General features: G+C 42.2%; 2 long non-coding RNA genes across 2 annotated transcripts; one reads left to right on the top strand and one right to left on the bottom strand.

Annotated features, from left to right (window-relative positions):
* Nucleotides 1-25650: 25650 nt before the first annotated feature.
* Nucleotides 25651-93317, bottom strand: LOC118932403 (uncharacterized). Its single transcript, XR_005032763.2, has 5 exons — nt 93264-93317; nt 70725-70965; nt 69082-69173; nt 29958-30078; nt 25651-29337 (listed from the first exon to the last, which is right to left on the bottom strand). It is a non-coding gene; the product is annotated as an uncharacterized LOC118932403 (long non-coding RNA).
* On the top strand, nt 81654-108203 carry LOC118932402 (uncharacterized). The gene is made up of 4 exons (XR_005032761.2): nt 81654-81738; nt 83503-83755; nt 107246-107427; nt 108155-108203. It is a non-coding gene; the product is annotated as an uncharacterized LOC118932402 (long non-coding RNA).
* The last annotated feature ends 35976 nt before the right edge of the window (nt 108204-144179 follow it).

The following is a 144179-nucleotide window of genomic DNA, read 5'->3' on the forward strand; positions in this document are numbered from 1 at the left end:
AAGCAGACATCAAGCAGATGATCCAGAAGGGAATCACATCTTTGAAACAGGGGGTAAACAGAATTTTGTTTCTTTCCATTTTAAGAAATAAATGTGAAATAGATGGGGAGAGATGGTGACTATCATTTTTTAAAAGTTGATCTCTAGAGACAAGTCTTGGGTTAAGAATGAATGATGAGAAACACCCCATTCAAGAGAGCCACCCAGGCCTTACTGTGTAAGCCTTTCCAAATACCCACTGAAATGACCAAAGGGAACAGAGTCAGCTCAGAACTAGAGAAAAGCATTATTTGTAGGTTTAAATCTTAAAGGAAACTCTCCGAGAAACAAGGCAGTCAGTGGAGACCAGATTGCAAGAGGGGCGGCCAGCTGATGCTCAGACCCACACCCTCGCTCAGAACCTGGAAGCGCAGAGAGAGAAAGGAGGTGCCAGCCTGGAAGCCTCTTCAAGGGAGGCATCAGGCACCTGCATCCACCAAGGGCAGGTTGCAGGGCACACAGCATAGAAGGAGGGAGAATCAGAGTGGACACACATGGCAGCCCACCACTCCTGGGGTACCCGGCTGTTCAGATAAGGGGGTTCTGATGGCCGGCTGCAGTGGAAGCCACCTCCCACGGACCACCAGCCCAGCAAAGTCACACGGCAGCCTGCCTGCTTCTGCCCCTCTGCCTTCTCCTAACTGTGTGCCAGTTTCAAACAGGGGCCCTAACATTGACAAAACCATCTTCATAGCTAACAGAAAAGAACATACCCACACCCTATGCCCAACCCTCAAATCATGGGGAGAATGAGACAAAACATCAGGGCTTGGAAAGAAGTAAAAAGTTTTTACTGAGAATGTTTGATATCTTGATCTGGGTGATGGTTATATGAGTGCATACAAAAAAAAAAAGAGAAGCAAGCTGAGAAATGAGATCCTATATTCTCCTGTGAAACAGGCTGACTTCTAGAAACAAAAAAATCACCATATTTTCTATGACTCTTGGAATAGGGGATAAGGTGATGGCCACGTGGAACACACAGAGAAACCCCTGCCAGGTCAAAACCCAGAGCTGATAATTTGAGAAATATCAGGTGTCCACTTTCAGACTGTCTCACATTTCAGTTTATCCATGAAAGTTTAAGAGAGTGTACCAAGCTCCCTTGGGAAAACAGGACGCTCTGCACAAAGGGACAGCTCTAGTGTCTGGAAACAACGAGAAGGACAGGATGAAAATGTGCCTTGTGACATCAGCTTCCTTTTGTTTAAACATCACGTAACACTTTCCAAAGTATATTTTAGAAAAAGTTCATCTTCGAACGTGGAACCAAATTGTCTGTTGTTTTTGCTGTGCTTAATCACTGCTGGGCTTCCTTAGAATCTAAAGTAAAAGCTGTATGTTTTCAGATGTTTACAGTGAGTTTTTAAAAATTTGTTTGCCATTTGTCTATTATCTCACCTGTTATTAATTGGTGCTTTTTGTCTTATTCACCAAGAAAAGAGGAAATCACATTTCCCCCAAAGCTCAGAAATGTGAGAGGGAAGAATCAGGTGAGAAAAAGCTACCTTAAAATCATAACTTATTTGAAACATATTGTTGTTGTTGTGTATAAATCTTAACAGATACAGAGTAACCTGTGGGTACACAGCAAAAAGCAATATATTTCCATCCCCACATTGGGACAGTGGAAATTAGACACAAGTTAACAGATTATTAATACCAATGTTTAAAAATTGATAGAGAATCCACAAATGCCCTGGGGAATTTACTAGTGTCTAAAAGTCCTAGATTTTGTTTTGTTTAAATGAAGCCTTTCTGTTTTAAAAATGTGTACAATATTACCAGGAAGGGGAGGCAGCCCCAGACCAAAATGGTTTAATACCCTGTGTACAGGGAAAAGGCCTAAAGGAAAAGCAGATGGCAGCCCCTTTTGCAGGAGCCATATAATTTCATGGTGCATTTTCTCTTCATGGCTTCACTGAAATTCAAGCCCAGGGGCCAACTCTTTCTGGCAGTGGGGATGGACTCAGGGGGCAGGGAGGAAGCAGCAAGGATGGGGGTAGTCTTAACAAAAGGTGGGGCAGGCAAGTCTCTGCTTCTTGGGAGTGTCTGCTCTGTTTCCTCCATCACTGGCTTCTTGGGCTCCCGCCCCGCCAAGGCCCATGGTCGTCATGACAGCCCCATCTCTGCTCGTCAAAGATCCAAATTCCCTCCACGTCCTCACCCAAATTCCTGGTGGATTGCTGTAACTCACCTTTTTGAGTGAGGTCGCCCAAGGCAAAGGTCAGTGGCCAGATTACAGATGGATGCCCCTTTAGGTCAACACCTGGTCCTTTAGGACAGCAAAGACTCTGCATGCTTAGAGCCCCAGAAGAACGTGTGGGTGAGTAGCTACCCTGCAATATGTAGTAAGCAGCTCTTGGAGAATAATTGAACTGAGCCCCTGGAACAGTGGTTCTCCAAGTGGGGTCCCTGGACTGGCAGCATTAGCATTCCTTGGGAACTTGCTGAAATGCAAATTCTCAGGCTGTCAGGCTGTGCCCCAGACATACTGAATCATGCATTCTGGGGATGGGGTCCAGCAATCTGTGTTTTAACAAGCTCCCCTGGGGATTCTGATGCATGCCAACATTTGGAAACCACTGGTCTAGAATAATCCCAAGTGTCTTCAAGCTCAATGCAGCTGAGACTGAAGATGAAGGCAGACTTTATCGCCTAAAAAGACTATGGACAAGTGTCTAGGTATGGATGTGTGAATGAGCAAAATGTGATCTAGCCATAAAGTGGAATATTATTCAGCTTCCAAAAGGAAGGAGACTGTGATGTGTGTTACAACATGGATGAAACTTGAAAACATTTTGAGTGAAACAAGCCCAACACAAGAGAACAAATATTATATGATTCCACTCATATGAGGTCCCTAAAGTTGCCAGCCTCACAGAGACAGAAGGGAAGTAAGGGGTACCATTACCAGGGAAGAGGGAGATGGGGAGTTACTGTTAATTGTGTACAAAATCTCAGTTGGGGTTGATTAAAATGATCTGGGGTTGGATGGCAGAGATGGTTGCACAACAAAGTGAGCATAATGCTACTTTCAAAACTGGTTTAAGTGGTAAATTTTATGTGACATATTGTTTTTATGTGTATAGACACTGGGTCAAGAAGGACACAGAACTCTAGTCAGGATGCCCACTCCCAGTCTGCCCTTGGTGCAGGTGATGTGCAGAGACACTGGCAGAACAGACTTGTGAGACGGGTGGGCTGCCAGTCAGAGAAAGGGGCATGAAGAGTAATCCAGGGCGGCCACCCCACACCCGGAAAGGAAGCCTTTGTCACAGCAGGGCACAACTCTCTCTGAGGGCTGCGCACCTCACTCTTGCAGCCCTGGGCACTCACAAACCAGCTCCCGCACATGTGCACCACACAGCTGCAGGTGAGTGTCCCACCTGGGCCTTCAGGCAGCAGGCAACCTTGTCCTTATGAAAGACTGAGAGAGCGAATCAGTGTGGGCTCACAGCAGGCTCCCCTCTGCTGTCAGGTCGCAGCCCCCACAGGGCACAGCTGGAGCATGAGTCAAAGGAGCTGCATCTAACGGGACTGCTTATGAAGACTGTCATGCCGGCTGCAGAAGGGCTTTCTCTGGGTGGTTACACCAAACATGAATGGAATCATTTGCCACACCGCACATCTCTGGCTGTACATCTTCCTCAATTGGTAGAAACTTTCTTCTGACACCTCACCATGAGGACTAGAGACCTGATCTGCCAGTATACAGACTCTTCTTTTGCCGTGTGAACATTCAGAACATTTGAATATGTATGCCTACGCCACTCACACACCTTCCCAGGTTAAGATGAGCACGCCGAAAAATCATCTCCCGTAAGAACACATTCAATGACTCACAAGCAGGAGAGCAATCCAAGGGTTCAGTGCAATGTACTCCTTCTCTAAAACCGATTTATACCATAAAGAAGTTTTTTTTTAATTATTTTGGGATTTTCCATAAAATTTGGCATCTTTGCAATGAGAATAATCTAGTTATCCAAAAAAGGAGGACCTATGATATGACAAACAAACTTTCTTACATTTTGCAATAAATTTAAAGACCTTAAAAGAAAAAGAAAAAAAGCCCAATAAACCCACCTGTACTCACCACCCAACTTAAGCATAGAATGTCACCAAACGTCCCTGGAGGTCCCGCCCCAAACGCTTCTGTTCTCCTCTCCCCAGGTTTAAATTAACATCTGGCTACAGCCTGAAAATGTGGTCATCCAGTTTCTACACTGAGGTGACAAGAAATAGATCATATCCTCTAGGAGCTCAGGAAACGCTTGCAAAGAACATGGAGGGTGGTTTGTGGCCGTGTTTTCATGTATTGTAGAGAAGTTCAACCCATCCTCAGAAATTAAAAGATGCACCTCGACCAAGTAAAGTCTGCTTCGGGAATGCAGTGGGTCTCCTTCATCAGAGCCTCTGTGACACTGAATAAGGTTAATGGGTCTAAGGAGCCAAAATGTTCATCGTCAAAAAATATCTATAAGACACATGATCAAATTTAATATCCATTTCTTACTCAGGGGATACCCATCCTACTGACCGGTCAGAACAGCTTTTACAGCAAAAGCCCCAGGCAATGCAAAAAAGACAAAATAATAGTCACAGAATTCTAATCTCATTTGTGGATGGTAAGCACCCAGAAAGTCAAGGAGAGTACACTAAAATTCATTAAAACTGAAAATAATTCAGTAAGACGGACACCAGTAAAATCAATATATAAAATTTAATAATTTTACCACATATCAACAATGACTAATTAGAAAACGTAGTTTAATGTAGTTTAAAAATATATAAATACCTAAACATAAATTTCAGGAAATGACACAGACCTACCGAGAAATATTTTCAAAATGGGAATATAGAAAATGTCATGTACTAAAAAGTAAATTTCACTATTATTAGCAATGTCAGTTCTCACTAAGTAATAGAAAATATCAATATGGATTATTTAGAAATTTAAAAAATTATTCTAATGTATATTGGAAACACAAAACATATAAGAATAGCTGAGTTTTTTTCTTTAGAGAGTAGGGAAGAGAAGTTGCATATCACATAAAATGGGATAGTACTACTAATAAAATAGATAAACATTAATAGAACCAAACAAAAGGACCCCAAGTGAGCCCAAGTGCATATTGGCATATAAGATTCAAAATGCATCCTTGTAAATCCATAGGGAAAAGCAGGATTATTTAATAAATGCTTTTTGGAAAACTGTCTAAGCATTTAGAAATAATAAAGTTAAATTTCTACCCCATCTCCACACTTAAATTAAATCCAACTGGCTTAAATATTCAAAGGGAAAACAGAAAATAGAAATAAAAGAAGAAAACATGGGTAACTTTTTTATATACTCTTGACCTGGAGATGGCTGTTCTTGCAGTAAATGAAGGGTTGTCTTACCACATAAAATTTATAAACAAAATTTCTGCATGTTATAAATTATCATAAATAAGATTATAAGGCAAATAACATTGTTTTGGGAGAAAAGTACAATGCCCATGCCTGACAAAAGCTTGATGTTCTCAGATCTAAAAGACACCTTAAAAATAAATTTAAAAGATAAAATACCGCAGTGGAAAGACTGACAAAACATAGTAAGAAACATTTCACACACACACACACACACACACACACACACACTCTCACACTCACACACATACATACACACAGCCTATAACAAATCATAAATATCCAATCTCATTAGTAATGAAAGCTTCATATCAAAACCATAATGATATATCATTTTTAGCTTGACAAATTGGCAGGCAGCAATTAAAAAGAAAAAGAATGCTCACTATTGACAAGAGTATAACTGGTAATTCATATTCACTTCTCAGCAAGTTAAGTATCAATTGTTTCACTTTCTTAAATGTGAAACAAAAACCTTTAAAAATTTTTCAAGTCTTACAACAAACAAGTCTACTTGTAGAATTTAATCCTAAGAAATAATCAAAAGATGTACCTATGCCCTCATGCTAGTTAGAAAACTGTTGGGGATGTGGTAGTCAATAAACACTTCTTTTAAATAAAACAACAGTGGGCAAGTTATGAATATTCAAGAATGTGCAGAGCTGCATTGTTAAAAACACTAGAACTGACTAAGAAAATGGGGCAAGGACAGTATAATCATATAATTTTAGGTAATGTAGCCATTTTAAATGCTATTTTAGAATAATATTTAATGACTTAATGATATGGAAGAAGGTTTAAAGAATACTCCTTAGTGTATTATAAAACAGCGTATCTAGTAGCATCTAAATAGAGGATAGATACATGACAGATGTAAAGAGAGTTAGAGATAGATAAATAACAGGTTGAAGGTAGATATATACAAAAAGAAGAATATATAAGGAAGAGTTACATGGTTATCTCAGTGGTTATCTCTGGTGATATGATTCAACTGTGAAGTTATACAACTATTAATATGTGAGCATTTTGTAGCCTCTTTTCTGTCCTGCCACTGAAGAGGACTCTAGCCCTGAAGCTCAGTTTCTTTCGAACACCATGCTCAGAGGAAGGTTTCTCCACTGCATCAGGAGCTCCTTGGGCCACTGGGGAGGGAGGAGGGAAGGACCACAGGCTAAGACTAATTAAGATTTGTTGAGACTCAGAATAGTTTTGAGGAAAGAAAGAAACTGCCACAGTGCTTGAAGCAGACATTTGGGAACAACTGGGATTTCAAGAATTGGGGTGGCTTATTTGACTCCTTGTGAAATAAATAAGGAGTTTATATTTGAACATGTACAAGTATAGCCCTTTGTACTTATAAGTACAAGTATAACATGTACAACGTTATAATTTTATTGTCATTTGGCTTTTTTTTAAAAGTGAAATTCCAACATGAAATGTGTGTTTACCTATGGCAGAGAGTGCTGCTGATCAGCCAAGCCCATGCCCTCTTCTCCATGGGCAGGCAGCTAGACCACATTTCCCAGCCTCCCCTCCTCCCCCGCAGTTAGATATGGCCACATGGCTGAATTCCAGCAAGTGTCAAATGGGAAGAAATGATGTGTGCCACTTCCAGGCCTCAACCATAAAAGTCTCCCCACGTATTCAAGGAGAGGGGATTCACTCTCCCTTCATCTTTTTGTTTTCTTTGGGATCACCACACTGATGGGGGCAGATCTTCTTTACTCAAATTCTAATCTCCTCCAGAAACACCCTTATAGACACGCCCAGAAATAATGTTTTACCAGCTAAGCATCCTTTCGCCTCGCCAAGTTGGCACATAAAATTAACCATTCACAGTAACCATTACATAATCTCCTGTGGTAAACCCTAGAATGTATGCATTTGATTCTCAGACCAGCTTTTGAACACATTTTGAATGCAATATTCAGATAGTTTTGTTGTTCAAAGACACTATTTTCTATAAACTTTTTTGGAAAATCATGCTTAGGACACCTCATATAATCAACTCTCCTGGGCATCCTCAATTTCTAAGGTTCCCACAGACCTAATTTGGATCAATTAACCACCGTTATTGCCTTCATTGTGATCTCTCAAATGTCGTAACTTAGACAGAGGTTGGTTGTAAAGGGAGGTTGTAATGGAATCAATTACTTTCCAGGGATCCCTGGCTGCCTCATGCAGAGTATTGGCATCAAAGCCCAACACTGGGTTCTGTGTGCCTGTGATTATTCCACATGAGGACTGGGGAAAGACACCCCTTCTTGATCTCCTTTAATTGGCAGAGAAAGATGATTCTCTTCTAAAAGGTCATGAATTCGTGCTAACATTCCATTATAACTGATTTTACTAAGTTTGAATTTAATCTTTCTCTCCTACAAAATTTCTTACTTTTCCCCATTTTTAGCAAACAATTTCTCTACAACCATTTTACATCAAATTTAATGTGCCATATATTTAAGTTATAACAGCACTTGTATTTTAGAAACCTTAATTTTCTAAAATATACTTGGAGATGCTCAAATTTATATCCCCTCACCTAGGCTCAAATGGTACCCCTACTTTTGATAATCCTTTTATGTCTTGTTCATCATCATTCTGCAGTTTACATTGTTGATAGAAAAAGAGAAACAAAAATACCCCAAAGAAAGAGGAGGGACAGAATTAATAAAGATAAAAGCAGAAATTAATAAAATAGAAAACAAAGGCAGAACAGCTGTTCAATAAAACTAAAGTCTGGTTCTTTGAAAAGAGCAACAGAATAGATAAACCTTCAGGAAGTCTGACCAAGGATAAAGGAAGAAAGACAATAGCATCTGTAATGAAGAAGGAGATATAGCTGCAAAGAGATGAGATTTGGAAAAATTTTTAGTGATAGCTCTGGTTAATGGTGAAGGGCAGTCTGGATCCCAAATGCTTGAGTTCACATCCTGGCTCTATTTCTGGCTGTGTGTCCTTAATAAGTTACTTAGCCTCTCTTTGCCCATTTATTTTTATGAGAGAAGGGCAGGTATTTATAATACCTACTTCACAGAACTGCAGCAAGGAGTGAATGTATATTCAGTAAAGCTCTCAAAGCAGTGTCTAAAATAAAGCAAGCACTCAAATTATTTCTCTCACAATCATCCTCTTCTTAGTAGTTAGCACCTCCCTTTTTCTAATTTCCAGGTGACTCTAAAATTCTGGAGGCATCTGTCCCCTCTTCTTCTCTCATAACTCACATCCAATCCAGAAGTGAATCTTGTCTTCTCTTCCTTCAAAATGTGTCCAAAATACTTCTCACCCTTCCCCTATTGCTATTTCTGTTCTTCAAGCCACCTCTCAGCTAGATCACTGATTGCAATGATCAATAATCAATGCCTTCCTATCTGCTCATCCTTTACTCTCCTCTAGTCTATTTTTCCATATAGCAGTCAAGGTGAACCTTTTGGAAACTAAGTCGACTAATGTCAATACTTATTTCAAGTGGTTTCCTACTTCCAAAAGTTTCCAGCCAAAGTTTTTACAATGCATGCAGAGCCTTGTTCGATCTCTCTCTGGGCTATCCTCTGAGCTCATCTCTTACTACTCTGCCTTCTTCATTCACCCCACTCCACACCTTCTTTTATCCTAGCCATCCCTGAAATGACAGCCTGCTCTCTCTCCTGAGGGCCTTTGCGCGTGGCCTTCCGTCTTCCTGGAATGCTGCTCTCCCACACAAATGTATGGCTGCCTCTATCATTTCCTTTGGATTTCTTCTTCAATGTCACTTGCCCAACAATCCAAAGTAAATGTCCATTCATGATAGAGACTCTTGGCAAACCAGAAATAGAAGGAAAGTTCCTCAACCTGATAAAGGTCATTTATAACTTCCCCATAAAACTGCAAACAAGATAAACACTTTTATCACTCACAGTTCAATGCCCTCACCGGTAACATAAAAAAAGAAAAAGAAACAAAAGGCATACATATTGGAAACGAAGAAGTATATTTCATTTATTCTCAGACACAATTGTCCACATAGGAAATCCAAGGAATCATTGAAATCACCCTACCAGATACTTGAGCTTGCTGTAACTTAAGCCATTTGGTATCAGTGCGGGACTAGACAAATAGGTCAGTGGAACAAACTGAAGTCAAACCATGCCAATCGATAAATTTAATTTATGATTGATTTGGCTAAAAATCCATGGGTAATAGGCTTCCTGATAAATGTGTCAGGATAAATGCATCCTTATTAAGAGAAAAATAAATACAGAACCCCAAGCCATGGCATACATTTTTTTAAGTATAAAAGAGTATGTTCATAATCTTGAAATAGAGAAAAACCTCTTCTAAAAATATGAAATGTAGGAAAAAAATGTTTAAGTTTATTCCCATTAAAATTTAAAACATCTATCACAAGACACAAAAGTTACGAGGAGTCTTTCATGCCCATGCTCAGCATGAGACAACCAGGAATCCCTGGAAGGTAATTGATTCCATTACAACCTCCCTTTACAACCAACCCCTATCCAAGTTATGACATTTGAGAGATCACAATGAAAGTAATTAATTGCAGTTAATTGAAACAAAGTAGGTGTCTTTTGTGCTTTGTAGATGTCTTAAATTTTAATTTAAAATATATGAAAAAGACGTAGAATACATGAGGAAAATTATTTGCAACATTTAAACATATAAAGGATTAATATCTTACCTATATGAAGAATCACAGATGGAGAGAATGAAAAAAAAATATTGCATGATGAGAAAAATAGGCAAGAATAAGAATAAAAAATTGGCCAAGGGGAAAAAAGGCCAATAAACATGTAATCATTAAATGGAAATGGAAACACCAAAATATCATAATTTTTATATATCAACTTGAGGAAACTTAAGTAAATTAACAAAATCTTGATTTGATGCTATGTTTGAGTGATTTTTTTTTTTTTTGCACAGTTGGTGGGAGCTAAAATAATACAGGCCTTTTGATGGTCAGGATGTTAGGTAGAAAGATAGTCATGAGCAGCCAGGGAAGTGCAAGGGAAAAACCACCCAGTTAGGGGGTCCCACTCGAAGACAGCAAAGACCTTGTGGGGAGATAACTTCCCTGCCTGTGGGGACCAAGGCAAACTGGTCCGAAACTGATCCCAGAGCAGGCACAATGGGGTGAAACTGAAAACTGCCCAAACCACACCTCATTATCATCTCATTAAAATAACATTGCAGTTTTCCATCCTCCCACCCCATGGGCTTTTATATATGCATTTTGGGAAAAGACGTGCACCAAGAGGAGTGGGTGTATAATTAGAACTGTCAATCAAATGACCTCATCCTATCAATCAAAGAGGCACCTCCCAGCTAGGACATGCTAAATAGACCCTCCCCTAAAATTCAGTGACTTTGTCTACCCTGACTCTCCTCTCCCACTTGGAGTGTATTTATAAAAAATTCTGCTTCACTGTTGTGTCTGTGTCTTTCAGTTCTTTGTTGTGGCGGGGATAAGGACAGAGGAGAACAAACTCAACCTGAGATAAGAAGATACAACTAAAATTCAGTAAGTATGAATCTAAGTAAACATCAGGTACACAGAAAGTCAAATATGTGGATTTTACTTCAGAATTGTTCTTTATGGGAAAAAAATGTAAATATCAGAAGGTAAATATTTCATTCACTATTAAATACTTTGCTGCCTTTACAAATAAAGTAGGTCCACATGTGTACTGAAGAATCTCCAAGAAATAGCATGTAGCAGAATAATTTATGAAGAATCATCTTAATTATATAAAAATAAGCATGAAGCAAAGCCATCTGTTTCTACCTATACTTTTGTGAATGTGAAAGGACAGAAAAGGTAATTCATGTCTCTCACCAAACTGGTAATAGTGAGAGGAAAAGGGAGTGGATGGGTCACAAGGAAGTTTTGAAAAAATCGCTTTATTCAAAACTTCCTTATAACAAGAAAATATTCATGAAGTATTCATACAGTAAACAGACAACTAAATAAGAGGGAAAACTGAATAATGAAAAAGGAGCAAGACAATCGTATAATATGAACATTTCATGAAGTTCCCAACTCCCTTCATGCAAGAATAGAGATGAAAAGCTGAACTCCACCTTCTACTGTTTATAGAAAGAGGAACTCTGGGGTCTGCACCTGGGTTAGGACACTGGGAAGAGCAGCTGACCTGGTGATGGAGAGCCAGCTGCGTCGCCCATGGGTGCTCAATGTCCTCAGCGTGTCAGTAAATCAATGGGATTGTCCCTGCAGTTTATGTTTCCACCACATGCATCTTTTCTGGGGGGCACCTCAGACCCCACTAGCTGAGCATCTGGTCAAGCTGGCTATCGCCTTTTTTTCTCCCTAGAGGTGCCTTCAAATTATCTCCACCATTTGCAAGAGTCCTAGTCTGGGCTGGGCATAGAGGAGGCCACACCACACCCTGCAGGAGTTGGAGACAGCCACCAAGATCACTCCCGGGAGTGTTTATTGAACCTTTCCTGGCTGCATTGCTAAGGCTGCCAGCAGGAGAAAACTGATCTGCTAAGAATACCTAACTTGCCGGAGTCCACAGGAAACTTACATCTACAACAAAACTGAAAACTGAAATCAGAAGCTGCCGTGAACTGCTATATGTTCCTCACCCAAGTGGCCTGGCAGTTTCACTTCTGGAAGTCTCCCTTGTAGCCATTTATTCATCCCATTCTCTTTGTCTCTTTTCAAAATATTTCATCAGAGGTTCCCTCAGGGTAATTTAAGTAACTTTTATCAGAACATCATTGTAAACAAAATAACAGAGAACACCCTGAATAACATTCTAGGTTAACAAAAGATCCCTTTACTAATAGCTTTCCTTACTACCTATTCCAAAAGTACAAAATCCTTTCGCTTGCCTTTAAAAGCCTTCCTCTAGCCCAGTCTACTTTTCAAGATTATTTTCAAGCAAATAGCCTTGAACCAAAGACTTTTACCTTAAAACGTAATTTACCACTTCTGCAAAATCATGCCGTATTTATTTAAATTCCTTAACTCTGTTATTTAATTTCTTCTGGTATGCGTTTGGACTTAACTTCCTCATTTTCCTGAGCTATTATGGCCTAGCAGGAATGTATGTTTTAAAGTGGGATGGGAGGCACATGGTGGTGACTCTATAGCATTTTGATGTAGTTCCACACAAGCAATCTGGTGGAAAAACAGTTTCCTTTTTTTAAATTTTAAATTATTGCCCTTTGAGGGACCAAAGAGGATCCTCTTTGAGGTTCTTAGGAGTGATGGGGGGAGAGGCGGAGTAGTAATCTCTTCAAGAATTAAGCAAAGGAAAGAGGACAAAGAGGAGGAAAAGGGGGTGGTGCAATTCCCACTCTCCAACACCAAAAGCAATGGTGTGTTTTTTCCCCTACATATGTGTATCTTTAACAGTAACAATATTATACACAGCAGTAAGAGTATAATTTCATTTGGGTGCCAGGACCCAATTCCAGTGTGTATAAATATGTGAGAAGGGGTCTTCCCATGCATACTTACACCAAGCAATTCTTGAACACCAGCAGGTGTCTGAGAACTCAACTCAATTCTGATGCTATCTGCCTGGAGACAGCACCAGATTACCAGGTTGAGGGCTCAGTTCAAAATACTGCCCTGCAGCCCCCCACTGCAGACGCCAGTCACAAGCCCCAGGCAGTTACCTATGCTTCTGACCTACAGGTTATAGTTTGGAGGTTCCCACAACCTCCCTCTCAGGCTCGATTAATTTGCTAGATTGGTTCACAGAACTCAAGAAAACACTTACTGTTTACCAGTTTAATAAAGGATGCTGTGAAGGACACAAGTTAACAGCCAGATGAAGAGAAACGTAGGGCGAGGAGGTCCCCCCACCAAAAAACCTTCTATCCTCCTGGAGCTCGGGGCCTGGCTCGGTGGCACATGGAGGCATTCTGTGCCCCAGACATAGAAGCTCTCTCTGACCAACAAGCAGGATCCAACCAAGAAGAGCAGGCAGGGTGAGCAAAAAGAGAGAGAGAGAGAGACAGCGAGCAAGCTCGTCTCAGGGGTTTTGTGAGGGCTTCATTGCATAGTCATGATTGACTAAATCATTGGCCATTGGCTGATTCAACCTCCAGCCCCTGCCATTGGGTGGGGTCCAAAAGTCTCTCATTAACATGACAAGACACCCATTTCACTTTTAAGGGCCTGCAGTGTTTTCAGGAACTGTGGATGAAGACCAAACATATCTGAGAAATGTGTATTTGGTCCTGTGAATGAGCAAATATGTATTTCTTATAACTACTTACATCACAGATGGAAAAAAGGAAAGGAGGGGGCAGAGAGGAGAAAGGGTATTAGAAAAGAAAGCATAGCTGAAATTATTCTAGCTTGTCTTTCATTCTGGTTCATGTTTAGCCAAGAATCAAACAAAAGGTGGTGTCTCCTAATCAATTAAATGTCAGGGTGGATACTCCCTATTGCACCTCTGAGTCTGTGGTTCAGGGTGCCAATAAGTTACTCAATCACCCTTGGTTTTCCTCTCTCCCTCCTTCCACCCTGTCCTTTAACTGAATGACTGTAAACAGTATGGCCAATGCTGTGCTCAGTTCCCCAAAGGCTCTCCACTCTGCCTCCATTTTGTAACATCCATAGTGACTTAGGACAGAACTCCAGCTCCAGTATTGATTAATCAAAGCCAAATCATCCCATCAGACTTTTTGAGGAACCTAGATTGATGCCAACCAGGGCATGGCGTTCTCCCAGCAATCCATTGGTCCGGGGTGCACACATAATAATCAGACCAAAGGGAAGAAATATATTTTGTGACGGGGGGAGAGGCTCTTTGGTTTTTTTCCTACCATTGGATCCTACAGTGGTGAGAGGAGCCAGCCCTAGGCAGAAACCAGCTTTAAGGAAAAGGGCCAGAAGAGCCTGTGTCCTTCATGACAGCGTGGAACTGCTGCTCGGGCCAACCAGAAATCCCATGCCCTCTGCAGGTAAAATTGTAATATTTCCAGAATATCTCGCCTGGCTTTAGTACATCTGCATTATCAATAGGTGTTCAGAGGTGGAAAGAAGTATGGCTTTAGTGCATTTGCATCATTCCTCAGGGGTGGAGAGAAGTTCATCTCCATATCAGTGGGTAATTATCTGGGCAAAGGAGGGCTTATCTGTACTTGAGAGGCGAGGGGAGGGCTGGTTTGCTTCTGCTGGAGCAGGAGAGACAGCCCAGAACTGCAATTTGTGAGCAATAAAAGAATTTTGAATTTTATTTCTCCCTTTGACTGATTTTGGTTTTTACAGGTTTTTTGCCCCGGGATTTCCTTTCCCCGGACTTCCACCCCATTATTAGGTTCAGTCATGTACACCAGAATTTCTTCTGATTCAGGCCAGTTTGAGTGGTTGCAACCCTGGGGTGGGGGTGGGGGGCGGAATATTTTCCCTGCCTGGGGCAAAATACCTTTGAACCAAAATCAGTCGAAGGGTCAAATAAAGTGGGAGAAAACCATTTATTGCCTACAAACAGTCGTCCACTTCTGCTCGCCTCGTGTCTCTCATGACCCAGCTGCAGAGAAAGGGACCCCATCCAAACTCTCAGGTCCAGATATGCTCTCACTCCCCCATGTAATTACTATTTGGTATGGAGATGGACTACTTCTTTCCACCCCTTGGCAACACCTATTGATATGGAGATGTACTAAGGTCAGGCAAGAGATTCTAGAAATATTGCAATTTTACCCACAATGGTACTTTCTGTTATCACTAAAAGTGAAGGCATGTAGATGGACACTTTTGATTATGCCATGAGAAAAATAAGTTCATTGAGCCAAAAGAGTCCAGTGTCAGTTGCTTAGTTTGGCAACATGCAGACAGAAATTTGGGAATGTATTTTGCATATATTTAGATTTGCATTACCAAATCTTGTACACATATTGAATCAGTAGGTCTGTTTCTCTGGCCACTGACTGGCTCTAAGTTCTAGGATCTGCATGGAGCACTAGACGGAGGTCCAGACACTGAACTGTAGGCTCGAGTCCATCTCTAACTGAGCATAGTGTTTTGTTTGTATATTTGTGATTTCTCTACTTTTCCCAACAGTTAAAAAAAGAGAGTGAGGCTAAACATAGTGCAAGCTTGAGTGAAATAAGAAGGATCCCTTTATGTGCAGGGAGACTGCACATTTTCAGTGTCAATTCCACCACGACCACCACCTTCCAAGGTCTGAGTGTCTCCCTTGTTGGTGTTTCTGTGTGAAAGACCCATGCCCCCCGTTAGTGCTAAGTCAGCAGTGATTTAGAGTTTAAGTGCATTTTATTACAAGAGATTTACAGTTAAACAGCTAAGTCACAGGGCTTAATCTACCCCTTCCTCTGGCTTTTCACTCCTGCTCTGCATAACTCTAGCTAGACCACCTGAATCCCTGTCCTTCAGCTAAACTGGGAGCACAAGCCCCTCCCAGCCCCACTCGGATGCGCCTTCTTTTCCGGCCTTTTTTGGTTTATGGCTCAGCTCATGGATTGCATTCTGTTAAACCGGGGGAGTCGGTATTAGCATTAGGAGGAAGGGGTAGTGAGCAGAGAATCTTTGATGCAAACAGGCAGAGACCATGTCATAAAAAGCCTTGTGCATTACTCTAAACAATTTTGAAGTCATTTTTAGAGAAATTTTATGATTTAATCAAAATATTATTTAAGGTGACACTAATCAAAATATTAGTTAAGATAACCAACTCATAAACCAAATAATCCCTGATATTTCCATGGATTAACAAAACAAAGCTTTATTTTTTCTTCATGGTACATGCCAATGAGGGTGTTTCTGGTTGGGTGGTTTTCCTCCCAGAAAGGATTCAGGGACCAAGGCTCCTAAAACTTGCAGATCCCGGGGCTCACACATAGCTCCTAGGGTTGCAATAGATGGCGAGAGTCCATCTGAGAATTTTACCAGTATTTAACTACTTCAGCCCAGAGAACACCCACACCCACATCATTTCTGCTCATTCTCCCCTGGCAAGAGCTAATCGTTTGGCTCAACATAAAGACAAGGGGTACTGGTATATGTAGCTCCTGGCTTTTCAGGCAGCCACTCCCCTGCAACAATGCAGCACAATGAAAGGGAAACACCAGGCTCTGGAGGTCAGTTATGTGTCTCTGACAGGAGCAAGGAGAAGTCCTGAGTAGGTTAACGCTTTGGAATGGCCTTTCCTGGTTGCAGAGTGGAGGATGGATCGAAGGAAAGGAAGAGTAGACAGAGGGAGCAGTGCAGAGGCTGGGCTCCCATCCAGGGGACAAATGCCAGGAGTCACCTGCTCCTTACTACAGCTTGGATGGAAAAGGGAAAGGTAGTCAAGAAACACTGAGGAGATGGCACCCCAGATCTTGCGCCCAAATTCAGAGTGGTATTCAGAACGGGGAGCCAAGAGCAGCATGACTCACCCTTCTGACCTGAGATACCACCCGCAGGTTGGCAGAGGCACTGAGTTGGGAGTCCAGGAGGAAGAGGGGTTTTGTTGGTAGTGGGGAGTGGGGAGACCATCCAGGTGTGGAATTAGAGGTGTGGAGTTCTATTATATAAAATCACTTGTGGTTGAACTTGGGTGGAGCTGGCTTTCTGCTGCCCCGGGTGCCTTCATTTTTTCTCTGGCCCCTACTATTTTCTTTCTGATCAGTCACCTCTGACTCGTTATTATTAATCTATCTTCCCCCAAAATCACTTTTGTTTTCCTAACTGCATGATTGGACTTTACGTATTTTTTCTTTAATTATAAAAATACCATATGCTAATTGTAGAAAATTTTGAACTTTTAGTCAAGATGCAAGACATTGCAAGCTCAGCATTTTCCTCTTTCAGCCCGATCACTCAATCCACATGCATTTGCTTTAACAATGTGTCAATTAAAGAAAACATATTGACATGAAACTGAGAAAAGTTTCAGCATCTAGAATCAGAGAGACTATACTCCACTCTTCAGCCCCCAGAGAGTCTATGCCTTAGGGGACAGAGATTTCATTCCCTGTGGAGCAAAGACTAGAACCTCCTTAATCCCAGAAGGAGACCTATAAATCTCTACTACTAGCCCAGGGTCTGGACCTAGAAATGAGGCACACCCAGCACCATGGGTGGAAACAGAGTCACCTGTGAGAAGCTGGAACCCTGAGCTGTGCCGCATGTACGGTGAGATATGAACTCTCATTGCACACTGTGAAGCAGAGCCCCGTGTGCATAAACAGCTTATGTCCAGGTGCAGACATAGTGACCTTCTCAAGGCTGAGGCAGAGAAAACATTGCAACGTCTCTTTACCCATCAATCCAGAATGTCTTCATAATCTAGTTCCCAGGCTAGATTTTGGCTGAACATGAACTCATGGTCAAGAATTACAAAACGCACAAGGAAACACTCAGTCCTAATGGAGATTCAGCAGATGAGAAGCCAAATAATATACCCAAGATACTGGAGGCCAAACAATATTAAATCAACATGGTAAAATTGTCTAAAAAAATAAAGAAGTGAATCTTCTATGCAATAATAAGAAATGACCATTTGCAAAATAGTTTTAAGAGAACCAAGGAGAAATCCTGCATGGAAAAAAGATAACCAATATAATTTAAAACTCAGAATTTTATCAAGTAAAACAAAACTTACTTAAAGGCAGTTTCTTTTGTCTGCTTTGTTTAGTGTTTAAGCCTTAGCACTTAGAACAGTACCTGATATATGTACAAATGCTTTTGAATGAATGTGTGAATAAATAGGTGGGCTAAATAGAATTGGCAGAGGAAAAGAACTGAATTGAAAGCTAGAACTAAAACACCACACAGAGAAAATACAAAGAGGCACAACATTTTAAGAAAGAAAAGAAGGAAGGAAGGAAAGATGGGAGGGAGGGAAGGAGGGAGGGAGGGAAGGAGGGAAGGAGGGAGGGGAGGGAAGGAAGATATTTAAGACCTAGACAAGAGAAAGTAGTTTTCCAACATGCTTTTAAAAGGGATTCCAGAAAAACACAATAGAACAAATGAGGCAGTGGCAATATTCAAAGAGATGCTCTTCAGTAAGTTTCCAGTATTTAAAATGTATAAAGAATTCCTAAAAAATTAATGGAAGGGTAAACATTCAAAGAGAAAAATGGCAAAGCTATTCAGAGGAAATTCAATGAAAAAGACCCAAAAGGTTAATTAACATGTGGAAAAATGCTCAGGCCCATTAGTGATCTTGAAAACAGCAATTAAATATCATATCCATCCCATCAGATTGGAAATATATAACCTGATAACATCAAGCATGGGAAAACAGCAACTTTTGTACTTTGCAGGAAGGAGTATAATTTGGAACAATTAATTTTGACATTAACTAGTATAACTAAAGATGTTCAATCTACATGGCAAAATTTGTTTCTGGTTTCTTCCTCCCCAAAATTCTCACATACAAGGTAACATTTACAGCTAAATTGACCGTCACATTATTTGTAATAGTGAAATGTACAAACAGGCCAACTGCTGGTCAGTGAGGGAATCTACAATGAAATGGCAGTTTATTTATACCATTGTATTGTTATAACAGCAAGCAAAATGTACTAGACTTGCACATGTGTTGACAGGAATAATTTCAAAGACACATGATGAATGAAAAAAAATGCAGCCAGGAAAGTTATATTATGATACAAAACAATACTATACATAGTTTAAGGAGACATGGATTTGTAGTAAATATATAAAAACATGCATGAGAATCATACACATAAGCTTGAAGATAGTGGGTGTCCCTAGGGACGTAGAGGGGGTGAGAGTGGGACGGAATGGGCAGAGGAAGAAAGTGGGGAGTGAGATTTTAACTCCAGTTACAAAGATTTCATAAATATACAAATGGAAAAATGTACACTCTAAAACTCAGTTTTACTATTGGTTATGTCTTCTTGTGTCTTTTACATGTTTAAAAATTCAAACTAACTTACTAAAGACTGAAAGCAAAATAAAAACATTTTCAGATCAGTAAATATTAAGAGAATTTACAACTGAGGAACCATTGCTGGCATAAGTGGATTTATAAACTTTAGTAAAAAAAAATTGAAAATGATGTATAAGAAGCAATGTTGGACAAAAAACATTACAAATCATGTTGGAAATTTTCAATAACCATGGACAGTAAAAAATATATTGATTATTACCATGAATTATTTTTTTGTTGCAAACCAAAACATAAGTAAAGTACTAGATAAAAACTATCTGAAAGATGGGAGAATGGAAGCGGGTAAAGAATGAAGCACCCTTATTAATTTGCTCAGGGAAAGGATCGAGATATTAAGTTTAGACTTTGTTAGCAAAGCATGAAGGTCACTACAGACATCAGAAACTTCAGGGTGACAGCTAAAAGCATACAGATACAATGTAGGATTTCCAAATCAGTAGAAAGAAAGAAAGAGGGAACTATAAAAAGCTTTTATTACATCAGTTGAAGGCAAAGAGTATAAAAAAACACACCAAGAAAAAGCACGTTCATAGAAAATGTAAACTAAAAATTGTGAAGTCATCAAAGTAAATGAGAGATTTAATTCGCACATCAGTGTGACTCTCAGTTTTCATTAAGAAAAAAAGAGTATTATGCTACTTATGAGAGGCATCTCACCCCTGTTTGAAAACTCTACCTGAAGTTCTAATATAAAAGAACAGAAGAACATGCCACACAAAGACAAATTAAGAAAGCAAACAAAAACAACAAAATTCCACCATTATAGGCAGCAACGATAAAACAGAAAGAAGCAAAAGAAGAGGAAATTGGTATAGCGATAACAGTAGCATCAAATAATATTGAAGGCAAACTAAAAACACTAAGGAGTAGAGAAGGGAAAACATCCCGCCAACTGATGGTAATAATCACTAATATTATCTGTATATATTCCTCCAAAATTAGAATTGTATTAAATATGTTTTAAATATTTGTCTCAGTCATTTGCTGATATTCAGCATGTTATCATTTCTGGAGATACTTCAGTACTACAATGTCCCCTCTTCCCCATCACATGGATGGTCTACAATTTATGTATTAGCTTTTGTTGTTGGATGGTAAGACCCTTTGTAATTTTTTGCTGATATAAGTAACAATGTAATTAATGAACACTGTCTTGCATAAATCTGCATGTAGTTTTCTGCATGGTTTTACATTTGTCTTTAGCTGAGTATAAGGAGCTGAATGTATGTGGGTGGAAAATTATTTATTCTTCAGTGTCTTTAGTCGACCCCTGTGATGAACGGCACAGCAGGGTTTGGTTTGTTTAGATATGGACACAAACTTGATTTAATAAGTGGTAGTGCTCAGCAAGAGCCAGCAGAACCATCTGGGTCCTTGCTGCTAAGAGCTGGCTGGGTGCTTGGTCAGCTATCAGGTCAAGGTCTCCGTGGATACAGAGATGGAGGCACAGAATCCCTGTCCTCTTGAAGCCCGTTCACATCACAGTGGACAACATGCAAGCAGACATCAAGAGCTATGTGACAACTGCTATAAGGAGCACTTGAGTGTAGCTTTTCAGACTTTGATTTATTTTAAATCAGGAGCAGAAGTTGCAAAAAAATAATAATAATTGAATTATTGATAGTACTGATCAATAAATAAGGATCACTGAATATCAGATGTACTCCTATATATTTGTATTCTTCAGAAACATTCTTTCAATTTAATGCTTCAAGATTACTACAGCTTCTCAAAGAGCAGTCTGTGCCTAATCCCTGACCTCCTCATCGAATCCATCCGCACAGTGCATAAGGGGTTGAGGGCAGCAGGGCCCTGAAGGCCCTGAGCCCTGCACAGTTCACCGGACCTTGCAGGAACCAGCCCTGTGGAACGGGTGCCCCAGGGACCTCGCTCTGCAACCCATTTTATGAAGGTTTAGTCTGCCTCCTGCCCTTACCCTTCTGAGAATAGTCACGGCTCACCAATGACATGTGGGGACACCCATGACACATTTGATATTTTGCTGATGATCTAGTCCCAGGAAGTGTTGAGACCAAACCAGGCCATCAAGAAAAGACACAGACAGTTATTACCACAGTGAATTTTTACAGCAACCACATTGACTGAAAACCAGGCACACGATGGAAAAAGCAAGTGGTGCCAGCCATGGCTTCACCGCAAAACATGCCCTGAAATGTGGTCCGCACACTTAGACCTGCCTGCCAGAAACATGGGCAGCTCCTGCCAATTGTTGGAGGAGACATTTACACACAATGAAGAGAACTGAATTAACTGTAACCTAATACCATCAGTCCCAGTGTTTTTGATGCATTGAGCAGTGATGGAAATTGGCTAGTAGATGTTGGGGATCTCAAGGAAATAGTAATATCCCAGTAATGTTTGATAAACTAAAAGCAAGTATTTGTGCGTGTTGGCTGTCACTGGCCTGAAAGAGAAAGTACATGTTGGACAATACTGAGATGTCAGGTTAGGGGGTACGGCTAGAGGCTAGGGAATTTTGAAAACCAGTGCAGCTGAAGAAGTGATGCCACAACAGAGTCTATATTGAGCCTGAACTAATTAGCTTGCCAGGCAAGGAGAGCTGAATTACTCTGGAGCAGGTTCAGCAGATCTCCTTGTATTTGTGTGTGGGCATGAATAGGCAAAGGAGGATCCCAAAACAGTGTTCGTTAGTGGCAAAGGGAATTGAAAAGTCTTCCTCGGGACTGACCATTCTTACAGGGTGAGGTGCCTGGGGCATCCATTCCACAAGGCTGGTTCCCACAAGGTCCAGCTGAGCTGTGCAAGACTCAGACAGGCTTAGGGTAATGCTACACTCAATCCCTTATGCACTGTGCAGGGACCAAGCAAAGTTTCCTTTTAGCATCCATGGGTAATAGGGAGCTACTGAAGATTCTTGAGAAGGGAAACAAATGATCAACATAGTATTTTAACAATATGACCAACCTGATAACCCAAATATGTACCTTTCATCCATCAGAAAGATATGACTAGTATGATTCTAATGTCAATTTCAGGAATGACTTTGGCTTGCTTTACCCAATTTCCATCCCCTGGTCATGTTTTTGAGCAATAATTATTTCAGGATCTGCGACTGCATTTGAAAATGGATCCTCTTCACTGTAGACAGTATTCTAGAATCCCAGTTTAGAAACTAGAGGCATCGGGTCCACTCCTAAGCATCTATCAGTTCCTCTTTTCTGCAGAGGAAAAGGGGAAGCTAGCAGGCTGCTCCTCTTCTAAGGACCCTGTGGGCTGGAACAACTGCAGGAATGGTGAGAGAAGTGGTGGGGGCCCGGGCATCTGCATCCCGGAGGGCTGGGTCCCAGGTCACGAAGCTGAAGGGAGACGACGGAGGGCAAAGACAGGGATTGCAGAGACACTGGCCAACCTGGCAAGTCCTAGGGCATTGCAGGCGGGTGTGGGGCAGGGGCAGGGTGTCTGCGGCTAACACCTGGGTTTTAAGAAGCTCCAGAGGGTTCCAGCTTCACTCCAAGGCCTGGGGCAGGGCTGAATCATGACTTGGGTGCATACTTTTATTTAGACTGGAATGAACACCTCTTCAAAGAAGCCCTGCATTCCTCTGGCGTGCCCAAGATCTGGCAACGTTGACTGACAAGCTGGGATCCTCAGGGCATATCAGTCACATTTTATTTTTTAAAAACTCTTCCACAGTCCAAAACCGAAGGAGATTCAAGGTCAAGGCGGTATCTACCGCGTCAAAACGTACAGGTCCCGCTTCCCCCTCTCTTTGCCCCTCCCCCTCGCCTCAGCTCGGGCCTCCTGGAACTTCAAGGGCTGCGGGTCCTTCCTTCGCGCTGCTGCGGCTCACGCCGCATCGCGTGCTCGGGCGTCCCCCCTCCTCTGGGGACCGCTGCGCTGAGAAGCCTGCTTCCTTTCAGGGGAGCCGCATCCCCTCGATAGTTGCAAATCTAAACCATACCACGACACGGGTTTATAAACACATCGAAGCCAGGCGAACAAGGGTTTCCCACCAAAGATAAAAGTAGCAGAGAGGTTTTTCCACATCTGCCCTGGCGGGGCGCCGGCTCTGCTCGGATGGGCGTGCCGGAGGCCTGGCTGGAGCGGGTCTGCAGGGATGCGCCTGCCTGCCGGAGCCCCCAGAGGAGCTAGGCCTGTCGCCCAGCCCCTGCCCTGTGGCAGCACCCCTGGAGATGAGTTCTGAATGGAGAGTTCGAAGTCTTGTGATTGCACGCCATCCACAACAATTTGGGAGCAAATTACTATTTATTTTATTTTACCACCTTTACTGATGGTACAATTTACATACCATAAAATATGCCCCTTTTCAGTATGCAGTGGGGTGAGTCTTGACAAAAGTGTGTCTCTGTTACTGCTACCATAATGAAGATGGAGAACACTTCCATGTCCCCCGTCCCTGTGCAGGGTGCCCCTGCCCTGCCTCCAGCCCCTGTTGATCACTGTCTGCCTTTTCTAGAACTTCATGCAAATGGCATCCTACAGGGGCCAGGTGTCCAGCTTCCTCAGCTCCTCCTTATTCATGTATGTTCTTGCGCATAACAGTAAGGGGTTCCTTTTTTCAATTCTAAGTAGTTTTTCACGGTGAAGATATACCGAAATTTTTACCTGTTGATGGTCAGTTGAGTTGTTTCCAGTCGAGAACTATTACTGAATAAAGCTGCTATGAATATTCATGTGCAGGCTTTCATGTCCTTTGGGTAAATGCCTAAGCTGGAATTGCTGGGTCATATGCTAAGTGTATCTTTAACTTTCTAAGAACTGCTAAATGTTCTCCAAAGTGATTGTACCCATCAGCAATGTGTGAATGTATGAATGTTCCCGTTGTTCCTGTGCTCACAACACTTGGTATTATCAGCTCTGCTTTCCTGTTAGCTACCAGCATTGTGAGTTTAAGTTGTATTTTCCTGATGCCTAATCATGTTGAGCATCATTTTATGTTCTTCTTGACCATTCATATCACTTGTTTTCTGAAGTGTCTCTTTAAATCTTTGAGATAAGTCACTTATATGAAACCTTGGATATAATGGGAAAACTCTAGATAGAGGGCCAGAGGACTAGGGTTTGAATCTTAGCCTGTAAGTAGCTGTGACTTCAGTAAGTGATTCCCAAACTGTAGGCATCAGTTTCTGACCTTTATGATGAAGAAAAGTGACTAGATATCTTTTTCCGCTCCAGATTCTGCGACTACATTCTCCCTTTCTTCATTATAAGATAGGCCTGTCTCTGGTGGGGCTCAAAGAAACAGTCGCAGAATGTGAAAATGGAAAGGGACATGGGAGATCTCATCCTGCTCCTGCTCTATTCAGATGTCAAAAGAGTTTAATGTGGCCAACATTATACAAGTATGTAATGCTCCAGATGCAACTGTCCCAGTTCCTCTGGCTCTAGGAACTTTACATAAGGGTTTGAGAAATAGACATGTATGCTGCCACCGATTTCAGAGAAAATCCCCTGGGAGTAAAAACTGTGCAACATGATTTTGTTTTGTTTTGTTTTGTTCACCCAAATGAGGAGATACTCATTTGCACCCCTGGCATTCATGTGAGCAATACAGGGCAGTTAATATGAGCGACCTGGAGGGTCCTGAGCCCAGGGTCTGCTGGGGGAAGATGCTGCACCCTGGTTTTGCAGGTGCATTCACATTAAGACACAAACCCGGCATCCTCAGCCCAGGCAGCTTGTTTATAGAGCTGTGATGGCTATAAACATTGCCACGCAAATTGCATTTACACTCTGGTCTATAGAATGAATTCTGTAAACTGACAAGTACTTAGGGGCCAGAGTCTATTCCTCTGTAATTAAGGCACACCATTCCCATGGGTGTTAATGTTTATAGAAGACTAGTTAACCTTGCACAGGATCTGGGATCATGGGGCCGTGCGTGCCATTCAGCTGCAGAGCTCAAGAATGTATTTGCATGCTGGCAAGGTATACTGTCGCAGAGAGGACAATCTCACCTTGTTCTCAGGGCCAGGGCAAGCCCCTCGACCTGGTTTGCATGGCCTCAAGTCCCTTGATTGCTCGACCAAGGCCTGGAACTTCACTTTCCCTGAACAACCCCAATTTAATGGACTGTGATGATTGGTCTTACACTGTAACTCTGTTCTGTTACTTGAGCAAACCATGTAGTTACACATTCGTTTGTAACTTTCCAAGACCCCCTATGAAAGAAGGAGCCATTGTAAACCTTTGAAACAGAACCCAGACATGCTGAGAGCCTCGGAGATTGTTTCCAGTAACACGAAACTGCTTTTCATTATGCACTCAACGGGCTACAAAGAGGGGCAAGACATGGTGCTTTTGTTCCAAAAGTTTACAATCTATAGTTGTTGGTAGACAAGGCAGGCATACATGAAAAATTCAATAAAATCCAAGAGGGTATGGGCTAAATCTCTGCTGGAGTGTGTAGAAGTTAGTCCATGAGAGATTCAGAAATGGGCAAGATTGCTGTGACCTGACTAAATGCAAGAAAACTTCAGGAAGGAGAAAGGGTTGGAAATGGCCCCTGATGGACACTGGGGCTTGGGAAGAGAGTGGATCAAAGCAAGGAAGTGTGTGGAGTGCTCAGTTTAGAGAGAAGAGAGGCCCGACTGAAGCAGAGCAGAGCTGTGAAGCCGGGAATGGAAAGCATGGGTCCTGTCCAGTTCTTGAAAGCCAGCAGATGCAGGGCACAGAAGAGAGACATAAAGGTAACTGTATGTTGTTTGTTCAGTACCCTCCGATGTCTTCTTAACGCACTCACAGTAGAAACTAAAGTCTTAAAAATAGCCCTACACTGTGTGCCCCCCATATCCCATTGCCTCCCTGATCTCTCTCTGTTGCTCACCCCACTCCAGCTATACCACCTTTCCTGTTCCTGTAACACTGGAGGCAACTTTCCACCATGGCACTTTTGCACTTTCTGTTCCCTCTACCAGCAATGCTTTTCCCACTGTTTCTATATGGTTCTCTAACCCACCACCCTTCTTTTACTTAAGTGTCCTTTGCTAATAACTCTGTTTAAAATGGTAACCTCACCTTTGGCTCTTTCTATCCTCTCTGTTGGGGTATTTTTCCAGAGGCATTTCATCTTCTAATGTCTTAGGTATATTTTTATTTTGTTTATTATGTCTCTTCCTCCACTAGAATGTAAATTCATGAGGACACAGGAGTTTGTCTGTGTTGTTCCTTGATGCATCCCCTGTGCCTAAAGTGATACCCAGAGACTCAATATATAATTTCCCAGTGAACAAGTGAGTAAGTGATTTTTAAGAGCTCTGACAGGATACAGGACCTGTCATAAGCACACCAGGACACACATGTGCAGCACTCACAGTACCAGCACGAAACTAGAGGAAGATATGTCCTTTCAGTGGCTGTCCTTATCAGCAGGTCAGGGCCAGTATTAGTTAGTGCACCTTTTTTGCGAGCAACAGAAGTTAAATTTGGCTAAGGGTAATTTACGGAAAGGAACAAGAGCTCTCAGGATTGACAGCAGCCAGAAGACCAGGCTAGGAAGCGGAGAAGGGTGCAGGCAGCCCTGGAAAGCACGTCATGTAACGCGGGGACTGCGTGGCCAGGAGGCTGTCATTGAGTGGAAGGAATGTTCCACTCAGAATTTAATTCCTCTCCTCAAGAATTAAATTCAATGAGGGAGATTCTAGTTGACCTGGCTTGGGTCACATGCCTGCCCCCATCCCTCTTCATAAAGATTTACTGTATTTTGGTGGCTCAGCCTCCATTGTCTTTTCCTAATATCCTTCACCAGTCTCTTTCTGAGTGATTTTTTTCCCCTACAAGATAGAGTTTGGTGAGATCTAATCAAGAATCTTTCTCTCCTCTGCCAAGGATATGAACTTGCTTTCTTTTCTATGATTTCACTCAGGAGATATAACCTGGGGAAATTGAAAAGGGGTTTCATTATAGGCATCTTCAAGAGTTTAACATAATGAAAATAACTTTGAAGTACATCAGACATTGCTTTTTACAAAACACTTCTACATATATTGTCTCATTTGAATCATAACATTTCTGTAAGGTAGTTGTTACTATCTTCATTTTATAGATGTGCAAACTGAAGCTTGGAGAGAATAAACTGAAGCAATTTAATTCAAATTCATCATGCCAGGACCATTTCAATATTAAATTCTATTACAATGGCAGCCCACATTTATGAGCACTTGCTCTGTATTAAGCACCATTATGCACATTACATGTATTAACAGAATTAAGTCTCACAACAGCGCAATGAAGTGCGTACTAATATTCTAGTTAGTAGATAAGCAGGCTGGGGTTGGTCTATGTACCCTGCCCAAGGTGACAAATTTAATTAGTGCTGGAACCAGGCTCCTAGCCCTGAGTCTGTGCCCTGAATACTAAGCCATACTGCCTCTAAAGTTTATTAAATAAATGTCAGTGGATGTACATGACATCAGCAATGAACAATTACTTTCAGCCCAATTTCTAGAAAACACTTGCTCCTGTGACTCAAATTCAAGGATTCCAAAGATGCACAGTGACAAATCCATAGTGGTCAGTTAATAAATATAAGGTGAATGAATGAATGAATGAATGAATTCACTCACAGACTTTTGGCAGCAAGAGGCTTTGTCTCTCAAGCAAGTCAGATTCTAGGACTGGAGAAGGAAGTTTCATTATGATTGTGTTGGTATATTTGATTTTCTACCCATTTGCTGAGTACAAAAGAAGAGACAAGTCCCTTTCATTTTTTCCTTCTGTTATGCTGGGTCCTGAGGCACAACATGCTTCAGAAAGGCATAGAGTACTTTCATTCTCAGGTATCTTGCATGATGTGATCTTGCTGAGTTAATTTTTGTCAAGTAGGGAAAAGCCTTCTGATTTGGAAAAAACCTAGCAGGATATCCTGCACCATAGGGTAGACCAATGGCCACCTTCAGAAGCTCATGCTAATGAGTTTTCCCATCTGTGGGCATCCTTTGCTTATGAATCCCAATGCAAGGAAGAGACATTTATTTTTATTTTTTTAAGCAGTTAGATTTTTGTTCTTTTGAACATCACATTAAATTGGCCATGAGACCCAGGATGGTACAATTGAGTGATAAAAGGTCTGAAGTATTAAGTGAAAATCTAGGAGATAGTCATGAGAAACAAATTCATTGGCATGGAGTGCTCACCAGCTGTGTATGTCAGGCTCTGTACTGGACTCCAAGGAGGCAGACACGATCCTTACCTCTTGAGCTTGCTGCTAGCTTGTTGCTTGTGTTTCAAAGAGGTCTGTGTATAAAGTGTACATTTGGGGGAATATCTTTTGGGGAAAGTGCCAACAGAGTGAACTTACTCCAGAACTACCCGATAAGGAAATCAGAAAACCAATCAATAGGCTGCAGTGAGTATGTGTCCGTGAGAAGCTGAGGGTCTGCAGAGTGGTACTCATGGGAAGGAGAAACGAGGACAAAGTGAAAGATGCTAAGCAAAGACAGTGGCTCTCCACCACCCAAATCCTTTAGTGGATATTTGATATCAGGTAGGCCTGCAAGAAGGCTGCACAAAGAACCGGACATGTATGGCCACACACCTGACTGGTGCACAGTAGGTAATCAAACAAACATTTGGATCATTACATTTTGAGGGCTATAAATGTACTAAAGCACTCATGAATGCACTATATAATCAGTCATAGCTTTCAAAAGTTCCATCTCAAAGAGTAATCAGATTTCAAGCAGATAAAATTGCTGATAACTGGATAGATTGCAGAGGAAAGCTGAAATGTTCAAGGTTCCCAGCTCTATCCTGTCCTAATCATTCTCAAAAGACTCAAAGAAGGAGTATTTCAGCAGCTACTTGAAAGACAGGATCAAGTCATTTAGCTCCATTCAGATTAAGTACCAAACATCACTTTAAAAACAGCAAATCCATAGCTTCAGTGCGGTTTACAGCTTGACCATGCTCCTTTACTTGTCCTGGAATATAAACCAGCTTCAGCAGGTATTTCTTTGTGCTGAAGGACTGGGATGAAGATCTGAGGGAAATAAAGGAAACGATTTTGGTAAGATGGGTGCTGCCATCAGAGAGGTCAGAGAGTACTAATTCTGACTCAAGATTTCCAAGAATTTTAAATGTTTATATGCCATGAGTAAGATCATTGATTGTAAATCCCAGTCATTAAGCTTTTCATATGCAAATGTACAGTTTGAGTCTGAGAGTTACTCTGTATCACCAGGTTCATACACTGATTACAAATAATCATCAGTAAGAACACAGGATTTGGGTCATAATGTTCAAGGACAGTTTTACTCCAAATATGGCACTGGGTTTATTCTTGGAAAAACACATGAATTTAACTTGGTGAAAGAAGCCCAATGAGAGTCCCAGATTTTATGAGTAAACCATTCCATTTCCCAGCCCAGCAGTTTCACACCTCCGCGAGCCCTCTAAACATCAACAAAAACTCTGAGGAGTTGATGGAAAAATGGTGTTAAGTCTCATGTTGTTTCAGGAATTTCCCAATATGCACTAAATTAACTTTGGGGCCATATGAGGCTGAGTGGTAGGAAATCGCTCCATTGGACACAGATGGCAGGCCTAATGTTCCCAACAGCTGTTGCACACACATGAAATCAGATTGGGATTAACACTTACCTTCAGAGTGGTCACACCCGGATGGGATGGCTTCTCTGTAATATACACCAAACTCAGCTTATGCCTCTGAAACCACATGACCTCCCAGGCCTTGGGAACATTTGATCCAGGAAATCTGAACCTAGGCAGAATCATAAAGCATCAGGTACACGTTAAGCAGGAATTTATCTGCTTTTTGTCTGAAGTGGCCTCACATTGATCCAGCTTTTGTCTGACTTGAAGTGAAATATTTATAGGCAAGCTGCTTTCTAAGACAGCGTTACAGACCCATTCAGGTTTGGTGTGAAATGTCTCTGCCCATTGACCACCTGCTGAAACCCAAACTCCAAGCACAACCAGACCCAAGCTTATTTGTGTCCCCGCAAGTTTCAGCCCTGATACCAGGTGGTAGCCAAAGTAGAATTTACAGTGAAATCTAGTTGACATGCCAGTGTAACTGGTCATTGGCAAACATATTAGATTTATCGAGTTAGTTTGTGATCAGTTCAGATCCTCAAAATATTCTCTTTGGAAGAGTACAATTCCTATAGCGAGGTGCAATTTTACAAATTCTGAAATTCTCTTTGATAGTATTTTCAGAACTGAGGCTCATTCATTCAAAGGGACTTCCAAATGCATCCTTGGAGGGTAGATTTCATTTTTAGAAATAATGAAAGGGTCATTCAGAGCTAAACCTGATGATGTAGGAAGGAGATCGAGTTGGGTGATATCCATTTATGCCAAAAAGAGGTGTGACTTAATTAATAAGGAAGATTTTTATTGTATGGCTTAGACATATGGTCTTAACGAAGTTCCAAAATCTTTTTTTTTTTTTTAGTAATGCCTATATTGTAGCAATTTGAATGCTTAAACTCTGGAATATTTGCTTAACAATATTTTGCTACCTACCATTAATGAGGGCAAACATACAGAAAGATGTCAGAAACCCTTCCTCTGTGGCTAATCTCAGGACTAAACGATTCCAAATTCCAAGGGCCTAATGCTGAGCTCTTCACTTTTTAGTATTATTTAGTCAAGTTTCTACATTTTCCTTACTTTCCTGTCTTTTTAAAGAGCTACTAACCAGCTTCAAATGTCCTTCTTTTATTCCCTTTCATTATCCCAATGCTTATGGTTCATCGTTTGTAACAAAGCCAGAAAGACCAGCAGCTAAAATCCGACTGAAGCTTGTTTCCCTCTCATTCCAGGCAAGTACACTCAGTCCAGGGCTGATCTGGTGCCTCCAAAGTTTGGAGTCCTGGGACTCTTGGTCTTTCCTTCACCCACAGCTTTGTCTTGGCATCCAAGACGGCTGCTCCAGCCCCTGCGCACACCCCCATGCCAGCCAATGGATAAAGAAGGGAGAGAAATCACTTTTCTCTCAAGAATACAGCCTGGAGGTTATATTCACCACTTAATCACTTCTGTTTAAATTCTTCTGGCCAGAATTAAGCTGAAAGTAAGGCTGGGAAACATAGTTTAACTCCTAACCACTTATCCAGAGAAAACATGTGATTTTGTTATTAAAGTGAAACAGAAAGAATCATATTGGAGAAAATAAGCAGCATCTAATGCACAGTCTCACACAAAAAGGCATAATTCCTATGTCTTGAGGAATGAGAGGAAGGGAGATGTCCACACTGAAGATAAGAAATGCAGCCAAAAGACAGTCACAAGATGACGGGGGCAAAGTGTGTGGGGCATCTGGCTGAGGCAGGAAAGAGATGGTCAGGATGGGTTTGTGAAAGGGAATTTTCCTCAGGAAATCCCAAAACTAATTAGACTGACTGGATGGGCACAGTCTGTTGGCATTCAGATGAGAAAGGAGAAACAATCCCAGAAAACTAGCGAACACAGGGATTTCTAGGCTCGAGCTATCCCCCATTACAAGAGAAGATTCCCAGTTTTGAAATACCAAACTTCCACTCCTCAGAGCAGAAGCCCATCCAACATGTTTTTCAATAAATAGTAACAGATAGTTACTATTTGAACAAATAGTTAAAAATTGTTACTATGTTAGCAAATAGTAACACATAGTAACAGACCAGAAAGAGATGGTGGTTAAGGCAGAGAATAATTCAAGAGCACATGGGGTTGCTAGGAAACAAGTTGGAGGGAATCGTTAAAGTCCCTGTAGCACTTATTTGGCAAATGCTTTATAGCCAGCACTCTAATTATGCTGCTAAGTGAAAAGAGCATTTAATAGACTCAAGATCAAGACATTCCACAGCATCAGGCCCCATCACCACATTATGCCACTTGATGTCTCAATACAGGGAATATCACTTGGCTGCAAGGCAAGGTTTCTCCCCTCCGGTATCAGGACCTTAATGCATATGAGAACATCCCTTCCATTGCTAAGATTCTCCAAGTGAAATTGTACCCATAAGCCCAGAACATTAGCCTGGCAGTTGTCCTCAGCATATATGTATTGATAATCAATTTTGCATGTGTTTTAGAGAACACTTGGAAATTAAAATCATGAGAGTTAGTCCTTGATGATACTCCTCAGCAAACCTCAGTAGAAGTGTAGAGAATAGTAAGTCAAAGTTGGTAAAGAGATACATAAAATCTATCTTCTCTCATATACTACTGAAAAGTCAATTGACATGAAGATTTTCTAGAGAGCTGCAATTCAAAATCAATTTTTCAGAAGGCTGACCAATAATCAAGTGGTGGCAGAGCATCATCCTATCCAGGATACCCCAAATTCTGTCAACGGAGAAACTTCCAAGGAGGAGGAGGATGAATAGGAGAAGGAGGCGGCGACAAGGAAGACAATTTTAACAGAGTTAGGAAAGATGGGGTGGCAGCAGTGAGTTAGCAAACCAGAAATGTTTAGGAATTCTTAAATGATACAAAGCAGATAGAATTATATCTAGTTTATATAAACAATAACTGAATGAAGAAACCGCAGCTCAGGACACATGCAAAAGGAGCTTTCTTTCGGGGAAGAAGCAGTGCTGAAAGATGGTGAAGCCAGGGGATGGTCACAGAAGCAGAAGAACCTGAGCTGTTCAACAGCTCCAACCGGAAAAGTTTCTCTTTCCTCTTTTCTCCTCTGTGCTAATCCTTGGAGGTAAAGGTGTCAGGGACAGAAAATCCACAAAAAGCCCCAGAATACAGTAGACCCAGGAGACATAGGGAATCCCTAGACACCTAAAGGCAAGCCAGAAATCCCCCGCCACCCGTGTTAGGGTTAATGGCTAAAGGATAACAGTATTCTCTTCAGAGATTTCTTTTCTGATTGACAGTGACATTCTTGTACAACTCTGCAAATATACTAAACACCACTGAATAGATCTCTTCAAGTAGGTGCATTGTATGGTACGTGAATCAGATCCCAATAAAACTGTGAAGGAAGGAGGGAAGGAGAGAAGGAAGGATGGAAGGAAGGAAGGAAGGAAGGAAGGAAGGAAGGAAGGAAGGAAGGAAGGAAGGAAGGAAGGAAGGAAGGAAGGAAGGAAGGAAGGAAGGAAGGAAGGGAGGGAGGGAGGGAGGGAGGGAGGGAGGGAGGGAGGGAGGGAGGGAGGGAGGAGGGAGGGAGGGAGGGAGGGAGGGAGGGAAGGAGGGAGAGAGAGAGAAAGAAGAAAAAAAATCCTGAGTGAACTAGTAATAGAAGAAAACTTCCAAATCACATACAGAGTAACCATCAGAAAACCACAACGAATAACAAATTCAGTTCCCATTAAGATATGATTAAAAGTAGGATGTCAGCTCCCATATGAGATACTTACCGCACAGTCACATCAATGCATTAAGAGAAAGAAAAGTAGAAATCTAAATACTAGGAGAGAGAGGAAGAAACACTGTCAATATTTGCAGAGGATAATATTATCTATTTAACGAATTTAGGAGAATCTGCCATAAACCAATAGGCCAACAGAAGGGGTCAGCAGAGCAGACGGGTATGACATCAACACGAATTTCCCATACACCAGCATCAACTGGCTAGGAAACATTTCAGGAAAAAGCATGTCATTAGCCATACCTACAGGAAACATAAAACACCTAAAAGTAGTAAGTAAGACCCATATGCACAAAGCTATCAAATACACCATGGAACATACCAGAAGAATTAAATAAATGAAGAGATACATCATTCACTGGACAAGAGGACTTTAGATTGTTAAAATTGAAATTCTGCTCAAATCAATATACATATTCAAATAATCTAAATCACTGTGGAGTTTTATGGAAGGCAACAAGCTAAATCTAACATTCATAAGGAAGAGAGGATGTGCAAGAAAATTGTTGAGGAAAGAGGGAGACATGTTCTGTGCCATATGAGCTTTAGAGAACTTGCTGATTCTGAAGAGCTGCTTCGCTTGAATGCTCAGATCTTACTTGGATCTTTTAGAAAGAGAATTTATTCATGTATTACTTGTAATACATACTGCCACTTATCTTCCTTCTCAAAATACTTGTCTGGAATTTTTTCATATCAAAATTGTGACACGTTAACTTCTGAGATAATGCATTACTAATGATTTGAGCTGGGGAAAAAAAGAAAAGAGCATCTTTATGAACAAGAGACATGAAAAGCAGTCAAAATGAACTAAAGAAACTCTTCAAAAAAGCAGTGTGTGACTTTCTACATTCATTCCTTCCTCTGAAATCCAAGGAAGTCACCTGGAGCTGTTTGGAATGGCCTGTCGTATCAGCACCACACATGATGGTCAATGTCATTTAGTTCAGGGCTGTAAAAGGGTTGAAATAATACTTTTACAAAACTGGATACTTCTGGTCAAAAATCTTACAACATTACCCTGCCTCATTAGCCCAGTTGCCAGCAGGTGCTGGACATTTAAGTAACTCACCAAGCACGCTAAGCCCTTCTTTTTTATTTGAAACAGATGCACAGCAAGACCTTAGGAGGAAAATAGATTTCTTGGTTTATGGTATTACCTCTTGTATACACATTCACAAGAAATGAAGTATAAATAAGTGATAAATGTAAGTGGTACGTATTTCCCAAACCATTCTGTTTGGACTTCTGTTATCACACTTGTCTGCAATGATTTTAATTATTTGTTTACATGGACTGGCTTAGGGCCAGCCAAATCATAGACACTTCATAAATATTTGTTGAAGAGATGAAAAAAAACTGGGGGGGGAAATTCCCCCTGTCATGAGACACCCCGTCCATAAGACAACAGAAACATTATCTAATCAGTATATTTGCACTTATTTTCAATCTGCTACTTGAAGATGGGTTTCTGTTTAAAATCATGTGTGGTCAGTCAGGATCCCTCAAGCACTGACACTTGGGTGCCCTGCCCAGGTCACCGTTCTGAGATTTGACAACATCCAGAGGGCCTGTTATCTCCGAACCTCTCTGTTCCCTTCAACTGTCTACACAAGGGACGTCTGGACTCAGAGCACCAGCATCCTCCACTGAGGGACAAAATGCAAGACTGTCCACACACTGGCCTCATGGGGAGGTCATTGTCCCCACCGCCTTCTCTCAGGGCCCTCCATGAAAATGTGCATGGTACCTTCTGATTTCTCATTCACCTACTTCCAGTTTCATTTCTGTTCCTAGTAAAATTACCCTGTGGTCCTTAGAGGTCCTGCTCTGAGCCTGTGTTCCTTTCCTCCCAGGCTCATTTACACTGATTTTCCTGCTCAGCCGCTTCGTTCCTGAACTCATTAACCCCCGCTGCAGTTCCGGGTACGAACAGGGCTTCTTCAGTTAACATTCCACAAACAAATTTCTTTAGAAGTGAACTCCTGCCTTCCAGTTGAAAATTGTTTCCAGTTTCCCATTAAAATACCTTTTAAAGCAGGAAGGGGAGGCAGGGAAACTCACAGTTCTATAAACCAAAATTGACGAGCAGCAGAATGTAAGGCTCCTGGAGGAATCTCTCCCAACCAGGCAAATGGAGCAGCATCTGGAGAATTCCATTCACATGACACTCTTTCAGTAGCATCTCTCCTCTCCAGCTTCCTATCATCTCACCAGAAAGCAGTGCCTTCTAAGCCACCACATACCTTAAAAGAACTCATTACTGGTTCTTCACTTAACAAACACACATCACCAGATAAATGTTTATTTGCTTAGCCAAGGGTTCACAAATAATAATAATAGCCATTATTGTTATTGTTATTATTATTTGGCAAACTTATTTTCAGCTACTACATTCAGATGGATGGACATCTGAACTATCATTTTCAAATATAAAAGTACTTCCAGCCGTCAGCAACCTCTTAGGCCTTAAGAGCCCTCAGTGAGGCAGATAATTCCCGGCAGGCCTAAGGCACAGACAGGGAAAGAGGAAAAGAGGAAGGAGCAGAGCTTAAGGAATAGAAAACAGGACATCATTTTCTTACTTGAAGCTGACCACTGGACCCTAGCACATTTTGCAGAAATTCTCAAGCCTTTGGCTTGGTGTAAGGAGTCTGCTTGGGATCAGACTCTGCTTCCCCTCGGCCTCTCCTCTGCCTCCCTCTGCTCTGGGACCTCTTTGTCCCCTGCTCCCGCTATTGCCCCCCACCCCAGCCACACTGCCCTCCTGCCTTACTGTTCCACCAACATGCCGCCTACCTCAGGGCCTGTGCACTTGCCCCTGCCTCTGCCAAGAACACTTTCCTTCCCAGATATCCACGTGACTTGCTTCATTCACATCAGTTATCAGCCCCAGCCTCCCTACTCTCTCGCACTGCGTCACCCTCCCCTCCTTCCCCTCCTTACTTCTCTTCACAGCAGTCTCTCGCTGCAGGCCTTCGCGTATGTGAGGAAGCATGTATGCATGTTCGCGTGTACGTATTTTGTCTGTTTTCCCTAGACTGTAGTTCTAAGCAAGCAAGGACACTGGATTATTCTCTGCTGATCCCTTGCCTGAGACCATGCCTGCCATTTAACAAATACTTATTAAATTAATGAATACATCGGTAATGGGAGGAAAAGGATTTCATGGCTGCTTTAAGAAATCTATCCAAATCACAGTCCCATGAAATTGACAGTTTGACAGCCCCTTGCCAATCTAACTTTTACTCCAGTCCTATGTGTACTAGAGAATAATGTATTTTACAAATATCAAGTCGACATACGCAGAAAATCAGCAGGTATAAAGAGGCATATATGGTTCCTGTATTATTCCTAACACACCCATTTCCCTTCCATCACAAAACCACAGGTATGAAAAACAGCTGAACTCATGACATTGGAACACATGGGAAGAGAAAATACCACAATATAAATCAAGAATTTGGTTTATAAAGACAGAGCATAAAAAGAGATTCAGAAAACAGTGCAGGAAGCTCCAAATCAGTGGTGGCAAGCCTATAGGGGTCAGGAAGGGAACCTAAACAAGTGAAGCAGCGTGAGATGAAACAGTAGGGAATGGTGGGGTCTGTGGGAAACTGGAGAGCACATGGAAGGAAGCAAGTGACTACTACTCAGCTCCAGGCCTTTGCTGATATGTTGGAAATGTCTGGCATCACCAAATAGTCCAATATTGCAAGAGGAAATGGAATCCAATTTTTATGTGAAATCACACGGGAATTAATTTTTTAAAAATCAAGCACTGAGCCTGGGCAACTCTTCTAGAGGATCAGGTCCATGGGCCACCAGTTTACAATTTCTGCTCTGTTCTAATAAATGAAATACAACCAGGCCTAGAGATGGGGAGATGGGACATTTGGGTTTAAGTGATACTTGGGTTTAGGAGAGCTCAGGAGTTCATTGAATTCAGTGTGGCCCACTATTAAAGAGGAATAACACCTACCTCAGACACTTTGTCTTCCATCAAGAGAAATTCCATGAATTTCCTTTTTATTATTTGGCACATTTACTCAACAATTTTAACTTCCCACAGAAATACTGTAAGCATACAATCCCTGTGCATATCATAAATTTGCAGCTCAATTTATTTTCACAACTGAGCACACCCATGTAATAAGCACCAGATCAAGAAGCAGAAATCCCTTGAATCCCAGCATCCTCCTTCAAGACCCTTCCCAACCTACCGATTCCAAAAGATAACCTGTATCGTGACTTCTGTGTAGACTGGTTTTGCCTGTGTCATACTTCATATTGATGGAACCACATGGCATGTGTGCTGTGGTCTGGCTTATTTCACTCAGATTATGTTTGTGAGATTTGGCCACACTTGTGGTTGTACGTGGCCTAATCTTACTTCTCTACGGTATCCTGTTGTATGACTATTGTACAATTTCTGTGTCCATTCCACTTAGGTAGATACTGCAGTTTTCACATTTTGACATTGCAAATAATGCTGCTAGGAATATTCTGGTATATGATTTTTTGTGAATCCTTGTGAGCATTCATGTTGGCTGTATTTCTATGAATCAAACTGTTAAATCATAGAGTATGAACATAATTAGCCTTAGTTGATACTATGAAACATTTTGCACAGAAATTGTATCATGAGAAGTTGTATCAAGTTACCTTCCAACTAGCAGTGTTGCTCTACATTCTTGCAAACTCTTGGTGTTGTCCTCGTAATTTTAACAACACTGGGAAGTGTGCTGTAGTGGTAACAGATAATGATTTTAATTTGCATTTTCTTTTTGGCTAATGAAGTATAGCATTTTTTCTATAACTAGTGGCCATTTGGACACCCCCTTTCATGAACTGTCTAGTCAAGTCTTTTGTGTATTTTTCTATTGGGTTTTCTGGCCTTTTTTCAATGATTCACAGAACTTATTTTTATTTTTCTAGCTAAAAGTCTTTTGTTGAAGGGACACAAAGTGAGGGGGGTAGAAAAAGAGAGAAAGAATTTCTTTTCATTTTATTGGCTGCCATTTCATCATTTTTATGGTCTTTTTAAAAAAGTACTTAATTTTTAAAATAGTTCCATCTATGTTTTTTCTCCTTTAAGGCTAGCACATTTTGTATTCTGGTAGAAAAGCAAAAAAAAAAAGACCTTTTCCTACACCAAGATCACAAAGGTGTTCTCCTGAGTTGCTTTTTCCTAAAAGCTTTATTGTTTTACCTTTCACATTTAAACCCATAATCCATCTGGAACAGATTTTTGTGTATGGTATGAGTTAGGGGCCATGATAGTTTTCTTTTTCCATATGGCTACCCAAGTGACCCAGCACCATATTTTGAAAGACCACCTTTTCCTCACCATTATTTTTAAATTTTCATACTGCTGACTCATGTTGAACTGTGGTCATCCAAACAGTACAGCTGCTTTTCATAAGGCCTGCATTAAAGCAGGACTCCCTCTTCCTTGCACAAGTGTTTAATATCTGTGTTTGTTTGTTTTACATACACAGGGAATTTGATGCTTATTCCCAACAAATCTTCTCTTATTTTTTCAAACTATTATTTTCCACTGATCATGAAATTTACAAATTGCGTGTCACCATTCGATTTGCTTGCTGTGTACAACAGGCTTAATTAAGGCTTAACTTCTCTTTCCACCCAATGTTGAAGAAGACCAGGCCTTACATTGGTCTGAGTTTCAGGCCACTGAGAAATGTCCATTAGGTAAACAATGATTAATTTAACAATAGTTTGGCAATACAGACGATCAGCTAATTACCTGCATATCACCCAGCTGTGTTTACTTCTTAACCTGTCTTCCATACCACCTCGAAGATCATCTACTTTAAGACCTACTTTAGTTACCGATATACTTCCCCAAAATCACTGCTGAAAATCTAAAACCACATCCAATTAGCCATCTGGCAGCACAATTTTATCTTTCTCACAATCCAAAAAGCAAATCTTCCCAATGAGCTTAAACTGTGCCAGCTCCCCAGAAATAAGAAGCTCCATCAAACTCCTAGACAATGACAACATACAGGATCCCTACCCCTAAGCCACCACCATGAATCTAAGCCACAGTCACACTTGTCAAACAAGTATCCAGAATCTTCATCCCCTTCCTGTGGTAAGTCAGTGTTGTTTGGAGGACCCTTCTGGGAAACACTGACCACTCTCAGCCCAGTGCTCTCTGCCTGAAGTGACTCCAACTCTATTCTCTGAAGGTAGAATACATGACTTAGACCAAAGCCAGCTGGCAAACTTTTTTCTATAAAGGGCCAGACAGTAAATATTTTAGGTTTTAGAGGCGATAAAGTCTGATGCAACTACTTAAATCTGCCATTGTAGCACAAAACAGCCATAGACTATACATAAACAAATGAGCACAGCTGTGTTCCAAGAACTTTATTTGCAAAAATGGCATAGTTTGCCAACTCCAGATCTAGACTAAGCTAATCAGTCTTACCATTTCATACCATGTGCCCACAGTGATTGGTTCAAGTCAGGCCAATTAAGGCCAGTGAGCCTCCATTTGGGGACTCTCAGACATAAGGGAAGCAGGCTCTTTCCCCCCTAGATTAGATGTCATGGAAATAGAAAGCTGAAGCTGCTGGGGACACAAGGCACCTCAGAATGGAGCCTTCACAGAGAAAGTAGAAGGGAAGGATAGCTCTGATTACATATTTTATATGGGATCTAGAAACACAAAAGCTATTATGTAACACACACACACACACACACACATGCACACGCACACACACAATCCTCCCTTTTTTCCCTCAATCTGGTGGTTTATTTTGTGTTTTCTAGTCCATGCAACTAAAAAAGGACTTATCACATACCCACCTTAACTCCCAACCCAGATCTTCCCCATCTTGCTTGCCAATCAGGACTCTGCCTTCAGTGGGGTTCCTACATCCGTCCTCATTAATTCCCACTAACTTGCTCTAACTTTGCTTAGCCAGGTTAAGTCCTACTTGTTCTGTAAGGGCCAGGTGGACACACTGAGATGAAAGGAATCTCTTTCATCACCTATGTTTTATAAAGGTATTATGGCAAATGTGTTCAGAAGGCAGGAGATTTTAATGAAAATTATCAGAATGGTGATTTCTTTGGGGGTGCTAGTCAAAAGTTTTATAAGAAATGGATTTTAGTGATAGAACCTCAGTAAAGGTAAGGGAGACATTTAAAGAAAAGATCTCTCCCCATAACAAATGTGGGTCACATTGTTCACAGTCTACCAAACTACCATCTCTAGCCTCCTTTCTAAAGTCACACACCTGGTTTTGTTCAGGTTGTGGGGAAAGCACTTTGGCCTCAAGGAAGGTGCCTCTTCTGCCAGGTCTGGGGACAAGACAATAATGGTAACCCCTCTCCTTTCCCAGCTTCCCCTACAGTGGGGGAAAGGGGAGGTCATGAAACATATTTCTGAACAATGGGACCTGGGAAGTCTGGAATGTGTGCTCCTTTCCATCAGGGTTTCTTCCTACTTGGGATGAATGACTAGTGCTGCTGCAGCCATACTGTAACCATGAGGAAGAGATTGTGAGTATCACAGAGAGACTAACTCAGCATGCTGTCATTATTTCTGTGCTAAATCAACCTTGTTTTGTTAGTTATTTCATGAGGTGATTAAACATCTCCACTAATTAAGCCACTGCACTTGTTTTTGTCACCCACTGCAGTTCTGTTGCAGCTGAAGGTACTCCTGACATGTCAGAAATGCAGAAGTATGCTTAACCATCACTGAATAATAGTAATGATAGTCAAATCTTGGGTACCTCTCACAATCTTCCCATGTTTCTGTTTTCCCAGCCCTACCAACAAATATGCCTGTTAGACAAGGTCAAGAAAGGAGTGACACAGCTTATCCCTGTAGGCCAAGGGTTGCACATTTAAAAGATAGCAAAGACCATCATGCAATGTACATGGAATAGGAATAAGACATTAGGGAATGTGAAAACTGTGGGAAAAGACGGGGCGACTCACATTCACATTTGTTTATAACACTAAACTGACGAAGGAAATGCACGCAGGACAGATTTGGCCTATAGGCCCCTGTTCTAGGTCATCACTAACTAAGGTGTTCATGTAATTCATTGTCCAAAACCAGCACACTTTGGAGAGTGAAAAGAGGTGCTAATAATAGTTCCTCCATGACAATTGAGGTAAACTGGGAATGCCTGAGGCTCAACAAGATAGATAGCAATAACAATGTTCCCCATGAGGAGGGTGAGGTTAGATTTACTTCTACTGGAATGGCTGTTGGTGGGCAGGATGAAGCATTTGACCAGCTTTGGCCCCTCTTCACATCCAAGTTGAAGAGGCCCCATGAAGCCCAGTCTGACAACCACTTAATAAGAGAGTAAAGCTTTAATACAGAAAGGTCATTTAGCTGGCCTTGGCTAAGAGGCACACCTCAGGATCGCCAACTCAACGGTCTTCTTACTCCACCACGCGGTCTCTCTGAGGTCTTTTAAGAGGCATTTTGGCTGCTTTTCCCAAGCTCTGGTTGCTTTGAGGTCCTTAAGTGAACATGGCAGCGACATGCTGTGCAAACAGGCAGACTGCAGTCTTGGAAGGTTTTCAAAGCCAGCCATGTGCACAGCAGCCCTCAGTCCCAATCAGGAGGGCTCCCTTTCCAGCACTAGGGCTGAGTTCCGCAGCAGATGTCAGAAGGAGCCCTCATGGTCAGAGCGGTGCAAGCCCACACATGGTGAGCCCCAGGGGAGCGCAGGGCACACCAACATGAGATGAGGAGCACATTGCACCTGGAGCCACCACCTCTTGCACACACATGGGGTCCTCTGACACTTTTGGAGCTGGAAAGACCCATCTTTTGGGGCTACACTCTGGTTCTTTCCATTTCCAGGCCTCTTCCCCAGAACTGTTGCAGCTGCTGCAATTCTTACACATGGACACCGAAAGTAGAGAACCAAGACACTGAAGCTCTTTACTATCAGAAAGAAAACTGAAATCACTTTTACAACAACTTTTGAGTTGTCAGGCTTACAAATGATTACATCTTTTTGGAATAAGGAAGAATTAAACTCCTTGAGAGCAGAAACTGAATCTTACTGATACATCATGAAACACCCATCATCTGTTGCAGCAGCAGGTACACAGTAGATGCTCCATAAATTCTTCTTGGATAACCAAAAGAAAATATGAGAAGTAAAAACTTCAAAAAGTGAAGCAACATACATTCCAATCTTTCCCTCCCTTCCACCTTTACATAAAGGAAACAAGTTTTACACTCATTGACAGCCTCTTTAACTGTGAGTTCTTTAAAATGACTCAGCAGAACTACCTTCAACCCAAGGCCAGCGGTCAGCCAGGGAAGGTAGCAGGCAGGTGGAGGGGTACAGGGCTTCCCAGAACACATCATTCAAGTTTATACAAAGGGGTCAGGGGTGGGGGCAGGAGCAGGGGCTTGTCCATTTGCATTTCAATAGAGCAGAAACACCATTTCTGTGTTTTCCCAGACTCTCAGGTGCATTCTTTCCTGTAGCTTGGTTAATCATTTCAAACTGAATGTCTTTTAAGATGCTACCTCTTCCCAGGGGTGCAGGAGGCAAAAGGCTTTGGGGCCTGGGGATGGAAGGAGGAACACACAAAGGAAGGACTCGGCAGCACTTCAGGAGAAGGTGCAGCGCAGAGGGCTGGAGTCGGGGGGCCTCATTCTTACCACTTCCAGGAGGTGCCTGAATGGGGTCCCTGGGCAGCTGGCAGGAAACCAAGCCCATAAGTAGCAGAGAACAAACTCACACTTTACCTGTTCTTCTTCCCTGAGGAGAACAGTGACTGGGAGACTGTTTTTCACAATTTAATAGCACAGATGAATTTTGAAATAAAGAACAAATTCTATGGGGGTGAGCCATGCTGATGCAGGTACTGCCAACGTTTGACAAACGCACCCCAAACGTACCAAGAAATTGTACCCCGTAGCCCCTACCCAGCACTTCACTTTCCCATGAGACCTGGAGAAGAAACCAGAGGACACTGAGACCAGAGCAGGTCCCAAGGCCCCCAGTGCTAGGCAGCTGTCACCTGTCCCTCTGTGTTCATGGGATGATGGCAGGGTTCTTACCCTACTTTTCATGTTTATTGAGGTGGAATTCACACAGTCTAAAACTAACCATTTTAAAGTAAACAGTTCAGTTGCATTTAGGGCATTCACAATGCTGTGCAAATGTCACCTCTATCTAGTTCCAAAATACTTCTGTCACTCCAAAAGGAACCCACACACCCACTGGCATCACTCCCCAGAGCCCCCTTCCCCCTCCCGCAGCCCACCCCCAGCGACCACGTGTGCCCTCTGCATCTATGGAGATGCCTATTCCGGATGTTTCTTATAAATGGGAACATACAACACGTGACCTTTTGATTTAGCTTCTTTCCTTCAGCCCAGTGTTTTAGAGATTTATCCCCATTATAGCCAGGATCCATACTTCACTCCTCTTAAATACAAACAATAATATCCCACTGTGTGGACAGACCAGTCTGTTGATCTATTCTGTCAATGGACACTTGGTTTGTTCCTGCCTTTTGGCTATCAGGAGTAGTGCTGCTATAAACATTTTTGTGTAGGTATTTGTTTGAACCTCTATTTTCAAATCTTTTGGATATACACATCTAAGTAGAATTGGTGGGTCATGTGTTAATTCTATGGTGAATTTTTTGAGAAACCAGCAGACAAGTTGTTCACACATTAGGGGAATTGCCACGAACTCTCTATGGAATACTTACTGGCTAAGGGAAGTGCTGATTCAAAGAAATAGGGGCTGCTTCCTTGTCCTCTGAATCCCTCTGTGTCACCAGAGAAGGAAGACAAGAAAACAGAATGGGGAATAATGATGAATAATGATATAAGGCTGTATACTGTGTGTGCTTATAAAGGAAATAATTTCTCTAAAGATTCTCAGAAAGAGAAAAGCCTTAGGACCGGACGAGCACTAATGTGTCTCATCTCTTCTAAAGCTCAGGAAACTATAGGGGAAGCAGCCTTGGGAAAACTGGTCTTAGCAATCCAGGTTCCATCAGGCAAAATGGCCTGAACAGAGCCATGGAGGCAGGTGGGTACATGGACCTCAAACGGTCCCATTTTGCTGGGGGGGTGGTTCATGGGAGGCCTCCGAGGAGTGAGGCTGGAGAGGTAGCTTAGAGCCTGATGGTGGGGACCCTGGGGGCTGATCAATAGTGTCTTTGAAATGAGAAGCCGCTGGAGGTGCCACCAGAAACAAGGAGCTGAGGAGGAGAAGCTTGTACTAGGTAGTATTTTAGATGAGACTGAAACAAAAGAGGTAAATGAAAGAATTATTACAACCACCCAGGTATGATGTGACACAGACCTCTAGGAGAGTACACTATGGCAATAGGAAGGAGGCAAGAGTCATAACAAAACAGAGCAAGGGTTCTCATAAAGCTTCCACAAAACTTGGTGATGGGTCAGAGGTCAGGACCAGAAAGGGGACAAGTCCAGGGTCACAAGTCTCAAACACTGAGGCAAGACTGAGAGAAGGTTTAAAATCCCAAGATAATTTTTCCATGGTAAAGGTAACAATTTTCAATCACCAAAGTGGCTTTACCCTTCCATCAAATTATTAAATTATTTATTATTTTAAAATATTTAGTAATTGTTATATTATTAAATTAAATCATTAAATATTAACTAAATTACTGATTCTTTAAAATTATAAACCATTAATTAAATTATGTTAATTATATTATGCATTTAGTAAATTATTGGCTATTAGATTATTGATTTATTAAATTATTAGATGTTGATTATTCTCCCAATGCCACAAAGATTTGAGCTGCATTTCAAAAAGCAAACAATACCAAACTGGAACTTCTGAATGAAGAAAGAGCTTTCTTTTATTGAGTCCTGTGATTCCACTGGCATTAAAGTCCATTAAAGACACTAAAGAATCCCATCTCTTCTGAAGCTAAGAAGACTCCAGGAAAACAACTTTGGGAACTTTGACCTTAGAAATACCTGAAACCAGCAATTCTCACTAAAAAGAAACAAAAATGCCTACAAAAGGATCAAGGGCAATTCCTAGAACATGTGTTGCTTCCATTCAGAGCAAAACAGATGCAGTTAAGATCTTGCTCTAAATTCTGACTTTCAACAATGCCAGTGGAGGCCATGAAAAGGAGAGCCTGTCCCAGCATCTGGGCCTAAAATACCTCAGAGGCAAACCTACAGAAGTCGGAGGCCTTATAGAAAAATGATGATGAGACTGCATGAAATTTTAAAGTATCTCCACATTTCAAAACACAGTGAATCATAGAAACTGAGCACTCAACTAGGAAGAATATTTCCACACATAATGGGCAACAAAAATTAATAACATCTTCAAAGAGCAATAAGAAAAAGGAAGGTACCAGACTTGAAAGAGAAATGAGTGAAAGACACGAACAGGCAATCCACAGAAGGAAAAATACAAATGGCCAGTGAGCACTGAAAAGTGCTCCACCTATTTGTGACCAAAGAAGTTCAGATAATATATACCACTTTTGTCTGTTAAACTGAAAAGATTTTTAAAAATTTAAAAGAAATGGTAAGGGACCACAGTTGGCAAGCATACAGATAAATAGGCGTGTTTATAGACTGCCAATGGAAGTATAAATTGTTAGCACTTTTCTGAGTTCACTTTGATAAGATGTTCTAAGCCCCTTGAATAATCTACCTACACTTTATCTTAATCCTGTACTGAGAAATTTATGCCAAGGAAAATATCATGGATGTCTGTCAAACACAGTTGACATCAGTAAAAAATTGCAAACAACGTAAATGTTAAAAAGAAAAAAGACTGATTCCAAAAACTGTAGTCTATCTATATGACAGAATACTATGCAACCATTAAAAATTGTGCTGTTGAAGCTTATATATTGACATGCTAAGATGCATATAATATAAAATAATTTTGTAATGGAAATTAAAGTAAGTGCATTATGATTCTGTTCATACTGAAAGTATAAATATTTAAGGATATACAGTTGACCCTTAAACAACACAGATCTGAACTGTGCAAGTTCACTTATAAAGAGATTTTTTCTCATAAACAAATTGGAAAATTTTTTGGAGATTTGACCAGTTTGAAAAAACATTTTCTTTTCTCTAGTTTACTTAAATATAAGACTACAGTATATAATGCATATATTTACAAAATGCATGTTAGTCAACTATTTATGTTACTGGTAAGGCTTCCAGTCAACAATAGGCTATTAGTAGTTAAGTTTGGGGGGAGTCAAAAGTTATACATGGACTTTTGACTGTGTGGACGGTCAGCACCTCTAACATCCACGTTTTTCAAGGGTCAATTGTATATACATCCTTGCCTGGTTTATGAAAAGAAAAAATGTCTGGAAAGCTATATGCTAAAATCTTAATAGTAGTTACCTATGTCTGGAGAGGTAATGATTACTTTCTTCTAACCTTCCTTCAAGAAATATAGATTCATGTAACAAAAATAATAATGAAAGTAAACCAAAGAGGTTAAACTGAACCTTAATTGTGGCTCTGCAGTCATCTCCGACCATGGCTTTGGACCCAGCTGGGCCCGTGTCGTCTCAGACCACAAGTGAACGATGCGCCGTGCGAGCAGCACTCAGGCTGGAACGCGTCCATTAGCATGCCTTTTTCAGACAGAATTTCTCTAGCCCACCATTTGCCTCTCCCTCTCAGTCTTCTCCTCTAAACAAATATTGACACTAAGGGAGTGCAAGCCCTCCTCACGTTCAGCACTAGTGAGCTGTGTTCTTGTGAGGACGGTGAGGGTCAGACTGCAGCCTCCAACATCTGTGTGGCTGGGAAACTGCTTCCCCAGGAAGTGGGAAAGACCTCACAGTAGCCAGCGCTCTTCAGGAAAGAGGAATGAAAACAGAAGATGCAGAGTTTAGCTTTGTGGGTTGGGAAGGTTTATAACAGCCCAACCAGTGTGCACACCTGGGAATCGGATGTGTTACCACAGGAGTTTGAAAAGCCCTGGAAGTAAAGTCAACCTGTGCCGTGGGGAGTGAAAAACCCCAAAGCTGCTATAGGCTAGGAGCTGTGCATGGCTTATAACACAGGAAAAGGGCATACAAAGTGTCTGTAGAGGGATGGGAAAAGGTGCCTTCAACTTCAATGTGGACCATTTCCATAGTCAGGGTCAGATTCTCCACCCGAAGCATCTCCCCACAAGCTGGGGAGCCCCCAGGAGGCATCAGTCCGTCATGGAAGAACTCATGGTCTCAAGGTGCAAAAGGGCATGCCGACAAAGCATTGGCCATGATCCAGACCCAAGGACAGCAACATTGGAGGAGGTAGATGCCGTGATGGGGGTCCCCCAGTCCCTCCCACCCCAGCCCACAGCCATCCCCTTTGGGGGACATGCTCCTACTAGTATGAGACCAGCCTAGGGAGCTGCTTCTTTTGGATGCAGCTCCTTCGTTTTAGCTATATTACACCATTATTCTGATACACTGTTCTGTATCCCAAGAATCTCTGAGAATCCAGGTATCACATGTCCTGAGAATAACTCATAAAATTAGAACTTTACAATGTCAGCTGGGAGGAATCTGAGGGAAGGTCTGATCACCATTTATAGACCTGGAAGTGGGCAGGGAAGGGAGCTGCCTGTGAGTCACCCCCAGTTAGAAGTGCAGAGCCTCCGTCGCCGAGTCCCCGGCAGCATCCTCCTGCTGAGCTTGCTGCTCACTGCATGGTTTGTGGCCCGGATGTGTCAGCATCACCCAGGACCTGGGAAGAGAACCAGAATCTTCTCTAAGCCTCACCACAGACTCGCTGAATCAGAATTAGAACCGTCATACAATTCTGTCATACAATATGACAATTCTGAGTCATACTCAAGTTTGACAAGTGCTTCCCTGAGGCAGGGGCTCTTAAGCTCTAGTGAGCATCAGAACCCCAGGGAACACCACACCTGTGAGAACACAGATGGCTGGGCGCCTCCTCAGAGTTTCTGATTCAGAAAGAGGGATGGGGCCTGAGAGGCCATGTTTTCAACAAGTGCCCAGCTGATGTGGATGCTGCTGATCTGAGGACCACACCTGAGAAGCCCTAGGTTCTCCACTATGTGCTATTGGCAGTCACCTCCACCAGGGAAAGATAACAGCCTGTCAGCCAGGTAGCATGTGGTCTCACTGATGTTGGCCAAGGAACGGCCTGCAGCTGCAGGACCCATCTCCCTAAGAGGCCGGGAGCAGTTAGTGTAACAACAAAACCCAGGAGCACCCTCTAATCATCCTGCACTTTATACTGAGCCTGCTTTCACAGCCTACTTCTGCTGTCCTAACCCAGGCGGTGAGGGGCGCACTTTCTTGCAGAATGTCCATGTGCATGATGTGGTTATTGCCAGAAAAATGTCTCTAGTTTGAGTCAACCTTTAGAATTTTCACTTATTACTTCCTTTGATCCTCTCTGTGAGTGGGGGAAGTAAGCCCCTTTGCATACAAGAAGAGCCACTGGGAAAATGAAAAGGGTTTTGCTGACAAAACTAGAAGGAAAAACCATTCCTCAACTCTTACTTCATTAACTCTTGCCTGCAGCAATTCATTTCCCTTGGGTTCTACTGGAGTGAGTATAACTAAGGTGTCTGATCATATTCTAGGTGGAACCAGGACATTACTATTCCAGATGAGCAGGGACCATTCCACTCATTTTACACATAAAAAAAGACACACACACACACACACACATACATGTGTACAAGGCAATTAAATGACTTTCCCAAAGCCATAGTGTTAAATACATGTTGAACTCAGCATCAATGCTGGAAGGATCAAAGACTTTCAAGGGAAAGACATCCCAACAAAAGAAAATCTGGTACTAATTTAATTCCACATTTTGCCATTTATAAAATTATAGGCAGTGCCAAAACTTTAAAAAGTGCTGTGCTCCAACAGTGCAGTTTAAGTCAATTTCTTAGAGTGCAAAATGCCTACAAAGCATTCACTGTGCCATGGGCATTTGAAAATTAATGCATTTCCTTGAAAATTATAATGATGTACATGTTGGAGATATTTCCCAGGCCAGTCCATAAAATCTGATGTCACCCACCACATACCTGAAATACCATTTACCTCTCTGACAGTGTATTTTGAGGGAGATCACATTCAAACTTCTAATTCAAAGCATGTGACATGGGGCTTCCTAAGAATTGTCTCATACTGTGCTTTAACTGGTTGATTACTTGTCTGTCTGCCCCTCACAAAGGCAAGAAAGTAGCAACTATGTCTGTCTTATTTGTCATTGTACGTCTAGTGCAAGGCCTGATACAGAAAGATACTCAGTGAATGAACACATAAAAGACTGGAATGCTCTTTGACTGGCTAAGTCTACTCCCAGTCATAACGGTCAGTCTCTCTGCCTCTCCATCAAAATCAGATACCCATTCATGTTGTGTTCTGCTCACAACACCCTCTACTGTGCCAGTCATGGCAATGACCACTCTGTATTTTAAATGCTTCCTCATTTCCCTTGAGTATGTTTTATCAGAAAAACTTCAAATTAGTCCCTCACTGAAAAAAATTCAAGACAAACATTTAAATCCAAGACCAGAATAAACAAAACAACATGCAGGATCTCTGACCACAGTGTCATGAATCTAGAAATCAATTACAAGAAGAAAACTTGAAAAAACAAACGTGTGGCGACTGAATGACATGCTACTTCATTTGAATGAAGATTTCAAAGAGGAAATTCACAAGTACCTGGAGACAAGTGAAAATGAAAATATGATGCTCCAAAATCTACGGGATGCAGCAAAAGCAGTTCTGAGGGGGAAGTTCATAGTGATACAGGCTACCTCAAGAAATAAAAAAAAAATCAAATAAATAGTCTAACCTTACACCTAAAGGAACTAGAAAAAGAAGGACAAAGCCATTCAAGAGGAAAGGAAATAATGAAGATCAGAGTGGAAACAAAGACCAAAAAAAGGACAAAGCAATAGAGAAGATTAATGAAACTAAGAGACAGTTCTCTGAAAAGGTAAATAAAATTGATAAACCTTTAGCCAGACTCACCCAGAAAACAAGCGAGGGCCCAAGTAAATAAAATCAGAAACGAAAGAGGAAATGTTGCAACCAATAACCACATAAATGCCAAACATTATAAAAGCCTGTTATGAACGATTGCTCAACAAAAGTTTCTCAAACTATTCTAAAAAGTTGAAGAGGAGGGAACTCTTCCAAATTCATTCTACGAGGCCAGCATTACCCTGATATCGAAACCAGACAAAGACATGACAAAAAAAGAAAATTACAGGCCAATGTTCCTAATAAACATAGAGGCAAAAATCCTCAAAAAAATATTAGCAGACCAAATTCAACAATACATTAAAAGGATCACAACCAAGTGGGATTATTCCAGGGATGCAAGGATGGCTCAACATCTACAAATCAATCTATGTGATTCACCACATTAACAAAAGGAAGGATAAAAACCATATGATCATCTCAATAGATGCATAAAAAACATTTGACAAAATTCAACATCCATTTAGACTAAAAAAACCCTCAACAAAGTGGATATAGAGGGAAGTTACCTCAGCCTAATAAAAGGCATATTTGACAAACCCAAGGCTAAGATCATACTTGATGAAAATTAAGAGAATAAATCAACATCCTCAAAATTCTGAAGGGAGATTGTTCTGACTTAGAATTCCAGCAAACTAATAATCAAGAACAGGGATAATATAGAAACAGACTTGAAGTACTCTAAAAAACTAGACTTCCCATGAAATTCCTTCTTTAAAGGACTTTCTCCACCACAACAAGGATCTATACGGAAGATCTAGGATTCAGAAAGTGGGAAATATACCACTTTGGTGTGAAAGGAGATTCCAGTCTAATAACTGTACTACATCTAAATGATAACTGGCTTAAAGTGGGGCAGGCTTAAGAGATAGGTACATTGAAGCTGTAATTACCATGCACTCTGGTATTATCATCTTAACTGGAACAATTACTGGATGATATACTCCAAGAACTAAAGGAACTAGAACATGAGATCCAAGGAACAGGGAACTCATTTCAGAGAAAGACAAATGGAATTCCAATAATTACAGCAAAGAAAAGTCCAAAGAGGATGGCTGTGTAATTCATATAGAAAAGGAATTGAGAAATTTTTCTAAGAAAAAAATTTGAAACAGATAAATTCCTGATGTAATTAATCTTATGAAAAATTTCTTTGGGAAACTTCAGGAAGGTGCGTGTGTTGGGGGCTGGAGGGGCAGATAAGCAATATATAAAAAGGAAACCAAGCTATTTAAAATACATATTAATGTGAGTGATCAGGGGTACACTAGCAACTTGGAATTTAGAGACTGCCTGTAGGATTGCTTGGCTCTTGAGCACATAACTTGACAGGTATTCCAATGCCTCAAGGCCCCAGGTGCAGAAATTTCTAGAGTGCAAAAAGCTAAATTCAAAAAAATAAACATCAAAGGTGCTAAGGCAAGAAAATTCATTAGTTGAAGCTATTTAACATACTAGGACAAGTCTACAATTCCTTATGTTTTTTAGAGTTTGTTCCCTAAAAAACCTCATACAATGGTAAAGTCACACCTGGTTTTGGACAGATGACTCATTGCAGAAGACAGACAGGAGCAATAATCAAGAAGAGACAAGGAATAAAGACCAAGGTCATCTCAAGGTCATAACTCCAAGTACCACTTGTCTTGCACAAGGTGCCAGCACTAAGTACATCAGAAAAGAGGATATAATTCGAGAATAAGGAAGTGTGTGGCATGGAAGTCCTCCATATGGAACTCTGCCACTGCATGCCCTTTTCCCACTGTGGGGAGAGCTGCCTTGAGTAGCCACTATGACCAGAGGCCTTGGGATCAACACTAGCAAAATAAACTTTAACTCTGTAGTTCTTGGTTCAGGGGACCACATGGGACAATGAGGTGTTTCTTAATTAACAGTCCTATGCATACCACAGACAAAATTTTGTGATACTTGGGGACCACATGTGTTAGAATTTACTTAGTCTTTTTCTTTAAATCAGACTAGCTCTTTATTACTTAAATATATTTATTTAAAAGGTAGGCTTATGGCATGGACACAACATTCTGTGGTAGCCAGCCTCCAAAACAGCTCCCAGGGATTCTTGTCTCCTGGTATTCATGTCCCTCTGTAGCCCCCCGCCCCATTCCTGAAGACAACTGACTTATGTAACCAATAGGATACTGAGGAAAAGAGGGGGTGTGATTTCTAAGGTTATGTCATAAAAAAACATTACAACTCTGCCTTGGTGTCTCTTGGATCACCCATTCTGTGAGAACCCAGCTGATGTGTTGAAAGGCCACTCAAGCAGCCCTGCAGAGAGGTCCATGTAGCAAGGAACTGAGGCTGCCTGCCAACAGCAGTGTGGCTGAGCCACTGTGGAGCAGATCCCCCAGCCCCAGTCAAACCTTCAGATGAGTGCAGCCCTGGCTGACATTGGGACTAAAACATCATGAGAGACTCCAGGCCAGAAATACCCAGCTCATATTCTCCTGAATTCCTGACCCATAGAAAGTGGGCAAGATAGTGTTTATTGTTTAGGCCACTAAGTTTTGGTGTATTTTATTGCATAGTTGTAAATAAACAATGCACTCTTTATAAATAGAGAATGAAAACAAGCCTTTGCTATTAAATTCTGCTTGTACATTGTTCCTTGATGAAGGCTCTGAGCCCTAAGATTTGTTGTCCATTAGTTACAAGAGGACTTTAGCAAATATTCAGGTCAAAGAGTAGGCCAAATGCATACTTTTTTTCCTTAAAATCTCCTTTGCCAAGATAATAGATCTTAAAAGTTCTCATCACAAGAAAAAAAATATGATGGATGTTAACTAGACTTATTGTGGTGAGCATTTCTTTATATATATATATATATATATATATGTATATATATATCATATTTTTTAAAAAGACTGCTTCCTATGGCAACTAAGAAGTAGATACTGGGGGTTTTAGCATCTTAGAAAAATTTTCCCCCTAGGATATATTTGCACTGAAAAAAATGCCACAGGAATATTCATAATTAAAAACAGACAAAAAGCCATGGAGTTAGCATGCATACAGAGGTGCACGCACCCACATGCACACACACATATGCACACACAGTTTCATCTGTAAGAATAGGTTCTTTAGCTGAGAGTTGCTTGAGAAGCGGAACTATAGCTGATTCAGCCATGTGTTCTCAGAGTTGGAGACAGTGTTCGGGATAAAGTTGGTGCCATCAGGAAGTGAGAAAGAGAACTGGAGATGCTCATCTCCCTACATGGTTCATAGAGAATGTTGTTTAAGCCAGTATCTTGCACCATCTAAAATGGTTCAGAACCAGCAAAAGTACATATTAAAGGATGGGGAGAGGCAGATGGTGGAAAGCTCAGGGGTTGGTGTCAAACATGCTATACGTACATATATAGAGTTTCTGGGCCCAGTTTTGACAATCTCTAGTGAACAGCCTGCCATGTGACTTCAGCCGATGGATCTCAATCTCCATCTCTGTCAAAGGAACATGGACCCAGATGATGCCCAAGGTCCCTTCTTGCTCTTATAATCTTAATTCCAGGTCAGATCCAGGACATAGCTAACAGAACTCTCCACCAGAACAGCAGAGGACAGATATGGCAACCCGCAGAAAACAGTCTGCAAACTGCTTTATATGCTTAGCTCAAAACATTTTTAAGTGTGTTTTCCTAAGTGTCAGATTTGTTCATTCAAGATTTGAAAAATAAATTTAGTCACATGCTCCAATTTAAAAAAATAAACTGCATTCCTGATTTATTCATCAAGAGCAGCTCTGATCATTGCTAAAAATAAAGCCTTTAGCCTGAGTCACTTCCCAGTCATAATAATTAAATACCAAAGAGCAGAAGCTTGAAAAGGGTGAGGTCTGATTTCATTCCAGATGTGCATTTTTCACTGAGTATCAAAGTCACCAAGTTTCTGCGTGAAAGCCAACAAGGCCCTGATGCCAAACTGAGCATTTCTGTGACCTACAGAAAGCTAACCTGCTGGACCTGAAATTCTGAGAGAGCTGAGCTCATTTTCCAGAGCAGCCTCATGTTTTAATGACCCTAAATCGACTCTAAACTACCTACAAACATATGTGCGATCACAGTGACATTTCAGCCCAGTGTTGTTTTCATAATCTGTCCATCTTACTGCATCTCACACCCAAGATGAAGGCAATGAGCTCTTTCCCACAGAGTAGCCTTGTCCTCCATCAGTCAAACATCTCCTGCCCAGCATCCATTTCAGAGGTTAACAAGGCCACCAGGTCAGTTCCTCTGCTGGCTGGTTTTAGTGCAATGGGGAGGTGACTCTCAAGAGGGCCTCTGAGAAACCCATAGGGCAGGACTCTGCACCATTTTCAAAACGATTTCAAATGTTGGCTTGATGGCTTTCTGTGTTTAGGTGGATATGTAAACCACTCAACTTGGCTAAACTTAAGGCCAGAGTTTATAAAAGTTAATTCAGTAAATACAGATGCTAATAAACAGTAAAGGAATGCAAAAGAGAGAGAAAAGAGGGTGGTAAGTCAACAAAGACAATGGAAGAAGGAGAGGGAGAACAGGAGAGTAAAAGAGAGAAACAGATAATGGAATGAAGTGACAGAGGAATTAAGAGAAACACAGGAGAAGGGAAAGCAAATATATGATTATCTTGCTCTTTAGCCTCTCCCAAACTTCTCTTCAACACACGATGACTTTCATATGGCAGCATTATTACAGAGAGCAATGGTGAGATGCACCTAGGAAATCCCCCTATGTTAATTAACCCAACCTGCCCTTCACGGAGGACTCTGCCCAAGGCCACACACAGCCAATTGCAGAGCCATGTCTATGTGCCTCTGCTTGCCCATGTGGCCCTTGTTAAAGTTTTGCAGGAGCCCGAGTGGTTCTTCAGACCCTCACACCATTGTCCTGACCCATCTTGAGAAATTAAAAAACAAGATTAGAAGGTCTGTTGAAAACAGATAACACTTCACCAAGGACTTGTGCTTTCCCACACTGCTAGAGTAGCTGTGAATCACTTAGAAATGTTCTTCAAAGCCTGTGCAAGGCTTCTGGCCCCATAAGACTACCCTCTACTCACTTGTCTCAAGAGAGCACCTGGCAACCCTCTGTCACTCCTTCAGGAAGTGCAGTGCTTGGGGCAAATGGAGCAGGACAATGTATTGAAGTACTAATTTGTTTGGTGTCTGTCTTTGTCTCTTCCTTTCCATTTCTAATTGGTAGCCAGAACTGTATTTTGTCTTGGACATTTTTAGAAAGTGGAAAACATAGAGCTGCTGTTCTTCCTGTCTTTTATAAAGCCTAGACTTGTGGACTTTCAATTAAGGAAAGAGTTTGAAAAGAGGGAAGGAGAAAGGGAATGTCTTTGAGGCCAGATGGCCAAGAGGCGAGAAAGATGTTTGGATTGTGCCCTAGAGAGGGTGAGGGGTCTGGCTGCTCCGTGCTGGACCTGAGTCTAGATGGCCGTCCCCAGAGGCTGGAACTCGGAGTGGACACCGTGTGATGCAGAAGGACTCTGGGCAGAGGGCCCGGAGGAAATGTGGGACAGGGCCCATGCACTTAGGACTGATGGTCCCTAAGTCTAGGGACCTCCCTGTACTTCGGTGCACCTCAGACCAGGTAGCCAGGACTGTCATGCCCAGTGTTAGATAGGTGCCCTGCACAGGGGTAAATGTAGCTGAGGTCCAAGCTGTACACAACAGGGCAGGTGTACCTCCCCAGCTTTTTAAAAAATGCATGAAGGTGCCACATGGCCTGGCAGATGCCATCCTGAGAGAAAGAGCATCTGTAATGACCATGAATGAATTTTCCATCACTAGACTATGAGGGGTGCTTGTGGTTAGATGTACAAACAAAGAACAAGGAGGAGGAATATCTGTTGCAGATAGAAATTCATACTCTCTACATGTAAAGCAATGGTCAGACTTGCTCACTTGCGAAACTCCCCCATGGCAGCCTTTCTGCATCTCAGAGGCACGTCATGCAGAGGCTGAACCCTGATGGACACACAACAGAAGGGCACAGAGATGCCTCGTTAGTTCCCACTCCTGGAGAAGGAGTCCAGTGGAGACTTATTAGATACAACTCCATTGTGTAAACTGGAGGCCATCAGACCCCCCACTGCATGCCAGCAGCTGGGATAAGGGTGGCAGGGAATCTCCCATGAAACTGTTCTTTGTCAGGGAGGAGCCCCCTTTCCACTGTCCTGAGGCACACATGGGCCGCTGTTCATCCAGGGATCCAGAACGGATATCATCCTGCCTTAACGGCAGCAAGACCTCTGGTCTTTGACCCATGCAAATCTCAATTAGCCAAAACAATTCAACTGTGTCCAGTCTCTGCCTTCCTTCAAAACACCTAATTGTGTGAAAGCCACATTCCTTTGAGCCATGGCCCCCATCTGCATGATCTGACCATCCCATCCCCCAGTCTCTCCCAAGGGTCTCTCCCATTTTGTTTCTTCTCTTAATGAACTGTGCCAGTCATTAAGGAAATTCCGCTGCAGCATTATTATTCTCGGTGATCTCTCACTCATTAGCCAGTGAGCCAAGCAAATGTCCCCATTTATAGCTGCTTTCAGCTCCCAAGTCCAACCAGGCACTTCAAGACCCCATCAGCCTTCCATCCACCCTACTGAGAAAACACAGTTGGGCAAATGCTCAAGAAACATAAAGGGATGTTAATATTGCACCAAACAACAGAGAGCAAGCCTGCAAGCCAATGATTACACATCCGTTTCCTCACTCTGGGTCTCTTTCCCTAACCTCTGTGGGATAAGTAATTAGAGGTAGAGTCACGTAACCCAGAAACGTTAGAGATTCATTTGAATTCCCCACTGGTGAGCTCTTCATGTACACACGCTGTTTTTGTTGATGCAATTGAGTACCCCTTTTGGGATATCTGTTTGAGTTTTGGCAGGCGGTCAGGCATGATATGCAACCAAACCAAGATCTCATTACTACAATTCATTTGTACTAATAGGACATCATCCTTGAAGTTGCACACGGTAACCCCACTGATGATAGCAAGGCAAAGATCCAGGAAATCAGAGGCCACCCCCGCAGGAAGCAGAAGCTAGATTCACCCTGACTGACTACAACGACCAGAAAGAATCCACTTTTTGTGGACTGGTCCAGCCTAGATAACATCCAGGTTCTCAAATTCATTTCAGGCTTTTGAGAAAAAAAAAATGCATTAAAAAACCCTAATTACACTCATTATAAACAAATCAAAACAAGCCAGTTCTTCCTTTTGCTCCTTAAACCACTTCTGCATCTTGTAAAATCACATGAGACTATTGAAATCCCCATTGAAGGAGAGGTGAAATTACATTAGACAAATGAAAACAGCAAATGCTAGTTCTGAAAATACACATTTGGTCACTTTGGTAGTTCTCCATCTCTTGACATAAAGTAAGCAAACTCCTTCTTTTGCTTTCTGTATTCTGTGATTAAAGACTGCTGTTTACTATGTCAGAAGAAACCTGCTGATATTCCAGCTAAGTTTTGGGTGTTGGAATTTAACCTACATTGCCATAGTGAGTCAACCGTTGCCTCCCATCCATTTGCCCACTTGCGTCCCTGCTGGCTATGGGGCTGGAGCGGGACCAGGGAGAACATAGGAAAGCACTGTGGCAAGCGGCAGGGGTGCTGAAGGAGCGGCAGACCCCTCTCCAAGCTGTGCACAGTCCTGGGGTGCCCAGAGTGTGGGGAGCAGGGAATGGCCAGGGCAACACATCATTGCGGCAGGCCTGCTGTAGACCAGGCCTTACAGATGATCCCCAGAAATGATGCACTGCAGGAACGCCAGGGCTAGTCAGCCCACCAAACCCTGCTGAAGGGCAGAGGAGTGACCACCGAGCAGGGAGAGGAGTTGGGGTCGGAGCATGCCTCTGTGTGGATGACCCTTCATGCTCTGGCTTTCCCAAGTCTTCAAACTTCCTTCTTGAACCATGTAGAACAATCAGCATCACCTGGGAGTTTGCTGGAAATGCAGAATCTCAGGCTCCATCTCGGATCTATAACACAGAATCTGTATTGTGAAAATAAGATTCTTATGCACAATAAAGCTTAAGAAACACTTCTGTAGAACACAGCTAAATGAACAAACTAAAAGCACCAGCCCTGGGCCTCCAGGGAAATAAAAGGTATGGAAAAGGGAGAAATGATGGGTAAAATATGCCAAAATACTGTGCATTAAAGAATATGAAGGGTGAAGAGAGAGATCCAAACACAGAATTCATCTACCTGCTGGGACATCGGCTGCCTTTTCAAATCTTCTGCTTAATATTTTTCCAACTTGCAGATACAACACCCATCTGCCGACATCTTCCACCTTTCACCTACCATCTCTCCTCAAGACCTTAAGGAAACCACCAGACTGGCCTCCCTGGGCACTTCGTACCACTGTCTCCACCAGCCACCTGCACATGGGGCTTCCTTACGTACATCTGGCTCTCATTCCTCCGGTTCTCTTCATAGGCCTGGGTGGCGGCCTGTGACGTGGCAGAGTGAGTTTGTGTGTTCATCTCTCTCTGTGGAAACCTCATTTCATGGAACAAAAAGATTTTTTTAAAAAAAGATACAAACCTGCAAGGATGAAATAGGCAGGAGAGGATGCTTCTGCATGAAAAAAATACATTTTTGGAAGACAGAAAGCTGAGAGAGGTCACTGACCCCCACAATCTGTGGAAACTTCATTCTGCTGGCTTTGGAGGTATACCATCCCAGTAACAGCTGATACGCCCCGAGGAGCCACAGAAGGCCTGAGGAGGTACCAGTGCTGTGGAAAGGCAGGGCGCGGGGTGGAATGCAAATGTGGAATGACCAGACCACACATCCTGGCCCCCATTCCATGCAGTCCAGCAAAAACGCTCACCCACCCAGCCCTATACAACACAGTGGCCTCAGAAAAACTGAGCCACAAACATTTCTGGAACAAGGATTCCAGGCTTAGTACAAGGTAAGGATGATATGCAGCGTGTAAAACACGGGGTTAACTTAAATGTACATACTGACCAGTGGGACGTTCAACTTCTTGTTTCCAGATAGCAGAGAGCCAAACCTTTACGATCAGAAAGAGAAGAGAGGATTCTTTGGAGAAGCTGAACAGCCTGAGAGACAAGTCTACAGCAAGCAGGTCGCCAGCCCCGTCATCCCTGGTGTAGCCACCAGCAAAAAGCATGGAGTCCCCAGTTAATTTTTAGGGCCTTATTCTTTTGTTAATATGAACAGACCAGGATCACTCAGATTCCAAGAGGGCCACAGATATTAAAGCTAAAGGCCAAAACAAGAAATAATTTTAAAAAAGCAAAACATGTAGAAGAAACAGAAACAACACAGGAGGCAAAAGAAAACTTATGAAAAAAAAGCTATTATACCTTTGCAAAAATAGGATCGCCTCTACGAAACAAGAACATGAAGGAAATAGGAGAAATGGCTAGAGGGTAAGTAAATATGAACATTTAAAATCTAAGAGTCAAATTAGTTTTAATTCAGAGAAGGCTTAGAAAGCCAAATTAAGTCAGCTTCTCACAAAGTAGAACAACAAACATAAGGAGCTGGAAGATAGGATAAAAAAATTAAATACCAAAAACCTGCGGGTTTAATTCAGGAAGCTGATATCTTATGATAAGGAGCTCAATTTAAAAAAGTGAACATAAAAGCTGTCAGGTTAAAATTATAAAATAATAATAATAGCAATGCAGAAAATTTTCCAGAACTGCAGGACACAAGACTTTAAATCAAAAAGATCCATCAAACACCCAACACAAGAAAGACACAAACCAAGAGACACACACACAAAAAGACTATTTTAAAAGCATACTAAGGGTAGGGGGGTGGGTGTTGTGGATAAAAACAGAACAATGCCTTCAAAATTCTATGGGAAAGTTATTTCCAATCTAAGATTCTACACTCAGCCAAACAATTAATCAAGTATGAAAGAGGAATAAAGGTGTTTTCTGACGCTCACAGAATCCAAAAATAGACCTCCCACATGTCATTGTTTCAGGAAGCTACTGGAGGATGGCCTCCATTACAATGAGAACATAAATCCCGAGAGGGGGTGATCTTGGGTCCAGTGGAAGGAAACCCCGGGTTGGTCACGAAGGAAAATATTAAGGGAAATCCGGGCACCAATGGCACAGAACACACAGCACCGATCAGAACAGGCAGTGGACTCCAAGAAAACACACACAGAAAGGAGCTACTGGATTATCTGATGCATTTAAAATAAGTTTTTAAAAGGCTTATTGACTCCAAGGAAAGCAAAAAGTTGGAAAAGGAGAAAATACCTACTGCAGCAGTATATATTTTAAAATATAAAAGATATAGTACAGTAGCAAAAGCAATATTTATGTGGTCACAGAATTATAAAAATGAATAATGATTTCACTAAAAAGTATTAAAAATATTAGGGAGAAGGTGGGGGTATGTAGGTTTGGGCCGTGGTGGAGGCGAGAGTGTCTAAAAACTAAATTATCCTCTACTGCAATATAATATCAGTAAATAACCTCTAAATTACTAAATCAAAAATGGTCACCTACACACATATTTAGAGATACAGAGGAAAGAACAGTTGAAATTATGGAAAGATTTTGTTTCTGGAGAGTTAAGGTAGAAAAAGGTGATTAAAGGGATTGCTATTTTTCTTCACAAGTCTTCTAGTATTTGTCTGACTTTTAAATATATGCAGATCCTTTTGACAAAAGGAAGGTTCACTCAGAGAGGAGGGAGGAAGAGCTGAAGAGGAATCTGTAGAAATATCCCTGTACTAAAGAATGAAGACTGGTCTTCTGGGCTAGATGACAAAACAATTGTGAACTTCCATCTCCACCCTTGAGACACCCACAAAAATGCCCCATGAAACACACAAATGCAGCAAGTGTACTGTGGCTTCCCAGGGCCAGCCACATGTGGAACTGTGTGGTACCGCGAGGCTTTCTGCTGAACGAGGTACAAGCTGAACAGCATGAAAGGAGTGCCACCTTCCAGACCTAGCTTCTGGGTCCCTGTCATCTGGAAGAGCAATGCTTAAGAAGAAAGAGAAGGGCAGCAAGAGAGTCTCACCCCCATCCCGTGCACGCTCCTGCCTTGATGGCTTCCTGTTGGCGTGTTGGCCCACCCCACAGGTGGCTGCATCCTCTGGGGGTAACATGGCCTTGTGGTCCTTCTTTCCTCCCGTTCTCGTGAAATCCTCTGTTGGAGAAGTTCCTCAGTGTTTTCAGAACATGGGTGACCATATTCCCTAATTTTCAGCACAGATATGGACTCCCCTCTGTTTGCAATATTCCTTTGGTCAGTTCTCTTACAATTTAGAAGGTGCGAGAGAGGTCAGAGAAGTGTGCTAGCATTGCTATTTAAAGCTGGGAGCCTCACAGGTCAGTCCCCCTTCTCTCTGGTTACCATGTGAGCTGTAGAGCTGGACAAAACTGTGCTGGAATCCCAGTATTACCACTTGGTCACCTTAGAAAGTGGTGTCATCTCTCTGCCCCTCTGTAAAATGGGAGATGTGATGATACCAATCTCACAGGGCCCCAGGACGAAGAGAGCCAATACGCTAATATGCATAAAACACAGAAGATGTAAAAAAAGAAAAATGTTATGACAAAAACAACATGGCGTTTCTTAATAAAGAACAAAGAAGCATTTATCAATAATTCACACTGCTGGGTTCAGGAACAGTACACATAATCTTCTCTCACATGGTTATCCCCTCTCCGCTCAAGTATATGTCCCTCCCAGCCTTCATTCTAAAGTCTCCTGAAAGCGCCCTGAGGAAGGAGCCCCAGCCCGGCCTCACCTGCAGGTTGCACCTTCACAGCGTCCATTTAACCTTCGCTGGTCAGAAAGTTGTCTCAGATAGGGTTAGGAAATGCCCCCCTCTGGCTTGAACTGTCAGCTTTGGAAGACCACCTCTGCCCAACTTCAAGAGAAAAAGAGTTTGCTGAGGGTTGGGAGGCCAAGTGGGAGGCCAGTGAGGGGCCAGAAGGGAGAAGCAAGAGAGGCCACGTGCCCGAAACCCAGTGTGGCAATGGGTAGGCAAACAAGATGCCCCAACCTTTCCACACCTCAGGCTCCTACAGGAAGACAGTCCAACAGCCGCCTTGGCCAAGGATGATGGCAACGATACTAAGGGTGCTCTTGTGCAGCACCTTGCAGTTTGCAGAGCCCTCTCTCATCTCTCATGCACCTCACAGATGCCCTGAGAAGTCATTTGGGCAGGTGTCATGCCCATTTTACAGATGAAAAACAGAGGCTGAAGAAGATCAGATGACTTGTCTAAGTTCCTATGGCCAGGAAAGAGCAGAGCACAGACTGAAAAGCAGGAGGCCTTGAGGCAAACCGTGTGTTTCCACGCTGCTGCTCACAAGGGCAGAGCAGACGTGAGGAAGGCTCAGCCCCTTAGCATCAGCTTCCCAGTCCATTGAGAAAGGAATGTCCTTCCTACTGGCTGCTGAACCTCCCCTCATGACAAGAACACAGTACAGAGGCTGGGCAATTGTCCCTGGCGGGTGCCTGGGGGCTGAAAGACACCTGCCTGACTGGAGTAGCTTGAGTTGGAACTCCTCTAAAACTAGGAGGGTGGACTCAGTTACCCCGTGCCATCTGGAGCTCATTATCCTAGGAGCCCGTATGAGTGGAGTATTAAGAGGTTAAAGAAGGCTCTGAATGATAATATGGTCATTTGATCCAAATTGGATTATTACGAAGGGAGCAGGACTATTAGGGGTTTTCCCCGTGTGTTTGGGGATGATGCTAAGAGAAGGAATTTCAAACCCTGATCCTCAGACGCCTGGTATGGGCTGGTCCTGAGCAGAGAGCTCTGTGCAGGCCATTTTTGTGGTTTTGATAAACAGTCCCCTAGAGAACTATGGAAAGCTCTTTGGCATTGTGACAAGGCTAATGTCAACAAGAGAATCCAAATCATATGACTTCTTTCCTCCCATTGCTAATTTTCAGCCTGATAGCCTCTGGAATTGATTCATTGCTGACTAACCAAAAAGAAAAGAAAAAGTATTGGTTCAGCTATTCCCATCTCCAGTGAGCTGCGCTAACCCCTCTAGCATTATGGAGCGGATCCTATTAAAGGTCTTTACCTCCGATGAGGACAGTTTCGTTTTTTGGGAGATCATTTAGTATAAATTCCTTGCACTAGGGAGATCCTTCTATATTGATTTTTTTTTTCTTCTCAAAGAACAGTTGGATAGAAAAGGCAAAGAGAAACTGTAACAAAGGTTCCAGGAACACAGCAAATGGAGCAGGAAAGAAATATGAGAAGCAACACCAGGTACACAAAAATAGCGGAGGGCCCGAGAAAAAAGCCTCACCCCTTAGGTGCTTCTGCAAATGAAAGTGAATGGAAGACGTAAATTGATTAACAAGAAAAATTATAAGTGAATGGAAAGGAGGAAGCCGAACAGATATCTAGGAGAACAGGAAAAAGGGGAGATTAATAAACACTGGAAAAGAAAAGGACCAGAACTTGAAGTTTCAGATGAATTATCTGAGTGGGCAGCGCTGAGGCCCATCTGAATGCAATCAAGGAAGAGCTGGGAGAGGATTAAGGGAAAGGGAGCCCCAGAAACTGAGGCGTGTCGGAGAAGTCTCCAGGCGCCCCCATCCAGATCGCCAGACGTGGGAATTAGTCCAGGCCCCCTCCCCGCCCAACGCACAGTCTCCCCACCACAATCTTGTATATTCTTATTCCCAAATTATCTTTCTATTAAGTATGTCTGACACACACCAAGCGAGCTCCCTGGATGGCCACAATCTAACATAAACAGTGGTGAGGAAGGCACCCGAGATAGTGCTCGGCTCTAATCACCGAGGGCTTTCATGGTCCTTGTTACTTGCTATCAGCAGCCGCTGAGCCGAGTCATGCCTGACCCAGTTAATCCCTGCCTTGACGGGAGGTAGTTTTCCCAAGCAGAAGCTGTAAATCTTGGCCGTTCCTCCTACAGACTTCCAGCTCATTAGAGCAATTAGAGATGCATGGAGCATATAATAACAGGTCATCAGCCACACAGCCGATGGCAGGACCCAGCTGCTATCTAACCACACCATTGGGGTGGGGGTGGGGGGGTGTTGCCCAGGAATTCCAAGACCCGGAGACGGTCCACGAGATGCTCAGGGTCACGGAGCTCAGGCAAGATGAAGGAGGGATGGAACTCTGCACAAGGCAGAGACATTCTTAACAGTTCAACTGTACACCCTCTTCCCCCTGGAGAGGATCCAAGACACAGGACATCTTTCCCGGGTGAGGAGGCAGGAGAGGCCCTGGAAGCTGATTCGGAATCCCCAAGGCCCTTGTAATCCGCTGATAGAAGGCCAGCTCCCTACTTCACTGCTCTGTCTCCCAGTCACCCAGACAGAGAGCTTGGAGTCCTGTGTTAATTTCTCCTGTGGCTCTTCTCCCTTGCCAGTGCCTGTAAACTCTCATCTGGAAACATTTACACTCTCTGTCCCCAGTGTCCCAGACTCTGTTTAACGTCCTCACCTCTGACTGGAACTACTGCCCTCACTTTCCATCTGCCATTCCACTACCTACTCATCCTTCATGCTGTGGTCTTCCTAAGGCAGGTCTTTCTCCCCTTCTCCCATGAGAGTTGAGAGTTAGTTGCATGGAGCTGTCATGCACCTGAAATGTGGCTAGTCTGAATTGAGTTGGGTCATAAGGGAAAATACACACCAGGTCCCAAAGACTTATTAGGAAAGAAATAAAGCAAAATATCTCTTTTTAAATAATATTTTACATTGTTATTACCTGTTGAATTGAGATGTGCCATAACATTTCAAAGACCTCATACAAAAAAATGTGAAAGCACCTAACTAATAATTTGTATGTGGGTTACATGTTAGAATAATAATATTTTGGATACACTGGGCCAGCACATTACTACATTTAATTTTGTCAATTTCCTTTTACTTTTCAGTTCAGCTGCTAGAGACATTTAAATTCTTAATGCAGCTCTCTCGTGTGACTTGGGTTCACTTCTGCTTGGCAGTGCTGATCCAGAATGATCATCCTCCCTCGCCACATGTGTTCACATCCTACCCATTCCTCAAAACCCAGGATGAACCTATTATCCATTAATCCTTGCAGGACCCACAGATGCCAGAACTGATCTTTCTCTCCTCCAAAATTCCATAAGACTTATCTGTTATCTTATCAATCTCTAGCTTGTAAATTATAATTATTTCTGTCTTCACCTTCCTGTAAAACACCACAAACCCTTGGAAGACAAGAGCCATTCCTGACTCGTGTCCCAGTTTCAGTGTTACATGGTGATTAAGAGCATATGTTTCTGCATCAGACAGACTCAGGTTTGATTCTGACTCCCTGCTTTGACAGCTGTGTGATGTTGGCTAAGTTGCTTAACCTCTCTGGACCTTATTTCCACATTATAAACTGAGAACAATAATAATGCTTGTTTTTTAGGGCTGTAGTAAGAATTAAATGAAATGATATGGTTGGGGCATTTAGCACGGTGGCTGGCACAAAATAACTTTAAAGGAAATAGCAGTAGTTATTATTATGACTTACCCCTTTTACTAGATAGGGTTCTCCAGGGAAATAGAATCAGAATCAAGAGGATACATATATATATTGTGTGTGTGTATACACTCATGTTAATTTATATTTATATTTTATAGTAATAATTCATATTAATTTTATATTAAATTTTGTATTTATAAATATATATTTATATACAATTATACATTTTATTTTCTCTATCGATATAAGAGAGATTTATGTTAAGGAGTCAGCTCATACAGTTGTGAGGGGACTGGCAAATCTGAAGTCTGCAGGGCAGGCTAGCTAGCTAGAAATTCAGGTAAGGACTGATGTTGCAGTCTTGAGGAGGATTCATTCTTCAGGAAACCTCAGTCTTTGCTTTTAAGGCCTTCAACTGATTAGATGAGGCTCACCCACATTATAGATGGTCTTTTACGGTTCCCTGGACCCAGATAGGGTGCAGGGTTGCTCCACACACACCGCCAAGCAATTTTCAGACACAGACACCCTGCTGCTGTCTGAGAATTCAACTCAATTCTGACACTATCCGCCTAGAGATAGTGTTAGATTCCACAGGTTGCGTACTCTGTCCTATAAGACCACCACCATCCCCACCCCCATTCCAGATACCAGTCACAAGCTCTAGGCTGTTCCCTGTGCTTCTGACCTACAGGCTACAGATTGGAGGTTCCAGTAACCTCCTCCTTAGGTTCAATTAATTTGCTAGAGCTGCTCACAGAACTCAGGAAAATGCTTACATTTACCAGTTCATTAGAGGGCATGATAAAGGATATGAATCAACGCAGATGATGAGATATATAGGGTGAGAGCTGCACAAAGGAGCTTCTGTCCTCGTGGAGCTTGGGCCTGGCCCAGTGGCACGTGGAGGCATCCTGGTTCCCCAAGCGTGGAAGCTCTCCAAGGACCAATGAGCTGTCCTCTCTGGTTTCTATGGAGACTTCATAATACGGTCGATAGGAAATTCCGTAAGACTTACCTGTCATAAGGTTTTATGGATGTTTCACGACTGACATTTGCCATTGGCTGCTTCAACCTCCAGTCCTTCTGTCCGCCTCCCCCTCCAGGGATTGGGGGTTGGGGCCAAAAGTTCCCACCATCTGATCACATGGTTTGCCCTCCAACAACCAGCCCCTGCCCCTGAGCAGAGTCCAAGTCACCCTCGTTAATAACAAGAACACCCATTTCACTCTTAAGGCTCTGAAGCATTTTCAGAGACTTGGATAAAATCCAAATATATCTAAGAAATACATTTTGGCCATCTGAATGATCAAATTTATATTTCTTACAAATCATTGCATTGGAGGGCAATCTGTTTTACTCAAAGTCTATTGCTTTAAATTTTAACTGTATCTTTTAAAAAATACCTTCACAGTATAAGCTCTACTGGTGTTTAGCTAATCAACTAGGCACCATAGCTTTGCCAAGCTGACATGTAAAATCAACCATTATACCCATAATAGAATGCACTTTATTTCTTAAAGAGGCTAATGAGGATTTATTATTTTTATACCTCACGTCCTTAGATCAGAAAATTAAGTTCATTAGTTTGCTTCTTCTCCGTCCCTAGACAATCTAAGAAGGTCAGTTGGTCAACAGATTCTGCACTTAATGAGTGCCTTCAGTGTACCAGCAACTGTGCAGACTGACGGGGACACAGGGAAGAAGGCAGTCCTCGACGTCAAGGAGCATACATTCTAGTGGATGGGAGCAGACAGAGAACACATAAACCAGCAAACAGATACTTTCCAGTACTGAAAAGTGCCATGAGAGATGCACAGCAGGTAATGTGCCAGAGTCGGGGGACAATTCAAGAGGATCGACCAAGTGACCGGTCACTAGATGACCAAGGTATATTGCTCCGAGGAGGTCATTTGAGGTGAGGCCCGAGCGATCAGGGAGGCAATGCAACTTTTGAACCCAGAGCTCCACAAAGCACAGGGTGAACTGGAGCCCCTTCCCCATAGAGCAGGTGTGTCATGACATCCAAGAGACCCAGGAGCACACACTCCTGCCTGTCCACGATGCCGTCCCAGTGCCAACCACTGGTGCTGCAGGCACTTGAACCTCACTCCCATTCCACCCACATACTCTCCTACCCTGGGCTTCTCCTTCCATGTTTCCTTTCAGGAGAAAAGATTCCTTTGCAGGCAACAGAATAAAAAGAAGAGCAGACTGCACCTCAGGGAGGGACACGCTATCCTCCTAACACACAACCAAATCTCCCAGTTTGCTTTTCTTAGTTACAAGCCCATCCTTCTCACAAAATGAGAGAAACTCAGAAAAGACCTTGGTAAACCACCAGCCAGCTCACTTCCCCACCCAGACCCCCTTCCAGGGGAGTAGGAATTGCAGGCTGCGTCACTGACTGTCTGCAGACATGCCTCCAGTCTGGAACGCAGAGACCACAGCCAAGCATGTGCATCGGCGCGCACGTGTGTGCGCCAGCTGTGTAAGTGTGCACTGTGTTGGGCTGGAGAAATAGTAGGGCAAGGACACTCAGCTGCTCTGAAAGGTAAGCTAGGCTGCTTTGTCTACAACCTGATCCATTTCCCCCCTGATCTTCAATCCTCGGCAATCAGTACAATGGGATGGTTCTCACTGACACAGAGCAGAACTGTTACTCAAGACAGAGAAATGCCTGTGTCTATAGCAGGATATTTGTTAAAGCAGCCCCTGCCAACACCCATGGAGGTCCTTTGGCTTCCTTAATATGCTAAAAAGAGCCAGGGAGCTTCTGCTTAAAACCCTAGCATTGGCCCATGGGGAAGAAAGAAAGATATTATTGTTAGGAGACAGACAAGCACAGGTGGGTGGTCAGAGAACACCAGCAAATACGGCGTACCTTTCTCTGCTAGAGAGTTTCTGCTGCTTTCTCTTCCTGGCAGCATCTCAGAGAACTGGCCACAGTCCATTTGTGCATGGTCCCCTGTTTCTCTGAAACAGAGTGCAGAACAGACATTGTTTGGAGCTACGATCCCACAACACCCTGACACTTAGCTACTTTTCATCTTAGCATCAAATTTTCATGCATTGGCTAAGGTCGGGTGTCCTGGATATGGTTTAGCTGGATTTCTTTCTCCTAAGTTGGTCTCAGTAGACTTTCATGTTCTAGAACACTCTTCTGGGGAAAAAATAGTGTGGAAATGGAAACTAACAATTGATTAGTTCTAATAATACCATCGGCACTTCTATTTACATGCCCAATTAATCCCAACACCCTATGAAGCTAAGGAGGCAAAGTAATTCTATTATTCTGGATTCTCTTCTTTGGAAATGATAGAAACCCAATTTTAACTAGCTGAAACCTAAAAATGATGCAATGTCTCAAGAACTGAAAAGTCCAAAGATGAAGCTGCTAGATCAGGCAAGGAGGATCTGGGGTGGCAAAGGGGAACTTGGTGAATTCATGGACTTCTATTCCCTTCTATTCCTTGATTCTGCTTTCCTCTGTGTTGGCTATAATTGTAGACAGTGCCTCCAAAAACACGGTGGCGGAAAAGGCCTCCACAGCCCTAAGTTTGCATTGTCCAACTAGCTGGCGATCAAAGCAAAAAACTAATGTCTCTTTTCCCAAAAGTTCCAGCAAAATTCCCATAGCTTATGTATATTAGCTAGTACTGGGTCACAAGACCATCCTCAAGAGAGAATAGGGTCAGTTCCCCCAGGACCACACGGCCTGGGAATGGGGATAAGTGCTTCCCCCAAAGGACTTTTGATGGATTTATATTTAAATTTGTCTATCATCCCCCTCAAGACAAAGAGGCAGATTGACTGGGGAATTACTCGCCTGCCGGCACCTGCAGAAAGGACTACAGCTCTTATTTTAAGATAGTTCGCTATGATTACTTTTTAAAAATCTTAAATTCTTCCCTCTGGTCCCTTTATTGGGTACGTAGTTTTATCTCGCTGTTCCCCTCCTACCTACACACATCTCCATTCTGAAAATCACCACCAGCAGTAAACTGGGGATTTTAAAGGCAGGCTTGTGGGGAGGAGTCACAAGGGTGGGGGGTCAGTGGGGTGAGAAGAATGAGTTTCTTTGTAGGTCCTAAATGAGGGCACCCAAGCTTCAAATCCTTTTATACCGTTTCCAAATGTTTGGGCTGCAAAACACTACTTTCTTATGATGCAACAACCAAGTAAAACGTCCGTGATCAAAAAAAGTTGGAAAAACAAAGCTCATACATCTTCCTCCTGAACACTCACAACATGTGTTTGTCCATTAAAAATTCTAGGAAGCTCTTCAGACAGACACCAGATTAACTCTTTTGATGCAAAGCTTATCCAACTGCCCTGTCCTCAAAATAAGTTTTGTAGAAGACAAATATTAACATCTTCAGAACAAAATGTTACATGTTGGGAAATACTGGTCTGCAGAAGTTGTACAAAGGCCACAGGCTTCTCTTTCCAAACTATCAATCAAGTTAGGCTAGAATAAAGCCCTCTCATAGACTCACTGTATCAAAAATCACATCTCCCAGGTACCTTCCTCAGGAAGCTGCTGGAGGAGAGGCAGTCCCTGAGAAGCAGGCAGCCGCGGATGCGGAAAGCAGGGGATTAAACTCATAAAAGAGACGGAGATCCCAGGGTGACAGCTCTGTCTCTGTACATCAGAGGGAAAGGCAACCAGTCCAGACGGGCAGATCCGATGCTTCCTGGACGGATTCGTTCCGGAAGATGAACTTGCTAGATTCTTTGATGCCGTATCCAACATCTTGGAATAAAGCTAGAATATTAGAAAAGTTGGAAACTGAAATAAGTAAAAACAAAAAAGTTGTAAGAAACATTATTTCTTAAACTCCAGAGAATTCAAAATATTTTAGAGAGAAAGAGTATATTGATCCCACCAAAACTGAGCCGTAGGTTTTATATGCATATGTACAAAGAGGGAGGGTTATAGTGATGGCTCCAGTTCTGCCTCCCTTCCTGTACCCCTGTACCCATGCCCTTTGCCCTGTAACTTTGCCAAAACCCCACTATGGCCGAAACAACGCAACCAGCTTCCTGATCCTGGGACCAGCCGTGTGGCTTGCTTTGTCTAATGGGATGTTAGGTGAGGCTTCAAGGGGGTTCTCTCTCCTGTGCTTCTACCACCCACGAGAACATGCCCAGGGCAGCCTGCTAGGGTAGGGGAACCATGTGAAGGACAGTCTAATTGTCTCATTTGCCCAAGTCATCCCAGTGGAATGCAGCCTAAATTAGCCAACGCCAGTCAGCATCCAGGCACGAGGGAGCTTCCTCTAGGTCAGGGGAGCTGCGCAGCCTAGATCATCGAAACCTTGCAATGGAGAGAGAAAGGAATGATTTTCTCTTTATGCCATGAGGTGGGCTTGTTTTTGTGCAGCATCTTGTGGCCATAGATAATGGGAAAATGGGGCTGGAAAGGGATGCCTGATGATGGAGGTAGAGGAAAGAAAGAGAGCTAAGACCGTACCTCCCATAGTAAATAAAAAGTCAATAGTAACGCCTAAACCTTTAAAGATGATAAAGAAAGAAGAGGAGGAGGAGAAAAAAGGAGGAAAAATGTGGAGAAAGAAGAAAAGAAAGAACCCACGCATATCATGTTAAACATGGAAAAGAAGGTAGCAGCCCTGGGGAAGGAGAAACAGGGAAAGGAGGGGTGAGACAGCTACTTTTCTGACTTAACTCTTCAGTCTATAGGGAAATACATAATGCGAACAAAAACTGATGTAAAAATACTGATAAAAATTAAAACTCCTAAAGAAAATGTGAGCTTAAAGCCAATTTTTTTTTTCAAAAAACCAGGAAATTGAAAAACTAAGAGATAAATATATCAGAGAATAGATTAGACCTGGTGGAGCCATCCATGACGCCCGACATCTGGTTAATGAGATTCTGAAAAAGAGAGCAGAGAGACAGAGATTATCAAAGAAATAATGTGAGCATGTTTTCCAGAGCTGAATGGCATAGTAATCAAGATTGAAAGGAGTCCTAAATTTTTATTAAAGTCACACCTTGCACTTCATTATTTTAGAAGACAAAGGATGGAAAGAATATGCAAAACCTGGAAAGAAAGAATAAAACACTCTCCCCACCAAGAATGAGAGTCAAACCAATATCCAAATGCTCATCAACACCAGCAGAGGCTAGAAATGAGATATCTTCACATTTCTGAGCAAATGCGATTTTCAACTAAGTCAAATCAGTGATCACATGTAAAGAGCAAATAAAGTCATGTTCCAAAATAAAAGGTCACAGGGTATTTACATCTCTAAACCCTGTCTTTAAGAATTTCACTTGAGGTTATGATACAAGAAACAGAGAGAAATGCAATAAAGGTAAGACATGGGAAACAAACTGGTGGACCCAATCCAAGAAAGCAGTGACCGGCAATCCCAGGCCTAGGGAACAAGCAGCTTAGATGGTGAATAAGAACCTAGGCTCATGGGAGAGAAACCTGAGGGGCAAATAAAATCAGTATGTGTGATTGGGTGCAGAAGGCGGAAAGAAATTAAAGGCACAAGAAAGACAAGTGGTACAAGAAAAAGCGAGAGGCAATTTGAAATCCAGGGAACACAAAAGGCAGTATAAAAAGATGGTATTACTGGAGTATCTGATTCCAGGATGAATAATGTTTTCATAGTTATAATAATGTAAACACTGTTTTTCAACCTCCCTCTTTGAGAAGCCACCTGTAGATAAAGCACAAACAACTCAGCTACATTTCTGGAATAGAATATCCAGAATATCCTCAATTTTGTAAAAACTTAAAATACAAATAGCAGAAAGTGGGAGGTAGAAAGGGGAAGGAGAGCTGGGGTAAAGAAGAGCAGCACAAATATCTTCATTTTACTTAGGGAAGAGTTGAGAGATTTTCTATGATGAATGGAACAAAAAATAAATATATAAATATGGTGTAACTGGAGAACTGGGGGTGAGGAGATGATATTAAAATTGGGGAAATGAAGAAGAAAAGATAAAGGTGGATGAATGAACCAAATTCCCACCTTCATAGTCAAAATATAATGTCAAAAATTGAAAATTGTGCATATTGCAGTACAAGTATATTATTACAGCTACCAGTAGAAATAACCAGTAGAAATAGCTTACAGAGTTCAACGTTATTGTCTCTGAGAAAAAATTACTTAGGAGCAGAAAAGATGGAACACAGTATACCAAAAACCCCTCAGACACTTTAATTTTCAACCATATTACTCCAATAAATAAATTAATCTTAAAGAAATTCAATTCAATTCAAAAAATCTTAGCTACCCTCCTCTCTCTTCTCCTCTTTACTTATGTCTAATCCCAGCTCAGCTCAGAGTTCAGGAATTGGGGGAGGAGGGTGTCCTTAACCCAAGCCTTTGACAACCTCCCACCTCCAGCCCCAGCTAAGGTCTGGCTAGCCAGGGCTGCAGTTCCAGAGGGACCAGGAGGGAACTGCAGGTAAGGTACTCATCCTGAGTGTGAGGTAAGCCAGCAAGCCTAAATGAGCCTAAATGAGAAAGTGGGTGACCGGATCTTCTGGCAAACGCAGTCATACAAAACATCCTCATACCTGCCATCCAAATAAAATTTAAAAAGTAATAAGAGACTCTGAGCATCTTTAAGACCTCCTTGTGACACCCCCTGAATGCATACTATACCTTTATTTTTAAAAATTCACCATAAAGTCTGTACTTACCTAAAAAGATGTTCACATATGTTTTAACTTTTTATTTGTAAAATTCCTTCATCATTTACAAATGTTTCATATGAGCTGAAAATGAATATGCAATCAACAGGTGTTAGATGAAATTTTCTGTAAATGTCAAAGAGGTTTCATTTTATTAATCCTGTTTTTCAAATGTTTTATGTAATGGGTGAGCCACAGAGATGGAGGCCTGGCTTACCGCTGGTTCATGCCAGCTCCTGGAGTGCAGCCACACGGGATTCCCGCTGCACTCCAGGTGAGGCAGCAGTGCTGAGAGCCAGTCGCCTGGGTGCAGCTGATGGGCCCCTGCACAGTCTCATAGGCCTGGCCTTGGGCCTGGAGCATCTCCTTACAGGGAGATCAGGAGCTCTCATGTCTCGGCTGGGCACAGCGCCTGGCTTGGGAATATCTTCCTGTGCTCCAGGTTTGAAGTGCACTTCTCTGTTCTGATGACGTGTGGATGTCCTACAGCTCTGGGCTATTCCCACTACTCTACCCCTTCCTATAGAGGGCACAGGCCCATACTTGTGGACTGTCATCCTGCACCAGCTGCAGAACAGGACCCACTCACTGGCCCAGGGGCCCCATGCTTACTCCCTAAACTGATCTTGCTCTGTCTCTTCTCTATGTGAAGAAAGCATTCTTTTATCCTGTGCCTGTGAGAATGTGTCTCTTGGTGACCCTGATATCTGCCAAACACAACGTGCGCTGACATTCTGGGGCTGCTGCTCCCAGTGTGGGCAACAGGTAACACTTGCTGGATAATTTAGCACATCCTGGACTCCAGTTTTGTTCCTGGATCCCAGCAAAGCTGCCAAGGCTTCTCCTTACTCCCCACCTACCATTCCTGGAACCATCAGTGCCTCCAAGAGGCAATAGCCCATTGAGCAATCTCACCACTGATTTCTGTCTTTCCCATGGAACTTGGCCTGGTAATTCTGCACTCTTGTTAATTCTCTGATGGCTTCAGGAGGACGTCTTTTCCGTATTTGTCTGGCTTTTGTAGATGCCCACACATAGAGAATTAATCCGAATGACCTCATTCACCATTACTGGAAGTAGAAGTCCTTGATTAAAGATGATGGTTAATTTCTTTTTTACTGTGTTTCATATTGTCTGAAACTTTTACGATGAGAATCTATGGCTTTTTTTAGTCCTTCATAATCAGAAAAAAATAGTAATTTTAAAAAGATACTTTCATAAAAGTGAATCCACAGAAACCCCAGAAGTCTAGGGCTCTGTTCTGCACCAACTGTACTATACTCTTAGTCTCAAAACATCCAGTCAGCTCCCAATGGGACATGTGTGACGGAAGAACACTTGCTGTAAAAATACGGCCTTCACATCTTTTTTTTAATAAAAACATTTTTAATTGGGCGAGGAAGAAAAAAAGTAGTGCCTTGATTTTACTTCTAATAATTTCCCACCAGTAGCCTTATAACACCCACTTGCTCTTGACAACTCAGTCTATCTTCTGCTAAGAAAAGAGGTTCATAATTAACAAGACTAAGTGGTGAGTGAGTCTCCTGCTCGTCTCTGTCACCTGCACACACAGCAAATTCCAGCCCAAATCTCATCCATAAAACCTTTCCCATGCAGTGGGAAAAAACACTTCTCTCTTTTCTCTTAAGTAAGACTCACATGATGGTCCCTGCCTACTGACTTAGCTGCCTAAGACGTCAAATGACAGCGTCTGGGAAAGCAGTGCATAGTGGTAAGCATCACACGAGCAGAAACGGCCACGTCTAATCGTTAAGGAGCTGCCTGCCCATCAACTGTTTCCCTAACTCTTTGATTTTTGCTTCTTTTGCATTTCTATCAAAGGAAAAAAAAATTGCTGATCACATAGTAAGAACCCAACATAGTTGGTTGAATGGCTTAGAGGAAAAGCAAAACATCAGTATTTATAGTAAAACTTGGTTACTTCATAGTCCACCAAGTGCATATTGAAAGTGAATTGGTAGATATCAGCCTGGATCAGTGTCTTTTAGATTATTACAGTAAAAATATAGCTAGGCCACTATTTCAAGATGGCAAATTAAGTCTTTGCTTCTCCTCCTTCCTGAAGCCTAAGAGTAATGAGTTATTTTTTTAATCACAAGCACAACACGGAGAAGAACAGAAGACATCAGTAAGTGAAAGATTTGAACTAATACCTAAACAATGGAAATTAGATGGAATCTGAAGTACATCTGGTAAAATGTTAACATGTGTGAAATCTGGGTGGTAGGTACTGGGGTGTCCTAATATTTTTCATAAATTTAAAACATTTCATAATCACAGAAAATTAAAATTAAATTAAAAGCAGATGGAGGTGTATTGATGGATGAAACAGCAGACAAGCCCACTGCCGCAATGCAAATACAGGGGCTGCAGCTGAGCAGTAGTAATATGCGTGGGGAGGCCAGCAGGCTCAGGAAGGTGGCAGAGGGAAGAAGCGAGGGGTGGGGCTGGCGCAGGCTCCTAATGCAGGGTCTGTGACCACCTTCCCCACTTCCCTGGAGGAGAGCATCTGCTCAGTCATTTACTCCCAGGTTAGGAATTGCAAGATCTTTCTCTAAAAGTCACACTAGCCCCTGAGAAGGAGGGTAGTTAAAGTGAGTGCCAGCCCTCCATAGCATTTCTGTTCCTGGTTATCTGCAGAATCCAGATCCCTGCTCACTTCTACTGAATTGAAGCCTAACCATCAACAAATGGGCCCACCAGACTCACAAAACTCTGTCAGTCTTCCTACACCCTGATTCTTACATATGAACAGACAGAACGCTCTACCAGGCAGTTAGAGCACATGTACTGTAAGAACAGAGAATGACAGATACGCAAGCAGAAAACCGACTCTGAAAGAAATAAAGATAATTTTCAAAAATAGAACTTGAAAAAATACCTCTTAGGGATATGCTTAGAGAAAGTGAGACTGCAGTGCCTTCTTGCCGCAAGAGTAGGAATGAAGGCAGAGGTAAGACAGAGCTCCTGCAGAGCGCAGATACCCAAGCAGAAATTCACGGTGCCCCAGGGCGCATTCGCACGTGGGTGAGGAAGCCTCCCGACGTGCAGGAAAAGGGACAGAGGCAAAAGGGACACAGAAAATTGATGCAGGAGGCCCCGCATCCAGAAAAAAGAGGATGGAAAGCCGAAATGAGGAAATTCCCCAACAGATATTAGAAGAAAACCCCTCAGGGGCTGACAAGAGACGAGAGCCTGGACAGAAGGGGCGCTCACGCGGACGCCGCGTGCGCTCCCGGGAGCTCCCCTCCCTCCCTTCCTGGCGCACGGGGTTCCCAACTGCCCTGAGAGGGTTTCCTTTCGCAAAACACTCTACAGCCCCCCGTTGTCGGCCTCACACTGGGGGGCAAAGAGAGACAACAGGCATGCTTATTTTCTTCCACGAGCAAAGCCACAGACCTTGGACAAACTCTAAGGATAAGAAACATTTTGTCCCTGACGGTGAGTCTGTGGAGGTGTGAGCCGTGTTGGGGGAGGGCAGGTGTTCTCCTGTCTGATCAGTTCTAGTGAGACAGACAAGCGGGGCCCGGCAGGAGGAAGTGGGGGTCCCCTTGCTTGTCCTCCCTGGAGAGAGAGAAAACAACCAACATCAGGTCAGCCTGATTCCCCTCAGGAACTGCTTCGCCTGAATCTAGACTTTATCCCCAACACTGGCAAGGTTTTATGTTTTTACTCTTGAAGTGTCGCTCTCATCTCCATATGCATGAGGCCCCATAATTAAAACCAGACCTCAAACTGTGTTTAAGCTATGATGAAAATATTTCCCACTATTCCAGGATTCTTGGAACCAAGAATATTTTGGAAAACCAACGATGTGTGTGAAGATGAATGTACAAGGCTAGGCATTGCCTCATTACTTAAAACAAAGAAAAAATGGAGGTGGCCTGAATGTTCAGTGATATGGAAATGGTTTAAATAAACTGATGTATATCTACATGATGTATTACAGTCACTTAAAATTATTGATCTTGAGGGATGTTTGATGGCATGGGAAAATGTTCAGAGAATAATATTAAATGGGAAGAACAGTATTCAAAAATATACACAATTCCAATTTGGCAAAAAAAGGAATAAATAAGATATATATATATATAATATATACATATGCATTTTCTGCACATCACACACACGGGCTCTTACTATGTCTATTAGGAAATACTCCTAAAATGTAAACTGCATTTCTATCTCTGTAGTGGGATTGTGGGTACATTCTATTTATTTACTTAGGCGTTTCCCAATCTTTTAAATTTTCTGCCAAGAGTATGTATCATGTTTATGATTGGAGAAAAAAAATCATGATAAAAGATATGAAAACCCTGTTCTGCCAGGGATCTGATTCTCATCTCTTCACAGGCCGGGCTGGAAATAACAGGTCTCACCCTCACTCTGCCTCCCGCTCCGCATTCAGCAGAAAACCTTAAAGAAAACCAGAGAACTAAATCGGGCCGATTACCAGGTGCCAATTACCATCCAAACGGCGCCATGGCCAGTTATGGGGCTAAGCTGCAGGCTCATCTTGACGGCACAGAGGGAGAACATGCAGCCATGTACCAATTTCACTGGCATTTTAACTTTCACACACTGGGCACCTTTCCACTCACTTACCTAGATGGCCAAGATGCTACATTCATGTTCTTCTCCCATGGAATCCACCTGGCGTGAACCATCTGGCTAACTTAACCTGTATGTAACAAGTGATCCTGGGAGAGAATTACAGTGTGGAAGCCATTTGGCAGCGCTACAAGTTTCACTAATATCCTTGGGAAGAAAGGACCTTGTTTTAATTCGCTGAGGTCTGTGGTCTTTCAGGAGAGCTGGCTTGGATTCTGCTCACTTGAAAAGCTTTTTGCACTCTCCATTTCCACCCCAAATCACATGCCAGCCTCTGGCAAACACCTGTGCCTCAAGGAACGGTCTAGTAGTGGCCACCCACATGGACGTGGATAGTCACTTTGACTAGTCCCAGCTGGATACTTGGGGGGAGGAACAGTGAGGGAATGCTGTTCCAGAACTGAGCTTTGTCCATTACCCATGATCCATTTCAATTGTCGTGAGGAAGGATTGGATACTGTAGAGTGAAAGCTGCATTTGTGTTAAGGGAGAATCCAGCTCCAAACACCGTTGGAGCTGATGCATTATCTGAGATGGACAAGGAGAGATTGGCTTATTCTCTGGAATAAAGACTCAAAGCATTTTCTGGGACATGAAAAATCTCTTTTATTTCTCTGCTGATGTGCTTGTGTAACCTAGTTGTGAGAATTTGCTGGCTACTTCCACATAGGACCAGTATGCCAAAACCTTTCCGTGCCTTTCCATCTACCATTTCATTCATTCATTCACTTATACATCCAGCATTCAAAGGAGGCAAATCAAATTTGTGTCGAAGACATTCCAGTTACCCACAGACTAACTTTTTAATTGCTCAAACAAGAGGTTACTCTCTTTGTTTGTGCGATGACCTGACCTCTGGAGTTCTGACATTTGTTAATCTAAATCCTACTCATCCTCAAGTTTGCTTCCCCCACTGCTCCAGACTTCAGCAAGACCTCCCTCCTCTGCCTACCATTCAAAGGCAGCAATATAGGGTCTACCTCATGAGATCCAGAATCAGAGAGACCTGAGTTTAAGTCCCTGTTATACACTGAGCAAGTTACTCAACTTCTTTAAGCCTGAGTTTTCTTATCTCTCAAATAAGGATTATGAGAGTCCTTCCTCATAGGGGTAATGTGGAGATCAAGCAAATAACTCATGCAGAGAACCCAGCACGATTCCTGGCACTTAATCAAGAGTCAATAAGTGCTAGTAAGAATAATAATAGCAACAGCAATAATTATACCTTAAACTGGAGAGACTATAGAAATCAGTGCACAGCCCATCCTTTAACAGATGAGGTCAAGGTCATTGAGCTATTTTAAAGCCAGAGCTGAATCTCAAGCCTCTGAACACCCAGTTCAAGGTTCTTGGCTTGTGTATAACACTCATCTGCTACTTAGCATGTGTGGCGTAATTCATGTTTTTATGTGTTTCCTGAAGCACAGTGTCTTCCAAATACATGGCCTCAGTAAATGTATACTGACAGCAATAACCCTATAAGATATGAGCCTCTTCTCTGACCCACAATTCAACAGCCAAGTCCCATAAATCTGTTGAGGAAACAACTCTTGCCTTATCATAGGGGGAGGAAGGCTCTTTTCCATACATTTTGTGTAATATGCTGTAAAATTACTAAGGGGTGTATTTGCTGGAGTTTTCCTTATACCTCCTTGCTTTCTTCCTTGTGGATATTCACTGAGGCCTCCCTACACCAAGACCAGTATTGCCAGCTTGACAGTCTCCACCCTACATAGTGAACATCCCTGGAGAAAGAAAGGAAGAGATTTGTCCAAAGCCGCACAACCTCACCTTGCATGTGACACTGAGTGTCTTGCCAGAGACAGCCTTACGGTTCTAACCGCAGCCACCAAAGACTAAGACATAGGAAGATCATCTCAAGTAGCTTTAAAAGTATAAACTAGATGGTTCCAGTGCATTTATACTTACAGTTTTCTTTCTTGAATTATTTACATTTCTATTTTCTGTAACATCACACATGAGGAGGAAAATCCCACAGTTAAAAAAAAACTGGAATATATATATATATATATATATATATATATATATGGCATATCTTAGACATAATACAGCATCTGCAGATGTACTATATCTTAGAGGTTCTAGGGAATGTGAAAGGATAAAGGCCAGGGAATTAAACAATAATGAGATTTTCTTGACATTCAAGAAGGAGATGTTAAGATAACATTAAGAGAAAAAGGATACGACATTGTAAAAACAGCACCAATATTAAACACATCCAGGTAGATAAGGACTAGAAGGGGAAAAAGTATTCATCTGCTATCTCCAGTGATGAGATGAGGATGATTTTTATTTTCTGCAACTAAAAAAATCCTTATTAAATATACGTGGAGCCTCAGCACCTTAAAAGAAAGTGTAGAGGCTTCTATATGGGTGCCCATAATGGCAAGTCGAAGGTGAGAAGGCTGGAGACCGAGGCAGAAGAGAAAACAGCAAAGACAATAGTGTGAACACCAGATGACCTCCACCCAAGGGGAAAAGGAACTGTGCTTCCTCAAGATCCAAATTAAGAACCCTGGGGGCAGAGAGGGCAAGCTGCTAGGAGGGGAGAAGACAGGAGACTGGCAGGTGTCAGGATAGGGTGCGGGAGTGGGTCAGGGCTTGGATGGAATGGCCTGTTGGGAAGGCAGGGGCAAGTCCTGTGATTCTCGGGGAGGAGATGGCAGCCTAGGGAATGGGGTTTGCCAGCACAGAATGGCACAAGGGAAGGATGCAGGGCTGGGAGTGTGAAGCAAACCAGGAAGACTCTACGGCTTTGAAAACCCCAGAAGGATCCGAGGCAAATGGAGTTGACTGAGGTGAGGGAGAAGCAGGGTGGCTTTCATGGTGGCCAGAACCCAGCCGTGAAGCGGGTGTAATGTCATTTCTCGGGCCCATCTAGCCGAAGCCAGAGGAGGCATGTCCAGCCTGTGGTGGGTCCAGGCAGCAGCATGCCCTGTCCTTCCTGGGCTCAGTCTCTGTCCACAAGCGCTGGTTTCTAAGCAGACTTTGAAGTCTTCTCTCAGGAATTATGTTTTCTCTGAAATTCCTCATTCTGGCTTGTTCTTCATCCCTTTAATTTTAGGAACTTTACCGTCTTCTCTGGAATAACATATGTATGCATGGCCGGCGCGAGGGGAACCTGTCTGCCTCTCCCCATCTTCCTCCTTGGAGCCTCTGGGGACAACGTTTGCAGAATAACAATAGATCTCAGCTGTGCTGTGAGACGGGGTCAGTATTAGCAAGACCACTTTGTGGGACTCGTGGGCACTCCAGAGGGTGGCACAGGAGATTCGGATGACAAGGGCCAGCTTGGTGAAGAGAGGGAAGGGTGGGCGACGGAACAAGGAAGGAAGATGGAGCAAAGGGCCCACTGGCCCCACAGGCCAGCCTCGCCGTGGACCAAAGGGACCTGGGAGGGCTCGGCAAATGTCCACCTTCTGGACTGTGAGCACACTTGCAGAATCAGGCACTGAAAACTGTTAAGTGTTCTGTTTACTTATATCATTTTATAGGCCTTGCTTTTAAATTTTAACAATATTCAATTAACTGTGCAAATGAGGGCATATCTGCCAGCTCTTCTCTGGAGGAGAGCACGAGGGGCTGTGTCCTTTGCTGTCACTTGTGGGGGGTAGCACGGCACTGGCACGGGGCGGTGCTGTCTGGAGGCAGCTAGCTGTTGAGCCTCAGTTCCTGCTGAGCATTGGTCCAGGGAATATTCAAGCAGGTGCTTCTCCCCAGGTCAGCCCCAGGCAGAAGCGCCCCCCAGGCCAGTACCCTGCCCCTGGGAAGGCAGAGCAGACTTGAACACACAGGAAACACCCAAGAACGAACACAGGAAGCCAAGCTTGGGACAAACGTGACACAGGAAGGTGTGGGTGAGCCTGCTGCATTCAGAGGCACAAAACCTAACCTCAGTGTCACTTAGCAATAGAAGGCATAACGCTCGGGACACGCGTGGAGGCCTCTGTGCACGGTCCACTTTCAAAGAGAAGTTTGAGCCAAAGTAAGCGAGTCTCATTGCATTCAGCTAAGATGTGTCATGCTGTGATACGCCAGCAATTCTCTCTGCAGAGAGCCAGACATTGAGGTTGGCTAGGCCACCCACTCATGTGCCAGGAGTCTGCTAAGGAGAGGTGCCCAGAGAACTCCTGCTCCAGAGAGACCCAGTTCAAACAAAACCCCTTGCTTAAACACAGCCGGGGAAGCCAACCATAGCTCAGATGAGCTCACATTCTGACTCCCTGTGAAGGTCAAATCATATCCATTGGCAGGAAGGATATTTCACAAACAAGAGGCCCCTGCGAGCAGAACCAGGCCTGGCTGTAGAAGATGGGAGAGGTTTTAAGAGGAACCCAGTTCAATGATTAGAACTAGCCCCACATTGAGCCACTTGAAGAGGGATAAGCTTTCTGCCCCAGGAATGACCAAAGCAGAGACTAGAGGCTGTAGATGAAATTCCTGAGCAAGGTGGGGAGGAAAGCCAGGGCTAGGAATAACTGTGTGGTCCCTTGGTTACAGTGTCCACCCCCCAGCCTTATCTTTCCTCATCATCCCTTTGGGGCATAGGGCACAGTGGGGGGAACTTCAGGATCAGGCAAATCTGAACTTGAATCCCAATTCTGTCCCTAACTCACTGTGTGAACATGAGTAAGTTACTTTATCTCTTTGCCTCTAATCTCCTTATCTGTAAGGCCCATAGTGCTCCCTGCTCTGCTGGAGCTGAGATGAACAGATGTAGCAAATGTACAGTAGATGCCCCACAAATACAATGGGAATGATCGCACTGGGCAAAGGATGAGTAGATATGAGGAATCAGACTGAAGGTGATCCTGGGGACCATTTGGTCAGTCTCCCTCACCTTATACTGAAGGAAAACAAACTGGAGAAAGTATAAACATTGTCCCTAAATCTGACAAGTTAGTGGTTGAGCAAATACTGACAGCCAGTTCCTTTTTCTACCACCTGACATGATGCTTCCTTTCTACCACTCAGCTTACTTGCAAGACACACCTTCCAACCAAGACCTGCCCCCGAGCTCTGGAGGTGACATTTATCAAGCACCACTCTGCACAAACCAAAGTGCAGAAGCAAGGGAGGCCATGAAGAGAAGGTAAGATTCTTACCTTTGCGGAGCACACGGCCCATTTATGCAGGAACTAGCGATGGTTGCTGCAGTCCCTGGAGATGAAGTGACCCATGGGAAAGGCAGCCTGAGCCCCACATTCTGCAAACACCAGTGCTGAAGGTGAAACAGAGTACCTGGCTCTCTTAGATGTGTCATAGTGATCAGGGGCCCTAGGGCCTGTTGTGTTTGGAAATGCTTTGGTAATCAATCTGATTGGGTATGTCCCCTGTGTATTTACCAAATAATTGTATTTCATCTCTGATTCATCTCTGGCATTGCTCATTTGATGCCTGAGCATCATTGATGGAAAGGTTGTCCTTTGTTTCTATTTACTCATCTGGCTGAGACAGTGTCAGCGATCGAGAGCAGAGGTTGTAGTGCTAATGTTGGCTGGTGGTTAGTACTGGCAGCTGTGAGCCCCTTTAAAAGCTCTCCCCCTTCCTCTTTTCAAGAGAGCCAGCCTGAGGATTCTTTCCTCTGTGCTGTATCTCCTTTCTGCTTGAGTCTGTTTCAATAAAGCCTTATCCAAGTCAAACTTTGAGCCTGATGCTTCCAGCATGTGGAACTCAAGGACCCTCGGTCAGTGACAGAGGGGTCAGGTGTCTGGGACTGATTTGAAGTCTGGGCATTGCTCTTGCTTCTAGCCCAGGACATGGAAAGTGTTTATGATGTTGGCTACAGTCCTGGGACATCCCAATGAGCAGAGACTCTGGCATCCTAGGAGGTGTCTGTAAGGACAGAATTTGTTATAAAAAATTCTCACACTCATTATTTTGACACTCATCTTTTTTTAAAAAACCAACATCCTTCCTCCTTCTCTCTGGAGTCCTACCTTGGGTATCAAAGCTACATGCTATCATGTCAGCCACTTGAATTATATTTAAGACCCTCCCTTCACCCTTAATAATCCCCTCCTGTCCCCCCCAAAGGAGCTTTCTCAGCTAATCTAATAGAGGTGGACATCACAAAGCTTTAGGAGGGTGTACTTAACCATATCAGCCATATCAAGGGGTTGTCCTAAGCCTCAGCTCTCTCCATCCAGGTAATGGTACTTGGACTGGTTAATTTAACTCTCTGGTCTCAATTTTCTCATTTTATAAGCAGACAAAGACTGAGTGAAGGGTGGGTGAACCGAGTAAAGGTGGTCAAAAGGCCCAAAGTTCCAGTTCCAAAATAAATAACTCCTGGGGATATAATGTACAGCATGGTAATTATAGTTAACAATACTGTATTGTATATTTGAAATTTGCTGATAGAGTAGATTTTAGGTCTTATGCAAGAAAAAGAGTTGTAACTATGTAGGATGACAGATGTTAACTAGACTTATTGTGGTGAATCACTTTGTATATACAAATATCAAATCTTTATGTTGCGCCCCCCAAACTAATACTAAATTATCAATTTTAAAACTAATACTAAAATATCAATTTTTAAAAAGCAAGAATTAGCTTGATAGCTAGAAAGTCAACAGAGGAATTAAAATATTAAAAAAAAGATTTGATTAACACAAAAAAGCTAGAGGAGGAGGAATAGCTGAGATGAGATGAAGGAAATCTAGAGCAAGGCAGCAAAACTGAAGTTAACTATTTCAGTAACCACACCAAACGTAAATTGATTAAAAATTTGAATCAAAAAGCATGACTGTCACATTTACTAAAAAAGCAAGAACCAATCACGCTGGTTATAAGATACTCTTTAAATACATAGGAATAAATAGATCAACAATAAATAAATTGAAAAAGACATATCATGCTAAAAGTAACCACAAGCAAATGGGAGCAACTATATTAATAGCAGACAAAATAGACTCCAAGATAAGGTATGTTACTAGAGTTAAAGAGGGAGACTTCATAAATGCAAAACATCAAGGAAATAGGAAAATCATAAATATTTAAGTATCTGATCACTTATCATCATATTGAGTTTCAATATAATCAAGTAAAAATTGACAGAGAAATAGAAGGGGAAAAAAAGGACTGAGTAGTTGGGAAATTTTGTGCAAAAAGCTCTAGCGTCTCTACATGTGTGCTTCAGACACCAGCCCAGGGCTCAAAGGCACAGAAAGATGGGGCTCCGAGTCCCCTTTCCCGGCCTCCACCATCAGTCTCACATCTGCTCTCATCCTCTAAGTACTGGTTTTCCATAGAGGATTCTAACTGAAGAGAAGGTTCCAGTGCTTTAAAAAGACCTAGTGCTCCTTAGGGACTCTTGCAACCTGAAAACTCTCTGGCTTTCTGATATACTTCACAAAGGACAGGACTACACACTGATCTCCACTCCGATCCATGTCCAGCATAAGAAGCCTTTTTCTTTGTGAAGTCAAATTTTAAAGTTTGATGTTTTTGTAATAGGAGCCAAAGCATACAAATGCTAGCATTCTTGTTTTAAGACTGTAATGGTTGCTTCCCTTTATAAAGACAGTGGAGAGTGTCCTTCAAATCAAAAGCTCTTACTTACCAAACAGTAACAATGCTGTCTTTTATAGACTTTCTGCAGAACGCCTCAGAGGAAATCCTTTTATCTGACTGTACCACCTGATAGTTTCTTCTTTGATCTTTCCATGTTCTTGTTCTGCTTTCTCCATTTTTGATGCTTCACGTTCTTCAAGAGTATAAACTTGCAACGCTGCATTGTTTCCATTCAGAGAGACAGATTTCAAATGGAAACTGATGCTTCTGATTTAAGGCAGTGCACTTTTTCTCTATAAAAGGTGCTTAAAGTTCCTGGTGACTCTTGTGAGTCATTTGTCCTTGATTTGAATGTGATTTGAACAAATTCTTGTTGAATTTTTTTTACTTCCCCTTAACTTAGGGCAACTGACTACATAGCCAGGTGCAAAAATGTCAGTTGTGTAAGTGGAGGTGAGGGAGTGGCCTGGAGCAGAACAAGTTTGGGGGGAGATGAGCAAATGATGACACAGGGAGACTCGAGGAGATCCTGGAGCAGTGGGGCAATGTCGTATTCATCTTCCTGCTTGTGTGCCCCAAGATACCTGGTCAGGGTCACAGTGCTACTGGAGATCATAACTGTGTAGCAAAGGTACGTTCAACTTTCCTTTCCAGAGACCTCCACTTACCCACTTTGTCCCAACAACTAATGGAGGTGTAGACATCTCCTGACGATGGAAATTCAGCACAAAGTTCAGCTGCATAAATGTAAAGGAAGCTCTTGGTTTCTTTTGTGGTGCAAAGATTTGCTTTTAAACCTAGGATTCCCTCCCTTTTCTCTCCTGAAAATACAAAATTCCCTCTCATTTTGAGTTGATACTTATTCAAGTACTCAAAATTGCCTCTTCATAGTTAGATAGACTTGAGTTTCACCCCCACCTCTCACATTTCTTAGCTATCCAAATATGAGTACATTCCAGTGTTATATCTATCTAAGAGGCATAAATTGGTTATTTAGGTTACAAATCAGGAGCAATGGGAGTGTTGTAAGATCTTTACTTCAAAAATCACACAAGAACTACAGTGTGGACAACAGGTTGAAGGGAAAGGAATACAGAATGAAATTAGGAATTTATTGTAGTCTAGGTAAGAAATCATGAGAGATTAGATTAAGGAGGTAACAGCAAAGAATAAGAACAATGGATGGAATTAGATATATATTTAGGAAGTAATAATACTAAAATTTCACGATGAATGGGATGTGAAAAATGAAGCAGAGGGAAGTGTCCAGATTAATTCTTAGATTTCAGGCTTGTGCAAGTCTATGCATAATAGTACCATTCTCAAAGACCTTCAGGGGGGACTGAGTGTGGAGGGAGAGGAAGAGATCAGAAGCTTTCGTCAAGGCTGGGAAGCACTCCTGGCATCTCATGGGTAGAGGCCAGAGATGCTGCTCAGTGTTTGTGATGTGCAGGACAGACCCCACAGCAGTTACTTGGTTCCAAATGTCCATAGTGTCAAGGTTCAGAAACCATTCTAAAAAGAATCAGAAATGATAACTATGTGATAAGTATGTAAGACTTCTTGGTTATTATTTAGATATCCTTAAAGATAATTAAGAAACAATATGTAATGCACTGTGAGGTTTACAACCTGAGAGGTTAAGCAGAATGGGTATAAAAAATTGTCCAGGGATCTAATCTCATCGAAGTTACAAGTGGTCTTGTATTAAGAGTTGTCACATGGAGGGATGGGAACAGAAGCCAGGTTACAGGGAGTTCAGATGTGAATGGGAGGTAAGAAAATCAAGACAGTAAGTTCAGAAAACTAATAGAGTCTGGGGTAAGATAATTTTGTTGATAGAATGGAATTTTTTTAATGTTTGTAAGTTAAGGTAATTGATGAGATTGAGAAGAAGCAATTGGATAAATAAAGGGAGGAATAAAAGACTATAGTATAAATTTCCAGAGAAGGAGGAAGGGGATAGGGTCTAAATCACACTTCCAAACTGGCTTCCAGCAGGAAGAGAAACAGCTCCTCCATGTAACAGGCAAGAAGGGAGACCAGACAGGTACAGACACAGTCACACTGGTGAGTTTGGTAGCAGGATTTTCGAGGGATTCTGATCTAGTAGCCTCCATTCTCCATGAAATATGAAACATGGGCATGTGTTGAGAGGTGGTGGGGTGGCAGGAAAGTTGGGCATTTGAGGAGGCTGGAGAAACTTTGGAGTAGCCACAGTGGAGAGTCAGGTTACAAATTGACCGGGTACCTGAAGGATCACCTGGCACCATTGTGCCCATTCAAGACTGATGGCCATAAATTCATGATGGTACAATCTGCCCTGTGGTGTGTTTCTCCAGGTGCTCAAATACAGAAAGAGAGAAAGCATATAGTGAGTTGCCCTGGGGTTGGATTTCAGCCAGATGGGGTATGCAAAAGCCCAACGGGACAGGGGAGTTAGGGTATTGGCAGCAGTATTGCTGAAACTATGGAATCTAAGCAGGAGAGGTAGCAAAGTGAAGGAAGGAGAGTGAAGGCTGGGGAAAATAGAAGATCAGGGGGCCTGGAGGTCACAATGGGATCAAAAATTATTTTAATTGTTTTAATGAAAAAGCCAAACTGGAAAGAGAGGAAGTTGTGGTCAGACATAGGACACTTGCATTAATGATACTGGAGGTGGTGCTAAGATCTAGGGGTGATTACCAGTGACCGAAGTCCCCTGATACCAGGGGATTAAAGACCCAAACATCATTGTGTTAGATGAGCATGTTTGATATGTGGATATGTTTGCCCTTCCTTTCAGTGATCCGGAAAGTATGCATCCTGTTTTTATCTCAACTAGTTCTTCTTTTGAGGTTTAAAAACTACATCCCAAAACATATATTTCTCCATTTATCTTATTAAGAATGAAATAATATCCTTCTTGGGAAAGATGAGGAAGTTGTATTTTTTCCTACTATTCTGTCTCTTCACTTTTTGCTTTTGTATGACAACATATTAGACCTAAAGTATTATAATTAGATCATCACCCCCTTTCCAGAGTGGCTTTTTACACTTCCATTCTGTTATAGAGCCACATATGATGCAATCATCTAGACTGAATTTTCTTTGTATTTCTTTCAGTGTCATGACTTCCACATTTAGAGCCCTGCATTTCGATTCATTCCACCATCAATTAAACAGTCTTTGTTTAGGTTATAATGGTGGGTTGCACATCTAACAGTTCATTTTCCTCTATCCTTTCACATGAACAACAATTCTTCCTGACTATAGATTACTTAGAATGTAGTCTTTTTTTTCCTGCAGGCTCTGCTTGATGTCATTTTATATCTTTTGCCATTAGGTATTACAGAGGACAATTTTGAAGGCAGTTTAATTTTTGTTCCTATGTGGTCCAATCTGCCCTGCCACACCCTGAAAGCAGAGCATGAGACATGGACTTGAGTTTAGTTATTTGGAATACAATCCCAGGAAGCAGAGGGAAAAGGGCAGAGAAAGAGACAGAAAATACAGTGTGTGATATTGAGCTGGTTGCCCCTGTAAGCAACTCATATCGATCGTGCTTGAGAACATCTGACAAACCGTCTAAAATGCACCTCCAACTGAAAGTCAAGAGACTGGGCTGGTTACTTACAACTCCGGTTCTCCCTCCATTTCCTAGCTGCTCCCAGGTGCAAGGGGAGCAAATTCTTGCTGCTTTGGAGAAAGGCTATGGCAGGCTGTTAACTGGGAGGGAGGACCGTCCACCAAAGACCTGCCGCTAGAGTCAGAGAAGGCGCCATAGTACCTGTTACCACTGCCAACCCGTCCTCCTATGTGCTCAGCAGTAGTCAAAGCTCTGTGCTTGAATTAACTCATCTACACCTTAAAATAAACCTCTGAGGCAGGTAGAGAACAACTGTTATTTAAGTTGCCTTTATACAAAATCTTCCAAATTATTATCTTTTTTCTGAAAAAGCCCTAGGATCCTGTAAGTCCCCCAGGATTGTTTCTTTGCTTCCCAACCCTGCCTAGATGATTCTCTTGTTTTTTCACCTCACCTGTACCTCCTTGCACCCCTGTTCTTCCCCTAAACCCACACCGCAAGTTTGCAACCCCACAATCAACTTCACTGGCTCTGTTATTGGCACCATTGAGCCTTGTGAAATCAACCAACCATTCTCATTCTGGACTCCAAGTTCAACACAACAGCCTTGTGACCCAATATACCCTTTCCTTGTTCTTGGGCAGCTTTGTATTCTATTTTATTAGCAAGCTGAAAGTTTTCATACTTGTTTCAGGCCCTCTACTAACTGGCCTCTTACTTCATCAAGAAAACTGAGGCCATCAACCTCAACCATCTGTCCCCATCTATAATACAAGTCCTACCTCCAAATTCAGAGAATGACATGTCCCTTCTCAGCAAAGCAACACCCCTCCTCATACTCTTGACTGTGTCTCCTCTTCTATCCTGTGATCTCCTTCGTTAATTGTCCCCTTCTACCTGTGTCTTCAACCTCCCACTATTCCCTCTCTTTCCTCTACTGCTATAAATACTCTCATTTTTCCCATGCTGATAAAAAACTTTTCTTGAAACCAAGTCTGCCCTGAGATACCATCCTCTCTCCTTCTGTCATCCAGTTTCCAGAACAATAAATTATGCTTAAACATGTTTCCAAGCTGGCCACAGGTCTCTCTGCATTCCACTGAAACTGCTCTTCATAAATACGTCTACAATGCCAGATCTTGAAACACTCTTTTCTCTTGGCTTCAATGACATAAAACTCCACATCATTGATGAATCGTTCTCCTCAGGATCTCCTGCTGGTTCTTTCCTGGTTCAACTTCTAAATGGTAAAGGGCCCTAGAATTGGACTCTCAGTCCTTTTCTCCTCTTTGTAGACATCATTAATTTTTCTACCTAGAAAATCCATACTCCAAGAAGCTCGATGAGCCCCAAGCACAAGAAAAAAGAAGAAAAACTCCATCAAGGCACCTAATAACCAGTTTCCTCAATGCCAGTGACAGATAGAAAATCTTAAAGTATTTTTTCAAAAAATAACTATATACAGAGGAACAAAGACAAGGACAGTAGAGAAACCCATTCCTATGCAGCATCGAAAAACAATCTTTTTAAACATAAATCAAAGCTGCAGTCATGTCCGCTTATATTTAGAACAATATCTAAGTATTTAACACTCCACAGAGCCCTAGGCATCCCATCCTGACCCCGACTTCTCCTGTACTTCATCTCATATTTTTCTGCTGCTTTTTCTGTTCTAGCCACCTGGCTTTCCTCATCCTTCATCCACACCAAGCTCGCCCCAGCCTTTGCACTTGCTGTTTCCTCTGCTAACAGGCAAAGCTGGGTCTCAGGTCAACCATCACCTCTTCAAAAAGACCTTCAGGGATTTTGTCCAGTCTTCTCCACATGCCAGTTGCTCACTATGACGTCTGCTTTCTAAGCACTTTTCAACACCTTCAATTGTCCTGTTCAGTTATTGGTCTCCTTTTGGTTTTTTTATCTCCCCTCCCACCTCAAGGTAGAAGTTCCAGTGGTGCAGAAACTTTGCCTATCTTAAGGTATTGCAAGTTCCTCAATCTCCTCACTAAGCAGTGGTCCTTTCAATTATAAGAATGAGCAGACATCCTAACGGGACAATTAATTCAGGATTTCTGAGTGAGAAAGGAATACCTGAGCTTGCAAAGGACAACAAACGAGAGAAATGCCAAGTAGATCCTGTCATGACAGGCCAAGAAGTTCTTCAGATACTCTGTCTGTTGGATCATTGTTTGATGTGCCTGTGTTCACTCTAAGAAGCAAAGGATACATGGACACATGCCCTATAAATGTCAAATAAAATATAAACGTCACTATCAAAAGGCTAATTCCCCCAGAGACTCTCATTGGATAGGTCATGATTTCTCTCTTTTTCTGTTTCCCAAATAAAAGATAAACTTCCTGAGCCCTCTCTTCTCTTAAGGGTAAATGCTTCCTGGTTAGGTTAACAAGGCTGCTAGTCATCACTCACTCCACTAGCATTTCCTGTCCCCCACCCCACCACCCCCTCCTTAAACTGGAAGAATCTTTGGCCTACAATGAAAAGTTTTTAAGCTGGTTTTGTAATTTCATGAATTATTTTTAACCCTTAGTTTAAAGGGATTTAAATGGTTTTTCCCTTTTCCAAATACTTTCAAGCATGTTTTGAACAGAATGGACTCCCTGACACCTTGTCAGACCTGGATTGCTTAGTAGGACCATCTAGTTGACTCGCCACGTACATGACTCTCAGGAGGCACTCACAAAATTTTCAGTGATGATCTGAGAATTATGAGAAATTTGGGTTGTCTGCTGACATGAAGGAAACTGAAAATCGAAAACACTTGCTATCTTATATAATGAATATGCACTGTAATCTAGCTGAGAAGTAGCTTCTACATTCAAAGGTGTAACTGTAACACTTATTATTATACTGATTTTTTACAACAAACTAGAACAGAATTTATTTTTCAAAATGACTGTTTTCATGTTTTCATACTACTTGCTAGCCTTCCTCCATCAGTAAAGTGTTAAGACTCAGCTTCAGAAATATCCACAAAAAGGACAAGAAAACCATTCTCTTCTCTAATGTCTATTTTTTAAAATGAAAATTATATTATCCACACTTTTACCAGACTTAGCTCTAAATGATTTTTCCAGCTTCCAAAAAGTCAAATCCATTCTCAGAAGATTAAAATCTGCTGTTAATGAGATTATTTTGAAGAATGGACCACAGACTCTGAAGTTCACAAAGAAGAGTTTTGGTAATTTTGGGGGCAGGAAAAAAAAATTTTTATTTTAAATGTGAACAATTATTGAAAAACATTTCTATCTGATGTTTTTATATATAGGCCTTAAAAGTCTTATCTTAAAACTATGTCACACTTTGTGTCATCAAATCCTACAACCTAGTGCCAGGGCCTGGAAAGTGATCAACACATGTGCATTAAACAGAGTCATTGTATTAATTGTGGGAAAAGAAAAGAGAAATATTTCCTCCTAGTGCTCCTAGGGAGTTCTGCATTTTTAGGAGGCATCTATGTAATGTGTGGGAGACACTGGGTTAGAGGAACAAATTTTTTAAAAGGCAAAACATCTAGGTTTATTTAGAGAAAAAATATTCATTCCTCTATTTCTCATTTAGAAGATTACCCCCCTATTAAATTCTGAAGCTGAAGGTCAGTAGAACAGCTCGGTAGGCAAGCCTTACTTACTGTACCTACTGTCCATGCAGTTCTGAGCAAGTTAACAGCTCCAGGTCTCAGGTTCTTCTACAAGTAAGGAGTAGTAATGCCCAGATTGTAAGATTGTTGGAATTTCAAATGAGCTCGTGGATAAGCACAGGAAGTGGTGAACCTTTCTGGGCCTTCACAGCCCTGGCCTACAGCTGCATGGACACCAGCCTGCTGCGGTCGTTGTCTCCGTCCGCATCCCGACTGCCCCCAGGGCGCAGCGCTCCGACCATCGTCTCCTGGTCTCAGCAGTCTCCCTCCTCTCACACAGACAAGGCCCCCTTCCTGGGAGACACTGCTCCCCAACCACACACACTCCCTGCTGGGAAGTCCTGGCAGCCTCAGCCCCTGCTGACCTAGCGGTGCTATTGTGCAACTTCCCTCTGCTTATGACGCAGTGTCACTGGAGGAGTGACCCCAAACTCAGAACATAGCGGCCCCCACTGACTCCTCACACCCCAATCTGCAAAAGATGCCAAAATTCCCATTCTCCAACAAGCCCTCGCTGAGCAAAGGGTCCGGCAAGATGGCAACGTCCTCTTTTTGTGGGCAGAATGAGTTTTCAGGCATAGGCAGGACAAACCTAGGAGATGTAGGGGTTATCAGACCCAATTAATGTCATACGAAGGCCAACCTCAACCCCTGTGGCTCAGCGGAACTGCTTGATTCTCGGCGGCTATTGAAATGGAATGAATTCATTGACTCCGCTGCAGTGGCCCTTTAAGAGACATTTCCAAAAAGAACAGAAGCAAGCAAGGCATCTTGGGCTCTTTGCCCTCTGGCTGCCCCAGGAGGCTTCCCCAAATGCCTCTACTGCTGCCCTTTGCCCCCTGCGGGTAGCACTATTTATTATGCCCCACACATGAACAGAGATTCAATTAAACATCAGGATTTGGCAGCAACAAAGTGTTTTCTTGTCAGACATGTTGTAAATTGTATGAAAACTGTTCTGGTGCACTTCACAGCTTTGGAAATAAAAACACACTCATACAGCAATTTGTTGGCTGTAGCTTTAGGAAGTCTGGGTGCCTGGGCTTCTGGTCAGAGCTGGAAAGTGGCCAATAAAAGGCATGTGTTCAAGGGTGGGATGCACACAGTACTGACCACCACCAGCTAGATGTGGGCACAGAGAAACTTCCCATCCCCTCTGGGTGCTGTGTGAAGATGGAATGGATAATAATATACTTGAGAGGTTTAGCACAGTGCCTGGCACATTGTGTTTTAATAGGAGCAGTGGGGGTTGGGGGATGATGACTTCATTAGTAATAATGCAAGTTGTCATCATAACAGTAATAATAGCAGTAAGTCCTGAACTGGAGTCAGGAAAACCTAGGTTCCCATCATAGATCTACCACAATAATCTGTCCAATCCCTCTTCCCAGAGTCCAGGAAGGAGTAATAAAAACACTGGGAAAGCAGATCAAAACCAGAGAAGAGTGCTCATCACTAGCTAGTCAGTAATTCCTTGAAGCTGCCAGAGACAAGCAGAACCAAAGGGAAAAGTTAAGTCTCAGGACCAGAGAAAAGGGCAAAAGATCATCAAACTATCCAGTTATTGTCCCCTCCAAAGGCTCCCTCAGAGCAAGACAGGAAGGTTCTGAAAGAGAAGATGTTGGTTTTCCAGACATTAAATACATATGTGCTACAGAAATTGAAATTGAAATTATGTGGTACTAGGACAGGAATAGACACAGAAGTGAAATCAAATGCAAAGTCTAGAAATAAATCCAAATACATTGGGGATTTAGTATACGGTATAGATCAGTGGGGGGTAAAAAAAGGTAATTATAAAATAAGTCCTGCTGGAAAAAAGGATAGCCATGTGGAAAAAGGGTGGCAAAGGGTCAGTTTGTGTTTATACAGAGGATCAAAGCCTAATTTGGCTACCCCGAAAATCAACTAAGATACGATATGAAAAAGAACTCCCAACATCAGCACTCTCTGGAAGACTCATGCCAGAAGATGATCATCAAAAAACCCCAACAAAGATCCACGCACTGGTACAGCTGTAGATGCACTCATCCCGCCAGTTCCTGGACTTGCCATGGGAATGAAGAAAGAGATATCTAAGCTGGCCTGTGCATACAGTAAAACAACAAATTTGACTGGATCTATACTGTTGGAACTCAAACAAGAATTAGGAGAAGTGCAAATTGTAGCCCTCCAAAATCTTACAACTACAGACTATCTACTGTTAAAAGAACATATGGCATGTGAACAGCCCCCAGGAATGGGTTGTTTTAATTTGTCTGATTTCTCTCAGACTGTTCAAGTTCAGTTGGACAATATCCACCATATCACAGATAAGTTTTCACAAATGCCTAAGGTGCCTAACTGGCTTTCTTGGTTTCACTGGAGATGGCTGGTAATTACAGGTATGCTTTGGTTATGTAACTATACTCCTATTATGTTAATGTGTGTGCGCAATTTAAGTAGTAGCTTAAAACCTATACATGCTGAAGTTACTCTACAAGAAGATATGTCAAAGAAATAATCAATCTTCCCATGTTTTCTTCCGCCTGCTACTTCTATACCTTTTCTTCTTCCTTCCTAATTACAACCCTTAAATAGAATTCGTGCCTCATATCAAATTTACCGAGTATCATAATTCTTCCAAGTGGTAAAGATACCTCAAGACAAATGCTGGGCATAGAAGCCACAGGGCATAAATCTGCAAAGAAGTAAAAAGCTAACCTTTTCAAACAATAAGGCTTCTCTCTCACTTACCAACTTTACATTTCCCTGTATGGCCCCGGAAGATGACTGGTTAGCCAGAGACGGGTAAGATTCCTCAAGGGAGGAACAACCTAAGACAGGCACAGTCGCAGGGGGGCCATCATGTGAGAAATTGGGGATCAACAGAGGTGAGGCTTAGAACCTCACCCCCCCGCTCTGAGAGAAATCTTCTGCATACGTGGATGTTTTATTGTCCTTGTCTAGCTTGGATTAACACATAGTCTACAGGCACACACCTGATCATCTACATTTGCTCTCTTACAACACTAAACTATGTTTTCTACCTTTATCTTGTATCTACCTACCACTTCAGCATTTTATTAAAAAAATAATAATAAAGAGAGAAATGTGGTATCCACATATAAATCAAGTATAAAAATCAAATGAGTATTCATATTTGAACTGACTGTTTATAGTTCATAATGCAGGAGCAAAACCGAAAGTTTCTGTGATGACTGCCCTTGTACTGTTCATTATGTAACTTATTCACTATGTAAGAATTTGTTCTCCATGTAAGAACTTGTTCGTTATGCTTCAGAAGATTGGAGACTGACGAAAATTAGGCTTGGGGTGGATTAATGATTGTGCATTGAGCATTGACTCCCCCATACAGAATTTTATTGTTATTAACAACCATTTGATCAATAAATATAAGAGATGCCCTCACAAAAAAAAAAAAAAACGTACACACTTCCAATTGTAAAATAAATAAGTAACCGGGATGTAATGTATAGCATAAGGAATATAGTCAAAATATTGTAACAACTTGGTATGGTGATAGCTGGTACCTAGAATGATCATGTATATAAATGTTGAATCACTGTGTTGTACACATGAAACTAATGTAATACTGTGTGTCAACTTCCCTTCAATAAAAAATAATTATCTACAAAAAAAAAAAAATTGAACAATAAAAAACTGTAAAAGGAAAGTATGTGTGAAAAACTGTCAAAACGAACCAAAGCAAAAACATAGAAAGTCAAAAGAAAAAATGTCAGACCAAGAAAAACCTACTGCTCATATCATAAAGAACTAATTTCCCAAGTATATAAGAAGTTCTGGCAGATCAATAAAAAGAAAGTCAAATATAAAAATGTCTGCTCACAGAATTCAAAATAGAGATGCTCTGAAACCACCAAAAGAAGCTTAATCTTACTTATAATGAGAGAGAACTTAAAATTATGAGATAACGTAATTCAACACAGCACCTGGCACATTGCATTTCACCTCAGATTGGCCATTGAAAAGAATGGAAAGACTTTGAAAAAATGTGGTAATAGTAAAAACACATTTTTAAATAAATAATAATAATAATTTTAAAAAATTTTATAATAAAAAATACAAAAATAATAAAAACATGATTAAGTAATAAAATCAAAGGTGTATAGTTAAGTAATAAACTAATAATGATTACCAAGAAGAAAACTGGCTAACCCCAGTCTGAGAGCTTACATTTGGCATGTTTTTTCTCCTTCTAGAATAGTCAGTTCTTGAAGTAGGAAGGTGCTCTGAGAGTGGGCATGGGAATAAAATGTACACTTTTCATGAAAGTAGTTTCAAATTTAAAAAACTGCAGAATAATTTTTTTTCCTTTCCTTCTCAACATCACTTTCTGGGCTCATAGCAACAATTGAAAGCTTCTTAATGTAGTTGAGTTAGAAAACATAACAGGGTCACTGAGTTAGGAGACTGTTGGCTTAATTATCTTCAGAGCTGCCCCACAAGAATGCGAACTTGAGATTGCATTCATTTAAGTGATATTTGGAGAAAGAATGAAGATTTAGTAAACCGAAAACCAAACCAAAACAAAAAAAGGTGGGTTTATGATATTATAGGCACCAGTAGGACTGGCTTTTCTATTTCCATCTCCACTACTAACTAGCTATGTGATCATGGGTAAGTCACTCACCCTCTTTGAATCTCAGGATTCTAACTATGAAGGTATAAAGATGTAAAAGTTTTGACAGCTAGCTGCTTATGAGTAGAAACTACTGTCCTCTGAACTGTCATGTCCCAAACTGGCTTTCTGCAGAACTCTGCTAATAGGAGGGCTGTGAAGAAGGGTCTGTGCTCATATGAATTGAGGAAATTGGAATTTAAGAAAAGTCGTATCACTGAAGATCTTCCCAGAGTCTATAATAGGCTAATATGCATTGTAAGTCTCCAAAACCAAAATGAGGGGTAGATGTTGCAGTATTTCCCAGTATGTTCCAAAGAGGGTCACTTTTGGAAACACTGCTCTTAACCAAATTCCATTTGGAAGGCCCTCTTCTCTTTCCATTCCCTGGTACGGAAGCTCTGCAGAGTCAAAGTCCTGGTATGTTTGTTGGGCCTTGTGCTGGTTATTCCCAGTGTGCCACCACCACACTGCACCTCACCCTCCCTCCCTCCCCACCCCTCCTCCCACCCCCACCATCCATTCCCCACTATCCCTGCTCCTTCAGTGCCCCAGGGTCTGACTCCTGTGGGCTGCACCATGCAGGCCCTCCTGCCCTCTGCTTCCAGTTGGGTCCCGTCAATGGAAAATAGTGCAGGATGCTGGAAGGTAAAAGCGGAGAAAGTTTGGAGCCTTTCTTCCCCAGATCCTTCCCTGAAATGCTGTCATGGTTGTGGGCAAGGCTGTAAGCTTCTATGATGGTTTCTTAAAGTAAGATTCATGGACCCCCACTAAAGGTGACAAACAGAATTCCAGAGGACTATGATCTTGGAAGGGAAAAAAAATTACACCATTTTTTTCATTAACTTCTAACTGAAGTTTAGCATTTTCTTCAGTTATGAGTGTTAGCAGCAAACCTCGGTAATATTTGTGAGTAACGTTACTTAGTAATATCAGTACTGTGATTGTACCACTGTTGAGATCAAATATATTTTTGTAGCTTATTAGAGTTGTTGTGGATATCTACAAGTATTATCAATACTCATCACTGCCTTCAGATTATGGCATTATTAAATCTACCTCCTAATTTTATTTAACATGTTAGTAAGGAGATTTAAAATGACTATATAACAAATTTGGTTTTTAAAATATTTTTAATAACTTTATTTCATTATAACTGGTTTTCTTTGTAATTCTATTAGCCTTATTCCAAGGACCTATAAGTTTCACCAGGCTGCCTAAGGAATATTTGGTACAAAAAAGGTTTGGGATTCCTGCCTAAAGAATTTGAATAGACATTTCTCCAGAGATAGACAAATAGCCAATAAGCACCCCCACACAGAACACTTGACACCAACAGTCATTCAGGAAATGCAAAGTAAAGCCAGATGAGGTACCACTTCACACTCAGTGAGTGGCTGTAGTCAACAAGCCAGATAATATCAAGTGTTGGCAAGGATGTCAGGAAATTGGAAGCTTCTTCCTCTACCATGGGAATGCAAAATGGTGCAGCTGCTTTGAAAAACAGTCTAGTCATTCCTCAAAGACTAAACATAATGTCGCCATATGATGCAGATATTCTGTTCCTACTTATAAATCCAAGAGAAATGAAAACATATGTTCACACAGACTCTTGGACATAAATGTGCATAACAACATTATTAATAATAGCCAATGGAATATTATTTGGCAATAAAAAGGAAGTTCTGACACATGTGACCACATGAATGAAACTTGAAAACATTATGCTCAGTGAAAGAAGCCAGGCACAAAAGACCACACTCTGTATGATATCATTCAAAGTCCAGCCTCTTTATTCGGGGATTCCATATTTGCAAATTCACCTACTTGTAACCCCCAAATCAATATTCATGATGCTCTTGTAGGCATTCACAGACATGAACTGACTAGTAAAAATCTGAGCTGTCTGATGTGCACTTCCCAACTGACAGAGAACAGGTGACACTCTGCCTTCATGTCTCAGCTCTCATACTGCTCTCATACAAGTGTCCTTTTTGCTACTGATGTAATGCAACATTTTCATGTTTTTGTGCTTTTTGGTGATTTTACTGCTTAAATGACCCTCAAGCATAGTGCTGAACTGCCATCTAGTTTTCCTGAGGGCAGGAAAGCTATGATGTACCTTCTACAAAAAAAACATGTGTTCGGTCACCTCTGAATTGTAGTGCTTTTGACCTTGAGTTAAATGTTAATGAATCAACAATCGATATTTTTGAAGGTGTGTTTAAAAAGAAATGCAACATAACACAAGGTTAGGTATTTGATCTGTTGATGAAACTACTGTGACCACAGAAATGGCTCACAGAAACCTAACCTTGTATTGCCCCAGGAGAACAATGGTTCTGCCATATTCACTAAGAAGAGCTTTATAGAATATATTTGCCATGAATAAAAAGAATCAACAGTATGTATATTAAATGTCCAGAATAGGCAAATTGATAGAGACGGGAAGTAGATTAGCAGTTGACAGGGGCTCAGGGTGGGTGGAGTTAGGGGGAAATGGGGAGTGACAATGAATGGGTATATGGGATGTGGGGTGGTGGGAATGTTTCAACAATGATGTCTGTGTAGCTCTGTGCATATATTAGGAGCCATTGAACTGTACGCTTTAAATTGGTAATTTGTATAATATCTGAATTATATCTCAATAAAGCTATAAAGAAAGAACAGGGAGAGAGAAAAAAAGAAAAGGAAAGGACACGAGCCTTGGAGGGAGCCTCCCTGCCTCCAGTGAAACCAAGTCCCCTTGTCCACCTTGGAGCAGCAATAGGCAATGGCTTCCTGCCTTTGTTAGTTCCTGTGCGGTCAACAGTCTTTTCATGTTTTTTTTCCTCTGTCTACACCCATGAAAATGGTCTCTGTGCTTAAATGCTCTTCAGTTAAACTCTTCTGAGTAGAGTCTGCCCCTGCCGGGCCCTGTGCGCTCTGTCCCCAGCTGCCTCTTGTGCCATCGTCTGCTCTACCGCTTGTGCTTTGGTGTGAACATCTGCAAAGCAACCCCACAGCCTGAACTGCCACGCTCAGGATGTGAGGACCCTTGGGTTGTAAGCAACAGACTCTGATTCTCATTATCTTAAGCAACAGGGTAATTGGAGAAATACAGGGGAGTTCAGAGGCTGGAATGGAAGGCATGGCCTGAGCTAATCGGGCAGCCCCCACAAAGGATCAGAGACACCCCCTACTCAGAGCCCACAGGGAAGAGACGAAGTGCCAACGAGGGCTTCCCATCCCTGGGGCATGGCACTCACCTTCAGCATCGCAGGACACAAGTCTGAATGGCTGGACTCAAGTTCCAGACCCGCCCCTGTTCTGAGCAGGTGCAGAGAGGGAAGATGCTCGCAGGAGTTTCCACGGGCCCTGTGGCTTCCACGGAAGGAAGGTGAGTGTTGCTCACCACCTCTCCTAACAAGAGAGTGCTCAGAGGTGGAGAAGCGATGCCCCAGAAGGAATCCCGGGTGCTTTTAGGAAAGAGAACGGACATCAGTGTCCAGTCACAAATGTCAAAAGCTCCTGAGAGCCCGGGCAGGAGAAAGGGCCAGCCGGGAAGGCCAGGCTCCGGGGCCAAGGGCCTTGCCCCGTCACTAGTGGTAGCAACAGCAGAGAGAGAGTAGGAGACAAATGGACATTTCTTTCCTTTTTTTCCCCTCAAATTGACCACATACAGTGCTTTCCATCACAACAACAAAAACGTTTTTGCTAGAAAAAGAGTCACCACCCCAAGCTGGATGTTGAGCATTTCCATGTGCTTCCTCACAGTCTGGCTTCTTTTTTTCCTTCTGAATATTTCTTCACAATTATAAACACATCTATTTCCATTCAACATCCAGGTTCAAGAGCTGGGGACTCTCAGGACCTGCCAGACAGGTTGTCAGAGGGGACAGGACTGCACGGCTGGGACCCCTGGGAGCCTTCTCCCAGCTCCAGAAGTCGACCAGCAGCACGTCTACCTGACTCACTCTGCAGGGCGCAGGGTCACCAACAGCCGGAGCCCTGTGTGCCCAGTAGGGCAGCAGCAAAGCCCCAGCACCAAGTACATGCTTCTCTTTCCTTTAGCCAGCTTCGCTCTGCTTTCTCTCTCTCTGAAGTTAAATCAGAATCCCATAGCTCTATGATGCCCTGGGTGTATTATGTTCCCTATCCCGAATCTAACCTTTTCCCTGTTTTCACTGGACAATATGTTGTTGCAGAATACTTTATACATTGCAATTGGATAATTGCATTATCTGACAGTAAGTTCATTAAAAAAATTTCTAAATAACCATTGAATTTTTAAGTCAGACCTTTTACCCCAGTGAGGACATTTGCTTTTATAATAGCTCTACCTTAAATCTAAAGCTTAATCCATTATTTCCATTTGGTTGGTTTCTCCACAGTTGTGTTGGGTAACTCTCCTGTTTGTTTTCTGATAAAATCTAAACACCTTGCAAGATACTATGAGGGTAGGAGGGATTATCTCTGCCTACATGCTCCCCACAAAAACAAGCAGCAGAGAGAGAGAGCGAGAGAGAGAGAGAGAGAAAAGACAACATTTGTCCAATATAAAGACCTGGGCAGCTACTGAAGGTCACTGCCTTAAGCCACTGGTACTCTGGTTCTCAGATTAAAATGTCAGGACTCATTTAAAAAATAACCACAATCAGGCTTCAAAGAGATCTTGGCAAACCCATGCTCATAATAGCCTTTTTCAGAATAGCCAAAAGGTAAAAGCAACTCCATGTTCACCTGCAAATCAGTGGATAAATAAAATGCTATCTACACATACAATGGAGTATTACTCAGCTTTAAAAGGGAAGGAAATTCTGATACCTGCTACAGCCTGGTTGCACCTTAAGGATGCTATGCTAATTAAATAAATCAGTCACAAAAAGACAAATACTGTATGACGCCACTTGTATGAGGCTTCTAGAGTGGTTAGACTCATGGGGACAGAAAGCAGAAAGGTGGCTGCCTGGGGCAGGAGTGAGTGTTTAATGAAGACAGTTTCTATATGGAAAGATGAAAGGGGTTCTGTGGATGGATGGTGATAGGGGCTGCGCAGCAATGTGAATGTGCTTAATGCCACTAAACTGTGCTTAAAAAGTGGTTAAGATGATAAACTGTTGTGTTGTGTCCATTTTACCACAATTAAAATTAATTTTTGAAAAATAAGCAAAATCAAAATCAGCTTTCCCAAAGTAGCCTGATTCCCTAACCTAAGCTAGTTTAGCCCAATATGTTGTGCCAATCTTCATTTTCCCCTGGGGAAAGGAGAGGAAATAAAAATAAATTAAAAAATATGCCTGCTTCCCCTCCTGCCCTTCTTTATTAAATATAATGTTCCTGGAATTCTCAGTTTTGGAGGTCTTTAAAATTTATCTCCCATGGGTTCCAAAGGCTAAGACTTTCAAATATCACAGCTAAATAATACTTGGCATCCCAGAGAAAGGTTCAAAGTTTTAGTTCTAGGACCCAAAGCAAAACTTGTAAAACAGACTTCCAGTTCTGTTCACAATGTAATAAGAGTATAACTGTGATGCATGAAAGATGAGTTGCTTGGAGCTCAGTTTTCACCTGGTCTTTTAAACAAAAGGACAAAAAAAGCTAGAGATAATCTTGGCAAAGCTGTGTTGACCCAGGCTGAGAGAGTGACAAATATGTAGCAGAACCTCTGTAAAGTCACTTTCTTGGCTTTATATCTTAGAGCATGCTGATTTGTAGAGCTTAAATCATCCAGCATGAACCATTTTGCATTTCTGGTGATGTTAGTAGTCATTCACTTATGCTTTCAGCAAGTATTTATTTACCTAACAAGTACAGTCTTCCTGGAACCACAACTCTGGCACATGGACTCAACTGAACAAATGCACTGGAACACGCAATAACCATTCTCCTTCTTTCCCTAACCCTAGTCACTTCTTAATTGGATCCTCCTTACTTTTTTTCAGAGATTGTGGCAATTTGGAGAGTCAGCAAATAAAACTCTCGAGATCAAATCTTTATCAGTTACAAAGCTCAGCCTCAGCCCAGCTTCTGCTTTCTGTAATCAGCCCAAGAATTCTGCAGCCAACTCAGTTCAAAGGAGACAGGCACCTCCAAATGCCCCTGCAGGACCATGCTGGGTGCTTCATTCACAAAATTACTTTGTTCTTATTGCTGTAACTATTGTTATTATTGGAAACCTACACAGTGCTTCATACGTGATTATAGTAGGTATTAATATGACATATGTAACAGAAGTAGGTACTAATAGTATTCTGAATTAATAGGTGAGAAACTGAGTCACAAAGAAGCTAGGTAACCCCTTCACCAAATCACCCAGCTAAGAAAGGGCAGAAGTAGTGTTTGAACCCAGGCAGTTTGGGTCCAGAACTTGTGCTCTAAACCATAGCTATGCAAAGTAGCTAGACTTCAAACTTTTCTAAACTGGACTGGAAGAAGACAAAGAGTTTACGCCAGATTATAAATCTATGCTGTGCTTCCTTCAAGAAAGTCTCGCTATGAAAACACATTATCTGAGTTAAACAGTGTGCTTAGTTTCCAAGCTGATTTACGTCCTGGATCTTCTGGGTAACCAGAAGCAAACAGTTCTAGACCAAAAACTGGCAGACCATTCTTCGAGTAGGTGATCTGCTCAACCACTGTGCCATGCTGCCTTTCATCTACCTCTTAGGGAAGACACTCTGCTTCTCATATAAGGCCCTAGCATCCACATTTCTTCCGAAAGACTAGCACTGCTAACTAGAAGTGTTAGGAGAAGTCAGTACAGGTCAAACTATCAAAAGGTACAACAATTACAAAGAAAACTTGAGAGGGATAAAAGAATTTCCAAGTCCCAGCCCACCTAAGGTGAGCAGCATTTGATATCTGTAAGGTAGAGAAGCCTCCGTGGGAACAAATCCTTCCCAGAGGGATGCACAAAAACACATCTTCCAGAGTGACAGCTGGAGCCCTTTGTAATTTAGTGTAGCTTTGAACCCACTATAGTAAGATGCAAAATAGCCAAATTATGGTTACTCTCTCAGAAAGAGATAAGACTTCAAGATTTGTCCTTTCTTTTATATGGATGACCTGAAGCTATAGCCAGAGAAGAGTGCTCAATTACAAAGCACACTTGAAATAGAATCCTGTTTCAATCAGTCAGTTAGCAGGGAGTTTGGAACGGGTAAGTACAATTTCATGTGCCAAATGGGGAAAAGTGAAGAACTCCGAACACATGCAAGAACCCTTTGATGCAACTAAGAATTGGGAACTGGAGTTCCCAGGGGCTTATAAAGTCAGAAACGACAACAGTTTTCCTAGGGACACACCAGAAAAAAATCTGGTAAATCATCATGAAATCTTGCAAAAAACCAGGCATATTCTGAAGATTCAATATCCCACTGAACATATGCTGAGAGACAGTACAATGTAGTGCTCAAATGTAGGCTCTGGTCAATTACTGGCTCTGCTGTTTATACTTCTGTGAGTAATACAGTATTTACATCTTGTGCTTCTGATTTTTAAATCTTTATTAGCAATGATATCTAATAAAGATCTGATGAGGATTAACTAAAATGCTAAGCAGAGTACCTGGCATAAAGTAAGGAGTCTTCTAGGGTTGACCTGTATTATCAGTGCATAGATCATCCCCATTTTGGCTTTTGCACTTTGAATTTGGGTAAGTGTGCACCTTTCATAAACCTCTGTTTCTTCATCTATAAAGTGATGGTAAATGGCACCATCCATCCCCCGCCTCACACTGGGTTGTTGTAAGGATTAAATGAGACAACACACACAGAGTTCATTACAATGCAATACCTGGTATTAATGAGAGCTTGGCATGTGATAGCTGCTCTGACTATTACAGCCACCACCACCTCATCCACAACCATGTCCACCAGACCACCACACCACCTCCACCATGACTACCACAACTATCACCACCTCCACAACCACATCCTACCCTACCATCATCACCACCACCTCCACAACCCCATCCACCACTACCATCATCACCACCACCTCCACCATGACTACCACCGCAACCACCTCCTCCACAGCCACATCCACCATGACCACTAACACCACCTCCACCATGACTATCCACCGCCACTTCCACCACTACCCCCACCATGACCATCACTACCATCACCACCACCTCCTCCTCAACCACCACCTCTACCACCTTCTCAAACACCTTCACTATCACTTCCACCACCACCTCCTCTCCCACCTCCACCTCTGTCACCACCATGACTATCACCACAACTACCTCCATCAGCACCACCTCTTCCACCACCTCCACTACCTGCACCACCTCCACCATCACTAACACATGATTATACAATCACTATTTAGTCATTACTGCAAAGCCAAATATCTGCCCTTTGGACAGCCCTTATTCTCACAATAGCAGAAACTAGTTTGCTTCCCCCTATTCTCTACAGGATCAACTTTCTCCAGATATTTGAGATTCTTGTCTCACACCCATTGTGATGTTGATCCACACTGTCCCTGCTCCTCAGCTAGTAATTGTTGCCCTTTAGACACGCACACGTGGGGGTCACAGCCAGAGCCCCAGGCAAGGCTGCATCCTCCCCAAGGCTATGCTCCAGGTCTATGCTTGTCTCTACTTTTCACTGTGAACACCTCTCTGGCATCTCATTTCCTAATGCAGCACAATGCATTAGAAAAGGCATGGTCTTTAAAGTCAGGCCTGCATTCAAATCCTGACCTCCACTCTAGCTGTATGGCCTTCCTGGCTTTTAGCTCTTCATTACTGAAAATGTGGCTTATAATATTTACTTGAAAGGAGGTAGGAGCTGTGAGTAATAAATGACATCATGAATACAAAGAACCAGGGCTCTATTTAGCATAAAGTAGGCGCCAAATAAATGTGAGTCACCCTCTTTCCTATCTTTGTAGCACTTGTCCAGTCAGTAAAGCCATAAACTCTCAAACTTAAAAAAAACATCAGAAACAATGGGAAATCTTGTTAGAAATATGGATTTCTGAGTCTCACGCCCAGAGTTTCTGGGTGCAAAGGTCTGGGGGGAAACCTGAGAATCTGCATTTCCAACAAGTGCCCCCATGATACTGGCTGTACTGGTTCCAGAACCACACTGACGAGCACTGCTGTGAAGGAACAGCAAAAAGAAAAACCTAATTGAAACTTAAAGACAAAACACTTGCACACATCTGTAAATTTTATTTTAAAAAAAAATACATGAAACATTCAAGCCCCCAACCTGTTTTTCAAGAAGAAAAGGTCATAAAGTGTCTCAGGAAATGACATGAATGCCAGGTGAGTGTGCCACGTCATGTTCATGCTGCAGTTGATGTGGCCATTGCTCCACCGAGGCCCTTCTCCATTTCCAGGCACACCGGTTGCATATGCTCTTCCTCTCCGACTGACCAGCACCTGGATCTCTTTGCCCACTGAAGAGCTGGCAGTGCCTGGGAACTTCTGCATTCCTGGGGCAAGCCCTTGAGCCATCACTCAGGGATGCAGCTAAACAATTACTCCAGCTCCTTGCCCCAGCTAGGACTGCCTCCCAGGGGTGAGCTGCCCTGTCCCTGCAGAGACTGGGCCAACAAGGCCCTCCGCTGGGACTTTGCTTGGTGTCACTCTATTGCTTTGGCCTCCTTCCCTCCCAGGTCCCATCTCCTTGGTTTCCTATAAGTTTTCCTTGAGAGCTCTGTCAAATAATTCAAGTTCACACCAATATTCACCCTCATCTCTGCTTTTGGGGAGGCCAACCTGAGCTATAGACCATGATTAAATAAGAATAATACATGAATCAGAAGCCCCATAGTGAAGTAAGGGAATGAGAGCAGAATATGAGGCATCCCTACATATAGGTACTGAGAGCAGGAAGCAGAAGTACACACAGAGGGGAAGAAAGGCCCGCAGAGGAAAGGCAGATGCCCGCTGTGGCTGAGGATAGCCAAGCCTCCGCACCCCAGTCAGACCTTCCAACCCACCTGGACTATGGACCTGACAGCTCATTATTAAGTCCTGTGATATACTGATGACCACTTCTTACAGTTCTTCAAATAATTCTGATTTCTAAGCATCTAGAGACTCTTATTTTAGCAGCCTGCCAGGGAAGTTATTTTCTGCACAATAATTTCCCTGAGCAGGACAACTTTGTTCATTTGCCCTGATGCTGTACCATGGGGACTATGTCTGGCCCATTCTGGGAGGTCCAGGTGGTTGTCTTCAAGATAGCCAGTCTTCAAGATTGTCTTCAAGATGCATTGAGATGAATGTTGTTTTTCATTCAGACCCAGGCAAGCCACAGTGGACGTGACAATCCCTGTCTTGCCATGTGTCCCGACCCGCAGGACAGTCAACGGGGGTCGACGACCTGGAGGAGAGAATGAAGGGGCAAGGGACACAAAGAACGGACAGCAAGACAGGATATCTGATCAAGCTGACACAGTTTATTGTTTGCAGGCTCAATTTATACAGGTAGCGAGGAAGGGGTGGGTCAGAAGGTGATTGGGCCTTAGGTGGCGCGGGCGGGAGCAGAGGACCCTGAAGAGAAGCGGGGAGTTCGCCATCTTGTGGGTGGGGGCCCTTGGGAGGGAGGTTTTAAGGGGCAGAGGGTGTTCTTGATTAACAAGATGTTGGCAATATTAATGGGCTAGTGGAAAGAACAGAAAAGCACATGTTGCTAGGTAACTTAACCACTAGTTCCGGCTTAGGAGTTTGCTAAATGCGTTTCTTGATAATAGGGGAAAACTTGTTTCTAACACGTGGATGGATTTATTGTTTCTGACTTTACAGGAGAGACTTTACTTAAAGGTTGCTGTTGTCTTAAGGCTTTCATAACCGAGCCTGCCTAAAGGCCCACACGTTTGCTCCCAACAGCCATGGACACGAATATCCCAAAAGAGACCCAGAGGACTCTTCTCAACTGCCTCCAATACTCGAATCAACTCGAGGGTAACCCTGCTTACCCCTAAGGATACTCATGTACCTCAGTCCAGGGGCTTGTAGATTGTGGATTCCCAAGGCTGAGTGACACTTGAGGAGTAGCCCCAGAAACAGCAAGCACAGAGTCTGTGTGTTTGCTCTGAGCCCTCCTGGTAAGAACTGTGAGTCAAGGGCATCTGGAGGCTCAGTGCCTAAGTGATCCATGAACTCTTCCATCCGCTCTGGTAGATCATTAAGAGGAAAGAGAATGGAATTTGAGATTGGTCACCCCTGCATTTTAGGTCCACCCCAGCCAGACTGCCCATCCAATGTGCGGTGTCCATCCCTGTGTGCACTCACAACGCTCTCATTTTCTATCCATAATTGCTTCTGTTTTTCTTCCCCACTAGATGATAAATATCTGTCTTGTTCACTACTATTTAACCTCAGAGCTTAGCACCCTGCCTAGTACAAACTGGTATCACCGGATGGTGCATTGAGTAGATGTACAGTTCCGCTGCTGACAAGCTATGTGATGTCAGGCAAGTTTTCTTGTCCATCATATAGAATAAAAGTACCTACCTTGAAGGTCTTCAGTGAGAGTCAAAATTTAATAAGACATATAAAAGTGTCTGGTATAAAAGATATATACAAGGTCCCTGGGGCACTTGGTAGGCATTCCTTAAGTTTGGGTCTCTCATTCTGCCAACTTTTCCACTGTCATGTTTAAGTAGAATGCTGCCCTCATATACCTGGGAAACACCATCTGACAGCCCTGGAATCCCACTCAAATAAAGTAGAATGGAAGAAACTGAGCACTTCACTGTAGTCTTGCAATAACAACCAACCGACTGATGGGTGTGGGAAGCCCACCCACACACCTGCTCCCAGAGGGGCCATTTTATCATGCTCCCAGCAGTGCAAACACCCCCTCTTGCTTTTCCCAGACAGCATGCACTGCTTTCAAGGACTGCAAAATCAAAGGCAAGGTGAAAACTACTGTCATTAAATAGCAGGAGAACAACTATTTGGACTGAGATTCGTACAGGGGAAAACAATATTAGAATATTCCCTGAGATATTTCCATGCCATTAATAAAAGAAAGGAACTCCATCACCGTATGTATTGCCAAAGCAAACTGCCTTTTAATGTGTTGTTTTGTTCATCTCTGATTTTCAGTGATTCCCATCTTCTCAATGAAATCCAACTGCCATAAATTACAGGATTCTTAGAGGACAGATCTCTGAATCTTCCTAATATTATTAATAAATGCTAAGAGGGCATAACATAAAATTAATAGGGAAATTTAACAATTCTTTTATTGGAATTTCCTTTCTATTTAGTTTCCCTGGAGGGGAGAATGTTAGCATGTGCTTTCTGTAGACAGTATTGCTTTATAGGAAACTTTGCAAAAATTAGAATTAGGCCTTTGGTGAACAGGGATCTTTAATTTAATTTGTTTTTACTGCCAGAACACAGGGAGTTACTCACAGCATATTGCACCAGCAGGCAGCCTGGCAGAATTCCGTTTTGCTGTGATCACAAGGGTAATGACTTCTCCAAGGCCTGGTGTGGGGAGAACAGCACGGTTTAGTTATTATAGGAACCATAAATGTCATTAATAAAGTCCTGGAGGAGCAATCACATTGCAGAGCAGCCTTATAAACATGGGAGGCCAGTCGCTCTTCACATACTTGAGAGGGGAGGGGGTGCTGTAATGTACTGGGCAGGGGGGTCAAGAAGTGAGAGGGAGAAATGAGAGCCCTTGCTCTTATTTGGATTTTTTTCCTTAAAGTCCTTCTCCAGTTTAAAACACAAAATAAAAACCCTTTGTGAGTAACTCTCGGTTTGCTTTGCTGACATGACACTGATCCTGCTGTCCCAGCCTCTGCAGTCAAAGCCAGTCTGTATAGAGATAGCCCAACAGGGTAAGGTCTCAAGGGGAAGCTGCTTCTCCCAGGTATGCACCCAGAGGCACTGCAAGCAGGGCCTCAAATGGGTGTATGTGTATGCCAAGTTCATAGCAGCATTTACAACAGAAAAAAGTAGGGGCAACTCAAGTAGCTGCCGAAGGATGACCAGGTGAACAAAATATGTGCTATCCATACGATGGAATATTATTCAGCCATAAAAAGGAAAGACGCCTTGACACACACTTCAGCGTGGATAAACCTGAAGATATTCCACTGAGTGAAATAACCAGTCACAGAGGACTTCTATAAGGCACCTAGCATAGGCCAATTCATGGAAACAGAAAGCAGAATGGAGGCTTCCAGGCACAGAGGGTGGGGCGGGCAGTTATTCCTTAATAGTTACAGAGATTCCATGTATGGTGATGAAAAGGTTTTAGAAATAGATAGTGGTGATGGTTGCACAACATTGTGGATATAATTAATACCACTGAATTACACTCTTGAAATGGTTAAAAGATCAAATTTTATGTATGTGTTATGCTATGTGTTACATATTGTGTCACAGTGAAAAAACTTCCAAAAAATTAAGGAGCACTGGACTTTCAGGATCCCTCTTCCCTTTTCCCCCCTCCCTTCTCTCCCTAACTTGTCTCACCCACCCCTTGAATGTACCTCTGCAGTTCCCAGACCGTCACTAAATAAGGCGAGGTGCCCCATTACTGCCCCTCGGGGACTTTGTGTGCGAACAAGACAGTGGTGGCACAGATTGATCATCACTCTTATTTTATCTTGTTGGTTTTACTTTATTTTCAACGTGTCTGAAACTATTTTTGCTGAAAGAGAACCTGGGTCCTTCATGAGTTGGCCCACTCTGAGCTGTATCAACTACATGTGGTGTTAGGAGCAGACTTTTTAAATAGTCACTTGTTAAGAGAATGATTTTATTTAGAAATCAACTCATCAGAAAGGGCAGCAGAAGGCCAAAAGACAGTCCATTCATTTTGCCCCAACCCCAAAGGCAGGTCAGCTTCTGAAGGCCAGTCATCGCCACAAAGGCCCTGTGGGTGGCACTGGGCCACACCTGTCACTTACAGACAAGTTTCTATATCTCTTAAACCTGAGAAGTTTGTGTAAAATATTTGCAAGCAAAATGAGGGTTTTCCCTTATGCTGGTAAAAGGTAGCATCAGATAAAACTCCCCTGAGAGAGAGAGAGAATAAAGACCCAGATACCTGAAGGATTTTGATTTGAAGATTTAGAGCTGTGGAAAAGCTTCTTGCAATGAAGATTATAATAAAATTTTTCAATTGCACTAAATTGTGTATACCTAGATGCTTTCTGGATAGTTTACTGCCAATTTTCTAATCTTACAAGGAAATAATCTTGAAATACAGGTTTAATTTGATGATTTTTACCCACCTCTTGCACCAAAAATTCAAAGTGGAGAAATTTGGAATGGAAAACATTCACTTAGATATTTTGGCTGGATTAGATTTTGGCTGGATGGAAAGGCCCTGGAGATTTTTTTCTTTAGTCTCCAAATTCAGTGTGGGCCTCCTCTTCCACTATAGAAAAGCACCACTGTGATGTACAATATGTAATTGGACAGTGCTAAGCTTAGCTGTTTTTATAAAAGGCTCTATTTCCAAGTGTAGACTCCCAGTGTAAAAGCACGATGCTTATTATTTAACCACTGACAAATGGCATGGCTCTATCTTATGCCAGGTGATAGTTTGTGCCTAAATTTTAAGGAAATTAACCAAGAGTTTCTTAGGCAATGAGCTTATGAGAATGTACCTATAAAATAACAACAAACATATATATCACATTTATACAGGACTGACTTAAGCCCTTTAGAAAGCCTAACCTCTTAAAAAGATTATGCTACCCCTATCCCTTTGTGATTCAAAATACAATAAAAACAACAGTAAACTGCACTTACTGCTATTATTATTGGGGCAGACTGTTTGCATTGCCTGGGCTTTCCCAGGATTAAATGGCACCCTTTGGCAGCCCAAGTCCACACTTGGGCCACCCAGATGCTAAAACACAGGGCAGGATCTGAAGACTGTGTGGTAGTTCCTACCGCTAAGCCTGCACTGAATGAAAACACTAAAGCAGAAGCAATTGATCCTATATTTTCAATCATCTTCCATGCCTAATTGGATTGACCATTTTAATGGAACTGTCTCATCAATTCAAGCAGCCAGTCGGTTAAATCTAACTGACCCACCACCCACCCCCGACCCCCACTGAACAGACCAAATATCTGAACGCATGGAATTCACAGGTTGTTTTCACATCATGTACACATGGCCTTAATGATGAAATTGGACCCATGCCACTGCTGAGCTCATCAGTTGTAAAGGGATCACTCCCTGATATGTGGTCTCCCCGACCTTCCTTCAAAAAAAAAATTAAAAACTTAGCTAGAACCAACTGCTCCAGTGGCCAACTAGTGCCTTGGCCTGAGGCTCTGAGGACAATAGATCCAGCTTCTAAAATGTTAGTATAAATTCTGCCAAGATGTTCTTTAGATGCTATACACCTACCTCCTTAGTAAATTACAGCTCCTTACATGTACTTCCATGCATGTCTGAGCTTGGCAGTGTGGCCGTACATTCCAGAGAACTCGCAACACTCTCAAGCAGAAACACTCTGTCCTGTTTTCCCCATAAGCAGACTTGTCTGGGTCCTGGTTTTTTATTCTAAAACTATGGTCATCTCCATGCAGAATGGATCCAAGTCTTCAGGACCTTTAATGGTCTCCTCCTGGCCACATACAGGGTCCCAAGGGCCCCTTAAGTGTGGTTATGGGGCTCTCTTGTAAACTGCTGGAGTGTGTAAATTGATGCATCTGCTACAATAGACAATTTGGCAAAATCTTTCAAAATCACATATTCACCCTTTGTCCAGAAAGCCACTTCTCGTAATTTGTCCCACAGATACACATAAGCTCAGATTTAGGGAATAACTTAAATTCATGATTAGTCATTGCACTTCTGGCTCTAATAGCAGAAGATGGGAAACTACCTAAATGTCCATTAATAGGAGAATGCTAAAATATGATAATTATACAATGGAATAATATGCAGCCATAACAAATAAGGGAACTTTGGATATATTGATATGGAATAATCTCCTAACATAATATGGATTTTTAAAAAATCAAGGTGAAAACAATATATATAGCATGCTTCCATACATGTATTTTTAAAGGAAACATTTATCTATGCATTTTCTTTTTTATGTTTTCTTATACAGGTAGCTCATTTTATCAGAAAAAAATAATTTTCTTACTAAAAATATATTTTGTTTTGGTATAACTATTGTTGAATGATAACCCTATCTCAATCCATTAAAATATTTATTCATTCATTTATTTATTTAGGTGAAACATCATGCAACAGCAGGTTATCTGGTAAGAAAAAAATGTCCTCCATTCTGGAACATATATAGATAATCTTAAGAATAATAAGTACCAGGGGTAACTTTGGGAATATGTCTCTGGAATTTAACAAAATTCCCTGTACTTCACCTTCTTCTATTCCAAATGTCTGTGATAAAGCCTCCTACACTTAGTGGAGGCTTCCTTTAAGAACACACATATTTGCCTTACCACAAATACGTAATATCTGAAAGTATTTCATTCATTCATTCAATAAATATTTATTGAGATCACAGCTGCCAGATGCTGCGGAAAGAAAAGCAAACAAACAAGGTCCCTGCTGCCATGGGGGAGGAGCCAAGGAACATATACACATGAGTGACAGTCACATGGTGGTAAGTCTGGGGGAAAAGTAAAATAGAGGCTCTGAATAACGGGCACTCAACATTTTCTGCTCTGTACCACAGAGGTTTGAAGAGAGACAAAGCAACAAAGCCACTGGCCATGCAAGGGCACTAAAACCACACTGAGCATTTATCATGACTGATACATTCCCAGGGGGAAGAGTGTGTTCTCAACAGGACAGGCTATTCCGGTGAAATAATGGAATAATTCTGCTTATGATCTAGTTGGAAATGGACAGTGGCTATCAGTGGTCCAGGACAGACATTTAGAGATTAACAAAATAAACAAAATGTCCTTATCAACCTGAATATAAATACTCTTTGAAATTTGAAAACATACTGAGCCAGACAGTCAGGATCATTAGAAGAAGGACAACAGGCATGAACAGAGGCCCTCTGCCCAGAACCTGCCTCTGAAGTCAGAAAGGAATAGTGTGTTAAAGTGTAAAGTGAGTTCCCCAGTGTGGCTTCTGGCTATTTTTTTTTTAATCCTAGAAGGAGAGATATATGAAAGAAAGGTTGATGTTGTATCTGGGTAATCTATCCTGATAGTAGGTAAAAGGACAAGAATATGAAAAGGCCGTTATTTATCCCATATTACACACATCAACAGTCTCACAAGAGCAGTACCATTCTCTACCACCAAATTTACTTTCAGAAAGTAGTTTAAATTAGTTTCAGATATGCTTTCCCCACTCACTGTCAGATCGTATGGCATCCCATGCACTGTCCTGTCTCCTTGCTAGCCCTCATTCAGTTCTACAGTAATCCTATGCTGCAATCTCAACACCAGCCCTATGGGCACTGTCTAACCATCTCAGCTGCTAGTAGCTCATGCTCTAGAACATTCCTCAGGAAGGGGCAGTCTTAGAGATGTCACTCCATTTTCTTCTAGCTTAAAGCAGTGTTGTCAAAGATCTAATGATAATTGAATTCCCCTTCTGAGTCACTGGTTGGCTTTGCCTCTTGCCCAAAGGATCTCTTTCCATCTCCTCCTCACTCCCCTTTCCTCTTTACTTCATGTACATTCGCCTCCTCTTCCTAAAAAGACCATAAACTGCTGAAGAACTAGAACACTGTCTTAATCTTTGTTGTATGCCCCAGACTGTCCTCAGCTACTACTGCTCTGAGCTCCTTGTAGGTAGTCATCAAATATTCTTGTAGCTGAATCACATCACCTCTTTGCCCTGAGGTTCCTCTGATGGGCCCCTCGGGAATTGTAATAACCTGCCTCTTGCAGTAAAGTAGAGGTTGTGATAGGGATCTGAAAGCAGGAAACTTCTTTAAATTTTCAGTCGGTGGTTGGGAGTCTTGACACCAGCTGCCCCCTTCCTGTGGGCCTGGCCTAATCCACTGTCATATTCCTGGATGAAAAGCATAGCTTCTTCTGCTACTTTAGTGCATAGCTTCATAGATTACTATTAACAAGGAAGAAAGGCCATTGACATTTTATGTTTCTGGGCTTGTGGTCATTTGGGGATAATCCACTTTGCCTGCTGTTCACATTTGCTTTGCTTAATAACATTTTTCTGGGATTGAAGAATATTCCTGATTCCTTTTCTCATAAAAGGAAGTACTTTTCATGTAGTATATTGAAAACACTTTCTTATTTAATCTCTAATATTGCATTGATGTATTCCAGGTAACTAAAGAGATATTCAAACTACTATTTTCCACTTATTAGATTTAAGTGATTTTTTTTTATCATTTTCATTTCTGGCCAAATTAGATTATCATCATTCTATTGCAAAACCATTTGTAAACGAAGTTTTCCAATGTTTCTGCCTACAAAGTCTCCAAAATATTTTCAAAAACCACTTATTAAAAAACTTTTCATCATATGCTTACATAATCACAAAGAATATCGTTCTAGTACTTCATATTTTATAAACATTTGTAGATAAAACTGTTCCATCACTTTTTTAAAAGGTTTTTTCTTCATGAGCTCAGTCCACTAAATACTCAGCACTCTGTTGAGAGATCAGGAAACTTAGCATAGGTTTACTAAGCCCCTAGACTCTAGAACAGGACTGTGTGAATTCGAACCCTGCCCCACTATGTACTACAATTTTAAGAAGTGGTTTATCCCCTCTCTCCTCTGTTTCTTCATTTGCAAAAATAGAATTCATAATGAGCACCTCATAGCAACTTTACAAAATGAAATCATGTGCCTGGCACAAAGCAAGCCCTCAGGAGACCCCCTTCAAAATAGACAGTCTCAGCTTCCACACAGCATCCTCTGCAATCCTGTGAGTGTTTGCATTCTTTAGAGTTTGCCAATAGCTTAAATTAATTGTGATAAAGACTGAGAATGCCAGACACAGCTTTGCAGTGTGCATGCTTGTGAGACTCTGAGTTTCCATGAAGACAAGCAAATTCTGCAATGTTCTGTGAAAGCAACAAGAGTGGGTCCAAACCAGCATGCAGAATGAGTCCTTCCATTTCAGAAGAGTGAAGACCATGAAGGCCCAGGGATTCTGAAATCCTCCTGGCCCAGGGTGGTGTGCTCCTTATCACAGAAATGGCAAGAAAATACACGCCTGAAATTCTGGTTTTGTTATTTGAATCCATAGACATTCATTGGAAGACTAATCATCATTAACAGTGATACTGAGCCATTTCTTCTGAAAATGCATTGAGACAAAGCATCTCTCCCAAGAGCAGGAGCTTTATGTATACACCCCATTAAAGAACTCCTAAGATTATCCATTTGTGAATGTACCCAAAGTAAACCATGCCGCCAGTGAGGGACTCCTGAAAGCAGGCTGTCAAAATTGGTGGTGGTTCAGGCCAAATGAAATAAGTCAGTCATAGAAGGACAGACACTGTATGATTCCACTTATCCATATCTAGAATACGGATCTCCCAAATGCATAGAGACAAAAGGTAAGTGGTGGTTGCCATGGGGTAGGGGAGGGTAGTGGGAAATTAGTGTTTAACAGGGACAGAGTTTCAGTTTGAGAAGATGGAAAATTCTGGAAATGGATGGTGGTGATGGTTGCTCAACAGTGTAGATTTATTTAATGCCACTGACCTGTATACTTAAACATGGTTAAGACAGTAATGTTTTTAAATGGTAACAGTAATGTTATATGTATTTTACCACAATTTATAATAATTTTTTTAAAAATCAGTGGCCCAAAAGAACCAATAACCTGATTTAAAAATTGGAAGAGAATCTGAACAGACACTTCTCTAAAGAAGAAATTAGTATAGCCAGTAAGCACATGAAAAGATGCCCCACACTGCTAATCATCAGGGAAATGCAAATTAAAACCACAATGAGATATCACCTCACACCATTTAGGATGGCCAACATCCAAAAGACAAGCAACAACAAATGCTGGGGAGAATGCAGAGAAAGGGAAACCCTCCTACATTGCTGGTGGGAATATAAATTAGTTCAACCATTGTGGAAAGCACTACGGAGTCTCCTCAAAAAAATTAAAAATAGAAATACCATTTGACCCAGGAATTTCACTCTTAGGAATTTACCTAAAGAAAACAAGATACCTGATTCCAAAAGACAGATGCACCCCTATGTTTATCGCAGCACTATTTACAATAGCCAAGATATGGAAGCAGCCTGTGTCTACAGTAGATGAATGGATAAAGATGTGGTACATATACACAGCGGAATATTATTCAACCATAAGCATAGAATAAATCCTACCATTTGCAACAACATGGATGGAGTTAGAGGGGTATCGTGTTCAGTGAAATAAGCCAGGCACAGAAAGACAAGTACCAAATGATTTCAGGCATTTGTGGAGTATAAAAACAAAGCAAAACTGAAGGAACAAAACAGCAGCAGACTCAGAGACTCCAAGGAGGGAAGGGGTTACAGAGAAAGGGATTAAGGAGCACTATAATTAGTAATAGGAATACAGGCAGGTCATGGGGAAGGCACTACAGCTTGGAGAAGACAAGTAATGACTCTACAGCATCTTACTACACTGATGGACAGTGACTGCAATGGGGCGTGGGGGGACTTGATAATATGGGTGAGTATTGAAACCACAATGTTGTTCATGTGAAACCTTCATAAGTTTTTATATCAATGATATTTTAATTTAAAAAAACAGTGGCTATAATGAACTCCATTCTCTCTCTGAAAACTTGGAATACAGTCAAATGCGCAAGCCTGAAAATGGTAGAGGCGGTCAGTATGGGAATGACTTTGGTCAAGTAGGATGAGCGCAGTTCTGGGCACCAGGTTATTAACTCAGCCAGACCCACCACCTTACAGTGAGCTGGCCCATGGGGTGTGTTCATGCAGCAGAGGGAGGAAGAGCGTCTGATGCCAGGCCTGCAGGAAATGTTGGTCTTCTGGGTCTTTCATCAGATTGGAGTATTAGAAACCCAGACTTCAGAAGTAGATGACATTTCAGAAACACAGAGTGAGTAACTGAGCTCTGAGGGAAGCTGGTCTGGATGGCGTGCATGTCCACTTTGTCCTCCATCTCCAGATCCAAGGGCTGTATGAGTGTGTGTGTGTGTTGAGGGTGGTAGTTGAGGGGAGGGTGTGCATTAAACAACTGGACAGAGAATGGGCGCAGGGCGAACACAGTCTGAACAGATGCTCCCTCCTCAGAGGACAGACGGAGATCAACACCCAGCATGAGACAAGGAGAAGGCACTGCAGCTCGGAGCTCGAAGACCAGCATCAGGGACTGGGCATGCTCCTGCAGTCCATGAAACAGTAGGTTGATGGAAACAACTCTTTGAAGGACAGTTAGACAAAATCCATTTTTATTTTAAAACATGCGGATTCCAAGGTCTACTGACTCCACTTCCACAAATTTATAATAAGAAAGAAAATGTAAATATATACCTAAGACTTCAGGTATATGAAGGTGGGGTGGAGGATTTTTCTGATAGCAAAACAATAGGAAACAAGCTACATTTACAACTGGATTTGGTTAAAATAAACTTTGATGTAGCCAAGGCTGTGATACCAACCACTTGTTTTATATGTGTTTTGTATTTGCAGTTTGTATTTGTTTAAGAATTCTAATAGCATGGAAAAATACTTACCCCATGTTGTCACACAAACAAAGCAGGCTGTGTGATAGTTTGTTTAATAAGATTCTGTTTTTAAAAGGTTTATGTGTCGATAAATGTAAATGTAAAAGTAGATCTGAAAGCACAGATAGCAAATTATTAATAATAGTTGTTTTCTGGATGATGAGGTTATTGGTGAATTTTATTGTCATGTATTTGCTTCAGTTCATTTTCTATGGTAGATCTGTGATATCTTTGAAGAGCAAAATAATATTTTAAGCAAATGAAGAAGATACATACTATACATGCGTGTTTAGTACGTATTTGAACTTCCAGCCAAGCAGTACCATACTCAGCATCATGGTCCTCATGCAGCCCCCACACCTGGGCCTCTTGGAGACAACTTCCATAAAGGCTGAGAAATCCAAACTATTCTAAAAAATTCTAGACTGTTATTTGCTTTTTATCACTGTGGTGCTTTTGCACTGATAGAGCAAAAGCAATAGGGGTACAGGGGGTAGCGGTGAGCCTGGGGAGCCTCATCCTCATACAAACAGTGGCCAAGCTTGACTGGTGGGCATTCTATTCTCCAGTCCAACTCTCAGGCAGTGAAACAATGCAGTGCCTTTAACAACTGATGGCAAAGTAACAGTGATTGGTTTTATTAAATCCTGACTGATCCTTGAATGCTTGTGTATTTAATATTTGGTGTAACAAAATGGAAAGTACACATAAAACACTTCTGCTGTGTACTGACGGGTGACAGTGGTCTCAGAAAAAAGTGCTCCAGCAGTTGCTTGAACTGCACACAGAATTAGAGCTTTTTGTCCCCACTCCCTGTGGAATATCCTTATTACTGGAAAAAATGACAAGCTATAGTGATTCAGACTTAGTATTTGGCAGATTTGTTCTTGAAAATGAATAAAGTGAATCTGTCACTTCAAGGAAAACAATTGACAGTGCTGGCTGCCATGATAAGACACACAGCTTTCAAGTGAAAATTAGAATTTTAGAAATCTTGTGTCCGTCACCATGAACTTGACAGCTCTGAAGTACTTTAAGGACTTCTCTGATGATATCAGCAGTGATATTAATGAATGTGAGTGTTTTATATTGTATTAAAAATGAATCGCTTTTTGGAAGGCCTGCAAAACTCACTGAACCAATATTTTCCAGATGTCCCACGCATACTATTTTAAGAATCATGAATGGGTTAAAGGTCCATTCAAAGTGCAAGACAGACTAATACATTTTAATGTTATAGGCTACAGAAAGTTCATTGATACGGTTTCAGATTTCACATTGTAACTAAATTTTAAGAAACTACTGAACAGTAGTTAAAACCTCACAAATATAATTACCATAAATGCAACATTTCTGCTTCTGGGTATAAACCCACCAGGATCGAAAGCAGAGACTCAAACAAGTTTTTGGGTGCCCTTGGTCATAACAGAATTATTCTCAATGGCCAATAGGTGGAAGCCATCCAAATGTCCATAGATGAATCAATGGATAATAAACATTGGAATATTATTCAGCCTTAAACACCAAGTGAATTCTGGCATATGCTACCACATGGATGAAACTTGACGTTATGCTATGTGCCCTAAACCAGTTACAAAAAGAGAATTGCTACATGATTCCACTTACACGAGGGACCGTGAGGAGTCAAATTCAGCCCAAGGATGGGGGACTGACTATCTCTTGGGGACAGAGCTTCAGTTTTGCAAGATGTAAACAGTTCTGTGGAAAGATGGTGGCGACGGTTACCCAACAATGTGAATGTGCTTAATGCCACTGAGCTGGACACTTAAAATGGCTAAAATGGTATAAAAGAAAGAAGGAAAGAGAAGAACAAAAGAAACCACTACTTGTCAAGTTTGGGTATTGCATCAAAGAAAAATATCCACAATTATCCGAAACACTATTAAAAAACTCCTCCCTTTCCCAACCATATATCTGTGTGAGGCCAGATTGTCTTCATATACTTCAACCAAAACAACATCTTACAACAAATTGAATGCAGAAGCTGCTAGGAAAACCCAGCTGTCTTCCATCAAGCCAGACATAAAAAGATTTGCAAAAATGTAAAGTAATGCCACTCTGCCTGCTATATATTGTTTTGTTTTGGAAACACATCTTCCATAAAAAATGTTATTTATGTGAACATGTAATGGTTTTATTATGGTTATTTTTGGAATGAGTGAATACATTTTTAACGTTTTAATTCTTAATAGGATAACTCGTCATAGATATAACCCATGTCAATAAAAGCACTTTGTGGTCTTCAGTAATTTTCAAGCATGGAAAGAGTTCTGAGACCAAAGGAATCACTGGTCTAGCACACAGTAAATGCTCAATAAACATCTGTTGGCTCTCGCGCCCCCCGCCACTCCTTATCAGGGGTGTTATGCCCCCTGAGTCAGGACTTGCAGGTCTTCGTGCTAATCAGTACGTTACATTAACTCTGAGGTGGCTTCCCTGGCACCCTGGGTCCCCACCGGGTTACCCTCCCAAGACACCTGTCGAGAAGCCTGCTGTCTGTCAAACACGCAGATCCTTCCCTCCTAATAACCATTTGCCAAGAGTGTTGTCAAACAACTAACTGCATATAATTGAGCTTCTGAAAGAACATGCCCTGGAGGGGGGGGAGGCGTTTCCAAGAAATGTTACAAATTAAGATAATAGATGATCATGTGGAACATAAATCAAAGTTGTCAGAAGGCTGCTATCTCACAAATCACAGACTTGGCAGAGAGATGTATGTGGTTCCACGGCTGACCACTGAGTTCTCTCCCTGGATGGCTTTATCCAGATTTGTGCTGTCTTAGTTGTAATTCATATTGCATTGCGTTATAATCCCGGGCTTGAACAAAGGGGTAATTAATACCAAAAAAGGAAAAAAACTCATTACTTGAGACACATTCCTGAGGTTTACAACAAAAAACCACCAGAACAGATGGATAGGCCGGGATAACAGAGAAAGAACGTTCTTGCCTCTTCTGGTCAATGAACCTGATGGACTGATCATTAGATGGGGAGTGAGTAATGAGGACCCGCCTGGCTGAATCGTGCACGCCTCTGTGAGTGCAGTGTCGAGTTTTCTTAAGGACTGAGGACACTGGCTCACCTTTGGCAGCACACACTCTTGGAGCTCTGCCATGTCCCTCAGCCCCCACCATTGCCAGGAGCGCTGATGGGAACGCCTTAACCCCCACTCTGGAGTCCTTGCCGTTAGCTGCGGTCTGGCCCCTGGGAGCCCACTCTGCCAGAGCAAGGACATGCCAGGGAGATAAGGTGCCCTGGGGACACCCTCCACCAGTAACTGGAAAGAGTGGAAGGAGAAATAGCTCAGCTCCCATTCCCCTTGGATGTGATAGCTCTGGAACTTGCGCTGCACGGTCTTGGGGATCCCCGGAGACACTGAGCCCAGCTGCCCCACCCTGGCAATCTGCTTGATAACACATACTTGATCGGTTTCCTTCAACATCACCATCGCCCGCTTCCCTTCTGGTGTTTCCCAGGATCACCTTCCAAATAAACTGCTTGCACAAAGCCTTGGTCTCCGCACTGCTGCTGGAAAACCCAAGCTAGGACTGATTGAAAGAAGCATGTGTCAAAAGTGGAGTCTCCAATTAACATTTGTTCTTTTGTGGTTTCTCTTAGATTTGGCTGAGCACAGATGAGCAGCCTCTCACTAACTTGAGATCCCTGCCCCCAGCGCCCTGCACCTTCTTGTAGGGGGAATCAAACTGTTCTTAAAACCTAGTATGGCTTGGACAAGAAGCATTACGCTCCGTCTTTTCCAAAGTAGTATCAGAGCTCTGCCTTTGCAGAGTCCGCATTCCCTCGGCCCACCAGTTCCTCCCTGCCAACGGCTTTCAGTTTGCAGCAACTACGGGATCCCCAGGCAGAGCTTAAGGAGGGCTCATTCTCATCAGGAGGGAAGGGGAGAAAGTGCAGCTGGGCTGGGCAAGCAGCTGCCCCCACACCAGCACCTCCTCCGCAGGGCAGCCAAGTGCCCAGCCCACCCCTGCTCTTTCTCAGCCCTGCCGCCTCCCGGTGACCAAGTGTTTGCATGGGCTTTGCCCCCAGTTATCTGTGCCCCTTGATCTTGGTTTGCTTTTCTGACCTCCGACCCTTCTGTCAGCCAAAACTTCAAGTGTTATCATGCTCTTTTGTCCTGGCCACCACTCTGTCCTGGTCACCTCACACAGAATGAGAGAAAAAGAAGGAGACAGTTTCTGTGGTCAATTGAGTGGCTGAAAAGAAAAAAACATTGTTTTTATTCTATTTTTTTTTTAAGCAAGTAACTTGTTTAACTTGCATTAGTCAACTATTTGACCTAATCGACTCATTGGTTCCAATGGTCAACCTGGTAGAATTAGGTAAATAAATGAAAGGGCAGAGGGGTTCAAGGTTGCCTGTCCCTCCCTTCTACTTCTGACTTGAGAGGAAGAGAAATTGCTACCAAAGAAATCAAGTTTCCAAGCTTGTGTTGTCAATAGGCAACTTTATTCCTTTATTTCATGGAAAAAAGTTGTTTTTGAAGAAAGACAAATTCTCACACCAAACTATCTTCTTTGCAGTCTGTAAAGCATTCTGAAAATCTCTTTTAGAAAACAAATACAAGTTCCTCCCTAAGGCATCATGCTTATCATTGTGGTATATTAGTCTTCAGAAATTATATTGGGATATAAATAAGTCATTCTGAAACCACATCTAAATTCCTGGTTTAAAAAAATAATCAAAGAAAAATATACCAACAGTAGAAGGCAAAACGTAAGGAAATGTCTAGCATCCCACTGGCCACACACACACACGTGTGCTCACATGTACATGCCTACCTGTCTAGATTCACAAAGTTCACATGTTAATGATCTAAAAAAAAAGAGAGAAAGAAATAGCAAATGCTTTAAAATTATAGAATATTTTAGTTAAATGGATATAAAAAAACCTTTGGTGTTACATCTGGTGGAATAGAGACAAGTTGATATTTTTCATTTTCTCTTTTCCAGAATCATATAATAAACTCCTATTTCTTTTATAATGAAAATAAAAGCATCTAAAAGTTATAAATATATAACCAGATTGATTATTTTAATAAAACAGATGAATCAATATAATTCACGAGTTTGAGTGACTTTCTAAACATTTATATCCATGCTTCAGTTCTTCTGGAAAATCATTTGACAGCGTTTATTAAAAGCCTTACAAATATTCATACTCTTTGACCCAGAAATTGCACTTCTAGAAATCTGTATCAGGAAATTTTCAAATTTCAGACATGAGTTAATGCTCCAGATATCCACAGCAGTATTGATTATAATAGCACAAAGCTGGAAGCAACTTGCATCTCAATGATAGACTTGGACATCAAATCAAATTATGATACACTCATGCTACAGAGCATCATTCAGCCATCAAAAGGAGCACAGTGAAAAAATTCACAATGCTCAACAAGTAATGTCAACTCAGTAGGATGTAAGACTGGGTATTTGCTGTGATTTCAACTGAATATGTGAGAAATGTGTTTACATACACATGTGATCTTGGCATTCACCGATGATACAGCTACAATATTCACAAGAGTCAGGGGGCCTAGAAATTCTCATGTATCCCCGGACTTACAACTACCACCAAAGAACAGAACTTTTCTCATAAATGAGCCTGCTTATCAATTGGTTGGCTAGATCATACACTCAGGTAATTTGTGACTCCAATTCACACCTCTGCAAGTTAGGGACATCCAAGGATGAGGGAAACTGAATATTAAATTGATGATTTATCAAATATATGGGAATAAAAAAGACTGCCCTTAATCCATTTTTTTCTGCTAAATAAATATATATATACACACATAGACTTATACTCTTCACATTATAATTACTATGCATAATTCATACCATATTATATCTATATATGGGTGTGTGTGTGTGTGTATACATATACATATATAGCCTTGTTTTCTAGAGAAAACCTATATCATTCTTATAACTAGGAAATAAATATCCCTTTTAAAAATATATCCATGTATAAATCATTCCATTGCAACTGCCCAGCCAGTCCAGTCAGAATAATCCAGCCCCAGTCAGGCTGTCAGAACCTCAGAAAGTCTCCAGAATCAGTTTGCAGCCTGGCATCCTGTGTACTCTGGCAGCTCCTAGGATGACCACAAAGGTCCACAGGCATTAATCACAACACCAAATTCAAAACTTTTCTTATAGTTCGTAAGTAAATACTCAACAAATCATACTAACTAGGACTCCATTTAGTTGGAATTTGAAATAATCTTAAACCCAGACAAGGGCAGGCTCCCCATCTTGCACTCACCATGGACTTCTCCTGTAGGTATTTATTGCAATTACGATTGTGTGTTTCTCTGTTTAAAGTCTGTCTTCCCTCACAGATGAGAGCAGAGTGGTGCCCGCTTTGTGCACTAGCCCCAGTGGCACAGAGACACTGCCAACAGCCAGCGCCCATGTCCCCTGCACCCACCTTTGAGTACACAGGTTCTTGGAAGCTGACAGCTCCCCACTCAAGTCCCTGCTTCTTTCTATTCAGGAGTTTGCTAGAGGTATGCAGACAAATTAACACACTCAGGGCTAACCCTTAACCACTGAGGGACAGGAATAAATGTGCCAACCCCCAGTCCTGCACGTGGATAGTTCCAAGATGCCCCAGCTGGTCTCTCAGGGGTCCGCAGCATGACTGAGCACCACGCACCTGTGAACACACCCTTCCTCAGCCTGCCTTCCCTCCCCGCCCCGCTTTCCCCTTCATGCTCAGCTTCCTGGGTCATCTCTCAAATAAAGCACCTGCACCCACATCCCTGCCTCAGGCCTGCTTTTGGAGTGAGTGCGACTGAGACACTTGACTTCTTAGAGGTTTTTAATAAAAATTTGTTGAATGGATAGACAAGTGAACAAATGCTCACTGCAGCTAGTTTGGAGTCAACAGAGTGCAGCAAACCCTTTTCTCATACAAAGTATGAGATTATTAGTATAAATAAGCCTGTGACATGGGGGACAACCTTGCATCTCCTTATTTTCATCAAACAACTTTATATCATTTATAAATTACACACAGTGCTAAATAAAACAATTCCCCTCAGGAAGAAAGCCACCATTTTCAAAGAGGCTTAGTAGCCACAGTATATTTTTGAATTCCCTCCTTTCTGAGCAAATAAAGGTCATGGATTAAAGAAAATTTGGGGTAGGAACCAAATAGTTCATTTTCGACGAGTTACACATCATTAGGAAAATATCCTCTACTCTGTGCTTCATGAGCCTCCTAGATTTTCCTGATGGCCCCTTTCAACATCTGTGAACATCTGGAGAAGCTGGCTACACTGGGATTGGTTCTTGTATGGCCTAATGTAAACAATCATTGGGACACTGATTAATTTCTCAAGACTCAAAAATAATTAAGGTAACAATAATCCCTCACTCACATACTCCCCCATTTTTACAACCTTTTAGGGGGGAAGTGACAGAGGTCAGCTGTAACGTTTAGCCCACAGTTCCCATTACCACCCTATAGGCTGTAATGTGCTCACCCCTGAAAGTCATTAGGGGAAATGTTCTTCTATTGCTTGTACCTACAAGGGGGAGTAAAACTCCCTTATAAACCCCAGAGAGCCATCCACCCCGGTGTGAACCATACCCACCTCTGGTTTGTGAATCGGGAGGGGGAATCAATATGACCACGAGCCTCACCTTAGGGGGGAAATTCTCCAATGTGGAGCTACACAAAAGAGTATATAAGAGTATCTACCCAAAATGGAATGTGTTCTGTCATACGAAGGAAAGGCTTTCTGGCACATGCTACAACATGGATGAATCTTAAGACACTGTGGTAAGTGAAATAAGCCAGTCACAAAAGGACAAATATGGTGTGAGTCCACCTAGGTGAAGTTTCTGGAGCATCAAATCCATAGTGATGGAAAGCAGAAGTGGGGGGGTGCCAGGGACTAGGGGAGGGGGAGGGGAGTGAGCATGGAAAGGGCATTAAGTTTCAGTTACGACAATGTAAAAGGACTTCTGGAATGGATGGAGGTGACGGCTGCACACCGATGTGAGTTATTTGCTGTCACAGAACTGTCACTTAAAAATGGCTAAGATAGTAAAATTTATATATATTTGGCCACAATCTTTTTTTAAAAAAGGGTATATCAAAGCACATGCCATTACACTAAGGCTCACAAATGCAATGCTTGCAGGGACCAGGTGTATGAATGCACCTCCAAGGTGTTCCTCCAAGGAGGAAACAGATAGGAGCTGTCTGTTCAAACTGCTGTAACTTAACACCACAGACTGGGAACTTAGAAGCAACAGAAATTTATTTCCTATAGTTTCGGAGCCTGGATGTCCAAGATGGGCATGCCAGCATGGCCAGCACACGTTGGGTCACAGAGTTCCTGCTGTGTCCTTGCTTGGTAGGAGGGGCCGGGAGTTTCGTTTATAAGGCACTATTCCCATCATGAGGGCTCCACCCCTCAGACCTAACCAAGCACCTCCCAAAGACCCCATCTCCTCATCCCATTGTACTGGGCATTAGGATTCCAACATATGTGTTCTGGGGGGGTGGGCAAACATTTGGCTCATAGCAGGGGCATCTGTATTAACTAGAAAGCAGAGACATGCCTTGCCTGATGGAGCTTTAAAGGCAATTGCTCCCACACAGGGAGGCCAGTCCAGTGTACCAGGGTTGGTCCCTGTGTACAGCCCAGTGTGAGAAGCACAGATGACTTAGAACAAAGAGCAACCCAACAATTGGAGGGGCGGGTTAAACATTTGGCAATGCCAACAAGTGTCAAAGGCAGCTGGTAAATGGAAAACAGGAACAGCAAGAACACTCAGGGAAGGCTCAGATAGGAAAAGGTGAAGGTGTGGAATCTGCTACAATAAGAAAACTTTGAAAGCCATGCTGAGGAGTTAGGCCTGACCAGGAACATACACTAATGATTCATGAGAGTCCATCCACGCATTAGATACACAGCACCCCGCCAAGACAGAAGGATGCTGAACAAGAATCAAGAAGCTTTCCTCGGAACCTGAGACAGAGAGAAAGTAGAGATCTTAGGGGAAGCAGTGAAGGTCAGGAAGCTTCAAGAATGCATCCACTTTTCCCTTACGCTTTGAGATTTTGTCTAAAATCCTGCCAGCAGGAATGCCCCAGCTCCTTGTCGCTGCTCTGATTCAAGGTCCAGCTTACGGCCCACCTTCCAAACATAGCCTTCCTGCCCTCTCCAAACCCCTGCCTGCTGTGAGGGATAGAGAAGCACCCACCCCTCATCTGCCTGAACTTCACTTTCTGCGCCTCCTGCCTGGCGATGGGCTGCCCACGCCCTGTGACAGCACCCCGCTTTTGCAGAGGTACTCATTTCCAGAATTGTGATTCTTGCATTGAAGTGGGTGGGTTCTCCCAACAAAGAATCAAGAGGCCTGGGTTTCAACAGCTCTGACATCAGGTTTCCCCACCCCATCACCCTGCACATCTCAGGCCTCAGTTCCTCCATCTGCAGAATCAAAGATGGGCTCTGGGATCTCACAGGATGCAAGCTCCAACATCCTGTCACTCCACCTTATTCCTCCAGGGAAGACGCACGCACCTGAGTGGATGGCCAGGGGCATGTGCCTCAGTGTGACACCCTCCTGAGATTCCCACATGGTTAGCACCAGTCAGTTGACTGATGAGCTGAAGTTTGCTCACACTGCTGGTAAACGTGCACCCAAGAACTTTTACCTGAAGGTTGTTACAGGTTGGCCTCTTGAAAGGACATTAGCTGTAGCCACGCAACACCTGCAGTCAACTCAGCCCGTTCCACCTCCCCTGTTGAGGGGGAAAACGGAAGTTCTTATTAAATTCCAAATAAATCCCATCATTCTGTCCCAGGGCCCCACTTAACAAATTCAAGGGGAAAAAATGAGTGAAGCAACTTGATGCAATGAAAAGCAAGTAGCTGGTGGGTCTGACGCAGTTCTCTGGGTTCGTTAAATATTCGTGCTGGTGTCACGCATAGTACCGCTCCAGCTAATTAAGTCATAAAGTGCATTAACTTAGAGCTGAAAGCAAAGATCATCATCTTGATGAGTGAAGACCAATTTTCTTTGGCAATAGAGAACTGAGGCAAATCAGGAAAACAAGCCACAATTTTCCACCCTTTCCGACGCACCCAAAGAGTCCCCATTTGACCTACGGGAACCAAGAATGCACTTGAGGGAAATAAACTAAGTGGTAGGGGCCCCCTTTAGGTGGAGGGTCAGGGAGGGAACTCTGGGAGACCTAGAGGTTGAGGATGTGGAAGGAAACCATTCCAGAGAGAAGACAGAAAAGTGAAAAGTCCTACAGGCAGGACAGGATTTGACCTGCTCGAGGATCAAGACACATGCAGAGAGAGACTGGTGAGCAAGGGGGAGAGGGGCAGAAAGCCAGGCCAGAGAGGCTGAGGGGTGAGCTACACAGGGCCGGTGAGGTCAAAGCACAAGGCTCAGATTTGATGCCAAGTGCAATAGGGAGGGATTGAAAAGTCACAAGTCGAAGAAGGACATGATCCTATTTCTGTTTCAAAAAAATCTCCATGGCTCAGTTATAGAAATTACATGTCAGCAGAGGAGAACCTTTGAAATGCCTGTTGAACTCTGCCAAGTCCAGTGTCTCCCAAACTGGTTTGGTCACAGAACACCTTTCCCCTCCCTGTGGAGCACTATGAAATTCTATGATTCCATTCTGGTAAGAGACAAGGTGGTGCAGCACAGATCATTTCCCAAAGAATCTTTCATTGCTAAAAATGTTTGAGCACCCAAGCTGAGATCTTGAGCCCTCCCTAGATTACAGTAACAAGAAGAAACATAATGCCATCTGCTACGAAAGGAGGATACACATTGCATCCCCTGCTATGGTGATTATATCGGTCATCTTCACTTTTCAGGTGAGGAGACTGGGACCTTAAACATTGCATAATTTCCTAAAAAACCATGTTGCTGGTTACAGGTGGCCTCCAAATTCCTAGCTGTTGTACAACAAATACATCCCTGATCATTACAACAGCAATCTCAGGAGCCTGCATCCCTCTACAGTTTTATCTGAAATTTACGGAGGATAACTTTCTCTGGCTACCACACTACCTTAATTTTCTTCTCAGAGAAGGCTGGCTGGTGAGCTTACGTGCATGTGGCCTAGTGCATCCTTCCCAGCCTGTTACTCAGGCAGTTGTGATTTACTCTCTGCTCTGAGCTAGAGGAGAACTCCAGCAAGGCGGGTAATGAGATCTCAGCAGTGCTGCCCCTTGAGACCTTTCTAATAGTCTCTTGGTAGATCACATATGAATTCCCTTGAGACTGACAAACAGCTGAAAGCCTCATTCAAGTGCACCGGTTTGTAGATTTGTCACTGTGCTGTGTGGTTGGACACCATGAGGAAGCCACTGTATGACTCTGTTAAAAAAAAAACATAGCTATGAAAAAACATTTATTTTCAAAAAGAACAAAATTTATCAGTAGAGTCATGAGAGGCAAACTAGAAATGGTCAAGAAAGGCGTTAAAAGAAGTTCCATCCCACTCTTTATCAATGATAGGTAACACAGTGGACGTTTCTCATTTTGCCTGCAGAGGGGTAACAGCTCTATGGGAAAATCCCTCACCAATGGTACATAAATCACTGACCCTCACAAGGCACCAGGGTGGGCATGTGGCCCAAGCTGATGAATCAGATTCTTCTCGAGCATTTTTATTTCAGTGGGAACTGGAATGATCTTTGTTCATGTCATGAAGGTCTTGGGTCTGGAACTTCTCTCAGCCACACCCACATACCGTCCTCTCACCACCAGCGTCCACACCCTCACCCCCTGATCATCAGTGGGAAAGAATGGAGCCAACACGTTAGATGCCATGCTGAGAAACCAAGGACTGGATCATTTATGGATGACTTTGTATTGTGGACTCTACATTGTCCACGAGTCCAGCTCAGTCTACATTACTCCCTTGGTTTTGATATTTGAACCAATAAATTTTCCTACTTGTCTCTAAGTCAAGCCCGAGTTCTGTTGCTTATAACAAGAGTCCTGATCAAGATAGTAAAGAAACACATCATTTTATTTTGGGCCTGGCCCATTTATATTTGCTGAATGAAAAAAGATAAATAAAAATAAACAAACACACACACTTAAGTCAGATAATAGCTGCGTAAGGTCACCTGAAGGAGACAGGATGGTCAGCAAAACTTCACAATGAGCAACTCAACGGATCAACATAGAAAACAAAGAATGTGTTGATCGGGAGGTGTTGTCAGTAATAGGGACAAAGGGGGCTAAAAGTAAATGGTGGTAGTGCACCCCAAATGCTGCCCAGGGTAATCACATTCTGCAAATATTCCCTGTCTCAAGGGCAGGGCTGTCCTTTAGGATGGAGCTGAAGGTGGGAGGTCATTGCCAACAGACTTTGAATGTTGTTCTTTCTAGCAAACCAAACCTATCAGCCTCCCTGATACCATTAAAACTCTCTTCCCCTTTGTTTCAATTCCAAGTTCATCGAATATTTTTTTGACCCATACATAGTCTGCTTACATGGGGAGAATGTGCTGATGATATGTGTCTCATGTATTTCTGGTCCATTTGACAGTGATTTATCATGCAAAATCAATATAGAGGTCTCCAGTGAACATTCACTGCAAGCATAGTACCCTGATACCACATGTACTGGTTTTATTCCCACATGAATCTCTGAGTTCTTTGAAAGCTGTGGTTTTCACTGACAATTAATAGTGGACGCTTTGGTATTGTTCTTATGGCCCTGAGCATTTTAGTTGGGGAGAGTCAGTCTTGGGATCTGATCATTGTGAGAGCCAGAAAAGAGTGAGTTTCTGGATCTTCAAGGAGGAGGGTCAGTTTCATCTCTTGGCTGGTGCCTCTGAAGACTTTCCCCATCCACCAGGCTGACAACAGGTGAACACATATCATTCTTGATCTGTAAGACTTAAAAGGGTGCTGAACTCCAGGGATAAAGAAGATACAAGTTAGCAGGTACTCTCATACCCTTGGTGGAAAAATGGGCATGCTCTCTTTGCAGGGAAGATTTGCTATATAAACCAAGCAGCTCAATGTGTTTACACCATTAATCAGAAATCCTTTACTGATAAATTTTCCCTAAGGAGACAACTGGAAACTATGCAACAAGTATGTATAGAAATATCCACTGCAGCATTTTTTTATACTGGCAAAGCATTTGAAACTCCAGGGAAATAGTTAAGTAAAACCATAGAGCTTAAAATTCTAGATAATTATTAAAAATGATTCTATTGATTAGAGAAAGATGATATTTTATTGAGTTCATGAAATTTTTACTGAGTGAAAAGTAGGTATTTGATAAGGCCATTTTTAGGGAATGATCACTCTTTTATGAATTGTATACATACTTCACATATATGTGTACGTACAGAAAAATACCAGTAAAGATAGAGGGATAGTCAGTGATTTTTACTGTTAGAATTTGTACAGTAAGTATATAGTAAATTTCCTATTTCCGCCTACATTCTATTGAAACACATTTGTAAATACATGTTCTGCAAGAACAGAAAAAAGCCTACAACTCTCCAAAATTCCATACACATGTACATATATATTATTTTTAACATGCATTTGCAAATGCATGTTCTGGGAAAAGCCACTAACTCCTCAAACAAAGCTAACACAGGGAAAAATGCACTCGTAATGCTTGTGGCTGCTACAAATGACCCAGGTTTACTTCCCAGATTATATGTATTTCAGGGGCAGAAGTCACGCAGGAAGGAGGCTAAGAGAGGATAAAGCTGAAATGGAACCCTCACCAACTGGCGAAGGACCATTTCAAGACATGGGCAGGCCTCTGACAAGGTGCTGAAACATGATTTACTCTTGCCGCTTCATCCGAGCCAGCAAGGGTACTACTGCCTGAGGTTAATTGGTAGTACTAAGAAGTACCTTGTTATTTTTATAACATTATGTGAGTAGGGGTAAATGATGTCATTTGTATTTTAAAAGCACAATGGAGTAGAAAAGGCTATAATATATAATAATAATAATATACATTTTTAGTTGGGCAATTTCCATACCTTGATGAGCACATGCACCTGAAGGTGGGCCAGAGCTCTGGAATGGGAGTTAGGGTAACTTACTCAGTGGGTTCTAGAATCAAATGACCGGGTTCAAGACTTGGCTATGCCATCTATGAGCCAGGGGTCTTTGGAAAAGTTGCTTCAGGTCTCCATACCTCTATTTCCTGGTCTCTAAAATAGGCATTGTCATAAAAGAGTAGAGCTCATAAAGCTAGCTTTTGATAAGAAACATAAAGGAGTGTGCCTTGCATATAGCAAGTGTTGATAAAAAACAAGACAACAGCCCCAAAACGGAGTCACTTATGCTAACCTGTGCTCACCAAACCAGGACTTAATTAATTGCAGTCAGGGCTTTCCCAGAAATGGAAAGCTAAACCAGTCCATCAGGAATCACCTGATCATCACTCTTTGGTAATGTGCCTGTTAGAGCTCTGCCATCCCCTAAAGGAAAGTGACCTTGCCATTTCATATAGCTCCTCGGAGCTCCTTTCTGTCTGCTGGATTGGACACTGCCCAATTCATGAATTTTTTAATAAAGCCAATAAGATCCTTAAAATTTGCTCAGTTGAATGTTGTTTTCACACATTCAATATATAGCGATAAATGCTCCAAATCTTTTATCTATGGTATAAAGGACAACCAACCAAGGTTGCTCATCTATACACAAACGACAGTCTGCAAGCAATGGCATGGTTATACCATGGGTTGTGCAATATCACTGATACGAAGGCCTTTGCGTATATTGTTTACCATCTGTAATACCTCTGTTTTCCCTTCTTTTGTCACCATCTGTTTCAATTTTTCAGATTATAGCTCCTAATCTTCTCTGGACTTCCTCAGATGACTCATGCTCCTTATTTATAATGCCCTGTGCTTGTTTTCTGGATTCTTACCACATTTCATAATTGCCTATTTATTTGCAATTACTTGTGGTTATCTCATGAATGTCCATCTCCCCCTTTGGCATACTGATTTACAATAAGAAATATCCATTTGGTCTTCATCTCCATTTCTGGAACAGAGCTCCTCAGACCCCCAGACTATCCTGTGATGAGAGGATGAAGGCGTCCCTCGAAGGTGAATGAGGCGGCTTTTGGAAAGCACTTAAGGCAGGTAGGGCTGGTTGCCCACGGAACCAACCAGGTGATTAGAGTTGGAACTTTCGGTCCCTTCCCCGGGCCTCTGGGGAGGAGAAAAGGCTGAGGTTCAGTTACCAGTGGCCAATGATTTTATCAATCCTGCCTATGTAATGAAGCCTCCGTAACCATCCAACTGGGGTCTGAAGGGCTTCCGGGTTTGTGGGCACATGGAGATGGGAGCTCTGTGCTCTTTCCCATACCTTCCCTATACATCTCTTCCATTGGCTATTCCTGAGTTATATCTTTTATCACAAACCTGTAATCTAGCAAGTAAACATTTCTCTGCATTTTGCGACCTACTAGCAAATTAACAGACCCCAAGGAAGAGGTTGTTGGAACCACACCAATTTATAGCCAGTCAGAAGCTCAGGTGATAAACTGAACTCGCAATTGTCATCTGCGGTTAGGTGGAGGGGCAGTCTTGTGGGACTGAGCCCTTACCCTGCGGCCTGACACTATGTCCATGTAGATAGTGTCTCAGCTGAATTAGTTTCTTGGTGCTGGAAAACCCCCACACTGGAACTGGTTCTAGAATCATTTTACTTTCTGATAGAGTTTCACCTACATAAGGTCAAAGACCACTTCTGCTTTGTTCAGCACTCTCACTGTCAGAATACAGCTGGTCTTCAAAAAATATATTCTATATAAGTTTATTAATTAAAACATTATAATAGGCAGTATGTTTAAAAAACTCATTAGCACCTACATACGGTTGTAAGAAATCATGATTGTACTTGCATTCAATTGAGTATTTTTCTCTTTAAAGTTAAACGGTTCTTAATCATGGATTGATCTGATCCAGGCTGTGCACCCGGCTTGAGCAAAACCTCATTTTAACTTTCCTTGGGCCTTTTTTTTGACATGAATAATGCCAAGAAACATTTAGACTTCAGTACTAATTGTATGCCCACTAATAAAGTAGGATTTTAGAGTATTTGACATTAGAAGACTCTGAAGGGCTAAAATATAAAACAATCCACAAAATGAGTTGAAACTGAGTGTTTTCTGAAAACTTTGAAGGACAAGCAGCACCGATGGGGGCATCATTGGTGTTAGACATGTTGAAGAATTAATTGGCACATATAATTTTCATTTTTTTATAAAAGACATCAAAAAAAGAAAACAGTAAACCAAGAATTAAAAATGAAAGAAATCAATGCACAGGTAGAGGTGAGCATGGCAGGCTATGGTGGCTCACAGAAATGTATCTGGGAGAGCAGGGAGCAGACTCCACAGGAATCCTTGCTGTATTAAAGCTTAAAAATCTAAAGATGTGAAAAGCACAACTCATTACTCAGAGGCAATCACTTGAATATATTCATCTTATGTAACATATTTTAATGTGTTTATAATTAAGATAACAATGAAAATACAATTTAGTATGCTGCTTTTTTCACCTGATCCTGCAGAACCATTAGTAACTCACTAAGCAAGCAATTCCCTGGAGTCTTTACAAAGGTGATAACCTTTGAATCCATAGTCTATATCCAGATAAAGAAAATAATCCAAGATGGAAAAGTATTTATGTGCAAAATTTTCACTAAAGCATTATTTGTAATAGCAAAAAATTGGAAGCAGGCAGAATTTCTAATGATAGGGAAAAGGCTAAACAAACCATGGTAAATCTGTAAGACATATTACTTTGAAGTCTTTAAAAATTATGTTTTTTAACAATGTTCATTGTTCCTAGTATGTTTAATGAGTAAAAATGCAATTTTAAGTAAAGCAGGATGCAAAAGAAAATACATTTTTTATCCAGATATCATACTGTATGTAGATATAAAGAAGTGTACAACTGAGCACAAGAAAAATTGAAAATATTATCCTGTAAGTACTTATCAAGATTATTTCCAGGTGGTAGTAGTTGAGTGATTTTTACGTTCTCATTACAGTTTTACATATTTTCTAAATTATATATGATAAATAGGCATTAAATCCTTTATCCAGAAGGGCAAGATAGTATTTTTAGAAAGTTCCTTGATTGAGCTAATGCACAAAAGTCATTAGAAATTTAAAAAAGAATTAGATAATTCTACTCATACATGAATGATAACTCTAAGTAAATCATATTTGTATGACAGTCTTTAATTAGGTGGAAATAGTAGTACTTAAAAAAACTTTCTTGGGTTAAGTTTTAAAGCTTTTAATTCATAAATTCCACATTAAGTACTAGAGCTGTCAGGCCATCCAGATCAATCACAGCATATCCAGGCCACTTTTTTTTGACATTTTGAAATGTTATTTCACCAACTTGGGGACTGGAGACGATCAAGATGATAAAGAACTGAATTTTACAAACTCTTCAGGTCAAAATTTATTTTTTCAGGGAGGTATTTATGTTTCTTTCCTCTAACACAGCATAATCCATTCACAGAACACATGTAAAAAGAAGATGTTAATGGCCCATGAAGAGTTTGAATGGATTTCCTAATCTGTGGGATAGCTTCAAAGTAGCAGCCCAGACCACAGGCCACGGGGGAGAGAGGAGCAGTGAGCGGCATCAGTGAGCTGCCTGCTAAGGAGGAAGCAGCTCGTGGTCCCAGTATGCACTGCTCTGGTTCACATTTGCTTTAAGAGCTAAGGCGGAATATTCTACTGGAAAAACAGAACTCAGACTTCAGAGTCAGACTGGAGTCCTAGCTCCACCACCTTAAAGCTATGTAACTAGTTTAAATGTTTACTCCACTTACCTGAGACTTGAGTCTCTCTCTAATGTGCTAATACCAATTCTTCAACAGCCCAGTGAAAAGCTCCCATTTCTTTAATATTGGCAATCGATTTTTGTTTGAATGTCCAAGTCCTGGTGGGCCAAACTGAACATGTCTATGGACAGAATTAGTCTAATGGAGCCAGTGTGTTGGGAATAAGAACATAGCCTCAGAAATCAACCATTGGTTTGCCTCCTGCCTTCTGAACCAGGTGATCTGGGGCAGGTGACAGTTTTCTTACACTACTGTGCCAGCCTCTGCAGATTAGGACAGGAAGGCCACCTACCTTGTGAGGGTTTGGTGAGGTGACATGTGCACTTAGCACACTGCCCACCACAGGGTAATCCCTCAACAACTAGACATATTATTATCTTTGCTGTTGCTGTTATTGAAAGTCTGCCTGCAGAAGTCAAGGGGGGCCTTGAAGAAGAGGCAAGGTTTGAGAAGCCCCCAGAGAACCAGGAAGTTTTGTTAAGTAACCGTTCCTACATTCACCACATAATTTTTGAGCACCTGCTCTGTCCCAGATTCTGGGAATCCAGCCTAGAGCAAAGCAGTCTCTCATGCACCTTACTTCAATGAGGGGGAGATGAGGTTTAAATAATATGCTTAGTGGGAGATCAACACTGTGTCAGATAATAGGTCAAGGGGAGAAATGTCCAGTGACAGTGACATGGCTCAGTCAATTATGGCATATCTCTGGAGTGGAATGCTGTCCAGGACAGAATAAGAAAGCCACGGTTAAACACATAACATGGATGACACTTCCCAGCATAAAGAGAGAGAAGGAAGCAGGTACAAAACAGTGATTCCAGGCATAGGAAGTTGAGAACGAGACCAACGAATCCTCAGTGTTTAGGGACCAATACTCATGGGGTGACTCACTGCCTGGTCTGCTCTCAGTGCAGGCAGGCGACTGCAGCACACTGCCCTGAAGAGTGTATCCTAGGGAAAATGGGCAGCAGGTGCTTGAAGGAGGAGGTGACAGTGTGTACACGGAATCTTCAAAAATGGATTCGGAAAAGGTGGAACTTGGGCTGAGCGGTAAGGGGCAAAGGCAGGGACGGGGGCAGTGCAGGCACTGCAGGCTGGCTGGTGAGGAAGGGAAACTGCAGGGCGGAGGTGGGGAGGCGGCTCCTTTTGCAGCTGAAGGATGCCAGCTGATGAGCAGGTGGGGTGCCTCGTATTGGACGCTCAGACCGACGGCTCTTCTGTGGCCTCAGATTTAACAGACGCATAGACTGAGTCAGTCCTGGCTTTGCCTCCTCACAGCTGGGGGTCTGTGCCTCTTTCCTGCCATGGTGTTCCCTTGTGCTGTCAGCGGTGAGCATGAGAACTGGGGAGGATGCTGAAGGCCATCCGGGCTGGGAATCTGGGGACACCACCTGGCTGCAAGATGGCTCCGTGGGGCCTGGGTCATGCAGTCACCAACTCTCATAGGGGTTGAGTCCCCAAAAGGGCAACTGCATGAAGGACAGATGTCCAAGGACACAGGAAGCTGCCAGGCAGCAGAAGGAGGGTTTCAGAGGGCCAACCAGCTAGTCAGTGCTGGGCTCAGGTCCTGGCTGGAGAGGAGCAGGGGTCGGGGGAGAGTGAGAGAGCTACCAGAGTGTCAGGCACCCAAACGGACTGGAGTCCAGGGCAGTGTCTAATTCCAGAGCAAATGTGGAATCCTAAAGCATTCATGCCAACTAGGCCAATGCCATGACAGCAGGAGGAGCTCCAAGACACTGAGGTCGCTGGGGTTTGGAGGCCTTGCACTGGAGCACCGAATACTGGCTACATTCAGATGGGATTGCTTTCATTTTGGATACCCCCCAAAATGAACCTAGGCTTTAAGTGTCTGTCCCACCCTGATCAAAATTAACTCAGGAGTGGCACATGTAGGCAAACAATGCTTATGGGCCTTGGCATGGTAAGTGTTTCACAGATGTAAACTCTTTTAACTTATAAACCTGCTAGGCTAACAGCATAGATTCCAATCTGCTGTTAGGAGTCTTGTGTTCAGAGAGGTCTAGTAATTTTCCCAGGGCAATAGAGCTATAAGTGGTGGTTCAGAGCTCTAGGGGAGTGGGATGGGCTGAGCCTATAGGTAGAAAGTGTAAGAAACTCAAGTTGGGGGAGCTGAGGCAAGAAGGCCTTGATATTCTGAGACTGTGCATCCATCTCCACCCTTATGAATGCCCAGCTTCCTCCTCTGTCTCCCCAGGGGATCAATGATCAGTCAATAAGACCAATAAGACAGAAGTACATGGTCCCAAATGGACATGCACATTCAGGATCATTAAAATGGCTCTGTAGGCCTCAAACAGAGCTCATGATTTATATACATAATATGTATACTGTGTAAATACAAATATGTAAATGTATATATATTATATATATACATACATTAAATATATATACAGAAAAGGAAGTCCATTGCATTGAAAGAGTTTGTCAGATTTTAATAGTTAGTAACTAGATACATTAGAATCACCTCATTCTGACAAGGGTTTATTTAATGACGTGCTGCATGAAACCAAGTCATCAATCATCAATTAAACATTCAGCACTTAACACCCCATGTGATGTTAACACCACCTGGATGCCTAGGAACCTGAGAAGCCTTGAAGCAGAAACACAAGGTCAGAATGTTCTGCAGCTGTTGAGAAGGTTATCAAAGAACATGAGCTTCTAACCATGGGTCATTCAGGAAGAAAAGTTAAATGGACACAATATCAGAATAAAATCCTATAATCAATAAAGAATTATTATTAAAAATTCAATAAAACTGTCCCTGTTTGCAGATGACATGGTATTGTACCTAAAAAACCCTAAAGAATCCACTCCAAAACTACTAGATCTAATATCTGAATTCAGCAATGTTGTAAGTTACAAAATCATTACACAGAAATCTGTTGCATTCCTATACACTAATGATGAACTAGCAGAAAGAGAAATTAGGAAAACAATTCCAATCACAATTGCATTAAAAAGAATAAAATACCTAGGAATAAACCTAACCAAAGAAGTGAAATACTCTGGAAACTACAAGACACTCATGAGAGAAATTAAAGAAGATACCAATAAATGAAAACACATCCAGTGCTCATGGATAGGAAGAATTAATATTGTCAATATGGCTATCCTGCCTAAAGCAATCTACAGATTCAATGCAATCTCTATCGAAATACCAAGAGCATTCTTCAATGAACTAGAGCAAATAGTTCTAAAGTTCATATGGAACCACAAAAGACCCCGAATAGCCAAAGAAATCCTGAGAAAGAAAAATAAAGCAGGGGGTATCTTGCTTCCCAACTTCAAGTTCTACTACAAAGCCACAGTAATCAAGACAATTTGGTACTGGCACAAGAACAGACCCATAAACCAATGGAACAGACTAGAGAGCCCAGATATAAACCCAAACATATATGGTCAATTGATACATGATAGAGGAGCCATGGACATATAATGGGGAAAGGACAGCCTCTTCAACAGCTGGTGTTGGCAAAACTGGACAGCTACATGCAAGAGAATGAAACTGGATTATTGTCTAACCCCATACACAAAAGTAAATTCAAAATGGATCAAAGACCTGAATGTAAGTCATGAAACCATAAAACTCTTAGAAGGAAACATAGGCAAAAGTCTCTTGAATATAAACATGAGCAACTTTTTCCTGAATCCATCTCCTCAGGCAAGGGAAACAAAATAAAAAATGAACAAATGGGACTACATCATGTTAAAAAGCTTCTGTACAGCAAAGGACACCATCAGCAGAACAAAAAGGTATCCTACAGTATGGGAGAATATATTTGTAAATGACATATCCAACAAGGGGTTAACATCTAAAATATATAAAGAACTAATATGCCTCAACACCCAAAAAGCAAATAACCCTATTAAAAAATGGGCAGAGAATATGAACAGACAATTCTCCAAAGAAGAAATCAGATGGCCAACAGGCACATGAAAAGATGCTCCACATCGTTAATTATCAGGGAAATGCAAATTAAAACCACAATGAGATATCACTTCACACCAGTTAGGATGGCCAACATAGAAAAGACTAGAAACTACAAATGCTGGCAAAGATGCAGAGAAAGGGGAACCCTCCTACACTGATGACGGGAATGTAAACTAGTTCAACCATTGTGGAAAGCAGTATGGAGGTTCTTCAAAGAACTAAAAGTAGAAATATCACTTGACCCAGGAATTCCACTTCTAGGAATTTACCCTAAGAATGCAGGATCCCAGTTTCAAAAAGACATATGCACCCCTATGTTTATCGCAGCACTATTTACAATAGCCAAGAAATGGAAGCAACCTAAGTGTCCATCAGTAGATGAATGGATAAAGAAGAGGTGGTACCTATACACAATGGAATATTATTCAGCCATAAGAAGAAAATAGATCCTACCATTTGCAGAAACATGGATGGACCTAGAGGGTATTATGCTCAGTGAAATAAGCCAAGTGGAGAAAGACAAGTACCAAATGATTTCACTCATCTGTGGAGCATAAGAACAAAGCAAAAACTGAAGGAACAAAACAGCAGCAGAATCACAGAACCCAAGAATGGACTAACAGGTACCAAAGGGAAAGGGACAGGGGCCAGTGGGGGGTGGGAAGGAAGGGAGAAGGGGAATAAGGGACATTATAATTAGTACACATAATGTAGTGGGGGGCACTGGCAAGGCAGTATAGCACAGAGAAGACAAGTAGTGATTCTATAGCATCTCACTATGCTGATGGACAGTGACTATAATGAGGTATGTGGTGGGGACTTGATAATTGGGGGGAATCTAGTAACCATAATGTTGCTCATGTGATTGTATATTAATGATACCAAAATAAATAAATAAATAAATAAGGAAATAGGGAATAGGCTTGGGAGAGACCAAAGTGAAAGAAAAATAAATGGTCTGCTGTTAAATGAAATGAAGACAATTAGGAATCATACTATAAGATCTACACTTGCAGCAACATTTTTTATTGTACAGTGCGGTAGTTACCTATAGACACTATTTGTACAGCAGATCTCTAGAACTTATTAATAACAGGGAACACAAGGGAAAAAAATAATAAATAAATAAAAACTCAATAAAGTGATTTCAATTTTACCCAGAGTCCCCAGTTTGGCTAAGATTTTCCCTTCCAACAGTTCAGCCAGACCTCCAGGCTCCCAGACACATAAAGAGCTCATTTAATCTGACAGTGTCGTGTTGTGGTATTTGGGGAAGCAGACCAACTGCTTCATCATCAGCAAACCAGAGCCCTACCCCTGCCACCACCCCATCTAGGCCCCCATTCTAATGTCTATGGGGCCACAGCCACGTGGCCCTCCTAATTCTTAGTTTCCTGTCTAACCTTTCTCATTAATATCTACCCAGGTGTTGAAGCCCTGGGCCTGTGTTCACCCTCCGCGCCACCTCACCCTCCAGGCCCATCCAGTCCTCTCTGTGGTCCCACTGGCTCTGCTGATCTCCAATCCATGACCCTAGTCCCGACCATCTGCATCTCTCATCTGGGTCATGGCAACAGCCCCTTGTGGACCCCTTGGCCTCTACTCCTGATTCTTCTGATCTTTTCTGCACATGGCAACCAGCATCATCTCTCCAAAGTGCTAATCTGAATGTAATGTGAGTTTTTCCCAAGTTCCACAGCCTTCCAAGGTCACAGTTCACTTCTACAGCCAACTAAAATACCTGGAATATAACTGCAGAAAGTCCACCTCTTGTCTTCCACTTCTGGGGCCTGCATGCCTGGGGGCCCAGGATGGTGTATCAGTTCTCTCTCTAACTCAGTTCCTCAGAAATCTTCCCATTATTCTCAAAGGCAGAGCTGATATTCCAAAGGCCTCTGATATTCCATTGTAAAGGTTCTCAAAGCCTATAGCAGTTAAGAAAGGCTTTGTTTTGGGGTTGCATATCAAAAGGGAATTAGAGTGCATCCTAATACAACCTAAACTGGGTTTTGGGCTGTTATGGGTTGAAATGTATCCTCCAAAAAGCTATGTTGAGGTCTTACCCCCAGTGCCTGTGAATGTGACCTTAGTTGGAAATAGGGTCTCTGCAGCTGTAATCAAGTTAAGATGAGGTCGTTAGGGTGGCCCTAATCCAATATGACTGATGTCCTCACAGCAAGAGGCAAATTGGGACACAGACACACACACACAGAGGAATAGACTATGTGAAGATACAGACACAGAAGGCAGATGACCTTGTGAAGTCAGAGGCAGAGGTGGGAGTTTCACTGCCACAGGACAAGGAATGCCTGGGGCTCCCAGAAGCTGGAAGAGGTGAGGGACAATCCTTCCCTAGAGGCCTCAGAGGAAGCATGGCCCTGCACATGCCTTGATTTCAAATGTCTGACCTTCGAACTTGAGTCAATTGTTTCTACTGCCTTAAAGCACTCAGTTGAAGGTACTTGGTTACAGCAGCCACAGGAAACTAGTACAGAGGCCTAGCTGCACCCCTGTCTACCATAGGGAGTCTGCCCACCTCTCCCCTGGCAGCTGGCCCCTCTCCATGTCCCTGGAGGACATTCTTTGTACCAAGTTTCTCTGTGCCTTTTTCCTCTTAGATTTTTGTTTCTCTAAATGCCTCCTCACTGGAGCCCCATCTCAAAAAAAAATAAAATCCCTTAATTCATTTGTTTTACTGCCAAAAACTCACCTTTTACATGATTTTTCATTAACTTCTCTCTCGTCTCATTCTCTCTCACCCAGTCTAAGCCCAAACCTTCTCTTTTCAAAATCC

This window comes from Manis pentadactyla, chromosome 4 (assembly GCF_030020395.1).
Source record: "Manis pentadactyla isolate mManPen7 chromosome 4, mManPen7.hap1, whole genome shotgun sequence".
In the NCBI taxonomy this organism is placed as follows: domain Eukaryota; kingdom Metazoa; phylum Chordata; class Mammalia; order Pholidota; family Manidae; genus Manis; species Manis pentadactyla.